The 141,856-nt window shown below is 47.9% G+C and overlaps 4 protein-coding genes and 1 long non-coding RNA gene across 10 annotated transcripts; 3 read left to right on the top strand and 2 right to left on the bottom strand.

Annotated features, from left to right (window-relative positions):
- Positions 1-1,388: 1,388 nt before the first annotated feature.
- On the top strand, positions 1,389-4,773 carry Wnt8b (Wnt family member 8B). Its single transcript, XM_075974176.1, has 3 exons — positions 1,389-1,588; positions 2,294-2,436; positions 2,597-4,773. The coding sequence occupies exons 1-3, from the start codon at positions 1,510-1,512 to the stop codon at positions 3,140-3,142; spliced, it is 768 nt and encodes a 255-aa protein (XP_075830291.1). The 5' UTR covers positions 1,389-1,509; the 3' UTR covers positions 3,143-4,773.
- Positions 4,774-4,965: 192 nt separating this feature from the next.
- Positions 4,966-35,363, bottom strand: Sec31b (SEC31 homolog B, COPII component). 6 transcript variants are annotated; one of them, XM_075974174.1, is made up of 27 exons: positions 35,302-35,363; positions 33,033-33,156; positions 32,620-32,743; positions 31,827-31,899; positions 26,152-26,347; positions 25,872-25,967; positions 24,252-24,395; positions 23,758-23,900; positions 22,631-22,730; positions 22,364-22,525; positions 21,734-21,868; positions 18,515-18,745; positions 16,476-16,550; positions 16,139-16,240; positions 15,774-15,873; positions 15,072-15,250; positions 14,739-14,865; positions 14,032-14,177; positions 13,204-13,377; positions 12,631-12,792; positions 10,952-11,126; positions 9,928-10,242; positions 9,654-9,712; positions 9,299-9,424; positions 8,933-9,049; positions 8,267-8,338; positions 6,850-8,068 (listed from the first exon to the last, which is right to left on the bottom strand). In XM_075974174.1, the coding sequence occupies exons 6-27, from the start codon at positions 25,893-25,895 to the stop codon at positions 7,889-7,891; spliced, it is 3,048 nt and encodes a 1,015-aa protein (XP_075830289.1). In that variant the 5' UTR covers positions 25,896-25,967; positions 26,152-26,347; positions 31,827-31,899; positions 32,620-32,743; positions 33,033-33,156; positions 35,302-35,363; the 3' UTR covers positions 6,850-7,888. The 6 variants fall into 6 exon arrangements, with proteins under 6 accessions (XP_075830286.1, XP_075830289.1, XP_075830284.1 ...); XM_075974171.1 differs by lacking the exons at positions 6,850-8,068; positions 31,827-31,899 and adding an exon at positions 4,966-5,674 and having other exon boundaries at positions 35,302-35,356; XM_075974169.1 differs by lacking the exon at positions 31,827-31,899.
- Positions 34,708-40,150, top strand: LOC142850510 (uncharacterized). Its single transcript, XR_012910701.1, has 3 exons — positions 34,708-34,823; positions 36,058-36,532; positions 39,940-40,150. It is a non-coding gene; the product is annotated as an uncharacterized LOC142850510 (long non-coding RNA).
- Positions 40,151-40,604: 454 nt separating this feature from the next.
- Ndufb8 (NADH:ubiquinone oxidoreductase subunit B8) lies at positions 40,605-46,032 on the bottom strand. Its single transcript, XM_075974177.1, has 5 exons — positions 45,876-46,032; positions 45,498-45,624; positions 43,885-43,984; positions 42,960-43,115; positions 40,605-40,791 (listed from the first exon to the last, which is right to left on the bottom strand). Exons 1-5 carry the CDS (start codon positions 45,958-45,960, stop codon positions 40,699-40,701), a joined length of 561 nt encoding a protein of 186 aa, XP_075830292.1. The 5' UTR covers positions 45,961-46,032; the 3' UTR covers positions 40,605-40,698.
- Positions 46,033-48,059: 2,027 nt separating this feature from the next.
- Positions 48,060-61,884, top strand: Hif1an (hypoxia inducible factor 1 subunit alpha inhibitor). The gene is made up of 8 exons (XM_075974175.1): positions 48,060-48,273; positions 48,505-48,755; positions 51,158-51,306; positions 53,913-54,058; positions 55,026-55,132; positions 55,491-55,554; positions 55,833-55,943; positions 56,703-61,884. Exons 1-8 carry the CDS (start codon positions 48,097-48,099, stop codon positions 56,745-56,747), a joined length of 1,050 nt encoding a protein of 349 aa, XP_075830290.1. The 5' UTR covers positions 48,060-48,096; the 3' UTR covers positions 56,748-61,884.
- The last annotated feature ends 79,972 nt before the right edge of the window (positions 61,885-141,856 follow it).

Genomic DNA, 141,856 nt, shown 5'->3' on the forward strand with positions numbered 1-141,856 from the left:
CAGCCTCAGCAAACTTCAGAGTTCAGATGAGAACTTGAGTGGATTGTTACTGAATGGATGGCTGGAAATCTCCAGAACCAGAAAAGGCACCGGCTTTGACAGGTGCAGTGACCCCCTAATGTTCGGAAACTGCACTACATGGAAGTATTCCCGAAATACCAATCCTTACCTAGTAGTGGGGTAAAGAGACCCGAGATTTCAAGACCTGTGTGACTGGGGCTCATCTGAGAGAGATGGTTTAGTATGGTGAGCAAAGACTGGTGGGAAGCAGGGCTTGATAGACATCAGATTCAACCCCTCCTTCGGCCTTCTGCCAACTGCGAGGCTCTGGGCAAAGCCCTTCTCTCCGAGCCTTGACATCTTGACTTTGCAATGGTCCCTACCCACAAGGACATGGGCGCTATGAAATGAGATAGCACCTATAGCCTGCTTTCTCAGCCCACGCTTTAGGAAACTGGGAGTGGAAGAGTGTCAGAGAGTTGCTCGGGACAAGGGTCTCCTGAGTTGAAGCTAAAGTTCCAGCCCATATTCCTGTAGGCTTACCTCGTCTACTCCAGCAGCGTGGCAGCTGGCGCCCAGAGTGGTATTGAAGAATGTAAATACCAGTTTGCTTGGGACCGCTGGAACTGCCCTGAGAGAGCTCTGCAGCTGTCCAGCCACGGCGGACTCCGCAGTGGTAAGGAAAGCCTTGGCCTCTGCTCCAGGAACCCCTGGTCATGGCTTGGGCCCCTCCTCTTCTACATCCTTAATTTTTACCCAGTCTCTTGGCTCAGTACATCATACTCTTCTGCCATCTTTTCTTTTCCTTCTCTGCCCCATTTGTTTCCTACTCTCCTCCTTTCTTTCCCTTCCTTCCTCTCTCTCTCTCTCTCTCTCTCTCTCTCTCTCTCTCTCTCTTTATCCCTCACTGTCTAATACCCTTTGCTTCATCTCCCGTCCTGTACTGCCCTAGGCTGCCCTGCTGGCCAAAGGTTTCCTCACACTCTAAGCAATACCAAGATGTAGGGTAGGGTCATAAACCCTCACACTGCTTAGTCTGTCCTTTCAGCAGGCTTAGAGGTGTTGAGCCAGGAGAAATGTGGAGACCAGATTACCATAGAAGTGATAAGTAGTACTGAGAAGGCGGCCCATTGGAGGAGCTTTTCAAGACTGACACATGCTTTCTGGACTTTCCAGGAGGAAATGGGCTGGATTCTTTGCCTTCAGAGTCAACTCTTCTTCCTCGGGTTCTTTCCGACCTAAATCCTTGATGAGCTAGCCAACCACTCACAAAATGTGTGACTTGGAAAGTGGGAGGGAGGGAGGCTAGGAATGAGTGCAGGGAGGGGATGGATCCTGAAAGGGGGCAGGCTACAGGATTCAGGAGAAATCCACAGAGCTGGGGAGGGTGCCTGTGATGGAGGCATTAAGAGAAAGTAGCACATTAGCGTTTCTTGGGGCTGCAACCTCTCCTTCTCCCCAGCTAACCGGGAGACAGCGTTTGTACACGCCATCAGCTCTGCTGGAGTCATGTACACCCTGACGAGAAACTGCAGCCTTGGAGATTTTGACAACTGTGGCTGTGATGACTCCCGAAATGGACAACTGGGTGAGTAGAAACGTGGGAATGGGGAGCGCAGGCAGGAGGGGAAGTTCACTTACACAGCGAAAAGCATGGTGGGGACTTGGAGGAATACAACTGTATTCTAAACATGGGGGAAATTCTGCCAGAGCAGGGCGAGCCAGTTTCAGCCCCCACACACTGCAGTGGCAACTCTGCCTGAGCAGTTTAAGGCCAGCTCTCCCCCCAAATTTTCCTTAATTTAAGCACGTAGGTAGACTCACAGGGGGACTTCCTTTCCTGTTGCCTTATCCTGTGCTCATCCCTCATCCCACGACTTTCCATGGCCTTCCCCATCCTCTGTGCCCTTTCACTCCATTTCCGGCTCCCTATTATTACCTCTGTTTGGTTCCTCTTCCTCTCTCAAAGGTTGGACTCTTGTCCCTTCCCAGACTCCAACCGCCTACCCACCAGACACGTGCCCTCTCCTGCGGAGAAGCATGCAGGCAGAATCCATGTGCCAACTAGTTCTGTCAAGGAGGCCTGAGAGGGGATTGGCTCAGGTTGAAAGAGGACAGAAAAGGTGGCAAAAACGAATCAAGATGGAAACTAATCCAGAAACAGGACACTCAACTAACCTTAACCCTTTCCTATTCCAGAGTCTCCTCCACAGATCCCACCACCCCACCCCATTAGAAACAGGAGCCCCGGAAGTTGTAGACTTAATGGCTTTTCCTGCCCCTGCCTTTTCAGGAGGGCAAGGTTGGCTCTGGGGAGGCTGCAGTGACAACGTGGGCTTCGGAGAGGCAATTTCCAAGCAGTTTGTGGATGCCCTGGAGACAGGACAGGATGCCCGGGCAGCCATGAATCTGCACAACAATGAGGCTGGCCGCAAGGTAAGTCCGGCAGCCCTTTACTAGACAGCTGGCTCCATCCTTTGCCAGCTCCAACACCTCGGTTCTTTAACAGACTCTACCCAACCAGCTGGCTACTCCCTAGCTAGGCGCTTTGCAATTCCTCCGGGCTGGGACGGCTCACGCGCAGCTCTTTCCCCAGGCGGTCAAGGGCACCATGAAACGCACGTGCAAGTGCCACGGCGTGTCTGGCAGTTGCACCACGCAGACCTGCTGGTTGCAGCTGCCGGAGTTCCGGGAGGTAGGCGCGCACCTGAAGGAGAAGTATCACGCGGCGCTCAAGGTGGACCTGCTCCAGGGTGCGGGCAACAGCGCGGCGGGCCGTGGCGCCATCGCCGACACCTTCCGCTCCATCTCCACGCGCGAGCTGGTGCACCTAGAGGACTCCCCGGACTACTGCCTGGAGAACAAGACCCTGGGGCTGCAAGGCACCGAGGGCCGAGAGTGTCTGCGGCGCGGGCGTGCCCTGGGCCGCTGGGAGCGGCGCAGCTGTCGCCGGCTTTGCGGAGACTGCGGGCTGGCGGTGGAGGAGCGCCGCACCGAGACGGTGTCCAGCTGCAACTGCAAGTTTCACTGGTGCTGCGCGGTCCGCTGCGAGCAGTGCCGCCGGCGGGTCACCAAGTACTTCTGCAGCCGTGCCGAGAGGCCGCCGAGAGGCGCTGCGCACAAACCTGGGAAGAAACCCTAAGGGTCTCCTCCAGCCTCTTTCCCTGTTCGTCCCCGGAAATAGAGGGACCCAGATTGGGGACCTCGCACTCCCTAGCCCAGCGATCCTGACAGGCAGAGGCCGCGGTGTCCACCGAGTGCCACTTCTAAACTGTTTCTCGGACTCCTCTGTATGGTCTTCGTAGTTCACTCTTAGGTCTCAAATTGTTCTAAAATTCTGCACAGTTCCTGAGAAAAGGACGAAAACAGGCGATTCTCCTCACCTCACCCTACCCTACCCTACCCTACCCCGGACCCGAGCTGTCTTAATGCTGGACCTAGTTTACCGGGCCGGGACAAGGAAAGAACCCTCTCAGACACGAAGAGTCCAGGTAAAGACAATGGCCCTTCTGCCCACCTCAGCTGCACCTCCCTCCCAGGAGCCAGAGCCTCTAGGGCCTACAGTCTAGACGTAGATCCCCTGAGGTTGATGCCTCAGGAATCTAACACTTTGTCTTCCCATTTCCCTACTTGCCTGGAAAAAAAAAACCAAAACAAACAAAAAAGCTGGGAACAAGAAAGCATTTGAATATGAGGACGAGGGAACCCCAGAGCCCCCATCACTGATGGACTTCATCAGCTGAGCAGTGACCTTCCTAAACACCAAAGAAGCTCCAGGCACACCCAGAAGGTCTGGGTGGTAGAGGTCGGCAGTGGGCAGGTTGGCGAAACTGTCCTGGCCACAGCAGTCATCTGTGCTTGTCTCCTCCTCCAAAGGAGCTGAGACACTGAGTCAAGACACCCTTTGGGTCTGTACCTGGAAAGGCAGGGCCTAGGGAGGAGGAGCCCCGCCCCATCACCTGGTTCTCAAACGGGCAGAATTCAGAACCTTGGATGCTTTCCTGGATAAGTAATCCCCCTGCTATGAAATTGTTGCTAATAGGATGTTCAGAACCCTTGACCTTTTAATTTATTTCAGTCTCTGATATGTGCCCCTCCCCCCAAATCCTGAACTCTCTGGGATGGTGAGGGGAAGGCAAAGTTGAAACTTAACTTCTAAGCTCTCTCTCCTCCCTCCCACTTTGGCAGGATACCATCTCCCTGGAGCCTCCCCTGATGGCCTAAGTAGTTAGCTTGATTTGACTGAGGTTAATCTGCCAGGGATTAGTAAATCACCCACGTAAACCTTCCACTAATGCATTCACTTGGAAGCCATGAGCTTGCTGCTTCTGGATCTGAGGTTCTTTTCTCGGAGAAGGGCAGTCTAGCAGGGGCTTGTTTATGAGATAGGGACTTGGCAACAGGAGAGCCAGTTCAGCCCAGACCTTCCCCATAGCTGCTCTCACCCTCGGCTAGTCCTGGGTGTGGGCAGCCACAACATTTCTGGAGCAGAGCCAGCCACATTCTTTACTTCATCCCCTTCTCCAAAAGGAAGCACAGAGCTCGCAGTGCCAAAGCCCCGGGGCTGCCCTGAAGAGTAGAGACTGCCTCTGGCACTGACCAAGTCAGACCGCTATGCAACTTCTGGTCCTATCAACACTTAATTGGGGGCGTTTTTCTCTTCTTTAACAGGGGATCCACTTCTCTTGCAGCTCTATCAGTAAAAGGCCCCTTTTTTCTCCCTCAGTTTTTATCTGTGCCTTCTTAGTCTCCCAAGTTATCCTTTCTTTTCCCAAATCACTGTCTCACCCAACGGTTACTCATACAGAAAAAGGCTGGCAATGTGACTGAAAACTATAAAGACTCGGTGTTGGAAAGTGAACCTGCATTTCCCAGAGCGCTCAGCATGAAGTAGAAGCACTGTGCTTCAAAGTTCAAAACTTAAAAGTCAGACTCTAAACTCTAAACACTCATTTCTTTCATTGGTTGCTTTGTATTTGCAAACGGGTATGACTGACATCCAGGTCATTCAGTTCTATAAAGAAATACTGCTCCCCATACACTCCATCTTCATGCACTCTTCATGCAGAGGACACTCGAGTGGGGACAGCTAAAAACACCGTCAGCATCCCTCAGTTCAAGGCTTCTTGGCTTCACTAAATCTCTGTGGCTCTGCAGACAACTCTAGACTGCTACTGGGAAGGCTAGGCAGCTCTGAAGTCAGCTAGTCAATTTTCCTCTACACATTTGAACTGATGATGAGAAGCCCAGCAGGCTTGTAAGTTAGTGTGGGGTGGCACAGTACCCAGGCCCTTCCCTCCTCTGTGCTCTCAAGGAGCCCATCTGTCTCGATCTGAGGACAGGAGTAGAGGAGGCCTTGAGAGAACACCGGGTGGGGTGAGCAAAACACTGTCTCTTTCCTGCCCCTGGCCTGTGAACCTACACATAAGCGGGCTTTCTTTTCTTTAAAAGAATCCCAGCCTCACTTGGCCTTAGGAGCAGGTCAGTGCAAAGAGAGAAAGGGTCGTCCTTGGCAAGCTGGTAGCGCGGGTGGTGGTGGGAGGGGAGGGCAGGCCGGGGCACTCGCCTATTGTCGGTCTGGATTGGATGCTTCCAGTCATTCGTTTCCTTTTAATTAACCCACATTCCTGGAGGAGAAATATTTATGTTGGCTCCCATAGAGGCAATCCTCAGACTGGAAAGAAGAGGGAAGAAAGCCTGTCTTAGCAAAACAATATCTCTAAAGAGCTCAAGAAGAGAAAATAGGGGAACAAAATGCCATTAAAACAGCCTTCTACCCCCGCTGGAGTCAATGAAAACTTCATTTCACATGTTAATCCGCCACTCCGCCCCCTTCTCTCCTCACAACACCTTTTCCGAAAGTGTTTGGGAAAAGTCTCCGCAGTCAGTACACAGCTCCCTGCAGCTCAGACTTCTCCTTGTGTTAGTTCAGGGCCCCAAGTGGGGCTCTTGCTCCAGCAGCAGCCCCCACCCCTTTAATTTAAACAAAGACTTCAGAGTTCATCAACCTCCCACTGAAATTCACAGCTGCTGAACAAACTAATCCCCTCTCCCGGCCTTTCTTCCCTTCAATGGGCTCTTGGCTTCAAAGACACTTTGGGAAAGGACTTTGCTGGGGCTCACACTGCTTCATCAATAGAAGTTAGCACAAGTATTATCTGAAGAGCAAGTGGCTTTACAAACAAATACTGCCTAACAATCCCTCCCTCCCAAACACACACATCTAGCCTGCAGACATGATGGGATCGACAACAGGATTAAGGCTGCTACCCCCTGGCTTCACACCCAGGCCCTTTGTGCAGCTGAGCTCAGCCCTGAAGTGGTGTGGGGGAAACCCTGCAGCTAACTGTCAGGCACAGATGGAGACAGACAGTCAGAAGAACAGACCGATAGACAGACAGACAGACAGACAGACACAGACACACACACACACACACACACACACAGAGAGAGAGAGAGAGAGAGAGAGAGAGAGAGAGAGAGAGAGCGCAGTGTGCCTACAGACATTGTCAGGAAAGGCTTGCAGTACTAGTCCATGAGACTACAAGATAAAAAAATTATTTTCTTGGGCTGGAGAGATGGCTGCTCTTCCACAGGACTTGGGTTCAATTCCCAGCACCCACTAGGTGATCTCTTCTGGTTTTTGTAGGCACCAAATACTAAACATAGTACACAGACATATATGCAAGTTAAACATTCATACACATAAATTTTTAAAAGTTCTTTTCCTCCACATTTTAGTTCTTATCTCTCCCCAGACCTCTCCCTGCCTTCCTTAGTACAGGAAGCAAGACCTCTCCATTTTAGAAAGGGAAACATCAGCAAAGGAGGACCCGGAGGAGACAAGGATTGGGAAAGGACTTTGGAAAGCAGATCCGTTTATTGTACTGTTTAAGAGGTCAGCATGAAGACGTGGCCAGAGAAAGCAGTTCGGAGACATAAGGCAGCGGAGGGGATGCCGGGCTGTGATTTCAGAACTGGGCTTAAAAATCAGACTGGATAGTTTAAGGCCTTGGGCCAGGCTCAAGACTAGGGTCAAGGGTCATTCTCTACAGCAATGGTTCTCAACCTTCCTAATGCAGCACCATTAATGCAGCTCCTCAGTGTGATGCCTTCACCATAAAATTATTTTGCTGCTACTTCATAACTACTTTTGCTATTGTTATAAGTTGTAATGTAAATATCTGTGTTTTCCCATGTTCTTAGGGATCCCTGTGAAAGAGTCACTCAATTCCCAAAGGGGTCGTGACCCACAGGTGAGACCGCTGCTCCACAGGCTTTTCCCTCAATAGTCTCACTGCACCTCTTCCCCTTGCCACCCAACTCAGCCAGCTCTGAGGAATGCTAAGACATGGGAAGTTCTTCTCTCGACTTTGCTCAACACCCACACCCAATCCTCATGTCCATGACTTGTTGAAAAAGTGAACATTAACCAGTTTTCTCCAGATCCCTGAGGCTGCAATAAATGTGAACCTTAAAATATAAAGACAGAGGCAGGGGGAAGTACAGTTAGAGAAAGAACCAAAAGAGCTATCAGATGAGTCATGGCAGAGACAGACTGAACTAATGACACGTTCCCCTCTGAAGCCATCCGAACAGAACATGCCCATGTGAGACCCTCTGGTGCAGGCCCTGCAGGACTGCCATTAGCAAAGTAACACCTGACTCCACTCTACCTCCCAGGCTGAAAGGCCCAGAGAAAGCCCCAGGTGGGCAGGCAAAGGGTAAGAAACAGGCACTCAGCTGGTTGGAGCCAAGCCCTCAGCCTCATGTACCTGGCAGCAAGGGAAGAGGACTGGGAGCTAAACACAGTCTGCTGAGAAACTCTCCCTTGCCGCCAGGAGCTCAAGAAGAGCCGAAATGGCCTCCTGGTAGGGAGGCTGCTGGCTCAGCCCTGCAGCTTGTGTGCGATGGTGAGGACAGCCTTCAGGACTGGCATGAAGCTGGATACCTCGCTGAAGCTGCTGCAGCCCGCCACCTGCGCATGCATTGCCAGGCCCTGTTCAAAGTGGCCTGCATTCACACAACGGGCAACTTCATGGAGCCCAGCCAGGACATGCGGTGAGAGCTGTGGAGGGATTGACCCTTAGATTAGATGAGTCCAGCCCAGCCCCAACCCTGACAGTTGGAAAGTATCAGAGGACTCAAGTCCCAGACCCACGTTCAGGAAGATGGCTCTGAGCCTCATGGAAGGGGCACTGGACCTCCTCTGGCTGTGGGTGGCAGTGGAGAGGCCCCAGGCAGAGGCAGTCAGTCAGGTACTTACTGTCCCCTCACAGAGCTTTTCATATAGACTTTCTAGACGTTGGGCTGCCTCCTCCAACTTCCTTTTTGTTTTCTGCAGGGAGAAAAAATGAACTCTGACCCTCCCCTAAGGCTTGTATTATAAACACTCGTCTCTGACCCTCCCCTGAGGCGCATACTGTATCGCACTATAAACACTCATCTCTGACCCTCCTCTAAGGCTCGCACTATAAACACTCTGACCCTCCCCTGAGGCGCATACTGTACTGCACTATAAACACTCATCTCTGACCCTCCCCTGAGGCGCTTACTGTACTGCACTGTAAATACCCACGAGATACAACAGCTAGCCGGCCTGCCGCACAGTGCCATTTCCTTTATTTCACAGACGAAGCAGAGGCCCAAAGATGGCAAGAGACTTGCTCAGCTGACACAGCTAGTGAGTGAATGGCAGTCTTCTCTGCCCACTCCACCCATTTGCTAATACGCCATGCTATTGTAAATCCCCATGCTCTTTGGCCCTGCTATTGAGAAATGGGACTTAGGGCAGACTCCCCTACTTCATTTGGACATCAAAGAAGTACAAGATACAATCCGTGTGTGGGGACAGTAAGGAAACTGACCTCCCTCTGCGGCACTGGGAGCCTACTGAGCATGCTAGGAGGTGCTGTAGGAAGGTCAGACTCACCAGGTCCGTGGCAGACAGGGAACAACGCTGAAGAAGCGCCTCAAAACTGTCCTTCAAGCACTGGTGTTCTGGGGGCATCTCCTTCCTTTCTGTCTTCCCAGGAGGCAGCTGCTGAGGCTGTTAATGAGGAAACTGTGGGGAAAAACTGGAGGCAAGTTGTCCTCTGTCCTCCCTAAGGTAGTCCCCTGTGACTGAAGGCTATGCTTCCCTTCAAGGCAGAGCTGAGAGCCACCTCTCGCCTTCTCTGCAGGAAGGACATCCTCAGGCTCAAAGGTTACTTCTACCTTGAACAAGGAATCCAGTTTCTAGGATCTCACTTTTCTTGCCCAAGTAGTACTGGAAAGCATTTCAGCGGAGGGGACTCACCTGCAGGCTGCCTTCTCTAGGGGCTCCTGGAGGAGACCAGCTTACACTAGAGGCCTGTCGTGGCTGAGGGCCAAGGCTCCTGACTGGAGCTGTAATTGGTGCTGGAGGCACAACTGTCTCAGGCAACTAGCGAGATAAAGAGAAGCATATGAGGGAACCAGGAGATACTACAGCTCTGATTTTGAACAAGAGACAGCATGTTGAGTAGGGAACTGGGAAACAGAAAGATGTGTGTGGGAGGAGAAGAGGGAGCTGCTGAGAGGACAAACTCGGAGAAGAGTAAAAACAGGAAGGGTGGCCCTGAAATCCTAATGAACTAGAAAGTGGGTCACTGGGTAGGGAAAGATGCGGTGACCTTTTTCCTCTGGAGGTTTTCCCGGATGGCTGGAGCAACTTGCCAGGCATCCTGGGGTCCTAAAGAACAAAAATATGAGGGATCTTAGTGACATGGTTAAGGACCTTAGAAACGTTTATCTAAAAACTGGAAAAGTTATTTCAGAGTTTGCCATACCTCCCTCTGTAAATCAGTCACACTCTAGAGGAAGAAAGACTCCCAAAGCAGGGGTAGGAACGGGAGGAGAGGATGCAATGACCCCCCCCCCCCAAGAAGAAACTATGGAAAGACTGACCTGGACGAGGAAGCAAGATGCCAGTGCTCGGGAGGGTAGTGGAGCAGGAAGCCCCTGGCCCTCCAGGAGGATAAGCCATGGAGAACCTGACAGGACAGGCTGAGGGCAGGGAGCTCAGCGGGCTGGGACCTGGTGGTCCCATAGGAGGCGGAGGGAGAAGTCTAGCAGCCTCGGGCAGCAGGGGGGAGCCAGGCTGCACGGTGTCTGGGGATGCCATGAGCGGAAGGGGACAAGGAAGAGGCCACACTCCAGAGAATCCAGCCGGGTTTGCAGCTTGAACACTGGGTCCTCCTAATAGCTGTGGCTGTGATGAAGCTGAAGGAGGGTAGAAATGGATGGTTCATCATCAGACCGATTTCGGGAGAGACTCCCGGAATATCATGCAGGAACAGGTCAGCACCACAAAATAAAAGAGCAGGTGTGGTGGCCCAGCTGTAGTGACCCTGGGGGCTGAGGCAAGGGCCTTTGAGACCAGTTTGAAACCAAGGAAGAATCCATCCCAAAATATGTTGTAAACCCACAACTGACAGTAACAAGGAACTGCTAGCACATGCAGAGAGAAAACTACAGTTCTCAAAATGCTTTTAACTGTAGTCCTTATTTGACCCTCAAAATAATATTAGTGATTTGAGATGACTGATGTAACTACTTTGATATATTGACCAGAGAGGAAAACAGACACAGCGACAGAGAGACACACACACGGAGAGAGACAATATGAAAGGGATTCAGTAAAAGACACTATTAGGAATTCAGAGTTCAATCTCAAAGCAATTTCCTCAAATGAGAATTGTAAAAAGTTATTTAAAAGACAAAACAAGCTGGGTATACTCCTGTAATTCCAGCACTTGGGAGAAGCAGAAGGATCAGTTTGAGGTCATCCTTAGCTACACAGCAATTTTGAAGCTAGCCTGGGCTACATAAGATCCTGTTCCCACACAAAACAATGTTCTCTCTAGGCACTGTGAGCATGGACTAAGGAGGCAGTCTGTCTGTCTGCCAGAAGAGAGCTTCGCTTACTCACCGGGCCTTATTCCAGGGCCAAAATGCAGAGGAACGGTTGCCTGGGGCCTAGGTGCCCTGTAGTCACCTGTAGATGGTGACTGTGAACCCTGAGAAGGGCTGGGATGGGAGGGTGTGAAGGGCATCACCAGTGATGGCTGAGCTGTGGCCCTGGGCCCTCCAGATGGGGCTGGGACCTGTGAAGAGAAGAAAGGGCCAGGGAGCTGGTGCGGTATGGACGTTACTTCCAGGCGCCCTCTCTGGAGCAACACCAGGGTCAAGCCTAAGTTCTTCCGGACAAAATGCCAGATTCTCAGTCCTCTACTTCCCACCTGTTATTCCTCTATTCAACTCCATCCCAAGACTACAACCCATTGAAGTTTTAGCAGTTCCTCAAAAAAGCTGTTCTTTCCTCTCTCTCTCTCTCTTTTTTTTTTTTGGTATGTTTGCACATCTGTCCCCTGTGCCTGAAACAGACTTAATGTGCCCACTCCCTTGTCTAAACAAATTAATCTTTAGTTTCTAATCAAGGGCTGGTAGATAGCTTGATATACACGGTAGGGAAGGAGAGAACTGGTTCCCAGTTTGCCCTCTGACTCCTACACATGCATCTGACATATGTGCATCCCCACACACGTACATGTGTGCGCACACACATACACACAGAGGAAATTTCTTTTTCTTCTTTTTTTTTTTTTTTGGTTTTTCGAGACAGGGTTTCTCTGTGGCTTTGGAGCCTGTCCTGGAACTAGCTCTCGTAGACCAGGCTGGTCTCGAACTCACAGAGATCCACCTGCCTCTGCCTCCCGAGTGCTGGGATTAAAGGCGTGTGCCACCACCGCCCGGCTAATGCGTAGCTAGGAGCTCCTGTTCTTTTTTTTTAAACAAGCGATGCATTTATTATTATTATTATTTATTTATTATTATGTATATAATATTCTGTCTGTGTGTATGTCTGCAGGCCAGAAGAGGGCACCAGACCTCATTACAGATGGTTGTGAGTCACCATGTGGTTGCCAGGAATTGAACTCAGGACCTTTGGAAGAGCAGGCAATGCTCTTAACCACTGAGCCATCTCTCCAGCCCCCTCTTACTGCATTTTAATACATCTGTGATGGTTTGAAAGAAAATGGTCCCCAAAGGGAATGGCGTTATTAGGAGGTACGGCTTTGTTGGAGTAAGGTGGCCTTGTTGGAGGAAGTGTGTCACTGTGGGGGTGCTCTTTGAGGTCTCTTTTGTTCAAGCTACTCTCAGAGCAGGACACAGTTTACTTCCTGTTGCCTGTGGATTCAGATATAGAACTCTCAGCTCCTTCTCCAGTATCATTGTCTGCCTGCACGCTTCCATGTCCCAACATGATGATAATGGACTAAACCTCTGAAACTGTAAGCCACTTTAATTAAATGTTTTCCTTTATAAGAGTTTCTTTGGTCATGGTGTTTCTTCACAGCTATAGAAACCCTAACTAAGACAACCTCTATCTTTCCACTAGATGAACTACTTGAGGGCAAAGATTACAGTTTGTGTCTCATGTTCTAAGAACCTAGTATTTGTTCAATAAACAGTTACTAGAAAAGTAATTGAAACCTAGGAATTTTCAGCTGGTTTTGTTCACTAAAATATTCCAAGTGTCTATAACCATGCCTGGTACATAAACACTTCTGAACAAATGAATAAATGAATTAACAAATAAGTTCTTACCTGGTGACGAGGCTGGGATCCCATTCTGGATGATAACGTCTCTTTTAGGTGGAGGGTAGTTCCTACAGCAACCCGGGGAAAAGGGAAAGTTGGAGCCTGTTGGCCCAGGACAGCAGAACCTTGGGCATGAAAAAGCCGGTCTCTCAGCTGCTGAACTGCGGGCTAAAGTTGTGATAAGGAAGCGCAGTTAGGAAACGAAAACAAGCACAATCTCACAAGCCTGGCCTCAGCCAACAAGCTCTGGATTACTCTCTCTATTCCTCAGTCCCTGCCTCACACTCGCATGCCTCCCTCCTGGCTATTCTCTGGTTCAGCTCAACTGTTTAACCACAGAACACCTTCTTTCACTTCCCCAGAGAAATTGCCTCTTCCCTGAGGTGCCACAGAGCTTAGTGTAATCTTCTGTTATAACTCTTTAAGTCACTGACCTGATCTCTCCCACCAGACTGCGAGCTGCCTAAGGAACCTTATTTCTCCAGGAGCTGCGGTGTTAGCACAGTGCCTAAAGCATGGATGTGCTCAGTGTTCGATGAAGGAATAATAAGATGTGGCCTTTATCATGACCACTCTCACCTGGGTGCAGTCACTGGGTAGGAAGCTCATAGCAATGGCCAGGCTACCCTGGGCTGCCAGGAGATTGGCATACTGGGTGAGCCTGTAGGTTGTGGCAGGACCTGGGCTCACTTTGTCAGAACCCTGCAGTAGCTCCAAGCTCCTGATAAGGACCATCACCTTCTCCATCAGGTCCTACAGGGACAAGGATGAAGGTTATTAAAACGTCTTCCAAGTACATCTTGCTCTGTCCAGGTGGCTCACCCAAGAAGATCATACCATGGAAAGTAGAGCACCTGGACACACCATGGTGTAGGCAGCAGACGATCACGTGTAAGAGACATGATAGGAAAGCCTCACTTCCTAGCCTGTTAAGACTGGGATTGATGGGCTGCATCCAGGTCTTGGATTCTTATGCCCCTCTGTCTCTTCTTGTCACTTTTGGTCCCTTTTTGCTAGTGTGTCATCAACCAGACTCTGCTAAACTAATTGTTTCCTGTGAGTCTCTGGTCTCCTCACACGGCTATGATTTCACCTTCTCTGCTTGCCCACAGAGCACCTGATACCGTTCAGATCTATAGGATGTCTCACAGAAAGTATTAATCAAATATTAAATTGTCTTGTATGACGAACCCTTGGATGGGAAAGGCTTACGAAGGCTCACGCCCAAGCTCAGCATCCCGGGGGAATAAGGCGGTGAGTCCATCCTTGGAGAAGGCATCTGCCACAGAGGGCTCTGTCTTCCTAACACTCGGCTCCAGGTGGCTCTCTTATCTGCACATCCCTACCACTAGGGATATGTCTCCCCGAAGAGCCCGGAGTGATCAGAGTCCTGCAGAGAAGAGGTACCTGCAGAGCCAGGGGGCAGGAGGCCTGTTGGACTTTTGCCCAGCTCTCTACCAGACGCTCCACACTTCCTGAGCACACATAGCAGAGTCTGGCTTCAGAGGTGAGTGTCCTGCTTCCCTCCTGCTCCATTCGAGCTCCCAGCATGTCTGTGGAAAGATGCAGACTCAGTTAACAGCACGGCTTCCCTGTGCTATTCTTTCTTCTCTTGACTGGAAACAAGTGTGCTTCTGTGAGCTGTGATGCGAGAGTCTAGAATGGCTTCCAGATGACTCAGGGGAACAGAGAGATGGCTCCGTGGTGAGGAGCACACATTGCTCTTCTACAGGGTGAGGCTTCAATTCCCAGAGCCCACGCAGCAGCTCACAACTCCCTACAACTCCAGTTCCAGGGGATCTGTCTACTTCTATCCTCCATGGAGACCAGGCGTACACATTCACTTATATACATGTAAGCAAAATATTCATACACATAAATAAAAATAAAAATGAAATATTTTAAAGAAAAGCTAACTCAGATTAACCTTGCTCTACAGAGAAAGGCAAAGGACTTGCCACAGATGTGACAGCGGAATAGAGAACACCACGACACTCCAGGAAATGAGAGGCTACCATCCCTGTCTCCTGACTGAGCCCTGCCTCCAGGGTCCAGGCTGATGGACCCTTGCCTCCTTGTATAAGTCTGTTGCCATGTGTGGGAATCACACGTACCACAGAGCTCAGGGAATTTCTCTGGTCCTGAGTATGTCAGTAGTAAGGCCAGTGCTTCTTTCCAGTTCTTCAGGCTGCAGGCACATACCAGGTCTCTCCAGTTCTTCTTTATAACACAGGCCAGAAGCTGTACTGGGCAGAGAGAGAGACCCTCAGCCTTCCATCCAGCACAGTCAGTAGCTGTCACACGCAGGGATGTTCTAAGAAAGCCACTCATGTCAGAGCCCTCAGCAGGGCTGGCAATGAAGTAGAGGCTGTTAGTGTAGGGAGGAAGACTCCAAACACCAGGCCCAGGCAATCCCATCCCTTCCTCTACTGCGTGATCGGCAGTACCGGAGAGATTTTGGTTCTCCTCTTGGCCAAGTACTGTTCTTGTGTCCACTTCAGCAGCTCCGCACCCCCAGCCTGAGCCAGGATGATGGCATCAGCAAAGTGTTCTTCCTTCATACACAGCTCTACCGCAGGCCGAAGCTCCCCAAGCAGCAGGGCCTGGCTCAGGAGTCCATCAGAGTCTGCATACAGAACCCCCACCCCCATTAGCCGGCCCTCACACCCTCACGTCTTGTCCCCCAGCCCGCATTACCTCCCCCTTCGGTTCCAACTTTTCAAAGAAGGCTGAGGATGTGTTTGGAGGCCTGTCTGCAAACTCTATCTCTAGTTCAGTCTGCCTGGCTCCACGAAACTCACACGTTTCATTTCTGGCAACAAAACAGTGTCCCAGGGTGTGCTGGTCCAACTGTAACTTTCTAAAATAGGATTCAGAACAGAGAGGGCCTCGTGTGCAGGATCCCAGGCACGATGTGTGCTTGCTTAGCATGGGGAAGGCTGCAGTCATTTTAACAAGAAAACTAGGGGCTGGAAAAAGACCACAGCAGAAGGTCATTCATAGGCAGCACCCATCTAGACTCTGACTAGAGAATGTTCTAGTTGGTAAAAGAGCTACCTGTAGTTGAGGTTTTAGGTGGGAGGCAGGAGACAATAAGGGACTCCTAAAACCAAAAACTCTGGGCCCACCTGCTTCCCAGACCAGGGTACCTTCTGTTGTGGGGATCTCCCATGGAGTCATGTTCTGAGGAACCAGCTCATCAAAGAAGGCTGAGGATGCAGAGGCTTCCTCGGCGGTGTGTTTGGAGGCCTGCACACAGGAGGACAGATGTGACTGTAGGAACCGAAACCAGAAAACAGCACACGCTCTCACCAAAGCTCTACTATCTGAGCCCTAGCAGATAAAACTAAAGAACAGACAAGGAGGTTTGGGAAGTACCCTGTGACTCTGTGTGCTCGTCTGACTCCAAGAGAACAAAGACTTCTCCAGAAGCTTACCAAGAACAAGTGAAAGGCCAGCAAGGAACACGTCTGCTCTGCCACCTCAAGTCAGGTGGCCTGGCCTCCTACCATACCTTGTGACAAAAGGTGTGGGGTCCGTCGCTTTTGAGGTCAACTGCCTCAAGCTGAGAAGGGCTTCCCTCCGACTTCAAGTCTCTCTTCAAGCACGCGTCCACCTGCGAGGAGAGCCTGTTGAATGCCACCCTTTCTGGGTAGGCTCCCACAGGTCTCTGCCCCTCCCCCATCCACATCCACTACACTCTCCAAGATTCTTCACCAACTTTTCTGGAGAAAAGGCTATTTCAAGGAAGTAAAATACACATCTGTGGTGAATTGTGGCCAGGTGACTGGGACAGCCCGCCAGCAGGGTTATCTGCTCTCTATGCCGTGCTTCAGACGTGAAAGGCTTACCTTCTTCTGAAGCTCATCTTTGCTGAACCCTAATAGCCTGAGGAACTGCAGCCTAGAGTCATGCTCTGAGGTCACCTAAGGACCAAAAAATACAGAAACACTTTCTTTAAATGAGTGTGGATGACCCTCTCCCTATACCACGATGCTATACGAGTGTACCCTCAAATACGTGCCACCAAACGTACCCTCACAACAGTGATGTCTCCTTACCATTCTTCCTCACATCTGGTTGCTGGGTTGTGAACAGAATTATCACAACACTTTGCCACGTCTACATGAAAATTGTGCCTTCAGTTGACTCTCTAACCCAATTACCCTGGTAATCTGATGGAGGCTGTCTGGAGGAACTACTGCTTGTGATTGATTGGTTATTGCATCTGGCCTGGAACTATGCAACCCATAAACAACTGACACGGACACCATATCAGGTTTTTTTGCCTTCACAGACTCTGGTTACTGGACATATCCCTCTGTGGACTCTGAAACTGACCTTTGGCCTTCCTGCCTGAGCATTTCTAAGTGAGGGCACCTTAGACATCTGCTTATGTCCAGCTGGGTCATCTTGCAGCTGGTCTGTGTGGGGAGCGACAGGCAACTTTGAATTGCTGCGTGAACTACTGAAAAGACTGTGGAGGGTGCCACTGGCACTGCCCTGGGATAAGCTACACTCTGGTCTCCAAACCCTCCGAGGAGACTGATAGATACCACGTGTAACTACAGTGGTCTTGGGAATCTAAACACAGAGTTGAGAAGACACTGGCAGATGCACACATAGGTACAATACATAAAGTCAGCATCCCACTCAGAATCCCAGACACCAAGGGCCAAGAAGCTGGGTGAGCTGACCTCCATTCTTGGTATCTTCCACAAGGAATAATAGATTCTGAATATAATCTGACAATCTCTTGACTTCCCCCTCCTTCCATGCTATAGTGATATTTTATTTATGTTTTATAAATAAAGCTTGCCTGAAGACCAGAAGGTAAAACTAAGCCACTAGAGGCCAGGCAGTGGTGTCATATACCTTTAATCCTAGGATTTGAGAGACCCAGACAGATGGATCTCTGTGAGTTCAAGGCCACCCTGGGCTATACAAGATCAATGCAGAAACAGATCCAGGTGGTGGTGGCTCACACCTTTAATCCCAGCATTAGAGAGGAATATAAACCAGGATGAGACAGGAACGCTCATCTGAGGATCACTTAGAGGTAAGAGCTCTCTACTGGCTTGGTTGCTTTGCTTTTTTGATCTTCATATTGATATCTGTCTCTGGGTTTTATTTATTCTTGCTACACCATGCTTTTCTTCGGAAATGGCCCTCCACACCCAACTTCAGAAACCATCACGATGGACAGTTTGGATATCTTAGTTTACATTTATTCACTTATTTTGTGTGGGTGTGTGTATAGGCACGTGTGTGTGAGTGTATGCACATGTGCTTTTGTATGTGTTCAGGTGTGTGTGTGTGTGTGTGTGTGTGAGAGAGAGAGAGAGAGAGAGAGAGAGAGAGAGAGAGAGAGAGAGAGAGGGAGAGTTGTAGTACCAAGCCTCACGCACGAGACCAGCACTCTGCCACAGCTAGTTCTCGCATCTGCTGACAAGCACAAACTCCTCCATGTTATAACTTGACACAGCAAAGACTACATCCCTGGGGCTGAAGTAGAGTGGACCAATCGGGACCTGCCCTGGGTTACATCAAACAAACCCCAAACTCCTTATGTCCATGTATCCCTCCAGTGAATCTTCCCTTTGGCATGATGATACTATGAAAGCATTTGCCTTGGGTGGTAAAATATCCAGGATACCAACAATAGCAGTAACCCCTGCCCTCTGCCATCTTTTCAAGTGGCCTTTGAGTCTCCAGAAAAAATAAAGGTAAAGGATAAAGACCCTGTGTCCAGAAAACATAAAAAAAATCGAGTCAGGGGATGGGCTTCTTGAACGTGTCAGTCTTGAATGGGATGCTGGCTACATCTCCTGGAGTGACAAGGCTAGAGTTCTGGGACTTTAGGGAGAGCAGGCAGCCTTCAGCCTCTCACCTTCAGGAACTGCCAGAGCATCTTCTCACAGGGCGGGGAAGCTTGCTGGATCTTGCTCTGACAATAACTAAGGAGATTCCCGGATCCCAAGGCCTCCTGCAGCACAGCTGACCGCGTCAGGAATTCTGATTCTGTGATGACTTGACTGATGTAGACAGGGCGGGGACAAGGCTGTGGCATCTGCTGGACAGGGTTGCTGGGAAGGCCAAAGGTAATCAGCTTTCCCCCAAACTGGTGAGGAAATGTAAAAAAGGAAAAGGTTACAATTTCAAGCCAATAGCTAACACCCACTTAAGATTTCAGAGAAGGCCAGCTGTTGGGCAAGCCTTGGATTCAGAGAGAGAAAGCTAGCTGCTGGGCAAGCCTTGAATTCAGAGAGAGAAGGCTAGCTGTTGGGCAAGCCTTGGATTCAGAGAGAGAAGGCTAGCTGTTGGGCAAGCCTTGGATAGTGTAGTAGTTTGAATGAGAATAGCCCCCATTAGCTCAGATATTTGAATGCTTGTACATCAAGGAGTGGGAAGGATTGGAAGGGATGGCCTTGTTGGAGTAGGTGTGACCTTGTTGGAGGAAGTGTGTCACTGAGGGTGGGTTTTGAGGTTTCAAGGGCCTAAGCCAGGCCCAGTAGCTTTCTCTCTTCCTGCTGCCTACAGATCCAGGTGTAGATCTCTCAGCTACTATGTCTGCCTGCATCCTGCCATGCTCCTCATCCTGCCGTGCTCCTCATCCTGCCATGCTCCTCATCCTGCCGTGCTCCTCATCCTGCCGTGCTCCTCATCCTGCCATGCTCCTCATCCTGCCGTGCTCCTCATCCTGCCGTGCTCCTCATCCTGCCGTGCTCCTCATCCTGCCGTGCTCCTCATCCTGCCATGCTCCTCATCCTGCCGTGCTCCTCATCCTGCTGTGCTCCTCATCCTGCCGTGCTCCTCCACCTTGATAATAATGGACTAACCCTCTGAAACTGTAAGCAAACTTCAATTAAAATGCTTTTTTTTTAAAAAAAAAATAAGAGTTGGCTTGATCATGGGTTTGTTCACAGTAACAAAACAGCGACCAAGACAGATGGAAAACTAACAGAAAATTGCTAGGATGGAACAGGACCAGGAATTGAGTGCCAAATGGGTCCTCATTATAATCACAATTATTATAATAGCAATCTTACTATCACAAGCTTAAAATGTCACCACATGGTACTCTCTCCCACTTCCCACGACCATTTCTCAGGCACCTAGCACAAACAAGGCGGTACCATCACAGGCTATATATACCTTTATACACCACCACCACCAAGCTTATTGTTCAGTGTCTCCGATGCAGACACTCTCTTTCCCACACCCTTTGCTAGCACATCTACATTACCAGAAGTGCTTGCCAGCCTTTGTCTTTTCCCACTCTTCCAATCCAAAGCTTAGAGCCTGTCCTATTGCTCACACAACCCTGTTGCTACCCCCAGGCTGTCTGTTTGACAGACCACAGGAGAACACTTGCACTCCTCTGGCATGCACAAAAAACTCCAAAAAGTTAGGAACAAACATGTCTATCCCAGCATCTTTCTTCTTGATCATTTATGTGACTGCTCCACATTCCCGAAATGACTGGTTCATCCCCGCTTCTGTGCCTTTACCTTACACCACCACTCCACTTGAGGTATCCAGTCAGTCAAACCTGACACTTTTTATTAAGCAGATGGCACAAAATCAAAGGTTTAGCAATACTTTCTCCAACCATTCTCAATCTTGGCCTCACAGTACAGCTTCTGGAAAGTTCTCCAGTCACCAGGCCACATCCCAGACAATGACGCCATTATTTCCCTTCCTACACCCACTCGCTTAGTGACTTTTATAGTCATAATTATATCACTTACAGAACAAACTTTAGAGCACAACTTAGTGCTCAACAAAGCCGTTTAAATGATTACACATGGCACAGTATTTGACAATGTTACAGCATGCTGGGCAGGCACCACTACTTCTGTCTTACAAATAAAATCCTGAAGTCCTGAGGGATTAAATGACTTCTTCAGAGTCGTCTAACTAATTGGCCTCAGAGCTATGACAAGAGCTCTTCACCTCACTGTCCCTGCCCTTGCTGTTGGTGGTGGTGGTGTGAGGCATTAAAACCCAGGGTCATGGGCATGCTAAGCAAGCACTCTCCCAATGAGTTAGATCCCCATGCCTACTCTTCTTTTATAAAGACATTCCTAAGTCACACCTTTATATTAAAACTGCTGACTCTAAACATGAACGTCTCCTCCTATACATCTTTTTTCAAATCAAACCTACTATCTAAAGTAGTGTGTTGGGTGCTTCAGGGCCTCCTTGCTACTCAAACTGCTAGTCCTCAAACTATAAACAAACATATCATCTGGGAACTTTCTGGAAAACTGGAAATCTTGAGCCCTATATCAGATCCACTGAACCAGAACTTGAGTTTTAGTAAGATCCTCAGGTGACCTTTATTCACACTAGAGGGCTCTCCTCTGGGGATATGAAAATCAACAAGGCACTTCCTAGCCTTGCAGAATCTATTACTTAGCAGGGTCTCCATATGTTTTATATTATATTATACAGAATATAGAATTACAGGAATACGAATCTCTATAGAATGGAGGCTGTTAACTAAGAACAAGTATCATGGAGGATGTGGTATTTAAGTAGGAGGTACTCAAAGTCCACTATGGCATTCAGTGGGCACAGGAGAAAAGGTGAAGGATCAGACATATGAGAGATGAGGAGCTGTTCATAGGGCAGAAATGAGTCATATGTAACTGAAACACAAGGAACTCATGGGAATGAGAGAGGAAAAGAAACTGGGAAGGTCAATGGAGCCCCATGGTTGCATAGCCTTAAGCCTATAAGGCGGGGGGGGGGGGGCTCAAAACTTTTAAGTACAGGAATGACAGGATAAAATCTACCTTTTTTTTTTTCTTTCCTTCCTTGCATCCCTTGCCACAAGTCCAGATATTTAAGAGTTATGGAAATCTCAGGTAGAATCTCAGGCTGAAATACACAGAGTGTCTAAAGCAGCAGATTTTTTTTTTTAAAGATAGGATTGGCAGGTCAATCAGGTTGCAGAATGATGACATTCAAAGGAGAAGCTAGATTAACCCTCTGCTTGAGAGGTGGAGCGAGACAGACACCGAGAACAAATCTCCTGAAGTTAGCTCTTTGATGAGCACCGGAGAGGTACTGCACACACACAGCACACATGAGCAACACTTACAGCAAATGAAACGCCGGCTGGCCTCCTCATCCACTTGGGAGGCTTCTTCAAGGGAGGCATTAACGAGGCTTGGGCCACTGGCTCAGGCACCTGCAGCACTGGGAGAGGCTGGCCTTTGCTAAAAGAGGAGGAAATCTAGAGGGAAAGAACACTTGTGTCACCAACCTAAGAGTTTCTCAAGGAGGAACTCTACCTCCAACCTCAGTTTGGGATGAATCCCTGTGGTGCCCAGTTTGCTCAGGAAATGAAGACTGCCATAGTCTAGGAGACGGGGATTAGAGTGGAAGCCAATGGGGGACTCAGATGTGTGAGCCTCTTGGAAAGCTATATTTAAAGTCAGCACTGGACTGTGACATAAAGAAGGTGTACAGCCCATACTATGAGATAACAGATCCAAAATAGCGGTTCAGAATGAATAACAAGCGTTAAGCCAATGACTTTCTTTATATTGTAGCAAAAACTGACTTCCTCCCAGGAAGTCGAATATTAATGCAAGCTATAGCCCTCTAAAACCCACAGCCTGGTCTCCCTCTCTTCAATAGCTCCCATTTCTTCCCAAGCTATGTGTCCTCTTTTCCCTAAAACACAGACAGTGCCTCCCTCCAGCACTCTCTACCAAGCCCTTCAAACCTTGTCGGCCTGCCTCATTTGCTGGACCTCCCAGCTCCTACCCATCACAGAGTACAAACTGATCCAGCCATCGAAGGAGACAGCAGAGAACACAGGAGGGTTCTGAGGGCACCACTGAACATCGAAGCACCAGCTGTTCTGTGTGGGTAGCTTGTACACCACCTGCCGTGAGAGCACAACCATTAGCAGAAGTCCAGGAAACGCATAGCTGGGGTCCCTCTACTGCCACATCTCCATCACAGCGTGTCCATAGAAGGACCAGCCTACCTCACTGCTTGCCAGGTTCCAACAAAAGATCTGGTTGTCTTTGGCACTGCTAAGCAGCAGTTCAGCATCAGCCTGGCTCCATGACATCGACAAGATCCCCCTAAAAATGAAAACCAGCTCAGTAGGTTCCTTATACACCTTAGATAATGCACAGATCTCCAAAACAGATGAACTATTAATTTTTAAAAGATGAAAACAGAACTGTGAAAAGTGAGTATCTGCCAGATGTAGGCATGAGGACTTGAGATTAATCCCTAGCACCCATGTAACCAAGCTTGACAAGGTAATACATATAATCCCAGCACTGGACAGGCAGAATCACAAGGATCCCTGGGGTTCACTGACCATCTGACATTTCCCAGTTGGAGAGCCTAGACTCAGTGAGAGACCCTGTCTCAAAAAAACAAGTAGACATCTACTAAGGAACAACTGAGGTTGACCTCATGCAAGCATGTATGAACGCAAGCTCCAAAGGAACTCCTCTTAGAAAGAAAGCTAGTATTGGCTGTGCTCTCTGAAAAGGCTTTGAAGACATGGAAGACATTAATAACTAAGATGAGGCCCAAGTGTGTGCATGGGTTGGAGATGTACCTGATATGGGCTTCCCCTCTGCATGCTGTGAAGACCATTGGATAATAAAGAAATTGTCTTGGGCCTGCACAGGGAATAGAGCTAGGTGGGGAAAACTAAACTGAATGCTGGGAGAAAGGAGGGCCGAGTGAGAGAGAAGCCATGTAGCCTCTGCTGGAGCCAGACAGAACTTTAGCTGGGAAGCCACAGCCATGTGGTGATTCACAGATTACTAGAAATGGGTTAAATTAAGATGTAAGAGTTAGCCAATAAGCCGGGCGGTGGTGGCACACGCCTTTAATCCCATCACTCGGGAGGCAGAGGCAGGTGGATCTCTATGAGTTCGAGACCAGCCTGGTCTACAAGAGCTAGTTCCAGGACAGGCTCCAAAACCACAGAGAAACCCTGTCTCGAAAAACCAAAAAAAAAAAAAAAAGAGTTAGCCAATAAGAAGTTAGAGCTATCAGGCCAAACAGTGTTTTAAATAATATAGTTTCTGTGTGGTTATTTTGGTTCTGGGTGGCCAGGACAAACAAGTGGCCTCCTCCTACGTCTACCTGCTGTGGCTTTCCAGCACCGTCAGGGGTGAGGAAGCAAAACGCAGGTCCCACAGCTGGATCACTGGAAGCCGGTCATCTTCTGAACACAGCACTAACTGGGTGGCTATGTCTGGGTGCCAAGCCAGGCCTGAGCAGTTCATCTGTGGACAAAGTAGACCTTGATGTCTGATATAACCTAACCTCTCAGACTATGAACCCGTCCTTCCCAGTAGCAATGAGACTACTCCAAGGGTATCTTGGTCTCTTCTATCTGGCTGGAAACAACCAAGCCATCAGAGTATAAGTAACAACATGATCAAGCAAGGCATGCTATGAGACTCCAGGTCATCTGGTTAGCTTCCCAAGCAGTCACTCTAATAGAAACTCTGCTTTGGGGCTGAATCCACACTCCCAACACTTGAAAATGGATCCCTGGCCTGGGCAAGAGCAGCTCCAACTGTCTGGCACAGAGAGGAGCCAGGGTCCAGGCCTGTGTTCTGACCACTGCTCACCCTGCTGCTGTGGTCACTGACTTTGATGATGGGCTCATTCTTCCTGAGATCCCACACAACTGCCTTGCCACTGGGGTGAGCAGAAGACAAAATGTGCTGGACTTGGCGGTTCCATGACAGTGCTTTGATGTCTTCTGGGGGGCTCTGAGACAAGATAGTGAAGATGACAACCTGTCATAACCCGATTAAGTGACAACTACCGTTCTGTTCCTCTCAACACAAAGCCCAAGGGAGACAAGAGGTTCCTCCCACTAAGACAGCCTCAGGAGCTGAGGGTACATTTTCCCAGAAAGATGCTTTAAGATATTGGTACAGTACTCTTTTTCCATTCTGTAGGGTGCCATTTTGTTCTATTGATAGCATCCTTTGCTTTACAGAAACTTTTCAATTTTATGAGGTCCCATTTATACTTGGCCCCCTTTTTTAAAGATTTATTTATTTTTTATTATGTATACAACATTCCTTCCATGTATGCCTGTGAGCCAGCAGGGAGCACCAGACCTCATTATAGATGACTGTGAGCCACCAAGTGGTTGCTGGGAATTGAACTCAAGAACTCTGGAAGAGCAGTCAGTGCTCTTAACCACTGAGCCATCTCTCCAGCCCTGAGGTCCCATTTATTAATTTTCGACCTTAGTGCCTGTGCTATTGATGGTCTGTTCAGGAAGTTGTCTCCTGTGCTAATGTGTTCAACATTATTTCCCACTTTCTCTTCTATCAGGTTCAGTGTATCTGGATTTATGTTGAGGTCTTTGATCCACTTGGACTTGAGCTTTGTGCAGGGTGATAGATTTGGATTATTTGAATTCTTCTACATGCTGGATCACCTTGCTCAACCTTAATACATGCTCCACCTTAATACAACCTTAATACAACTTAATACAAGTCTTACTACAACTTGATATGCCATGTTGTGTTGATACTCATGGGGGACTTGCTCTTTTCTAAACAGAAATTGAGGAGGAGTGGATTGAGGGTGTGGGAACAAGGAGTGGGGCGAGAGGGATAGACTGAGAGATGAGAAGGGAGAGGAACTGTGACTGGGATGTAAAATAAAAAATTATTTTTAATAAAGATAATGCTATGGAAGTGGGAGGGCCCAGCTAGCACACCTGGGTTTATCTCTACTCCATGAGTTCTCTTAAAAGTATAGTGTCAAGAGTGAAAAATAACCCCCTCTCTAGGACAGAGGAGAGGAGGAGAAAAACAAACATGAAGAGCCCCAGAAAAAGTGAAGCAGAGAAAAATATGCGAATCTCTTAGGCCACCAAGGGATAGCCAACTGACATCACTTCGCAATAAAGCAAAAGCAGAGAAATGCAAGAAGACAAGCCAGCTCTGGGCTGACGGAGAGGCCTGCCCAGAGGCACACCTGCCCTTCATTCTCTTCCAGGAATTCTCTAAACACCACCATGGACCAACTTCTAGGCATACCCTCTCTCCTGACTCTTCGGTGGCTAGCAGAGTGTCTGTGTCTATCTGTGGAGTTTTATTGCCCTCCAGTGGTAAAGCCTGAAATCACTGGTATGCCGCAGGCTCCAGAATTCAAAATTTTACCTGAGAAAACCAGCTGCACACACAAAGCCATCCACAGCCCGAGGCTGGTGGGAGCCTCCTCACCTGTGACTTGGATCCAGGGGTCATTGGAACACTCAGGTTGTTCAAATCCCAAATGAAGATTTCGGAATCACTGGCTCCTGAAGCCAGGAGATTGCCCTGCATAAGGATAAATATAAAAGATATTTCTAAAGACTCCCCTCCCATCTCAGAAAGAGAGAAGGAGGAGACCACATTTGGGGAACACAGCCTCCCCCATAGCTCCAGCTTGGATGCCAGAAGAGAATGTGTCCATTTAGACAAGCCACACTGTGCCTTGACCAGATCAACTAGAACACAGCACCTGGAAAGGATTGAAGTCCAGGGCCCTGACGGCCCCTGTGTGTTTCTGTCTCTGGGCAACCAAGGGCTTCTGTCCTGAAGAAAGGATGTGGGTCACACTGTACAGAGTAAGCAAGCCATTGTCTCCACCACCGGCAATAACCCCAGCACTTTCCTGAAGCCCATGGCCAAAGCTTCCCCAGATTAACTTGTGAAACCTACAAAGGAAAATAATTTAGTTACATGACAGTATGCAGAGGACAGACATCTTTGCCTGTATCTACTATCCTGTAGGCTTCCCCAGCCCAAGCCTGTATCTGTTTGTTTTCCTTATTCTCCAAACCCAGAAGGGAAGTTTCCTCTGCCCGGACTTGCCCTTTCTTTAGAAAAAAATATTTTGTCTATGTTAAACTAGAATCCAGAAAGCCACTGCTTGGGCAATATGGGAGTATTTTGTTTATTTTGGTTTTGTGTTGTTGGTTTGGTTGGTTTTGTTTTTCTGAGACTGGTTTTCTCTGTGTAGCCCTCGCTGTCCTAGAACTTGCTCTTCAGATCAGTCTAGTCTCAAAAAAATAGAGTATCCACCTTCCTCTGTCTCCTGAGTGCTAGGATTAAAGGTGTGTGTCATCATGCTGGGCATTTGCTTTTTGTTTTATTTATTTATGTGTTTGTTTGTTATGGTTTTGGGTTTTCTGTGTATCCCTGGCTGTTCTGGAACTTGCTCTCTAGATCTGCCTGTCTCTCGAGTGCTGGGATTATAGGCATGTGCCACCATGCCCAGCTTGTTTTTAAGGTCACAGGAACTACATAAACACCATGATAACTACTTCATATAGAGTACATCACTTGGTCCTCACAGCTCAAACAGTAAAACAATACAACCTGACCAGGCATGGTGTCTCCTGCCTGTGATCCCAGTATTTGGGAGTTAGAGGCAGGAGGATCAGAAATTCAAAACTATCCTCATCTATATAAGCAAGTTCAAGGCCAGCCTGGACTGCTTGAAAGAAACCCTGTCTCAAAAAAAAAAAGTCAAGCTGGGCAGTGATGGTGCACACCTTTAATCCCAGCATTAAGGAGGCAGAGGCAGGCAGATCTCTGTGAGTTTGAAGCCAGCCTTTACAGAGAAAGTTCCAGGACAGGTTCCAAAGCTACACAGAGAAACCCTGTCTCGAAAAATAAAAAAAAAAAGAAAAAAAAAGAAAAAAAGAAAGAAAGAAAGAAAGAAAGAAAGAAAAAGTCAGCCTCAGTTACTGACTACTTGTCATGTAACAGGTAGTCTTTTAAGTGTTTTACAAGTGTTCACTAATTTAACATTTAGCAGGTGTAATGATATTTCATTTGTATTTTAATAAATAAAGCTTGCCTGAAGATCAGAGAGTAAAACAGCCACATTGGTCAGACTTACAGACCAGGCAGGGAAGGCAAACACCTTTAATCCCAGCAGCCACACTAGTTAGCCGCAGAGACCAGGTGCTGGTCGCCTTTAATCCCAGCACTACAGAGGAATATAAAACAGGAGGAGGTCTCAGTTCAGACTCATTCTGAGGATCGTGGAGGCAGTATCACCATTTTGGTTTAAGGTAGAGGTAAGAGCTAGTGGCTGGCTTTTCTGATCTTCAGCTTGAACCCCAATATCTGTCTCTGGGTTTTCATTATTCATGTTACAAGCAGTTCTATGAGGAGGTTCTATTATATCCAATTTCAAGTTAAGGAAAGGAAGCTTGGAGAAGTTATAAGCTTCCGTATGCAGAGCTGTACATCAGCTCATCTTCATGAAGCTAAGTGAGGCAAGGTTTAGTGTCCAGCCCATCTCACCCCAGAGCCCACCCTGTATGAACTAGAACCAGGCTCCCCGGAACAACTGTTGCCGCATCTGGGAATGAGAAAACCCTGGGGCCCCCCCATCACCCTGTCTTTCCCTTATGGCTGGCCCACTGGAATGAGCATGTAATTACAATGGGCCAGCTTTGAGACACAGAGGTACAAATACTAAATACCTCAAGTAGGAAACATTTTTCTGGCTTTCTTAGGATGCTTATAAAATAAAAACAAAAACAAAAAAACTAGTGCCGGAATTTTGCATAAAAGAAAAAGTCAAACCCTGGGTCTCCTACAAAAAGTTTGGGTCTTATACAAAGCCCCACAGGGAAACACTTGAAAACCAGAAGGCCTGAGTGTGTGTGTATGCGGGAGGGTTGTCTGTCTCTCACTTTCACTGTGGCTAAGCCACAAGAGAAGATTTCACATCAAATGTCACAAGATTCCTAAGTGCAATGGAACTGAGTGAACAAGAATTGACAGAGCAAGAACTCTTTTCCAGGCCTTTGAGCAGAGCCAGCTTGGCAAGAGCATGAAGCTGAGCACTGGTCCGGGCTGGGCCCACATCTGAGGGACAGGAAGATGACACGACTTCAAAGGCTTTGCAGCTGCACCAGACAGCGGGCAGTTTCTAAAGTGACACCAGTCTTCATGGGGCAGAAGAATGAGCTCATGTGGACTCAGAGGGCGTCATGTCATCCAGGAAACATCAGGGTTGGCAGACACAGGTCACACAGGAACCAGAGATGAGAGGAAGAAATCACCGTATGGCAGGAAAGAGGGGAATGACTTGAGAGAGGCAGAACACAGACTATGACCAAGTAGTTCTTTCTGCAGACCGCAAATATACTGCTGTTGTTCGCTACCTCGTTAGTGAGGTGAAACTAGCTTCTGGAGAGGCTGTGCTGAGAGCAGCTGGGAGAATGAGGACGCATGGTCAGCTAATCACACAAGGAGACAGTTACACATGGCCTGGAGGACTGTCACTAGTCTCTAAGTGGACAGGGAATTAGACAATCATGGGGCACAGGGAAACAGGGAACACATATGATAAAATGTTAACAGCTAATATATTTAAGTCAAAGTTATGGATTGTTCGTTATAACTTCCATAATTTTCCTGTAAATTTGGAATTTTTAGAAGATAGCTGGGCTGTGGTGGCATTTACGTTTGATCCCAACACCCAGGAGGCAGAGACAGGTGGATATCTGTGAGTTCAAGGCCAGCCTGGTTTACAGAATGAGTTCCAGGACAGCTACACAGTGAAACCCTGTCTCAAAAAAACAAAAAAAAGAAAGAAAGAAAAGAAAACTAAAGGCTGGAGAGATGGCTTAGTGGTTAAGAGCACTTACTGCTCTTCCAAAGGATCCAAGTTTAGATCCAAGTTCAGATCCAAGCACCCAAGTAAGGTGGCTCAAAGCTGCCTGTAACTCCAAACTCGGACCAGGGGATCCTACACCTCTGGCCATTTTAGGCCCCACCAAGCACTCACATGTACACACCCACACATAAGCACAGATGTGCAACTAAAAATAAATCTTTTTAAAAAAGGAAATGCAGTTAAAAGTAAAAATGATAGAATTTTGAAATTAAGTTTTGAAATGAAAATAGAAGACAAGTTTGTATAGGGAAACAGACTATCATATGAGAATATGTGGAATTCTCTGATAAAGGTGTTCCTGGGATAATGATGAGCTATATCTAAAGAATACACGGTTCACTATTCCTACAAAAGGCCTGGAAACTGAGAGTCCAGAGAAGAGACAGGTCAGCAGAACCTACATTTCAGCAGATGCTCTAAAGTGATTCAAAGAAGCAGCCAGGGGTGAGAGTCAATGGACAGGATATCAGCATAGAAGAGTCTGGGTCCAGCCTTGATGGGGCTGCACATTCCAGGATAGGGGTGTGAGGATTAGAAATATTAGGCAGAAGGAACAGAATATTATGCAGAATAGAGCCAGGAGGGCGATCCAGGGAATACTGAATTCACCTGAGTTTATTTTCCATATGCTTATAGACCACAATCCAAAGGGGAATAGGGGAGGAGAAGGCAAAAGATGTGCAGTGACCACACCTTAGATCAAGCATCCTGTAGGCAGCCACTCTCTGGGTCAAAACTCCTGTCATATCCTTGAAGGGACAGGAATAGGCCTGAATTCACTGACCTTTGGTCAAGGTGGAATGGCCCTCTGTGGGCCATTTCAATACCCAAAACACCAAGTAACCAGACCCTAAGTCAAGAAATCTTGTGTGTAGCCACACCTTAAGTCAAGCTTCTTGTCAATGACCTTGAAAGGGCAAGAGTTGGCTTAAACTCTCCAACCTTCAGTCAAGGTGGAGCGGACCCACTTCTGTGGGACCCTGCCGAGGAAATGCTAGAATTCATAGGTAGGCACAACCCTAGCAGCCAGATCACATTTCTGACAAAGAGAGAGAGAGAGAGAGAGAGAGAGAGAGAGAGAGAGAGAGAGAGAGAGAGAGGAATAAACTGAAGCCTACATTATCAGGAGGCTGAACTAGCTAAGCTTTCTGAGACCAGAATTCAGCACCTCATGATTACAAACACTTGCTAGATAAATCCTCCCATAGCTTGATTCACTTCTTCATTCTAGATTTTGCTTTCATTTAACTGAGTTCCTTTTGGAAAATCCCAACTTCATAACAGTTAACTAAAGTCTGTCCACATCTGGAGCAAAAGAGCAGGAGAATCCAGTCTCCTTGGGAGGCAGAATGGAGAAAGCAGGCCCTGGCTAGAGAATAGCCGCGGGATGAGCCGGGCGGTGGTGGCGCACGCCTTTAATCCCAGCACTCGGGAGGCAGAGGCAGGCGGATCTCTGTGAGTTCGAGACCAGCCTGGTCTACAAGAGCTAGTTCCAGGACAGGCTCCAAAACCACAAAGAAACCCTGTCTCGAAAAAACAAAACAAAACAAAAAACAAAACAACAACAACAACAAAAAAGAATAGCCGCGGGATGGATGGGGCCACTGGAGAGGCAGCACGCTCTTTTCAATGCCTGGCGTAACAGGCATTACTGTGTTTCTACTTTATATCCTGAATTAATAGTGGAGAAAATGCTCAGAAAAGTTGGATTCCAGGCCCAAGAAGACAGTAAAGAGCAGAGCTGAGGTTGAACCTGCATGTATGGCACATATGGTTTCGATGCAGCTGGAAGGTGAGTCTTGAGAGCAGAACCACCAAGCACACAGAATGACTTTCTTACAGCTTAGTGTTTATTGTCCCTTAGCACCCAAAGAGAGGCCAGCTTTGTTCTCCAAGTATCCAGAGATCTAAGACAAAGGTACAGAGCAGAGGAACCACCACTGTCCCTATGTTGTTTTTAAAAAGGAAATGCAGGTAAAGGTAAAAATGATAGAATTTATCATGAAAATAGAAGACAAGTTTGTATAGGGAAACAGACTATAATATGAGAATATGTGGAATTCTCCGATAAAGGTGTTCCTGGGATAATGATGAGCTATATCTAAAGAATACGCGGTTCACTATTCCTACAAAAGGCCTGGAAACCGAGAGTCCGGAGAAGAGACAGGCCACCAGAACCTACACTTTAGCAGATGCTCTAAAGTGATTCAAGACCAGAAATCTATAAATTAGAGTGGGCAAGAAAATTTACTGCGCTGTAAGAAAAAGATTTACATACTTTGTCTAAATATATGTGTGCGTATATTATCAGTAGTATGGTAATTACTTATGTATATTACTTATACTAAATATGAGGTGGACTGTAATGAATTTGACATATTTTCTGATGGTATAAAAACTTACAGATTATTATATCAGACTATAAGCACCATCCTTATAAAACCTTCACAAAACCTTTAAAACAGCAATGAAGAGTCAGGTACAATAGCACACACCTGTAACATCAGCTGCTCAGAAGGTTGAGCTGGGAAGATTTTGAGTTCAAAGCCAGCCTTAGCAAGACCTTGTCTAAAAAATAAGAGTGGCAAAATAATAGGAAGTAGACTTAGTATGCAGATAGGAACATACTTAAATTCCAAGCCCAGCTTCTCACGGCTTCTACACCCATGTAAAATGGAAATGATGGCATTTATAGCCTAGGCTTAATCTGAGGAATGAGTAAAATACACAGGGTCCCAATGAGTCTGCCTTGCATACTGAGCTCTACAAGGACTTCCTTAGACGTTTCTGCCAATAAAGGAGACAGTGGCTGATCCCCCTTTTCATTGCTGTTACACAATATACCCAAGAAATCCATGGGCATCCAGCTTGCCAGAGCCATGAAATCTAATGCATACCCAACCAGCACCTAAGAGCCATGAGGAGAGATCATTCATTCTCCTTGTTGGCAGAGTATGACATGGTGTAAGACTGCTGTCTTCACAAAAGCCAAGGGAGGAAGAAGTCAAGATCCCTGGGTTCAAAAAGAGACCTGGTGTACATGTCCTGGCTAGTGTAAGTCAGTTCTATTACCTGCATCCTACCTAATACTGCTGCTGCTGCTGCCTGGTAACATGAGAGGGGTTGGTTTCCAAATCCTTTTGCATAGAGTTAGCTCCTCTGAAACTTAACAGAACTATTTTCCATCCGTATCACATCGTGATCCCTGAGTTGTACACACCACCCCCTGGACCCTCTATATCCACCATGGTCTGACCTGCAAACCCATGCATAGTCCCAACATAGTACCTGCTTGAGGCAGAAAGAATCCCTTTGTGTTTCAAGTCCAGAGAAGAGTCCCTGAAATCAATCTCAAATATTTCCAATGTGGCATTTGTGCTAAAGGAAGCATCTAGTTGCTGGGCAGATGTCCCTAGTCACAGGAAAAGTAAGGAAAAGGCAGCAAATGAACAACAACATCTGCATGGGTTTAGTTCATAAATACTGTAGGGAGTGGAAAGCAAACAACAGGAGAGTTAGGAATATCCTTCCTCCAGAGGCAACCCCAAGGAAAGTATGCGAGGCCACCCTTAAGCCATGTCCAATGTGGTTACCAGCTACCCAATCCTCCAGCTTCCTCTCATGTTCATTAGAGGTCCAGATACTAAGTTTTCCTTTGACATATGACTTCCAGTAACTCCTGATCGGAATTATCATCATACCTGTGGCCAGATACACAGGGTACTGGCTGGCTGGGCTCCATGCCTGGACAGCTGGCCTCTCAAGTTCCTTCAGCTTCATGGTCTGTCCTGTAGGTTGCAGAAAACATAGATGGCCCTTGGTTCACTGAAAATAGAAGACAAAATTCTTAGGGCCAGAGATCCAGGGAGCATCTGCGGACAAAGGTATTGTATCTCTTCTCCACAAGATGAAGTATTCGGACAAAATGCAGGGTGAGGAAAAACAAGATCGCCTGTGGAGTTAAGGACGGTTCATATATACAGTTGCTAAACTGGAATTCTCTAAACTCCCAACGTATTTAATCACACTGGTTACCACAGGCCTAATGATAACAACCACCAAACTAGATAGTTTCTCAGGGGCTTTGCCTGATTTCCTTGGCTTTACATATTGTTTATGAGTCAATGAACCCCATATTTATGTTACTGACACACAGATTGTCATCAGAGCACCAATTTCTGTATGAAGCTGCTAATGAAATATTTCAACTTGTGATGCAAATCTATAATCCTAGCACTCAAGGGGCTGAGGCATTAGGATCATAAGTTCAGGCAAACCTGGGCTACACACATAGTAAGACCTTATCTAGTTTTCCTCTTAGGCTCTGTACCCCAGCCGCACAAGTCTTTTTTCCATCTCGTGGCTTTTGCCCACACTGGAGCCTTTGCAAACACTGCTTCCCACATAATGTACGTTCTCCGCTTCGCTCTCTGCATGGCCAGCTCTTCACCACGACTTTATGGGTGAGCATCCAACGTCTTCAGAGGTGGCCTGCCCAACCCAAAACAGTCTCACTGGTTTTTTAAGAATTTGTTTAGTCACACTATCTCTCCCGTTAACATGTAAGCTTCATAAAAGCCAGCTTCTCGTCTCACGATGTTCTAACTACTGCCTACACCTATGCACTTAATGGCCGCTGAGTGAATAAATGAACGAATGTAAATCCTCATTTTACCTTTTGTTTTGCTCCATCTTTTAAATATTTATGTTTATTTTATGTGTATGAGTGTTTTGCCTGTTTGTATGTCTGTGCACCATATGGGTGACTAATGCCTTCAGAGGTCAGAAGAGTGCTGGATCCTCTGGGACACGAGTTACACACAGTTGTGATCTACAATGTAGGTGTTGGGAACCCATCCCTAACCTTCTGCAAGAGTGGTATGCTGCGGCCCCTACCCACAGCGCCATTTTTTCTTTTCTTTGGTGTGGGGATGGTTTCCCATAGCCCAGACTCGCCTCAAACTTGCTGAGAATAATCTTGAAGTATCAATCCTCCTGTCTCTAATTCCCAGGTGCTGGGATTACAGGTGTGAAGCACCACACCGCGTTTGTTTAACCCTGTGATTTCCACCTCTACTGTGCACTTAGGGTCTCATCTTCACAGGTTCGAAAGGGGCAGAAAGGAAAACGGGAGAACTTAGAGCCTACTGTGATCTGCTTGAGCAAGTCAGTCAGGGCAGTCTCGCTTATAAAAACGGGAGATATTACTTAATCTCTACTGTACTTTCTAGCTTGAAGAAGGCCTAAAGCTGTCGGTTAAGCGAAGATTTTTTTTTCTGGGAACTTTTAAATACTTGAAGCCCTGTTTCTTTTGCCTTTTGACCATCCAGCTATACCATTCCGTCACCAGTGCCACCTGCTGGTCAGAGCCATCCAGAGCAGAAGAGCAGCGATCAACAGCGCATTTGACAGGGCAAACTCATTAGTTCCCTCAAGAATTCTATAAACTGTCATCCCCATTCAGCACACGAAACAACCGGCTAAGCCGCAAGGTAAACACCGTGCTTTTAACCATTATACTAATTTAAGCAAAACTCCATGGCGTGCTTAAACCACTGGCAGAAAGAACAGGGGAAATGCGATTTCCATACAGTTTGCGCGGAAGCATCAGTTTATAAAAGCCCCCGTTAGCGTCGAAACGGCTGTGGCAGTGGAGGGGTGGGAGGAGGTCGGGGAACTAGGACCTGGCGCCAGCTACCCTTGGCAGTCCAGTCCCTAGGGAGAAGGTCAACACAGCTTCTCGCCCGTGAGGCACTTGGCGGTCGGTTACGAATGGCCAGGACTATCGGGGCCCAGGGTGGAGGAGAAGGTGCGAGGCGCTTCTGGACCTCGGCGGGGCTGGGGTGCGGGACCAGGTCCAGTCGGAGGGATTCGTGCTGGGTGCTCGGGGTCACGGCGGCCCCGGCGAGCTCCCCGGTCCGTCCACGGGAAGAGCGTGCTCCGGGGCCCCAGACCCGCGGGGAAACCCACCTGTGCCGAGCGCCCGGGTCACGGGTCACGGCCAAGCCAAGGGCTTTAGGGCGCCTCGCACTGCGGACGGCGGCTGCCGAGGGCCAAAAGTAAACTTGCTTTGGCAGCGACTCGCGACCCGCTCCATCCGCGCTCGCTCGGCGAAGCTTGGTTAAACGAATACGCACCGACAGTGCAGAGGTTTCCTAGCGGGGCTGCCTGACTTGCACAATGATTGCACAGTTCTGGCGCCCAAGATCAGTGCATTCTAGTCTCTTCTATTTCAGCCGGGCTCCGCGGATAGCCAATGAATGGAAAGGGAAAACACCAACTCGATTTATTATGTAGTTATTAAAGCGAGGAAAGACCCGGCCCTTAGCCCATGAGCTCTCAGTGTGTGATCCATTTAGCTAAAAAAGATAAAAAGCAATCGAGGCTGTAAAAAGCTGTGATACACACTGAAGCCCACGGTAGCCGTGTCCAAGAACTGCTAAGGGCTGAGTATGGAAAGAGAGGAAAGACCAGGGGCTTCATGGGAGAGAGTTCAGGCACACCAACCAATATTTCTCCTCGGAGCTGAAAGACCACTAGGTGATAGTTCAATAGAAGTGGGCAAAGTGGCTAGGCATCCTGGCATTTCCCACCCCATAAATCAAAGAGACTGGGCGAGAGTGGGTGCCAGAGATTATAGAATACCCGCTAATTCTGCGGTTCACAGGAATTACTGAAAATTTTGGGCCAGAGGCTCCAGTGACGATTGCATTTTGCATCTGACAGTATGAATCACCTTGGAGAGAGATGAGCTGGAGGCAGAGATCCAATTACAAGGGGGATAGAACAGTCCAGTAACCGGTGAAGAAAGTCTGGATTCATAGTGGACACTGAAGGAAACCTGCACCTGCTCTGCTGACTGACAAAGACAAGGACTCAAGACGGGTGTGGCTTTAGAGCTGTGGGCGGAAAGAGCCTTTCACAGGGGTCACCTAAGACCATCAGAAAATACAGATATTTACATCATGATTCATAACAGTAGCAAAAGTACGGTTATGAAGCAGCAACGAAAGTAATTTTATGGTTGGGGTCACCACAACATGAGGAACTGTTTTAAAGGGTCTCAGCGTTTGGAAGGTTGAGAAGCACTGCTCTAGAGTCAGGGAAACCTGCACTGTTAACAGAGCTAGAGAGAATGAGGAAGAGAAAAGAGAATGTGAAGATACTACATATGCTCTTCAAGTTGAGGAAATTGTGGCAGGTGAAGATAACCAGCTAAGATGATTCAAAAGTTCCACTTGATTCATGAATTGTATGGTGACCCCTTCCTGACCGACTCTCCTCTAAAAGTAGGGTACCCAGTATCTGATGTTGTACTCAGTAGTTCTGAGATCACACAGAAACCTATGCATGGCACTGTGTGCCAGGACCATGCTTGCTACATAGCAAGCATTTAGCATACTTTTTTTTTTATGTTCTAGCATAGAAACAGCTAAGACCGGTGGTGGAGTGGGGAAGTGAACAAGGTCAATGGCTGGCTGAACCTTAAGGGGCTCGGGGTGTGGGTCAGCTGGTAGACTGCGTACCCCATATGCTTGAAACCCTGGCTTTATTTCCCAGCACCACTTATACCAGTTATGGTAGTGGCTACCTTGTAATCCCAGTTCTCAGGAGGTAGAGGAAGAAGGGTCAAAAGTTCAAGGTCATCTTTAGCTACACCATAAGTTCAAAGTCACCTGGACTACTTGAGACTCCTCTCTCTCTCTCTCTCTCTCTCTGTCTCTGTCTCTGTCTCTGTCTCTCTCTCTCTCTCTCTCTCTCTCTCTCTCTCTCTCACACACACACACACACACACACACACACAAAGCTGAACCTTGGTGGCCAATACCTTAAAATTAGGAAATAAATCACAAGTATCAACCACACTGAAGGAAAACTACAAAAGACATCTGAACTAAAGTTATGAGGTTCAATTACTACACCCATATTGCAGCTTCTAACTTTCTGTCTCTAGTCTCAGAGTATCCAGTGCCATCTTCTGGTGGTACACAGCCATGTATGTGCAGGCAAACCATATACATAAAAATAAATGAAAATTACTAAGACATGATTAAAGAGTAAATCTTTCTAAAAAGTCTTTTTAAGATGACACTTATTCTGCGTGCATGTATGTAGATGCACAGATGCTACAGCACAAACTGTGAAGTCAGAGGACCAAGTGCAGGAATTGATTTTCTCCTCTAGTGATATAGGGCCTGGAGATTGAACTCAGGTAGTCAGGTTTGGTTGTCAGCAAGCACCTTTACCCACTGAGCCATCTCAGAAATCCTCAATACATCTACAATTCTTCAAAAAGTGACGTCTTCAGTGATGGAGGAAGGTCATTGGTTAAATAAAAAGAAGCTGCTTGGCTCTCATTGGTTAGGAGATAGGTGGGAGGAGTAAACAGAACAAAACGCTGGGAGGAAGAGGAAGTGAGGTCAGACTCCGCAGCTCTCCTCTCTGGAGCAGACGCCAGGGAAGATGCACGCGATGAAGCTCCGACCCAGGATGGACTTAGGCTAGAATCTTCCCGGTAAGACTGGTGCTATACAGATGATAAGAAATGGGCTAGTCCAGGTGCGAGAGTTAGCCTAGAAGAGGCTAGGTAGAAATGGGCCAGAGCAGTGTTTAAATGAATACAGTGTCTGTGTAATTATTTCGGGGCATAAGCTAGCCGGGCAGGCGGCTGGGGTGTTGGGGACGGCCGCCGCTTCCTTCTTACTACACTTCAGTAAAGCACCACTCCCCAACTTCAAGGTTCTCTTTAACTACCCAGACAGCACTAACGGAGCTCACATCTAACTTGAATGGTGTGGTGGTTTGAATAAGAATGGCTCCCGTAGGCTCATAGATTCAAATGCTTAGTCATCACAGAGTGGAATTTTTGGAAAGGATTAGGAAGTACGGTCTTATTGGGAATTTGTTGAGGTCGTTTGAGTAGGTATGCCCCACCCACAGACTCACTATTGGGTGTGGCCTTTTGGAGGAAGTATCATTGTGTGGGCAGGCTTTGAGATCTCAAATGCTCAAGTTTTGTTCAGTGTGGTACACGGTTCACTTCCTGCAGATCCAGGTGTAGAACTCTCAGCTGCCTCTCCAGCGCCATGTGTGCCTGCATGCTCCCATGACAATAATGGACTAAAGATCTGAACTGTGAGCCAGCCCCAATTCAATGTTTTCCTTTAAGAGTTGCTGTGGTCATGGTCTCTTCATAGCAATAGAAACCCAAACTAAGAACCCTGACTGCTCTTTAGGCTGGAGAGCAGGCTTCCAAGTGAAATAAGGTGAAGAAAATATTCTACTTTACAGGGGTTTCTCTGTAGCTTTGGAGCCTGTCCTGGAACTAGCTTGGTAGACCAGGTTGACCTTGAACTCAGCTTCCCCGAGTGCTGGGATTAAAGGTGTGCGCCACCGCAGTCCGGCTGAAATATTTTACTTTTAACCTCAGCCAGGGCTGTATAGTTAGGCTCTGTAAAAAAGACAAACCTTAAGCGGTCTGTTGGCTCACCTGAAGAAGCAGCTGCATTGACACAAGAGGGTCACTGGCCACCGGAAAAGCTCCTTGACCGGCACTATGTTCATTTCAGCTTTGGATGTCCCTCCTAACACACCCATAATTTTCTAAAAACCAGAGATGACACGGCATTTCTTTTATCTGCTGGAGTGTCAAGCATGAACCACATTTCCTTCTGCCAACTGTTACCTCCTTCCTCGAAGTTTAACAAATGAGTGCTTGGATTGCCTTGAAGCCCAGACCACCCAGCCTCTTCAGCGTCCACCAGTTACTCCATGCGCCTCACTGCTTAGTCCACAAGACTGCCAATGTGGCTACTTTGTAGATTATTCAATGACCACCCTGATGCATGTTACTGCTTGCTTATCAGTTTTAGTCTGGTCACTATGCTTTTTAGTCCTTCTTTTGAATTTTTTTTTTGATAGGGTTTTACTATGTAGCCTTGGTTGGCCTGAAACTCACCACATAGACAAGGCTGGTCTCCAACTCAGAGATCTACCTGCCTCTGATCCCCATGTGCTGGAATTAAAAATGTGTGCCACCACACCCAATCTCTGGTTTTGTTTTTTAAACGAGTGTTTGCCTGAAATATGAACACACGTAGTGTCCTTGGAGGCCCGAAGATATCGCCCCGGCTGGCCAGAGCTCAAAAGATCTGCCTGCTTCTGCCTCCTGAGTGCTGGGATTAAAGTCATGTGACCAATCACTATAGATCTGAGAACTCTAGACTGTGTCACCTCCAAACATGACATCTAGAAATCAGGGTTAGAATAGTTCTCAGTAACACATGTTCCTTTTGGGCAAAATGGCCATGGTGACCTTGCATAGTCTGGTGATATCTGCATATATTTTTTTTTTTTTATTTTTCGAGACAGGGTTTCTCCGTAGCTTTTTGGTTCCTGTCCTGGAACTAGCTCTTGTAGACCAGGCTGGCCTCGATCTCAAAGAGATCCGCCTGCCTCTGCCTCCCGAGTGCTGGGATTAAAGGTGTGTGCCACCACCGCCCAGTTGCATATAATTTTTATCTGTGGTTGACAAGGCATGCTTTAGAAATTTTTTTAAGAACAGAGATGAATTATTATAGACTCTCAGAAACATGGTTTTCTTCTCAGGTTGTCATAGGAGCTTGGATTCTTTGCTTTGAAAGGAGGAATGCAGAGATGCCACCACATTAGAGCGGTCCTCCCCGACTATCATCACATACTTGAAACACATTACTTTCTTTTAAAACCAAATTATTGTTGAAGAGTTTAAATAAACTGTTTATTTTAAAACAGTCTTATTATTATACAGTTCAGGATAGCCTCAAACTCACTACAAAGCCTAGATTAGTCCTGAACTCATGGAGATCCTCCTGTCTCATCCTCCCAAGTGCTGGGATTAGAGGCATGCACCACACATCTCTTAAACCTAACAACGAATAAGTTTCGGGTTGTTTTTATTTTATAGCCTCACTATGTAGCCCAGGCTGGCCTCAAACTTGCATAATTCTGCCTCAGCTTTCTTTGTGCTAGGATTATAGATATGGTCCACAAAAATGGTTTTTAAAGGTAATAAATCTTGTCCCAATTCTTCTTTGACCCAGTAACTGAGAAAAGGACTGGTCCTTTGCTACCTGCTGTGCAGCCTGCCGTTCTCACCCACCCTCAGAGCCCCAGTGGAATGAACTAATGTCTTCTTATGCTTATTTCCCAACCTTCCAAGTTCAGAGCAGGCCAGCAGCACAGGGGAGGCTCCGACAGCAGTGACTGTTCCTGGGGAAATGAGGCACAGGGACCACGGTACTGAGTTTTATTAGGGATCTCATTAAGGTTAAACCTCTAGGAATGAGGGAGTCCTAGTCAGAGGGCACGAAAGCCCATGAAGCCTCCTCAGATCTCATAGTGAACCACCGGCTCAGGTTCTTTAGCAGGATCACCGCCTTTTTCCAGGTACAGATTATTGTAAGGGTATTGCTTCGGCCCCTAAGGAAGAAAACAAAAACCAAAAACCACACAGGTCAGCAAGAACAACAGCCAGCCAGCTAATACCTGACTACATCCCACTCTAGTTAATGATCATGCCAAGCAAATGGGTATAACAGTAGCCTCTGGTCAGATCCAGCTGAGCTAAAATGGCAGAAGCAATGCTCCCTGTCCCTGCTCAACCCACAGCAGAGAAAGAGCCTAAACTGTAAGAGAAGTGGTGCCTGCCCTGCAAGTAAGAGGTGGGAAGGAGGGGGGGGGAGTCCGAGCCAATGCTTTCCAAATGAGAGGACGCATCCATCCATCCTATTCTCTCTCGGGGTTGAGACAGACTCAATCTCCTTTAAGTCACTCAGCCTCTAATGGTTCCACCACTAAAGTGGCCTAGCAAATGAGGCGTGCAGGAGCAGCGGTGGGGGAAAGCGCAGAGGAGGCACGGCTGGGACATGCTTTAGGAGCTGCTGGCTTTACCAACAAACAGCTGCCAGAGAACACAGCTCAAAGGGAGGAGAAAAGGGTGACGTGCTTACAGAACTGAAAAATGGAAGAGCCACGCTGTTCCGCGCTCTCCTGAAGTGAAGTTAGTGCTCACCACAGCCCCACATGCTCTCCAGCAAGGAGTCCCTGGGGCTCGGCAAGAAGGCTCGTGTCAGTGCGCACAGCCATCCCAGCTACCTTCAGGACATTATCTCTGTGGAGGTAGCACCGGGCGGCCGACTGCACACACGGCAGCTTCCCTGCCTGTGTCTCTCTTTCCAACATACCCTGGAGACTACTCCCAGGTTAGTCTTCCTAAGAACCCAGCCCTCATCATGTCAGTCTTCCAGTCAAAACCTAAAAGCAGCTCCCTGGTACTGGAGGCGGCCCAAGACATCCCTGCACCCCAGCTCCTGGCACAGTCTACATCCAGTACATAGCAGAGGTTGCATAGATATTTGTTCAGTTAATACACCACTATGTCATCAAGTTCAAATCCTCAGCTATGCAATAAAAGCTGCCCAATGGAACTAATCAATTCACCTCACAGTGTTTTTAGCATAGTGATCTTCAATTCTAAATGCATTTTATAATTACCTAAAGATTGTTGAAAATGTTGATTCTAGAACCCTATTGTGAAGCCAAAGAATTAGAGCTTCCAAGAACCAGGCCGGGGGAATACGAATGTATTGTAGTTCACTAGGGAACCCATACAGCAGGTGATTTAGGAACTATTTCTTTTTTTAATGGCTGGTTTAAATTTTTGAATATTTCAAATTACATTTAATTATTTAATATGTAGGTATGTGGGTACACTCTTGCCATGGCACTCACACAGAAGTCAGAGGGCAACTCACAGGAGTTAATTCTCTCTCTTTTACTATGTGGGTCCCAGGGATTGAACTCAGGTCAATAGGCTTGGAGCCTGGTGCCTTTACCCATGTGCCATTTCATTGGCCCTGTTTCTATATAACAACTAACTCACCATCCTTCCTCCTCCGACTGCTCTCGCTTACCCCTCATGGTTTCTCTGACTTCCCCACCACCCAAATCCCATTTTTGTTGTTGTTGTGCTTTGTTTTCAGCCTCCAGTTTTAATCCTACTCCCTCGCAGCATCTCATCCCACTCTGTGCATCTACTATAGGCATACACAGACAAACCATGCCAGGCTCTCACATACGTGTTCAAATGGTGCTCATCATGTCATTTAGCTAAAATTTCTTAAAACTTCTTTTAAGCTGGAAGGTATATTCTCTATGTCCATTGAATTCTTTGAGACATAACTGTCTATGCTGACCATTGACAACTATTTCTAGTAGCCTGCAGAAAGTGCCCTTCATGTGTCCAAGACAGGATAAGGCTTCAACTCTAGAGTCTTTGACTCGGCCTTGAAAGGCCGTTCACTAAAATATAAGGATAACTCCCATTGTCAAATGGAATTCTGAAGATTAGCTTCCATTTTCTCATCCACTATTTAGTGCTAACGTACGTCTTTCAATTCGACTGGTCCACGGCGAGCGGAGGGAGAGCAGTGCTTTGCTGCCTGGAGGGGCTGCTGCCCTTCATCTTCCAATTTCTTATCCTCGAGGAAGCCAAACTCGGTATCGGCTCGTTTCTTACTCCAGAGACTTCATGCCCTCAGCAAAGGAGGAAAAGCAAGTGTGTTTTGGAGAATTCATAAAATACTCACCACAGGCTGGTAGGAAGGGAAAGTCTCCCCAACCCAGAACATGAAAACCATGAAGGCCACGAAGCCGAAGAGATGTTTACACATGACATCCCAAGAAACAGGTGTAGGGGATGTGTCCACACGATTCCTGATATACATGTCTAGGTCCCAGTGGATCTGTGGCAGAAAGGCATTGAACCATCACAAACTACTCTTCCTGCAAGACAGGTGTGCTGGCTAGTCTCATGTCAACTTGACACAACCCAGAGTTATCTAAAAGATGGGAATCTCATATGAAACAATGCTTCCATAAGATCTAGATGGAATTAATTAGTAACTGATGGAGGAGGACCCAGCCCATTGTAGGTGGTTCCATCCCTGGGCTGGTGGTCCTGGGTTCTGTGAGAAAGCAGGCCGAGGAAGTCATGGGGAGCAAGTCAGTAAGCAGCACCCCTCCAAGGCCTCTGCATCAGTTCCTGACTTACTTTGATAATGAACAGTGCTGAGGAAGTATAAGCCAAATGAACCTTTTCCTTCCCAGGTTGCTTTTTGGTTATGGTGTTTCATCATAGCAATAGAAACCCTAACTAAGACAGCAGGCAATCTAAAACGGCCAGAGCCCATCACAAGGCTTAACAGAACCATTCCACTTCCTGGAAGCAATATTCTGAGAGGCAGGTCCAAGACACAGAGCCAGCAAAGATGAATGCTGGCTTCATCAAAGGTGGCTCGAGCACGGCATGTGCAATGTTCACAGTACACAGGACTCTGGGATTTCCTGTCTGTTCCATCCCACATGCCATACGTAGAACTTCGGGTCTCACATCCCCAGATGTTGCTTCCTTGAGCAGAAAAGCTTAGCAAAAAAAGTACTACATAAACTAAAGAGAGTCCTGGCAAACCTAAGGACATGGAGAGAAAGCGAAATGGGCAATGGTTTTCTCACCGTTTCGCCCCAGTTCAACCGCAGGTCTGGGTGGTCCCATTCATACCATGGATCCCTCTCCTGCTGTGAGCGGTCAGGGAGCTTCGGGTAGTCGCCATACCTGAGGGACAGACAGCAAGAACTTCTGGAAAGGGCTGTGAGCAGTCACTGACAATTCAGAGCCCTCATCTCAAAGATCAGAAACAAAGCAATGGCTATAACTACTTCACTTAAGGATAGAAGAACACACCCCAACTCAAGATATCAAGTTCTAGTACTAATAAAAGAACAAAAAAAGGTCCAAGCTACAATTAGAGGTTATGTTAAACTCTGAAACGACATGGCCTTATTCTCTTTTACAGAGAAAAGCCACACAACTCTATAATTAGGATTAAAAGAGAATTTTAGCAATCAATTATTCCATTCCTTCATCAGACGGGCTCTAAATACAAAGTCATCCACATTTGTTGGAATAAAAACTAAAAAGGGTATGCATTAGAAAAGCCTTTTTTTCTTCATAGTTATTGTGTTTCTTTTTTCTTTTCTTCTTCTTTTTCTTCTTTTTTTTATTTTTTATTTTTTTGACTTGATTTCTCTGTAGATTTGGAGCCTGTCCTGGAACTAGTTCTTGTAGACCAGGCTGGCCTCAAACTCACAGAGATCCGCCTGCCTCTGCCTCCCGAGTGCTGGGATTAAAGGTGTGCGCCACCACCGCCTACTACTACTATGTTTCTTAATCACAAGTTGATATACGGCCTCATGCTTCAAAAGCCTCATAGGCGGTCTTGTTTAGCTGGGTTCTATAAATCCATGTTCACAGACTACTAGTCAGGCTGTTCCTGTCCACAACACAGTTTTAAAAAAGGAGAGAGAAGAAGAAGAAGAAGAAGAAGAAAGAAAGAAAGAAAGAAAGAAAGAAAGAAAGAAAGAAAGAAATGATGGTAACTGGGCACATGTCAAAGAAACTGATAGGGAAACAAAAACAAGAGGTGCTAAAAGAAGAAGTTCTAATTTTGTATAGAAATTCTAATTATGTATAGTGGTGATGTTTAACCACTATACATAATTAACCACGCTACATGAACACGGGCAGAAGAGACTAACACCAACTGGAGAATGAAGGCTGACGTTTAATTTGCTTAACAGTTGATGCGATTTTCACATCTCTAACGTCAAAAGGGGGGGGGGAGGGTACACACATTTTTGATGAGACATATACAAACACAGAGTACACCATCCAGGATAAGGTTCTTGTGACAGGAGTACAGCTTCAGCCTGATCACGTGCCTAGCTGACAGCACCTGAGCCCAGCAGATGTGCAATCTAAATGAAACCCAGTGCTCTGGATGGAGCCCAGGAAGAATTCTGCTATTCTGGAGTCCTCGAGGGAGGTATTAAAACCTCGGCTTTCTCATTTGAGGAAGCAGTCTGGGCCAAGGAAAAAATTGCAGTCCTCTCGGCTGCAGCTGCTCACTCACCCACTCCCACCTTCCCCCACCAAGGAAAGCACCCACGCCCATGACTCTGACGGGGTCACAAGCAGGTTCAAGAGAAAACGTCAGAGTCGCACCACCCAATCCAAAGGTCTTCACCCATCACTGTCCCTAAAGCGAGTAGACCTCCCTCTACCTCACCCCATGCCATCATCCGGGTACGGCTCGTAGTCTTCCACGCGCATATTATACTTCTTGGCGGCCGCGGCGCGTTCCTCTGGGGTCCTAGGATACCGCCCCGGCAGCATGTCCTTGGTCATATGGAAGGCTGAACGCAGAGGGATGCGTGTCAGAGGGACACGGTGCTCTAGCCACCCAGAAGGCCGCAATGACTGCAGAGGTCGGAGCTCCGCACTCTGCCGGACGACCGCAACCCTCCGGATCACCTCTCCTGGACACACTAATTCACCTGCCCCCCGGCCGGCACACCACCGCCACCGTCCCAAGGATGCCCCCTCCCGGGACAGCAAACATCAGGCACCCCCTTCCCACACCAGCGTCTCGAGCGTTCTTGCGGACCTCTCCATGACCCCAGTGGTACCATGCCGCGGGTTGCCCTTTGCAGCCACCGGACTCCCAGAGCTGCAGCCCTGGGCGCCGCCATCTTCACCTTCTCTGCCGTTCACCCTGCACATGCGCAAAGGCGAGTCACGGTGGCTGAGCGGGGCCAAACGCGACCTCTGAAACCGGCGCAGAGGTCTCCAGGGTCAAGCTGAGCGGCTTTAAAAACGCTGGTTCTGCCTGGGCGGGGAGCGGATGGCAAGGAGAGGAATCAAAGCTATTTCTTCTTTGGTATTTCAAGTCATGGTGTTTCTTTTCGCCTTCAGGTGATTGATGTCGTTTCAGACATCCCACGGAACATCTCCGACAACTGACCAAAATAAAATCAGATACTCTTTCCTCAAATTGCTTGCCTCCCACCACTCCCCTGACTGACGTTTCGCCTTCTGTCATCACAGGTCATTATCACACGTAGTCGTTTTTCAAATTTAGTTCTTAATTTTGTTTGAGCCTCCAAATCGGTTAACCTCTAAGACATCTCTCCAGCCCCATAAAGTATCTAATTTTTTCTTTTTTTTCCAGCAGATTTTTTTATTACTTTATAAATAATACCAATCAAAATTTCCACTTCCTCCCCTCCTCCTACTTCCCTCTGGCTCTCCCACTCCCCTTCAAGTCCCAAGAGAGACAAAGTATTCTTCTAAAGAACACAAGTGCCCAGCGAAGGTGGTGCATGCCTTTAATCCCAGCACTTGGGAGGCAGAGGCAGGCGGATCTCTGTGAGTTTGAGGCCAGGATGGTCTACAAGAGCTAGTTCCAGGACAGGCCCCAAAGCTACAGAGAAACCCTGTCTCAAAAGAAAAAAAAAAAACCAAACAAGCAAAAACCACAACAAGCCTCACCTGATGGTATAAGACTTTGGCAATATTACCACTTGAGAAGTAAAGGCAGAACAGTCAGGAGTTCAAACCTAGCCTGAGCTCCATAATGAACTGAAGGCCAATCTGGGCAACACTATACTCTGTCTCAAACACAAAGGTGTGTGACAACTTTTAATGCATATCACAAAGGTGTGCAACCATCTCTTCTGTTCAATTCTACAACGTTTTGTCGCTCCCCCAGAAAAATCTCATACCTGTTAGCTTATTTCCTCTACTGCCACACATTGGCAACTAACCTATTTTTTGTTTCTATGCTTTTGCCTAATCTGTATATTTATGGAAATGCAATCATACAATATGTGGCTTTTGTGTCTATCTTCTCTCACATAATGTGAATACAGTGTAGTATGTGTTAATATTTCATTTTTAAAGCTAAGTTGTAGTGAGGAGTTGCGGGCTGTGTTCCACCCAGCTCCCGCAGGGCTAGCTTTATACCAGAAATAACAACACACAAATTGTATTCTTTTAAACACTGCCTGGCCCATTAGCTCTAGCCTCTTACTGGCTAATTCTCACATCTCGATTAACCCATTTCTAATAATCTGTGTAGCTCCATGAGGTGGTGGCTTACTGGGAAGGATCTCCGTCACATTGGTCTCATTGCAAGGATAGATTTAAGTAGGAGAGATGGTTACAGATTCAGAAAACTCAGGTGGTATTAAACAAAAGAATTCTTCCATTGATTTGATTTGATTTTACTTTTTTTTTCTTTCTTTCTTTTTTTTTAAAAGAGATGGTGACTTGCCTTGTTGTCCAGACTGGTTCTGAACTCTTGAATTCAAGCAATCTTCTTTCCTGCTGCAGCCTCTGGAGTAGCTGAAACTGTAAGCCCTTGGTCTTCCCTTGATCCTGAATGAATTCAGCTTGCCATTTATCATATGCCTAAGCTTCCAGGATGGCTCTACCCAAGATCTATATGAAAATTGATTTTTCTAGTGATTCCTTAAGTGGGCCTAACATTGGCTTCTCTTGGCACTCATGAGAACAAAGTTTAAAGCGTAATTATATTTGCCTCTGTAAGCTTGAGCATGCCCAGGCAGCGATATTTTGTACTATTTTTAATATTTTGTTAATTATTTGTTAGTTCCTTTTCTGAAGGACTGAGGAGGGCGGCAGAGTGGAGCCTAGGCTGTAGTGCTGCAGGTCACCATTAGGGAGCGCTCCTTCAACCTAGGGCCCCACCTTCTTAAAGGGTCTGGACCGGTTTCTCTTGCAGTTCATCTCTAGTGGTGTACGCTGTGGGTGCTTCCGGAAGAGGTGGAACTTCCGCTTCCGGCGGGGCCGTCCCTAGAGCAGAGATGGCGGCGACGACGGCCGAAGATGCGGCCTCTGGCTCTGGAGAGCCCCGGGAAGAGGCGGGAGCTCCGGGCCTCGCCTGGAATGAGTCCCAACTGCGAAGTTACAGCTTTCCTACCCGGCCTATCCCGCGTCTGAGTCAGAGTGACCCTCGGGCGGAAGAGCTCATCGAAAATGAGGTGGGGGGCGGGGCTGCTGCTGAAGGGGTGGAGGAAGGGACCCAGTTAGGGGGTGCGCTGGGAAACTGGCCGGGTTGTGGACTGAGACTTGGGGCGGGAAAGAGAGATGGTGTGTCAGGAGTGCTCGACAGGAGAAATTGTTGGGAATTTGACAAGTACAAATATCGTCGAAAAGAAATGATTAGCTCCTTGGTATCACTTGGTTGATCTTTTTCTGGTGTTTTTACTTAGGAGCCTGTGGTGCTGACCGACACAAACCTTGTGTATCCCGCTCTGAAGTGGGACCTAGACTACCTGCAAGAGAATATAGGCAACGGGGATTTCTCTGTGTACAGCGCCAGCACCCATAAATTCTTATACTATGATGAAAAGAAGATGGCTAATTTCCAGAACTTTAAGCCAAGGTCCAACAGGGAGGAAATTAAATTCCACGAGTTCGTTGAGAAACTCCAGGACATACAGCAGCGGGGAGGAGAAGAGCGGTAAGTTGCCCAGTCGGTAGAATTAGGGCATCCACTTTCCTGTACTGGTTTGAAGGTGTGGTGGAATTGGGTAAGAAGAGATTGGTATCGCCAACGTCTGTGTTCCATTACTAACGAATGAATATCCCTCTTTACTATACTGTAAGGGCCTTGAGTTTTTGATGGTTCTTTCTAGAAGCTTGAGGAATGAGAATAGCGTTAGTCTTGAACTGTGAATCTAATTTCCTATCTTAGGTAGTGAGAGTGACAGTTGCAGCGTCAATCGGATGAAAGAAAGGCTTGACTTTGTCTAGGCAGAAAGTTTTAAAAGGCTGAATGAAGGTGTATATGTCCTGTTGGAAATAAGAAGTCATTGTATGGGTCTTTGTTTTTAGTTGTTTGGGGTTTTGGTTTAGTTTTGGGGGGTCGGGCAGGCTCTCACTCTCTCTCTCTGGCTGGCCTGGAACTTGCCATACACACCAGACTGACCTCACACTCACCAAGATTCTTCTGCCTCTGCCTTGACTGCTGGGATTAAAGGCGTGTATGGGTGTTTGCATATATGTATGTCCTGTGCCCTGTGTATATTCAGTACCCATGGAGGCCAGAAGAAGGTACCCTATTCTCTGCAAATGGAATAACAGACAATTGTTAACTGTCATGAGGGTTCTGGGAACTGAACCCCAGACCTCTCTGCAGGAGCTCTTACCTGCTGAGCCATGTCTCCAGCCCCTTCTGACTTTTTTTTTTAACTTTGTTTATTTATATTTTATGTATGAGTGCTCTGCCTGTATACCTGCAGCCAGAAGAGAGTATCAGGTCCTATTAGACATGGGTGTGAGCCACCATGTGGATGCTGGGAATTGAACTCAGTGTTCTGAACCATTGAGCCATCTCTCCTGCCCCACTTCTGACTTTTAACACACACACACACACACACACATTTAGAGAGAGAGAGAGAGAAACAATAATTTTTTGTTAGATTTCGCCTGAAATTGACAGTTTGCAGTCTCGGTTCTAGAATACTGTCTGGAGACAGTTCGTGCTGAACAGTCCAGTGTATGGTATGGATTGGGGTTAAGGGGTATCAAGATCTTTTTTAGCATTGGGAGGATCGATCAGATCATCACTTGGAGTGCTTCTTTCTTCCTCTTTGTTTTTATTTTCACTTCTGAGGACAGCCCAGTTACGTAGCTTCCAGTCAGTCCCACGCTGTAAAATTGTCCCTGGAGAATTTCTTTTGTGGAGTACTTGCTAGTGCACGACTGTCCTACATTTGGCCCTGTCTGGAGTTCTCTGGAGTCCCCTGTCTTGGTTCTTTCCTGACTTCCTGTCAGCAGTATGTACCTTAGTGAGTAGGTTTTTAAATGTCTGGGCCAGTGAGTAAAGGTGCTTGCTTCCAAGCCTGTCTGTCAGCTTGAGTTTATTCCCAAGACCGGCATGGTGGAAGACGAGAACTAAGTCCCACAAAGTGTCCTCTGACCTCCACATGTATGCTGGGAGATATTTGAGCTTTTATTATTAAATTGTAATAGGAATGTTGTTTATATTTATTTTTGGGAGTGTCTCTAGCTCTTTAGCTCTTTCTGTTTTGTAGGTATGTGTGTTATAGCCAGGCATGGTGGTCCATGTAATAATCACAGCACTCAGGAGGTGGAGGCAGAAAAATAAGGAATTAAAGGCCAGGCTCTGTTATTGTGAGAGAGTCTTGAAGGTTCCTTGTAGCTAGCTTTTCCAAGTTCCTGAAATTTCTAATGAATTTCACCTTAATTGTTAGGTAGGATTTAAGGCAGTGAAGTCCTTATTTCTCACTCTCAGACATGTTTGTCAAGGGTCACATCATCTCCTTGAGTCTTGGACACAAATTGTCCCAGTAGTTGCAATCTGAAATTTTGCAGTTGGATGTAACAAAGGGGAAAGCAGGGTAGCGTGGAGTGTTTCTTAAATTATACTTGCAAGCAACACAAGTTCCTCTGTGGACATTTCATTGGTCAAAGCAAGTTAAATAAGACTGTGGGCACCAATAAGTGGACACCAAGAGTTAACTTTCCACAAGGAAGGCCTGGTGAGTTGGGATCAGCCACAGTGACCATCAAGGAGAGTCTGGAGGAAGGCCGATTCATCATGGACTGTGTGGATGGGCTTCCAGGAAGCTAAATCGTGTGACTTTCCCTGTGTGCACATTCTTAAATGAATCTGTACTGTGGCCCAGGTTTTAAGACTCTCAACTCTAAAGAACTTGTTGTGGAGCAGAGCTCAAACAGGAAGAAAGAATTCCTGTCTGTGAATCCGCATTAAAGTCCTGCATGACTGCAGCTGTTCTCTTTTGAGAATGCTAGTGACAGACTGGGTTCCCAGACGTGGGGGTCATACTAGGGATCGAGCTCATGGACTGATGGAATTTCTTTCCTTGGGGAATGTAGGTTGTATCTGCAGCAAACGCTCAATGACACTGTGGGGAGGAAGATCGTTATGGACTTCTTGGGTTTTAACTGGAACTGGATTAATAAGCAACAGGGGAAGCGTGGCTGGGGGCAGCTGACCTCTAACCTGCTGCTCATTGGCATGGAAGGTAAGAGTGCTTCTGAAAGCATGGTGTCACATGGTGCAGGTGTGAGTGCCCACCCTCCACTTACTAGCTCCATGACGGGAACATGTCACTGAACTTTTTCATCTGCTGAGGAACAAGGTCTTATAAATAGCTACCATGATTGAATGAGATAATTTTAAGTCTCTTGGGTAGTGTCACACAATCTTAAGTAAGTTCTTTTCCTTTCTCGCCAGGTGGTTTTGGCAAATGCCTTGAACCCCAACACTTGGAAGCAGAGGCAGGCAGATCTCTGTGAGTTCTGGCTAGCCTGGTCTACACAGCGAGTTCCAGGACAGCCAGGACTGCCAGGACTGTTACACAGAGAAACCCTGTCTAGGAAAAAAAATTTATTTTCTTAGTTGCTGTGTGAGCACAGACACTAGGCTAGTGAGGCCTCCTTGAAATGTCACTGTGTTCCATTGCTCTACAGTATAATGAAGAGATTTTTTTTTTCCTGTAAAAATGGAAACTTATTTTTTTTTTAAAGACGGGGTCTCACTGTGTAGCTCTGGCTGTCCTGGAACTCACTCTGTAGACCAGGCTGGTCTCCAGCTCACAGAGATTCACCTACTTTTGCCTCCTGAACTCTGGGATTAAAGACATGTGCCACCATGCCTGGCAGAAACTTTTCTAATATGGTAAAACCTTATCTCTTAAATACACTTTTATGGGTTCAAAGTTGGAAGACTATAAATAGGTTTTTGCCATCAGTCTCTCTTTTCCTTTATTCCCAGTTTCTCAGGTTTCCTCCCTAGAGGCACGTCATGGTATACTTCATGGGGAATTTTATATGCACATAACTAAATGTGTTCTGAGTTTTTTAATGGTTTTTAAATTTTTAATTTTATGTGTATGAATGCTTTGCTTACATGCATGTGTGTGCATGTATGTATACCATTTGTGTACCTGGTGCAGGTGGACATCAGAAGGGGGCAATGGGTCCCCTTGAACTGAAGTGAGGATGGTTGCAGGCCATCACGTGGGTGCTGGAAATCGAACCCTGGACCTCTGCCAAAGCAACAAGTGTTCCAAACCGCTGAGCTACCTCTCTAGCCCCCTTGTTTTTTGTTTTCAGTAGAAAGAAGTGTCTAAGTGCTGTTCAGGAGAAGGAACCCTGCTTTCAGGGCAGGGTTATTATTCATTTCCAGCACCATCAACAGCTGTGTCATAAGTGGTGGGTGAACTTCGTTGAACAAAGAAGCAGAATAACTATTTGATATCATTGACCTAAAATGAGCCCCTCGGTCTTCCTTCCTCAGGTTTGGATGGCTGCTAACATGGTAACCAGGTTCCCCACATGCAGCTGATGAATTGACACTTATCTGCTTCTTTAAAACCAAGTTTTGGCTTTGCAGAAGGAATACAGTTCTGGTTTCCTTGATACTGGGCTAATCTCATTGCTTTCCTTTCCTGGGGCCAGGTGCAGGGAAGTGGATGCCTCTGGTAGAGATGCGAGGCTTTTGTTTGAGGACATAGGTGGACTGTCAGCAGTGGGAGACAGCTGCTTTGGCTTACTTGGCTGTCCTCCAGGATGTTTGTGTCAGGTTACATACCCAGGTGTACTGTGAACTTACTGTGTAGCTCAGGGTAGCTCACAGCCACAGTCTGCCCAGCCTCCTTGGTGTGTACCACCATGTCCATCTGGGAATGTTCTCTAAACTCAGAGATTATACAAGTATACAGATGTGACCCAGTTATACAGGAATAGATGGAATGTGCATTAGGACAGAACTAATTCAAGGTAGCAATATATGTACGTGTGTGTACACATTTAAACGTGTGGTTCCTGCGTTGGACGTAGGCCTGTGCTTGCTGGGCAAGTGCTGTACCACTGAGCTGTCCCGGCCATTTTAAAAACATTTTCATGTTGAATCAGAGTCTCACTAAATTGTCCGTGCTGGCCTTGAAATTATGATATCCCTGCTTAAGACTCTTAAGTAGCGGGAATTACAGGCCTGCACTCCAAGGCCTTACCAAGGTGACGTTCTAAGCAGTCTCTTAAATTCTACAACTCTTTCTTCAGTAGTTTAGTAATCTTTCTCTCATCAGGAGTCAGCAGCCTCAGTGAGCCCCAGTGTTGCTCTGAGCGATGCTGCATCCCGTAGGTGTTGGTGAAGTGAAAACAGCAGTTGAGAATCTTTGGGCTCCAGAAGAGCTCCCTGAAGCAAGGGCATGCTCCTAGCACCCAGAGCGACTAGGTAGCAGCTCAGAGATCGAGTGCACTGGTGCACCGGTCATGTCAGCCGTTTCTCATTGTTCTGCTGCCCTTGGATTCTTGCCATAGTCAGGAAGAGTGCAAGCTTGTTGCCTGCCAGGCTTGTTTAATGAGCTCTGCTGCCAGTAAGGGCATCAGCCAACACTGAGGACCGTCTGCTAGCTGATGCCTACCGTACAGTGGTGCTTGCTAGAGTTTGCTGCTCAGAAAATCTAACACCTGATTTACTAAGAGTTGTAATTGTAATGTCCTGATCCTGTTTCAGATTTAATTTAACTTTTAGCTGAGGGGACAGCTAGACTTCATCCCAGCACGAGGCTCTGCCTGCATTTCACCTGTGCTGTCTCAGCTAAGAAGATGTCTTTTCTTACAGGAAATGTGACTCCTGCTCACTATGATGAGCAACAGAACTTCTTTGCCCAGATAAAAGGCCATAAGCGATGCATCTTATTTCCTCCAGATCAGTTTGAGTGCCTCTATCCATACCCTGTCCACCATCCTTGTGACAGGCAGAGCCAGGTGAGCTTATATGATCTGAAGAGGGTGCCGAACTCCAGATTCTAAGAATGCCTTTGAGATCAGAGGCTGGAATACGGTTGCCCTTCCCTTTGGGGGTTTGTCAGGTCTGCATTATTGGCTGGTCTTGCCTTACAAACAAGTTCAGAGAATAATGTCACAGTGTAGCCTACATGTTCCAGGCTCCGGTGATGAACCCCAGATATTTGTAAGTATAAACAGAGCTAATTTTTGGGGAACAAGCTCCATCGTTAATGTTGGTAGACTCAGATTACTTAGCTTGATTCTTTTTTGACTCAGTTTCATTAAAATATGACTGCCTCCACTGACATTAATAATTGTTTTCTTTTATCATGTATGCTACTTCTTTTTGATAGGGAGATAGGTAAATAAAATATTTTCTGTGTATGAGTGTTTTGCCTGCATGCATATATATGCACCATGTGCATGCCTGGTGCCTGTGGAGGTCAAAAGAGGACGTTGGATCCCCTGGAACTGGAGTTACAGATGGCTGTGAGGCCACCATGTAGGTGCTGGCAATCAAACCTGGGTCCTCTGCAAAAGCAACAAGTACTCTTAACTGCTGAGCCATCTCTCCAGCTTCCGACATCCTCTTCTTGAGGAGAAAGATGCCTTGCTACTTCATGTAGGAGTCTTCTAGTTAGACTTTGGGAGAAAACGCTGGGAAAGGTTTGGGTGATGGATGAATCCTAATTCCTCGTATCTTTGGGCTTTTGAGGAGTTCTTCAAAGCTCGGGGGCACTGAAGTCTAGAAGTATTTATTGTGTAACAAATGAGCATGGACTTCCTTAAGTTGTTCTCTGAGCGGGAACAGTTCACATCCATTGTATCTTCTGGATACAAACTCTGAAATCATTTTTAAGTCTCTCTTTCTCTTTCTCTCTTTTTTTAAAAGCTGCCACAGCAAGCAATCACTGTACTGATCTTTTTTCTTTTTCTTGACCCTTAGGTGGACTTTGACAATCCTGACTACGAAAGTTTTCCCAATTTCCGAAATGTGGTTGGTTATGAAACAGTGGTTGGCCCTGGTGATGTTCTTTACATCCCAATGTACTGGTGAGGAGGCTAGGGATGGGGGCCTGTTCGGAATGCTTTCTTTCCTGTTCCCAGAAAGCTTTATCTGTGTCCCTTCTGAGTTGCGGCAGGGTTAACCTACAGGAAGATGAGCATGTCCAGACATGAGCATACTAAGCATAGAGGACAGCTCTGTCTCTCAAGAAGAGATCTGTATTCCTGTATCTACCTCTTCAGTACTTGGAGACTCAACACCACAGCCTCTAGCCCACTGTGTGTTTTACAGGATGAGCTTCAACTCCTGTCTTCACTGTTTCCTTAGCTGGACTATACTAGTTTTTCATCCTCGTCTCTGGAGAGTAAACAGAGCCCTCCCCCTTCTCTCTTTTCTTTTTAATAGGTGGCACCACATAGAGTCATTACTAAATGGGGGAATTACCATCACTGTGAACTTCTGGTACAAGGTGAATATTGGTGGAGTTTTGTTTTTGTGGTTGTTTATATATATGTTTACACACACACACATACATTTTTATTTTATTTGTACATGTGTCCATATGGAACAGGGCTGGAGTGAAGGAGGCATAAGTGGTTTTGGCTGGGATGGGGTTATCGATTATCCCTGGAAGTGACTCAGGGAGATGGAAAAGAATACAATTAAAGTGTGTTTTAGAAGGGAATATGCAGCTAGAGCTGAAAGCCTGTGTTAAAGGTATTTCCTGAGCTACTGCTTCCTTTGTAGGGGGCTCCTACCCCTAAGAGAATTGAGTACCCTCTCAAAGCTCACCAGAAAGTAGCCATCATGAGAAATATTGAGAAGATGCTTGGAGAAGCCTTGGGGAATCCACAAGAGGTAAGGGTTGGTGACATTCTCTGCAGCTCCTCTTGTTTCAGCAGCTACTGTCCTCTCTATAGACTTTATTTGTATATTTAGGAAATCTTGTTTTCTGATGAGAACTGGGCTTGACTGGCGGATCTATTATAATCCGTTCCATGCTAGTAGTAATGTCTGCCTCGGGGCATCTGTGCCATCTGGGGACCCCTGAGAGGATTCTTCTGGAATAGGAAGTGTGTAATAAAGCTTCTCCTCATGCTCTCCCAGCTGGGCCAGGGCTGCTCTAGGTAGTGTTAGTCCTGCTTCTCACCCAGGTGTGTCACTGGTCCCAAAGGGGTGAAAGAAGGAGGTTTGAATTTTAGTTGCCTTACCTCCTTCCTGTGGTTAGCCTCAGCATCAGAGATGCCTGTGGGGTTGAGAGCACCAAGACTAACTGCAGGTGACCTTTTGTTAGAATAGAGAAGCATTTAAAATTCTTGAGGCACATTGAAGAAACATGTAGAAACACTTTCAAGTGTGTGGGGCTTATTGACTCCTCAGATCATCTTCTGTCTGATGGGTGATGCTTGTAGATACACAGGGAATCGTAAAAAGGAAGGAAAAATAAACTGGACCGCCAAAAGGTCATGCCCTAGAATACTAAGTTGACATTCAGGAAACTTGATTAGAACATTTACAAGGTTCAGTGATCACTTATCCTTGTCCATGGCTGAATATTGAATGTCTCCAGGATCAGGAGACAGGCAGATCTGATGGGCTCCTCCTCTCTCTTTACAGGTGGGGCCTTTGTTGAACACCATGATTAAAGGCCGTTACAACTAACCTGCCAGAGGTCCAGGCCTCCTGCCAGGTGACTGCTCTCTCGTCCACATGCTTCGTTGATGAGGACAAGACACTCCAAGCACTAGTATTGCACGCTGCACTTAATGGACTGGACTCTTGCCATGGCCCTGGAGGCAGGTGTTGGGGCGAGGCAGGGTAGTTGACTCCACTCCCATTTGGAAAGATTTCTCACCCTTGCCTTTTGAGCACCAGAACCTTCCCTCTTTGCTCCCCTAAAGTCCTGCATTCAATGTGTGGAGTCCCAGCTTCTGGTTTTCATCATGTCTGTGTTAGTCTGTCAACCTCAGGGTATGTGTGTGTGTACATGTGTGCATATGCATATGTACATACACACATGCATGTATCTGTTCCTTGTTCCCTCTTCCTGGGTCAGGATATCACTTCTGGCTCTCAGCTGCTGTCTCCTGAAGCCTCAGTGCCTCAGCCTGAGAGAGGAGATGCTCCTGTATCCCTGTGACATCTGGGTTGTGGTGCCAGAGTGGATGTGCTCATCAGTCTGCCTTCTGCCAGTTTTTGCAGCATAGTCAGGCTATAGGCCGATAGCAATAGCTGCTGGGTCCCTAATGGGGACATTGAGAAGGCTTGTCTTTGGGAGCCTAGATAGCCTTCTAGTAGAAAAAGATTAGATAGGGTTCTGGTTGAGAACTACAAACTCAAGCCATACATTGAAGGAAACCCTGGGAACCAAGGAATAGAGGATTGTGCGTATGTTCCAAATTACAGACACACGCAGCTATTCTTTCAGTACCAGCTCTTGCCCCTGCGCTAGGTATTGAGGGAGTTCTCCTAGCTCTGACTTCTTTGGGCTCCAGGGGTATAAACCTCTGCATGTGTGTGTACACATATGCACACGTGTGTGTGTTCACACTTGCCATCTTCTTGCTTACCAAGGTTCTCTACTGCTTACCTTGTCCAATGTGACAGTACAGTGTGAACCCCAGATACTGCCTGATTTAGCCTATAGCTTTCAAACTCGGATTTTAGCCATCCTTTCTTGATCAGATCTCACTGCAGCCTACCTAAAGCTGACACCTTGAGCCTCTGGGTCCTATGTCTTTCCCTGTCCAGGCCACATCCCCTGCTTCTGCTGAGCTTCCTGGCTGAGTAGATAAAATGGGATCAGACTTAGGCAGCTAACTCAATACCTTTCATCCACCTCAGGGCAAGGACAAACGTGTCCTCTTGCCTCTTCGAGCCAGCGCCTCTGCCAGACCCAACATACGTCACATAACTAGGGTAGGACAACTGGCAGCGCATGGAGATAGAATTTACTTTTCTGTTGGTAGCTACGTGTGGGACCGCCTGAGGGCAGCAGCTCATGGCTGGGCAGCTCAGTGTTACACACCTCAGAGTGCCATCATTCACATCTGCTCGGAGGGAAGGGGCCCCTGCAGTTTGGCAGAGTGGTGGCCCTTTGTCCACTTACCTCAAGTCCTTGCTCCATCATATTTTTCTCTAAAATATGAGTTGGAAATCTAATTTTATTTCCTTCTCTTCCACTTTTTTACTTGCACCCTCTTAAGTTTGACCTCTAGGTCTGAGCTGTGGCTCTTTGCCCCAAAGCTCAGCTTACAGTACCCTGTGGACTGAGAAGATGCATGCCGATGCTTGCGTGCACCTGTGTACATGTTTTGGGGAGGGGTCTTTAGTACCCCATTCTGGGGTTTTGATGCAATGTGGGTATGCAGAACTGGTACCTTCGCAGGTATAGCTCTTCAAATACAGCCAGCGCTGGGCGGTGTGACTGCAGTAAACTGCATGGCCTCCATCTCCTTTGGGAAAGAGGAGTGCAGCAAGAGAGCCGGGCAAAGCAGGATTAGATTGGCATCGTGGCAGATTGTCTTCATTCTCAGTAGAATGTCCTGCCACTGCCCTCAAAGGTGTTGGGATGTGTCGGAGGGAATCTGGGTCTTCTTGGTTTATCCTTTAGAATACTGTGCCTCATACAGGTCTGACCTAGGGTGACTGGGGGCAAGGAGAGAGAAGGTAAACTTTGGGACCGTCACAGGATTGGTCTTGATGCTGGTATGATGTAATAGCCACTCCTGGTCTTAGACACCTGGTGTATGCTGCTGCCTTTAGCTCTGACCCTCCCAGTCCTGCATGGTAGCTTCTCGCTTCACACAGCTCAAAGAGGAGATGAAGAGTGGCAGGCAAGATCAAACCCAGTTTGTTTGGCTATAAGCCTGTCCCTCCTCCTGCTCCTTCTCCGTTTCTTCCAAACTCTCAGTTCTCTACCTGCCCTCAGGTCTTGTTTCCTAGGCAGTGTACAGGCAGACTCAGGTAAGAGGGTGTGAGGGCTCTAGCTAGAGACATCCAGAAGCTGCCTGGAAGCAACTGTAGAGGAGTGAGTTCTATCTCTGCTGGGGATAGGGTACTGTGTACCATTCAGTGGAGGTCCCATAGCTCCTGTCAGCATGCCTCTGCTTCAGAGCTGAAGGAGTTCTAGACCGCTGGGGTCCTCTTCTGCTGGGTCACCTCCTTTTGGGGAGGAGATGCACGTCCTTCCCTCATCTAGGTTAGGACTGCTCAGGTTCAGATTCTACTTGGAACGCAGGAAGCATTGCTGCTACAGAGTTTACCGTTCTAACCAGCAGCGTGGGAGTCGGATGTGCCAAGGAAGGTGGAGACTTGGGCTTGTCTAGGGGTCAGCCACGCTGCAGACTCTGTTTTCATACCAGCAGTTCAGTGAAAACTACTGTTTTGTGAAGTCAAATATTTGCTGGGGGGTTGGAGTTGTGGGGTGGAGGAGGGGCTGTCCTGGGCATCAGTGGAGCAGATGCCCAGGATGCCTGGGGGAGACCAGCTTCCCTACAAATCAGAGCTCTAAATTACAAGGTTTTTACCAACGCGAACAGTTGGGGGAAGTCGTCTGCTCTCATTTGCGTAATGGTTTCTGTCACTGGTGATTAGACACAGGATGAAGGAAAAGAAATTTGACAATTAGGAATGAGCCATCATTAATCTGAATCTGTTAGGAGACGGAGAGGGAAGGAGCCTTACTAGTGGGCCGACCCAGTATGGGGAGACACTCCCTGTCTCTGACCCTCAGAATCTTCTGGGCCAAGTACCCTTTTGGAGTTCCCACAAGTGTGGGTGGAGTGTGCATGCCTTCACACACTAAGAGTCCAACCCAGCTTGAGGTGGCTTTAGAAACAGATTTTCCTGCAGGAACCAACAAAGTTGAAGATAGATGAGTGAGGACTAAATACAAGCCCTAGGGCGAAGAATAACAATAGGGGAGTTTGACATGTGCTTACTGTTATGGGCAATGTTTCTCTAATAGCCAACACTGTTGGTCTCCCAGCTGTGACAAGTGTTTGTCACATTCCGGCACTTCAGGTTGGGCAGGAAACCTGATCTTTACCAAACCCCAGGAACGACTAGAAATTGCAGAGGAAACTCCCGGAAAGTAGCAGAGCTCAGATCTGTGCAAGGTGGGCGCTGTTGTGAGGAAGAGGATGCACAGCACTGGGCTCCCAGAGGAAGACACTCACCCTTCAAGCCTCTCTGGATCAGTGCAGTGGTGGCTATGGGGACAACGAGGTTCTGGCTCAGACTAGTGACAGTGACCCAGCTAACTGTTAATAAGGTATGGAAAATCCACCTTAGATCTTCCAATGTCCCTGATTTTACCTCAACATTCTGTCCCTTCAAATGCCTAAGACAATATCAATCTGCACCAAGAAGTAAGTCCTTGTCATTCGAGTATCTCTTAGATCCCAGGCTCCCTCAAGGGTTGGGATGGGTTTCTGTCTGCTTCCATGATGTGAACTTCTCAAGGATGGTGCTATCTCACTCCTTGCTAAGTTCCCTACCTCTGTTGTCTTTCATCCTTCAAAACTTGGTGCAGAATTTAGCAAGGGCTACCAGCAGTGACTCTCAGACCAGTTTTGCCTAGATGGGGTAGGTGTGGAGATGGATAGAAGTAGCTGAGAGGTTCTAGAGGCCCAGGCCTTTCCAGTTTCCCCACAATTGCTCTTGGTGTCCTCTTAATGTACCTCTAGGTGGGTCTTTGAGCTTGCTCCTTCCCAGGCTCTTAGTGGCCTCTTTACCAAGGCTCTTTTCCTCGAAGATGCTCTCTGGTTACAAGTGCTGGACAGCTTAGCTTAGGGTCCCTCTCCACAGGCTTCTCCCTGTTCCCTCTTAGTTTCTGACCTCAGGTAACTCTGTTGACATGTTCCTGGTTAGTCTGTGTTTTGTCTGCTCTGTCCTCTTGCCATTACTTTGTCATTACATGCTGGTCAGCTTGTCTCAGGCTGGAAGATCCAGGGGGTCCTGATTGAAGCCCAGCTGAGCACTTTGGGGACATTTCTGGAGGAGCAAAGGCTCAGAAACTGGTATCCTCAATGCCCATAGCCTGTGAGTAGTGACGCCTTGGACACAATTGGGGAGGGACCTGGAGAGGCAAAGAACTTGGTGAGGAGAGACTGCTAGAAAGAGGCCAGGCTTGGGAGCCAGGCTGGAAGAGTGAACTTGGTGGTTCCATCTGAATGTGTTCTTGTGCCTTAGGGTCCAGCAGTTCAGGGATGAGGGACATTTTCTGAATGTTTCCTAATTTCTCTCAGGTCTTTGGTTCAGTGTCACCAAGTTTGACAGACCCCTGTGTGCCAGAGGTTGCTAGAAGGAAGCAGCATAGTAGGCTGGTGTCAGGAGTGGAGGCCTCCCATGAGGAGGGCTGGAATGGTATGGGAACAAGAGAAAGGGACCCAGTGGTCAGCTTCTCATGGGATGGCACTCTATTCCGCCAAGAGAGTAAGTACAAGGACTGATTCAAGAAGTCAGTTAAACTGCCCTCCCTCCTCCGAAGAGCCTTGTTTGGGGGAAGGAATGTGTGTCCTTTAACTTTCAAGGGGAAACAGTCTAGTGTTTAAAAGCATGCGTTTTGAGCTCTGATACCTTCAGTACACATTTCTAGCTTGCTACTTACCAGCTGGGTTTGACTTTGGTTGATTCCTTTAACCTCTCTGAGTCTCAGTTTCCTTTATTATAATAATATGTGGGGGTGGGGGTTTGAAAATATCTACCTCAGGGTTGCTGGATTAACTGAAATGATGTCTGTAAAGCTTTAGCACAGTGCCAGCGAGCACTTAATAAACGGCTGTGGTGGTTCATAGTATGCGACTTACTGCTTCGGTGGTGTGTGACAGGTTTCCAGTGACTCGTCTTCCCGGTACCTAGCTCTGCTTCCTCTTCAGCCTGGTTGGCCAGACTCCTGCTCGTAGCAGCCTGGGCCTGGGGAGGTGCTGTCATCTCTGAGCATCTCACCATGGCTCCTCGTTCCACCTGGAGAATTGTCCCTCGCATAACTGAGGCACTGGCACCCACCCCTGCTCAGATCAGTCCCTCCCCCTTGTTGGTCACATCTGGCTGTCATAAGAACCCATCGCCACTCTCATCTAAACTCAGTAAGAATGTATCGCAGCTAAGGCCCTTTTGGTTTACTTTTATGCCATTTAGTGTGTTTAAATTACAAGTGTGTTAAGTGGCAGAAGGAATTAAAATGGAGAAAAATGGGATCTATTTGTTAAGTGCTCTTGTCCCAGGCACTGGGCTAGTTTCTTGGACTGAGTGCTCTCAGTTCAGTAAGAGAGTTAGGGATGTACAAGGACAAGCTCCTCACTCCACTTGGATACTCACATAGGGTAGGCCTTCTACAGGAAGTGATCCAGCCTGAGCTGATGACTGGAAGAGAGTAGCTACCCAGGGCTTGCAGGAAAAGTAGACGGTGTGTTTCTGCCTGGGTTTCTCTTGCATAGTCCAGAGGGTTTGCCTTGAATCCTTCCAGAGAAAGGCTGGGTGTAGGAACACAAAAAAGAACAAAACCCTGTGGTTAGCTTTGGGAATCTGAAAATATGTTTGTTGCTGGGCCCACATTTGTTGTGAAGGGCAGATAGATTTGGAGGGCTCCACTCTCCTCACAGTTCAGCCTCTGAAGCAGACCTTGTGGAGAAGGTGTTGAACCAGGCTACTCAAACTTCAGCCTGAGATACACTTGACTGGGTGGGATTTTCTGCATCATCCCCCAGCTTCTACCCCCCTTTATCTCATGGTGCCAAACTTCGACAGTTCCCCTCCATAGGTACTCAACTTCCCAAGGCTCTGGCACTGGCCCCACAGGGGAAGATGCTTGATGCCAAGCCATCCCTCTGGGCTGCAGGGCATTTAGAGTCACCTTGCAGTCACCTCTTTCTGTGTAACTCTGGCCCTGGGCCTTGGCTCTCTTCTCTATTGCACCAGCCACATTTTGTTGGCTTATTCTGTTTGCTTAAGCCCTATTCGCTTGGTCATTAAGGTCAATCCTGTCTTTGGGGAAGCTCTGTACATTAACCCAAAATCAGTGTGTGTGGGGGTAGGGCTAGGTTTTTATCCATTTGAGTATATAGTGTGTAGGGCAGTGGCGGTGAGAGTGAAGAGTACATAATGGGTCTGCCGTTCTGCCGGACTTTGGACGAACTGCCTATACGTGACCTCTCCGTAACTGCTCTACCCTGATTCTCCAGGTATAGTTCTCAAAGAATTCACACAAGAGGGGAAGAAGCGAAATGGAAAAGATAAGGTGGTGGAGGGGACTGAAATCCAAAAGGCAGGGCCTTTTGGGGGTCATAGATGGTTCTGCTAGGACAAGACCTTAAGGGGTAGGAATGAAGGCCTAGCCTGTGTTGCCAGGCAGCCCCCGAACAAAGGAAGAGGGGCAAGAGGGTCAGTGTGTGTGAGTGGGAAGAACTTAAGTTTCAGGGACAGACTAAAGCCAGAGTGGGTGACTCCAGTCATGAACACGACCATGGCCCTCCAGGGCTGGTGAAAGCGTTAGAGAACACGAACGCTTGATCCTGAGCTCTTCCCGAGAACTTTGATAGAGAGGTGGGCCACAGAAGTTGAGACATTTCCAGATTACAGTTTGTCATAGCCGTGGCTGGAAATCTGGCAAGCAGCATTTCCATCAAAATACTGTCTTTCTGCCATGTTTGACAGGCTGGACTTGTCTTAAGAACTAAAAGCAGGGGGCTGGAGAGATGGCTCGGTGGTTAAGAGCACTGACTGCTCTTCCAGAGGTCCTGAGTTCAATTCTCAACACCCACATGGTGGCTCACAACCATCTGTAATGAGATCTGGTGTTCTCTTCTGGAATGCGGGCATACGTGGAGGCAGAGTGTTGTATACATAATAAATAAATAAATCTTTAAAAAAAAAAAGAACTAAAAGCAGTGTGTACAAGAGAGCCTTTTGGAGTTGTGTAGACTAGGTTTGAATCTTGGTTTTACCTTTGCCTTCCATTGTCTGTCAAGTTACTATCTCTGTGTTTGATTCCTTTAACAGGTGCCACCATGTGGCTACTAGGAGTGAATGAGACAAGTGAGATTTTTGACTCAGTGTTCACCAAACATTAGTTTCCTTCCCTCCTCTGGAGACAGCTTGTTTGTCCAGCAGGAGAGGAAAGGCTTGGTTGTCTCTGTCTTAGCATGAACAATGCCAAAATTTTCTCTCTCTTCTGGGGAGATCTATGGTCCCAAGGGAGTAGGAATAGAGCCATGGGGAGTTGGGGTAGAACTCCACGGTGTTGAACATGGGGTTCTTTGATCAAGTCCTCGTGGGGATAGGTGCATATAGTAGACCTAGCGGTGAAGTGTTAGGAAAGAGGGTACCACCGAGTGCTGTAGGGGGAAGCCAGGTAAATCTGGAACACAGCGAAGAGTGAGGGGTGAGAACTGTCAGCAGAACCCTAGGAATTGGGACCACAGGTCACGGTCGAGGGAGATCCCACAGCCAGCCGGCTTCATTGAAGAGCTCTCGGAGTGGTCTCCACAGAGAAGAACTAGAAAGCAGATGTTATCAAAGTGGAAAGAGGTTTTAATTTTTCTAGAGCCAAGAAAACGTACCACCCAGTCAAGGTGGGCGCCGAATCATCTAAGCTGGGTTCTAGACTTAAGCGAGCAGGTATAACTAGGTGCAGAAAAATCAACCCAGCATGTTGACTGACGCTTTGATTTGTGGCAGGAACCCTGTGACTGCTTTACACACCCATAAATAGGAGTTTCTGGGCTCCTTCAGAATCCTGTTGGTGCCTAACCAAAGTTTCTGGCTATTTTGTAATCTCAGGCATCTGACACAGTAGCCCCGAGTTCATGGGGCGACTTCATTGCTTCCTTGCTAGGTAAGCATCTTGTGACGGAGGCCTCAGAATAAAGGTGTATCAGAGCCATATCACTACTATTTGCTTCTAATAATCTGTAGGTCTGGAGATCTTTTTTGGTTTTGACTTGTGTTTTCCTTGAAATTGTCTTACAATGTAACTCAGGCCGACTTTGAACTCACTGTCCGCTCTCCTGCCTCAGCCTTTAAGTCCTGGGATAAAAGGCGTGCATTATCACATGCTCTCTCAATTTGTGTTTTAAGTCCTTGACATATGGAAGAGAGTTTGTTAAGATAAATAGGTTTGCCATGTAATACAACATTTAAAAAGAACTGAAATCTTAAGCTGAAATCTTACTTGTTTCTGTGTAGTTTGGGGACATTTAAAATGACTAAGATTTGCCCTAAATCCTTATGAAAGTTTGGGTCAGATAAATGAAGTACTTAAATCAGATATGGGTGTGGTGGCACATACCTGTGCCCCCAGCATTTGGGCTTTGCTGAAAGTTTGAGGCCCCTTGGGCTATAACAAGACCTTTTCTCAAACAAACAGAAAGAAAAGACATCAAATATATTTGCCATTTTCATCCTTAAAGGAGTCGAAATGTAATTGGGATACTCTGTCCAAAAAACAAATACATTCAGAGACTTGTGAGCTGAACTTAAAAGCTTATAGAAGAACAGGGGTTGAGTTAACTTCCGAGTAGTTGTTTCTGTAGAGCAGAAGAATCATCCCTATGGCATTAAAAACAACTCGCAGCAAGATTTCAGCCCACGTCACCTGGCCTCTCCAAGTACCAGGCAGCTGTCAGCTAAGGGGACCATCGTGGTCACTCAGAACACAGGTGATTTGTTTGGCCAATAACTGCTTTAAACGTCTTTCAAAATTGATAGCATTAGAGGTTGAAATCCCCATCTAAAGAGATTTCTGACTTCACTGGAAAATCAGCCAATCTAATAACAATAAAGTCAGCTTTCCTACATGACAGCAGTTGGCCGGAGCTAAAGAGCTGCTGTCCTCCCCCCCCCCCCCCCATTTGTGTTCATTCCCATGGTCAGTCTCCGTTCTTCATTATCAGGCCTTAGCACCTGGTTTGTCGCATGTGACCTGTGTGCCCATGTGGACGCTTGAGAGTGTGACCTCTGAACCTGAGGCTTTCTGGGCTTCCTAATAGCTGATACCGCGTAGCTGCGGATAAGGGCCCAGGAGGAGAACAAGCCCCACACTCCTCTCCACTCTCAGTGTCTCCAGCCAGGCTGTCTTCACTTCACCTCTCACCTCCAGTCCATATAGGAAACGTGAGAAAATCCCGTTTAGACGCGTGCTGTTCCAGTCTATGACCAGGTAGTTTGCCGTCCCTGACCTTGTCCCATTCCAGTGGACTTCTCTTCACCTGCTGAGTTTGATGCAGCCAGACTGAACTGAGCGGTAACAGACCCTCACTTCATGAAGCTCCTGGACCTACCTGTTCTTTCCAGGCTTGTGAATCTCAGCCTCTGTTTCTGTCATCACATTCCACTGTCCTACCCAGTTTAGAAGGCAGGCCAGCCACCGAAGCCTTAGGAGTGGGTTTGGATGGGTTTGGTAGATGCCCACCACCATGTCAGGGTAGCTAGCAGAGAGCTCTTCAGTTTGTAGGCAAAGGAGGTCACTGCGCAACTGTAAGTAGAGGAATCCCCAGAGGTGCAGAGTGATAGAATATGAAATATCAGACACAGAGAAAGTCTGATGGCTCAGAAGGATATAAAATAGCAGATACTCCCAGGGACATCCTGAAGCTTCGATCATACAGGAGGGGGCACCATTGGAAGTCTGTAATCCCCTGAAGTTATGACTGAATAGATATTCCTTGGAGGACATGAAGAGGGCAGGAAACGTCTCCAGAGCACTGACAGAAGCCTCATGTTGTCTGCAGATGGGGCAGATACATCTGGACTAAATGGCCATGAAACTTCGGTGAAGATTCTTTTGGCAGATTCTCTGGGAGTTGATTAATGGAGCCACATCAGTCTGGATATGGGGGAAGTCTCCAGAAGTGTACCTTAGGGCTCAGTCTAGGCCTGTGTCCTGTCTGACGTTCTTATTGACAACTGACTGAGGCATCAGGGTCATCAGATTTGCAGGTGATAGAGCCAGGAGTTGGGTGGGGGTGGGGACACAGTTAATACTTTGCATGAAAGAGTCAGGATTCAAAACGATTTCAACAGGCCGGAACACTGGGCTGGAACCAACAAGATTAAATTTAACAGGGATAAATGTAGAGGCCTGCACTTAGGTTAAAACAAAATCAATGGTATAAGTACTGGATAGGGGGGTGAACCCGGCTTGACAGCAGTTCTTGGAGAAAAGACCTGGGGGGGTTTAGCTGACTGAAAGCTCAATATGAGTCAACTGTGTGATGTGATTACTAACACCCTAATATAGTCATGTGCAGCCTTAACCAAAGCAACAACCAGACGGAGGTGTGTGCCACTGCTTGCTGGGATGGTCAGGCCACCTCTGGAATACAGAGTCCGATTTTATGATCATTCTTTTCATTCTGTTTTTAAGAGTGGGCACAAATGAAGGAATTGAGTTGATAGGTAGGCAGCAGGATGGTGTGCATGGACACCATCAGCTTGCCTGAAGCTCTGGGTGCTGAGGTTTGGGAAATGGACACGAGTCTATTCCGAGTCTCCCAACGGCACTGAAGCTCCTTCCTGAGATTCAGGAGAAATAGTGCGAGCCTACATTCCCTTACTTCCTTTGGGTAGACATGTCAGGGTTAGGAATCAGAGGGGAGTGTGGGAGGCAATTAAGGCAGTAGGAGGGAATCTGGACATCTCCAGCGTGCTCCCTTGGGCCGAGTCTCCTGCTGTGGCCACAGTGTGGCGCGCTTGCTCCATGCAGGGATCCAGGCCAACTTGGGTAGAACTGTGCTACCCACACTGCCCACTGCGGGGAGCCTTCGAGCTCCACTCTGCATAGGCCAGCTTCTGTGTGACAGGAAGACAAAAGTCTGGAGATGAATTCACAGCCCGGACACTCATGGACTCTGGCTGTGGCACCTGCTGGCGCCATGCTTCTCAGTCTGAGCTACATTTCTCGTGGCCTGTTTTCTGTTCTGGAGAGCCCAGCATGCCAGGGCCACTCTTCTGACACAAGAGTCCAGAGATCAGGAGCTCCACAGTGGTGGGGTCATGAAAGGCCATCTTTTTGATCACTCACAGGCCATGTGGCTGGCACTAGTTTACCTCAGCTCTGTTATGTCCTGGAGTCTTTAATCATGGAAGTTGGCTAACACTGCTGAGAAGCTGACAGTCTTCTAGAGCGAGGCCCGGGGCTGGAGATGAAGACACTTAGTTCCGCCTAGGGCCCAGGAGTCTCGACTCCTCGCCAGTTCCCCAGCTGATCCTGATGTCTTCTGATTATGTTTTCTCAGAGCCCAGCTGGGAACAGTGTGGCCATCAGGGGTCTGGGCTGGCAAAAGGAACACAAGTGACTAGCCAGAAGGTGGGGAGGAAGGTAAGTCTGCGGGGTGGGGACACAGTGACCTCCCAAAGGATGTTTGAGCCCTGAGGAAACAGCTGTAGAGGGACTTGACTGTTGGTGCTCAGAGTGGGGGACACTCGATAGTGATGGTGCTCGTGTTGAGTAATGAGTTCCTGGAAGAAGTGCGGTCAGAGTGCGTTAGGTGAGAAGAGGGAAGAGCAGGACTGGACGTGAGGAGTCCGTGGGAGGACTGCAGAGGAAGGCTTGCTGTATCCTGCCCCATAGGGGCAGCCATTCGTTGTGATTTGTGCTGAGGCCTTGAGCCCTAAGATACTGATTATTTGATGTTCTGAATTAAGAGGGGACGGAGATGCTCCTTAAGAGCATCTAGGAGAACTTACCTGGTCCCTGGGAGTGTAAGTGAAGCTAGTGTGTGTGTGTGTGTGTGTGTACAAAGCCTCTTTCTGGGTTTCCTGATGGATTCCAGGCAAATGAATTAGTTTCCAGGGCGCTCCCATCACCTTTGCCCACCACTCCCAGGTCATTTAACTCTTCTAGTTTCTTGTGGGGCTCAGCGCCCTGAAAGAAGAGCACTGTTGTGAGCAGCTCATGAACACACATCTGTGAGCTGACACTATCTTCAAGAAACTCCGAAGACCTCTGCAGGGGAACATCCTGGAAAGAACTCTTGATTTCCGAGTCACCGAGTAGTAGGACTTGCATACCGCCTACACAGTCACTGCGGCTTAGTCCTAGCATTAGATGCCCGTGCAGACGCACAGCATTGTGGGATCCCACAGCCTGGCGTGGAAGGGAAGATGCACAGCATTTCACACCTGTAGGCATCCTGCAGCCTGGTGTGGGAGGTGAGATACACAACATTGTACACCTGTGGGCATCCCACAGCCTGGTGTGGGAGGTGAGATACACAGCATTGTACACCTGTGGGCATCCTGCAGCCTGGTGTGGGAGGTGAGATACACAGCATTGTACACCTGTGGGCATCCTGCAGCCTGGTGTGGGAGGTGAGATACACAGCATTGTACACCTGTGGGCATCCCACACCTGGTGTGGGAGGTGAGATACACAGCATTGTACACCTGTGGGCATCCCACATCTGGTGTGGGAGGTGAGATGCACAACATTGTACACCTGTGGGCATCCTGCAGCCTGGTGTGGGAGGTGAGATACACAGCATTGTACACCTGTGGGCATCTCACAGCCTGGTGTGGGAGGTGAGATACACAGCATTGTACACCTGTGGGCATCCCACAGCCTGGTGTGGGAGGTGAGATACACAGCATTGTACACCTGTGGGCATCCTGCAGCCTGGTGTGGGAGGTGAGATACACAGCATTGTACACCTGTGGGCATCCTGCAGCCTGGTGTGGGAGGTGAGATACACAGCATTGTACACCTGTGGGCATCCCACACCTGGTGTGGGAGGTGAGATACACAGCATTGTACACCTGTGGGCATCCCACACCTGGTGTGGGAGGTGAGATGCACAACATTGTACACCTGTGGGCATCCTGCAGCCTGGTGTGGGAGGTGAGATACACAGCATTGTACACCTGTGGGCATCCTGCAGCCTGGTGTGGGAGGTGAGATACACAGCATTGTACACCTGTGGGCATCCCACACCTGGTGTGGGAGGTGAGATGCACAACATTGTACACCTGTGGGCATCCTGCAGCCTGGTGTGGGAGGTGAGATACACAGCATTGTACACCTGTGGGCATCCCACACCTGGTGTGGGAGGTGAGATGCACAACATTGTACACCTGTGGGCATCCCACAGCCTGGTGTGGGAGGTGAGATACACAGCATTGTACACCTGTGGGCATCCCACACCTGGTGTGGGAGGTGAGATGCACAACATTGTACACCTGTGGGCATCCCGCAGCCTGGTGTGGGAGGTGAGATACACAGCATTGTACACCTGTGGGCATCTCACAGCCTGGCGTGGGAGGTGAGATACACAACATTGTACACCTGTGGGCATCCCACACCTGGTGTGGGAGGTGAGATACACAGCATTGTGGGATCCCACAGCCTGGCGTGGAAGGGGAGATACACACGTTGCCCACAGAAAAGGGAGGCACAGTAGTCAAGTAGAGAAGTCACGAGTCTGCTGACAAAAGTGAGGTGAGCCATGAGCTCTACAGAAGAAGGCTCCTGAAGCTGCAGACACTCAGCAGTTAAGAGGTAGGTAGCCAGGTTGAGGCTAGAGGGTTATGGAGGAAGCTCCAGAACTGCTGGTTGGGAGTCAGAGAAGTAACCCTGATGTGGGCCTCATTGCCAGCAGGATTGGGGGACTGTGGAGTGGGTTGTAGTTGGATGTATGGTCTGAGTTGATCTCTCACTAGCAGGAAGGTAGGGCCAGTGTGTATGGCCTAGAGCAGCTCAGGGTACAGAAGAAAAGGAGCGGTGCGGGGGGGGGGGACCCCCTGCTTCACGCTGAGTGCTGTCCTGTGTCACTAGTTCTAACACCCATGACCCAGATGGCATCCTATTCTAACCAGTTTACAAATAAGGAAGGTGAAGTTCAGGAGGTAGCCTGGCCAAGATCACACAGAACCGATACTCAAGGTTTTTCCAACACTTGATAAGTCTCTACATGACCTTAGGCAGGTTGCTTAAATTCTCCCTCCACTTCCTCATTTGAAAGAAAGATGGTAGCAATAATCTCCTATTCCAGGGAATGTCACCGTTTTTGTTACGATCTCACCCCTGGCCAAGATCTAAAGCTGTAGAGGCAGGTGAAAGTTCTGCTAATTAAAAGAGGGTCACGAGAAAGGTGAAGAGAGCCAGCCACTGGTGTTATCAACCAAGGACGTTTTTGTCACAGTGTCCAGGAGGAGCCTGTGAAGGGTGGGAACCAGGACTGCTACTGAGCAGTTGAGATGCACATGAGAAGGCTGCTGGGATTTAGCTACCTGGAAGAGGACCTGTGACTGGGGTTGCCTGGGTAAAAGTCCCCATTAACATGAACTTGGGATCCAAGAGAGACTAGGAAAAATGGTACCCAGTTGTAGAAAGAACAAAACAATGAAGGTAAGTCAGGTCCAAGAAGGCCGGGCTCTAGTCACTGAACAGAAGTGGAAAGCCCAGGGTTCTAGGCGAGGACTCAGGCAGCGGGGGAGAGGACAGATTAAAGGGGTGGATCCGGCACCCATTCATAGAGAAGTAGCCCGTCTACAAGGGCTCCTGAGTTGGTCTGGGGTTTGGATCCCTGTCCAGAGAAACAATAGAGATACTAAAAGGAAGGTGGCCAGTGTGAGCACAAAGGAATGGAGGTGGGGGTGGGATCTGGGCGAGATCTGTCAGATGCATGGTGGGAAGGTTAGGGAGTGTGGCTAGAGAGAGATGAGCTAGTTTGGGACTCAAGTTGATCACATTGAATTTAAAGGATGAAAAGTCCCCTGGCGGGGGGAGATGTCCAGTGGGGAGCGGGAGCTCCTGGTTGGAAGCCAGGACCCAGGTACCAATTTGGGAGTCATCAATCCACATTCATCGAGTACCCCATGCTCAATAGACTTGAAATAGGGCCCCTTTGAGGACTGCTCCTACGGTGAAGTTGCTAGTTGAGTTTGAAGTCCTGCTTGTTGAGGAGTTGGCTATAGGAGAGCTGAAAACCTTCAGACTGAGCCTAGGCTTCTTCATTCAGAGGCTCAAGAAGGGCTCCTGTGGCTCTACCAGCAGCTCCCTGTCACCAGCCCGCTTGCTGCAGGACGGGTGTAGGAACCGACTGCCATCAGAGCCCGTGACTTGAGAGAATGGTGCTATGAACAGTGGAGCTGAGCCAATGAGGGGAGGAAGCAGTGGGAGGAGATGGATGGGGGCTGCAGAGTAGCTTGGTAAGCAGGACAGAATTGTAACCCAGGAGGCAGACGCTGAGGCCAGAGGAGAAAAATGCAAGGGTCCTCCTACCCCAAGCACACTTCAGACCCAGCTTGAGGCTACTTCTTTTGCCCCAGCCTCAAGAAACTCAGAGAAAAGCAGTCAGTGTCCTGTGGCCACCCTCATTTATCTGGCTATCCTGATGTTTCCTTGCCTTTCTAGGATAAAGTTCAGTTCCCTAAGGTGCATGATATTAAGAGTGTGTCCTGTCTGTCATCTTCAGTGTGTGTGGGCTTTTCAAATAGTTCACAGCTCCCACCCCTCCCCATTCTGCAGCTCCTATTCAGTCCTGCTTGGTTTTTTTTTTTTAGCTGTTGCTTTGATCATTGTCCCTTCTGGTAAGTGGTGACCTACCTCCTCTGCCCATCAGGTCTCTGGTCTCTTTGAGTCTGCCATGAGAGTTAGGAATCTGCATGGGATGTTGAAAACTAGGAATCCTCCTCCAACTGGCCTCATGCCGTGCTTACTGCTCCTTCCCTCTGCTGAGTCTGCAAATTGGGGTCCGCTTAGAGAACTGAGAGGGTAAGAGTCTGCACGAGTTCTGGTCTGTATTTGACCCACTCTTTCCACTGCATGGCAGCACCCCAGAGGGGGAAATAGAGACCACCTAGTCGACAGGCTCCAGAGCTACGTTTCACTTTGGAGCCTTCTGTGTAGTTTTGAATGCATCAACATACAGACACGATAGTGGAAGGGCTGCATGTGTCATGGCACTTCTGGGGTCCCAGCGCTTGGAAGGAGGAGGCAGAAGGCTCAAGACTATACAATAATGGTGGGTAATAACAGAAGTGCCATGGCTGAAGCATGCTCACCTTCGCCCCATCCTTGCATATACAACTCTGCTCTAAGAGAGACCCCCTAGAGCATCGCAGAGCACCTCCAAAAGCCAAGTGCTTTGTAGATAGGCAAGGAAACTGAAGCCTGCAAAAGTGAAGGGTTTTGCTTAAGAGCACCAAGAGCAAATATGGGATTTCACTAAACTGTGTCGGATTCTAGCATCCTAGGACTTAGCCTGTGGTCAAGCACTCTCTACTGTGCGCTCTCTCTCTCTCTCTCTCTCTCTCTCTCTCTCTCTCTCTCTCTCTCTCTCTCTCTCTCTGTGTGTGTGTGTGTGTGTGTTTGTTTTTTGAGACAGGGTTTCTCTGTGTAGCTTTGGGAACTATCCTGGAACTATATCTTGTAGACCAGGCTAACCTCAAACTCACAGAGATTCACCTGCCTCTGCCTCCCTAGTGCTGGGATTAAAGGCGTGCACCACCATTGCCCAGTTTCTACTGTTCTTTTGTGTGCATTGTGCTTGCCATTCATACATCTAACAGAGTCTTCAAGGACCTGCTGTGTTCCAATAATGCTCTCTTAGGAATACCAGGTGCCAGTCCAACAACTAATGAGACACAAAGGCAGACACTGGGACCCCATGGCATTTTTGGTCAGTGTGTTGTGCTTGGGGATATTAGGAAAGCTATGTCTGTGAGAAGCAGCATTGAGGGAAGCTGAGTATGTGTTAGAGAAGCCTTGTGGGGGTGGATCTCACCTGGCTAGGAAGTGACTCACAACTAAGGGTAAATTAGGAGAGCAGAAAAGAAAAACATATGCCTACTCACTGAGTCTGGAGCTTGGGAGCTATGACAGTCAGGGGTTTTATTTTAGTGTTAAGTTTATGTTTCAAAAAGATGTTGGTAGGCTGGGTAGTGGTGGTGCACGCCTTTAATCCCAGCACTGGGGAGGCAGAAGCAGGCAGATCTCTCTGAGTTTGAGGCCAGCCTGGTCTACAGAGTGAATTCCAGGACATCCAGGGCTATTACACAAAAAAAAAATCCTGTCTTGAAAAATCAAACAAAAACAAAACAAAGCAAAAACAAAAACAAAAAATAACCCCCCCCCCAAAAAAAACCAAAACAAACAAAAATTCGTTGGCAAAGGTAACTAAATACCGTGTCTAGGCTAGGCTTCCCCCTCCCCCAGAGGTGGGGTGAAGTGAGGAAATGAGGCTGATTTTTCAAGACAGGGTTTCTCTGTGTAACCCTGGCTGTCCTGGAACTTGCTCCTTAGACTAGGCTGGCCTTAAACTCAGAGATCCACCTGCCTCTGCCTCCCAAGTGCTGGGATTAAAATCAAGGACCACCACTACCCCAGATAAGTACCTTTATTTCTATTTCTAGTCTCTGTTTTTCTGACCTCAGTAACATGCTGTTTAGGGCATTCTTAGCCGGACTTGTCTAGATGTTTGTGGGATCTGTATATTGGTTCTAGGATACATGTGATTCCTAACATGCATATTGAGTGGTTTGCGTACTGTAATGGTCATCACACTTGCCTACCATAATGTGTGTATCATTGTGTGCAGATATGTGGCTGCTATTATCTACTCTGTGAATATGAGCCAGACACGTTTACATTACATGGTCAGCCAGCATCTCTGGTAATTGGGTTTCCGTGCAGTAGTAGTGTTCTATGTTATTGTGTGTGAACATGTTGCTCTACAGGTGTCGTGATTTTTGGCTAGCCGTCTCCGTGAGTGTTGTGTGTAACTTCATGTGATATTGAGCTCAAGGGGTGGCTAGGTGTGTGTTTAGCTGTACTGTGTCAGTGGTGCTGGGTGCGTCCTGTGTCCTTGTGTCACGATCTGCTGTCACTCCAGAGGAGTATGAGCTCCCGGGGACGTCCTCTCTGGCGCCTGAGGTGACTGATGGAGGCAGGGGAGCCTCTGCCTAGCAGCTCTGAGATGTTGAGAAGAGGGAACTTCCTCTAGGACACTTGGGGAGGAGGTAAGATGGGGGTGAAGGGGCGGGTCTGGCTGGTCAGATGGCACAGATTAATAAGGGACCTGGAGGAGGGAAAGGCGGGGCAGGCGGCTGTGGCCATGGCAGGCAGGAGGCCCATAAGATGAAAGTGCCCGGCTGGCGGGTAGGCAGGTGGCCTCTCCCCTGCGCTGTCAGCACTTTTTAATGTCCCCTCGGTGAGGATGTGAAGGAGGGGCGGGGCAGAGAAGCTGGGGCTCACCTTTCCCAGGCCCCAGGAGGTGCAGTTTTGGTGGGGCGAGAAGGCTGCTGACTGGAAGTGGAAGAGCCCTGTTCGTGCCCCTGCTCCCCACCCCCACCGAGACTTCACTGGGCTGCTCTGTCTGGAGAAAAGGAGAAGCAGAGTGCAGAGGGCTCTGTGGAGGGGGTGGGACACGCTTGCAGGTTACTGTCTGTGGATGAATGGGAACCTGAGTAGACAAATGCCCGGCAGGCTGAGTTCATGAGGATGTGAGCAAAAGCACACATGTCACTGTAGGTTGGAATTTAAAATTTGAAACCATCCCGGGTCTCGGCTTGGCCTGCTGCTTATGGACGGCCCTGGGCAGGTTATTTAGCCCACTTGAGCTCCGTTGCTTCATCTCTAGGGTAGAGATGAGATGGCTGTTTCACAGGAGGCTTGGGCTTAAATAGATGTCCAATGGAAACTCACTATGAACGTACTGGTCTTGAACATGCTTGGCAAGAGTGCTACCACTGAACCCCACCCCTGTGCCCCCAGCATCACTAATAATCGCATGTGGGGTGTGTGGGTCACCGTGAGTGATGGTGTTGGAGGGCTTGGAGGTCTGGGGTCTTTGTGGCTCAGTCACAGGCGCACCTGACCAAGAGAATAAGGAGATATGGGGCTGTGGGCTCTTTGGGGTGAGTCTGTGAGGGGGTACAGGTGTGTAGATGTTCATATTATGGCTGTTGTGGGTTGTGTGAACAGATTTGGGAAGATCCAGGGTGGTGAGCGTGTGTGTGTGGTGAGGGTGTGTAGGTGGTTTGTGTGTGTGTGTGTGTGTGTGGTGAGTATGTGTATGTGGTGAGCGTGTGTGTGGTGAGGGTGTGTGGGTGGTGAGCGTGTGTGGGGGGTGAGCGTGTGTGGGGGGTGAGCGTGTGTGGGTGGTGAGGGTGTGTGCGTGGGTGGGTAGGTGGGTGGGTGGTGAGTGTGTGTGGGTGGTGAGCGTGTGTGGGTGGGTGGGTAGGTGGGTGGGTGGTGAGTGTGTGTGGGTGGTGAGCGTGTGTGGGTGGGTGGGTAGGTGGGTGGGTGGTGAGTGTGTGTGGGTGGTGAGCGTGTGTGGGCGGTGAGCGTGTGTGGGGGGTGAGTGTGTGTGGGGGGTGAGCGTGTGGGGGGTGAGTGTATGTGACTAGAAGTGTGTGTCACTTGTCACCGTGTGTGTATGTGGTGAGCGTGTGTGTGGTGAGGGTGTGTGGGTGGTGAGCATGTGTGGGTGGTGAGCGTGGGGGGGTGGTGAGCGTGTGTGGGTGGTGAGCGTGTGTGGGAGGTGAGCGTGTGTGGGGGGTGAGTGTATGTGACTAGAAGTGTGTGTCACTTGTCACCGTGAGTGTGGGTATGTGCTTGTAAGATTCCTTTGCGTCTCCTGGGGTACATCTGATTGCTCTGGAGCCTTTGATGGACATGTACACCTCAGAGGATGTGCTGGCCATTCAGGGCAGGTGTGGGACAGTATGTCTTTGTGTCCCTGGCTGTACATCCCAGTGTGAATCTGGCTGAATGTGCCTTTGTCTCCGTCGTGTGAGTGTGATGGTGGTGGTGTGTGCCTGTGGATGTGACAGCGTGTGTGCGTGTGCGAGCTCGAGCGTGTGTTTGGTGAACGGCTCTGCTGCCTTAAGCACCTTTCGAATACATTGGCCACAGCTCATTGAATCCTTTAACAATCTGACTCTGCTCTTCCTTCCCCGTTTTTTCTAATTCAGTTCCTCTTATTACAAAAATAAAAAATAAAGCACTGCCCCTTTCCAGTGGCTGGCCCTGCGGAGCCCCTGCCTCAGGACCAGCCTCGTTTCACTCCATTTCGGAGAAAACGGGAAGTCGGTAATTTTAAAAAATATTTTCTACTTTATTTGGGATTTAATGTTCTTACAGAATCCTGCTGCCTCCCTCTGTCCCCCCACCCACCCTCAGCCCCGCATGCAAGAGGTGTAATGGCCCGTTCAGCATATTAGGGGAGCCAGGCATGTGCGTGCGTGTATGTATGTATGTATGTGTGAGTGTGTGTGTGTGCGTGTGCACTTGGATAAAAACACACAGAGTTCCACAGCAGACAGACAAACACACAGCAGTTCAAATGTACATCCTGACATGACCCCAAGCACTTCACCCTAATACTAAAACACCCCACATCAACAGAGAGCCGTTCTTAGATCCACACACTCCCTCCCCTCCATGGAAACAAAACTCAGAAGAGTCACTAGGGACATGTGGCACAGGCAGCCAGAGACAGGAGGAAGGAGAAAGACGCAGGCACGGCGAGAGACAGATGGGAAGTAACTCCTGTGCCAGAAAGGGATGTGAATAGAAGGGGGTGGGTTTCTGACATCTCTGTGCCGTGAGTTGCCCTGTTTATGCCAGACACACTGTGTGGTCAGGAATGACTTCAAGGTCATGGAGGGGTGGGAAGAGAAATAAAGAATACCACCACACCCTGTTTGGGAGGGGTCCCATGGAAGTGAATGATCTCTCTCTCTCTCTCTCTCTCTCTCTCTCTCTCTCTCTCTCTCTCTGTGTGTGTGTGTGTGTGTGTGTGTGTGTGTGTGGAGATATGCTGCTTCAGAATAGCATTAAAATGCCATCCCTATATGAAGCCCAATGAATGTTGGCAGAGGCTGCTACAACTGTATATGTATAAGTGTATATCTGAAAAGCTGATATGTAAAGCTGTGTAAGAACCAAACTAATCATGCTAACCATAGCACACGGAGGATCATAACTCCAAGCCCAGCCTGGGCTATATAGGAAGTTCTAGACTACACAGATCCTGCCTCAAAAGACAGAGTCATAATAATAAGACTGTGGAAGTGGGGTTGCATCGATGTAGACTCTAAGGCTCAGAGAAGTAGACGTGTACCCTTCTGTTCACATCTGCGTCCTCATCGTCTAACAAAGGCCTGGCACACAGTAGGCACCCAATAAATATTTACTTAAGAATAAATGAGTGTGGGGGGGCTGGAGATATGGCTCAGAGGTTAAGAGAACTGACTGCTGCTCCAGAGGTCCTGAGTTCAAATCCCAGCAACCACATGATGGTTCACACCCATCTATAATGAAATCTGGTGCCCAAACACTATATACATAATAAATAAATTAAAAAAAAACAAGCTGGCACTAATGGTGCAGGCTTAAAAAAAAGAATAAATGAGTGTCAATGATGAAGCTCATTATTTGGGGGAAAAGTAATTAAGAATGAATAAAATAAATAATTCCAGATCCCCCTTTCCATTAAAAAAATGAAAGAGCTGGGTGGTGGTGGTGCACACCTTTAATCCCAGCACTTGTGAGGCAGAGGCAGGCAGATCTCTTTGAGTTTGAGGCCTGTTCTACAGAGTGAGTTCCAGGACAGGCTCCAAAGCTACAGAGAAATCCTGTCTCAAAAAACAAAACAAAGCAAAGCAAAACAAAACAAAACAAAAAACAAGAAAGAAAGAAAGAAAGAAAGAAAGAAAGAAAGAAAGAAAGAGGGAGGGAGGGAGGGAGGGAGGGAGGGAGGGAGGGAGGGAGGGAGGAAGGGTTAAAGGGACTCCAGCCTGGGAGGACATGGCCAGACCACAGAAGCTCAGCTTCTGGCAAAACCAGAAGGGAGTGACGGCTCTTTGGTAGGGAGATAACTATGGGGCCTTGCCCCTACCCATTGCTGTCCTTCTTGCTTGGGTCCAGTGGTCTGTGGTCTGTCCAGGGTAATGAGTTTTGTGAGTTAAAGTGTTCCTTGGGAGAAAAGAAATAAAAGACCTGTCTATATGTTAAATGTGGGGCAGGAAGAAGAAAGAAGGGCAATAGTGGCCGGAAACACAAGCGGATAGATGGACATGCTGACTAAACACAAACTGATGAGCGCATTTATTTCTAGATAGGACCAAAAGACAAATAGAGACACAAAGAGATGTGCAGATGGACACACAGACTGCCACGGGTAGGCAGGCAGGGAGACAGTTCTGAAGGCTGACTGACAGATAGGACAACTGACAGGCAGACTAATCAATCGACAGATAGCTAGATGGACAGCTGATTTCTCAGAGAGTGAATATACAGCTTGGTGTACAGAATGGAGCAGGCCGTACCAGTGGCCTGCCCACTGCTCTGCCTCACTTCTCAGCATCCCTCTGCCAATGGAACCCACTTTCACTTGGTGTTTGGAGTCCAAGTACTTAGAAGAAGGTTGAACTCTTCCCATGCCCCAAAGATGAATCCTAACTGCTCATTGGAGTATCTTTATAATTCCATTTCTTTTGCTAGGGATTAAGAATAGGACAATAATAAGCCTGGCAAGGTGGGGGCATACCTTTAATCCCAGCGCTTGGGAGGCAGAGTCAGGCAGATCTCTGTGAGTTCAAGGCCAACCTGGTCTATTAGTTCCTGGACAACCAGGGCTATATAGTGAAACCTTGTGCTCCAAAACAAACAAAAATACATAAATAAAAATGAAATGATAAACTTATGACTACTGACTTGTGACTCCTGGGAGGGTGTCAATTTAGGAGTCTGTTGAGAAGCTCTACCTCAGTTTTCAGAATGGCCACGGTCTAGGGCTGGGGTCAAGTACCTTGCACAAGCGTGAAGACCTGAGTCTGGGGTCCTAGAACCACAAAGTGGTAGTGTTCATCAGAAATCCCAGCGCTCTTAGTTCAAGATAGGATACAGAGATCGGAACACCCCCGGAAGCTCACAGGGCAGCTACATGGCACACAGCGGCAAACAATGTGGAGAATAAAGACCATCGCCCAAGGTTGCCCTCCGACTACTGCATGTGCGCTGTAGCATGCGTGTGTCCCCGTGCCCACACCAACAGTTTGGCAGAGAACTGAAAACGGAGAGATGGATGAGGCTGGAGAAAGGCACATGGAGGAAGATGACCAACGGTAGACTAGCAAGGAGGCTGACGGCAACACACGGAAGCCAGCTCTTCACCCGACAGAGACAGCAAATAGGGGAGAAGCCACAGTGGATCAGAGGAATCGCAATGTGGACCAGAACATGCGCATAAATGGAAGGACTGACAGATGGGGGCATGGGTAGCCATCCGGGCACTGCCACTGCCTCCTGGAAGCCTTCAGTCTGAGAGGATTCTCCTCCATGCACCTGTGCGCACCTGTCCACACTCCTACGTCTGTCTCAAATCACTGCATTCTGTTCCATGATAGGTTCTGTCTTAGTTTGGGCTTCTATTGCTGTGAAGAGACGCCATGACCACAGCAACCCTTAGAAAGAAAACATTTAATTGGGGTCGCTGGCTTCCAGTATCAGAGGTTCAGTCTGTTATCACGACACGTCAGGGAGCACGGTGGCATACAGGCAGACATGATGCTGGAACTGAGAGTGCTATATCTCGACAAGAAGGCAGCAGGAAGTCAACTGGCTTTAACACGGCGGGAAGCTTGAGCAAAAGAGACCTCAAAAGCCCATCCCCACAGTGATACATTCCCTCCAACAAGGCCACACCTCCTGGTAGTGCCTTTCCCTTTGGGGGCCATTTTCTTTCAAACCACCACAGCTTCCTTGAGGATAGAAATCGTCTGATCTATCTTCAGTGTCTCCCTTCAGACCAGTGCAGATCTGATCATACAGGAAGTGCTCACTCATTTTGGGAACGAAGGATTGTAGCTATAGCGAAGAGGGGCTGCAGGAAAGGAGCGAGGGAAGGCCAAGCAATGGGAACATGAACGGAATGCTGTAGAGGGCAGCGGATGAACAGATACTTTGGTGGGGAAATTGGCAGACCACCAGGGAGGTAGATTGATGCTAGATCATGTAGGTACCTACGTGTCAATTTTATACGGGCAGATGAAGAAACAGGATGATTCGTTTACAGATAAATCAAGCATGGTGTGGGAGGATGAATATAGACGCATAGATCACTAACAGGCAGGCAGATGTATTATGGACGGGTGGATGGATGTCCAGCCAGATGGTTAAATAGACCTGAGAACAGGTAGGAAAATAAGTGGGCAGGTGGGCAAAGGGAGGCACATAGTCAAACTGGCCACTGAAGATATGTGGCTAGTTAGACCAATTAAAAAGCAAGAGGAGAGACATGGACACGTGACTGTATGTACTCACACATGGGTAGAGAGAAACCAAGGAACTGAGGGCTGGAAGGCTCGCCAGAACCCACAGGTCCCAATGCTCAGGTGTATCGCCTAGTGAAGATTTCTATTAACCATGGCATTTTCTTGTTTGGAAAAACATCATTCTAGCTTCTCTGTCTATTCCAAATTTCTTTTCTGCCTCTCTCTTCTCTTTCTGGCCTCCCCTTCCTCATTCCCTGTCCTCATATGTCTCTAAGTGTCCCCATGCCATGGCTCAAACCCTGCCTCCCCCAGCATTCAGATAGCATGCTTGCTGCCCAGTGACAAGCACAGCCTCTGAGCCGGGCCTGGGTGTGAGATGCTGAGTAGCATGGAAGGGAGCATCTGTTTAGCCCCTGGCCCCCTTCTGGCCACCCCAGGTCGTCCTCTCCACCTGGAAACTAAGTCTCAGCCCATGGTTCTCCTCCTGATTGCCTCTCCTACCTTCTCCTGCCAAGAGTCCAAGAACCTGAGATTAGATCCCTGATGTTGCCTTTGTCTGTTCAACCCCGGGCCACGGAACTGAACTGGGAACATGCTCAGTCCTAGCATCTTGGTCACAGGGAAGTGGTTGCAAGCCAGTGCTGTAGGCAGCAGAGACGGGCCCACCACCCTCCCCACCTAAGCCTGCCACCTCTATATTTGCGCGCCCTCCCCACCTAAGCCTGCCTCCTCCCTGTTTGTGCCTACCTCAGTTCCTGAGCATCTTGTGAGTGTCCTCCAGGTCTCTAATTCAGTGGTGAGCTATTTGAGGCCTGGTGCACACCAGGGACCACCTGGTGCTCTGAGGACAAACCAGTTGAGTCCCATTTCTCTGGAGGGTTCCTCCTTCTCTTCTCTACATGGATCCTGCTTGGGGTAGCTCTGCTTCTCTCAGATAGTCTGTCAAGGAATGTTCATGCAGAAGTCTCCATGCCGCCAAGCTCCCCAGTCCTCCCTAACCCTCCCTCTAGCTGCTTCTAGATCCGACTGCAGGCATCAAGAGAACTGGTGCTTTACACAGGCCATGTCCAAGGGCCATCTAGGAGGCCGTCCCAAGATGATTCTCAGGTCCCCTGGTTCTCTTCACAGGATAACAGGCCTGTCAGGGGCCAGGGAGTGGTGGAGGAGACTTCACAAGGATGCAGGCAGAAGATACCCTGCATGTACTCCCGTGAGAGCCTCAGGCCTCATCTTTGCCCCATCCCGCTGGCTGGTGTTTCTTCCTGTAGTGTTGTTCCAGTAAGGTCAGTGTGGATCAAGCTCTGCCCAGCAAGGTCCAGCTCTGCTGTTTCCACCCCCACATCTGTTGGGCTAGCTTTACCCCACCTCTCCCTTGCTGTGTGACTTCTCCAGGCCCTATTTCCTCATCTGCCAAAACGAGGTTACTGATAACACAACCTTGCAGAACTGTGGGGAGGAAGTGTAAGTGGGGTGCTTAGAACAACCCGGCAGACAGCCCGTAATGTGAAAGTTAGCTGCTTTTCTGTTGCGTTCTAGTCTGCGAAGTCAGGATCTCACGTTCAGAGAAGGGAGCCACTGGTACTGAGTGGCTCTTTTGTGCTAAGGATCCTTCTGTGGTGTCACTGGGGAACCCAGGAGAGAGAGGGCTTTGGTAGTCGAAGGGACAGGAAGTAGAAGATGTCGGATTGACCTGTGGCTGCTCTGGTTCCAGGCCCGGCACTGCCCTTCTGACTGAAGGACTGGGACCTGGCGTTTGGACATTGTGACTCAGATGTGAAGTTGCCTTGGCTAAAAGCCATTTGAGCATGAGTAACGTGTTCTCTGAGCGGTCACAGCCTTTGACAGACAGGGTGCTGAAATCCCACCGCCGCGCACCCTGCCTCCCATCAGCTGAAATCAATCCCCTGACCTCACAGTGTGGTTTGGGGGCTGCAGGGGGAGGGGTTCAGTTGAGTACAGGAGAACAACAATCACCAAATTAATGACTCACCTGGGGTCAGGAAGTCCAGGGCCACCTGGAGATGAATTATCTGGTTAAGAAGCCATGACCGGGTGAATCAATGGAGCCGGGGTTTTGTGGTTTATTACCACACTGTGCCCCTGGGGCTGGGGCTCCCAGGAATACCTGCCTTCGATCCCATGAGGACTGTTGCCTTTCTCAGGAATGCCCAGTCCGGAGTTTCTGAGTATTTGGGGAGCTCAGAGCCCATCTGGGGAGATACAAGCCCTGATGGCCCTCCAGGGTCAGCTGCTAGATGGAGATTAATATGAAGGAAACCCTGGGTGAAAAGCTGTGGAAGGGAAAGGAAGGAATCAGGAGTGAGCCCTGGCACGGTGGAGCCAGAACAACCTCCCAGCTGTTTCCCAAGTTGGGGCTGGAAAGCTCACTTTTGTATCCCACACAGAGGGATCATGGGATGTGGTACCCACAGAAACAGGAGTCATCTTGGGCAAGGCCACTCTCTTTAGCTGAAGCTATTCTCTGTGGGAGCACCATTGGCCTGCTGCTCCCAATAACTGGGGCTAAGGACTGTCAGGACGGGCATCTGGGAGAGCTGTTAGCGCTTCTCACTATCCCCTTTCAAAACTGGCTGGAACAGGGCAGATGCAGGGAGATCTCCATCTGAGGCACTGCCTGGGCTGACTTCCAAGGAAGGCGCAGCACACGCAGGGAACAAATCTTTCCAATGAAAGGACAGAGTGTGCTAAAACTCAGAGGCCCAGGTGTCACAGAAGAGGGCGCAGCTGGGTACAGAGGTCTGCTGCTCTGCTCCACCGACGAGCTTGTGCCTCTGATTAAGGGGGTTTTAGGAGAAGTATGACGCTGTAACTGCAAGTTGTGCCTTGGAATAGTTTCTGTGGCTATTTCTCAGGTTATTCAGCCATACTCTGCCTCAGTTCCCTTCTCTGTAAAATAGAGATAATGCCAATGTCTCTGCAAGACATCATAGCATGAGGACAAACACAGTAAGCAGCAGAGAAGGAGGGACAGGGTGCACTCTTCAAGGCACATCCCCTGGTTACCTACTTCCTCCAGCAAGGTCCCACCGCCTGGCTTCTACCATCTCCCAATAGTGATTGAACCTACTTATGTCTCTATTAATGGAGTAGAGCGAAGCTCCATAATGCAACCACTTCCTTAAAGCTCTGTGAGTGTTGTGTTGTGTGTGCCTTCAGTATGTGAGCCTTTGGGGGAGAGACTTCATATACAAAGCCAACACTATCCCAGACTGGACCGTGAGACATTGGGGCACAGCTGGTGGCAACAGGCACTGGAGAAAGATGTGGTGAGGGCAGAAGAACCAGCAAGGGTCAGTTTAAAAACCTTTAAGAGACCCAAATGGCAGGACTTGGTGATAGCTTGGATGAAGGCTGTGATGGGAAGGATGGCACTCATAGTGACCCCCAGTTCGCCTCTCTTGGGTGACTGACACCAGGAAGGGTGAAGGGTCAAGTTCACCTGTGGGAGATGAAGCTGGGGTTTTTGAGGTGCTTCTTGAGGGAGTGCTGGTTCACTGTTCACTTCTGAGCTCTGCAAGAAGAAATGTGTTTGTATCTGGGGGTGCAGGGCAGCTGTGAACCTGGGTGTGATCCCCAGGGGGTGTGAGAAGTGGGGAACTGTGGCCGGTGCCATCATTCCATGGAGCGGGCAAGGGAGATAGAAGAGACGTTGGGGAGAGGAGGAAACAGACCTGCTGCTGACACAGACGCAGGAGGAGGAGGAGAGGTACCAGCCAGCACAGCTACCATGCCGCAGACAGCAAGGAAGGTAGGGGGCGGTATTATGGGTCATAAGGATTCTATTCTGTGAGTGAGTGAATTTGTCCTCATTTTGAAAAAAGGGATGAAAACTGTTTGAGGAACTTGCCTAAATGTCAACATGCACAAGTGGAGGTAGGGATGCCACGCTTAGCTGCCAGGCTTACCTGCAGGCTGTGTTGTCTAGGCATTGCGTGTCCACCAGCATGTCCACCCACGTGTCCTGCTGTGCTTAGTGTGCTAGTGTGGGAAGCAGAGGAAGACCTGCGTGTATTTTCACATCTCTATTTTGTTTACAGCCACCTTAAGTTCACAAGTAAGTTATTCACCTTTGCAGGGCAAGTTCAGGACCTAAGAAATTAGCCTAGCGAGACCTGCAGGCCCCAGGCTTTAGAAACAATTAGCATTTCCTTTGTTAGTGGACAATCACAGACCCTCAGTGTTTCCTCATCAGCTAGGGATGTCTCCGAACCTGAATTCCAGCAGAACTGACACCCTTCTCTCTCCCTTGCCCATTTGCTATATAACAGCTTCTAAGGAATAAATAATAAAGTGTAGCTTGATCAGAAAGCCTGTCTTGCTGTTATTTCTCATGTCTCTTGCCCTTCTATTCCTCTCCTCCAGGTTTATCAGGTACCCCCGCTCATATCCTCCTGGCCAGGGATAGGGGCATGGTTTACTTAGTAAAGGCACAAGGTCTTGGAGGCACAAAGTCCTAGGCTTGATGCCCAAAGTGGCAGAAAGAACTGGCCTACAACAGACTGCTTGAGTTCACAGTTGAATGTTTTGAGGTGTGAACACACCCAGGAGACCAACACTGCAGGCAAGATGAAGAGCATCCTCACCCCACACCCAGCTCTCCTTGCTCCCATTCATAGTCTTTTCTCTGACTATGTAGAGGATTTGAAGCCAACCTAGAATATATGAAACCCTGCTTCAGAACAATAATAAAAACGAGTGTCTTACTATCTTACTGTCTTCTCTCTTTAGTGCGTAGGTGTGTGTGTGTGTGTGTGTGTGTGTGTGGCATATGTATCTATTTGTGTATATGTGTGTGTGTGGCATATGTATCTATTTGTGTATATGGGTGTGTGTGTGTGTGTATGTGTGGCATATGTATCTATTTGTGTATATGGGTGTGTGTGTGTGTGTGTGGCATATGTATCTATTTGTGTATATGGGTGTGTTCATATGTGCGTGCACAGTTGTGCACACATGTATATGGATGCCCCGGGTACCACTGTGAATCTTTCTAGATTCTTTTCCACCTTAGTTTTTGAGACAGAGCGTCTCACCAAGCCAGGAGCTCACTGATTCAGTCCAGCTGGCTGGCCAGTGAGTTGCAGATATCCACTGCCCGCCCCTGACCCCAGCAGCAGGGTTAGCTATGCTGTGTTGCGCCCAGGTTTTTATGTGGTCATGGAAGATCTGAACTCAGGCCCCCTGCTCACACAACAGAACTTTATTGACTGAGCCGTCTTCCCAGTTCCTCACTGTGTTCCTATACTAACAAGTGTTTTCTGGGTGAGTATTTGCAAAGAATTTTTTCCTTTACGTGGCTCAGCTTTTCAGTTTTATTTCGTTTCTGTTTTGTTTGTGACAGGGTCTGACTATGTAGTACAACTGGATCCCGACGAGCCTTCTGCTTCCACCTCCCAAGTGCTGACATTAGAGTGTGCACCACGCCGCAATAACCTTTTGTTAAAAGCAGTATTTTCTGAAGAACAAACGTTTTTAATTTGATTAAATTCACTTCATTGATTTTAGTTTATATTTTGGTCTTAATTAGGAAATCTTTACCAAACTTGAGCACTAAGGTTTTTCTCTTGCCTTCTTATGGAAGGCTTTTGTTGTGGTGGTGGTTTTTGTTTTTTAGATAAGGTCTCATGTGTTTCAGTCTGGACCCACACTGATATGAGGAGGATGACTTTGAACTTCTGACCCTCTCAGTTCCTCTTCCTGAGTTCTGAAGCGACAGGCATGTGCTACCACACCACCTGGTGCATGCGGCATTGGGGAGCAAAGCCAGAGCTTCATGCATGCCGGACATGCACTGTGCCTACCGCCTGAGGTCCACCTCCAGCTCACAACTGATGCATCTTATGTTGGGTTTGGTGTTTTTGTTTCATTTTGTTTTGTTTTTGAGATGCCTACAGGCCAGAAGAGGGCACCAGACCTCATTATAAATGGTTGTGAGCCACCATGTGGTTGCTGGGAATTGAACTCAGTACCTTTGGAAGACGAGGCAATGCTCTTAACCACTGAGCCATCTCTCCAGCCCTTGTTTTTTTTTTCTATTTGAGGATTTCATCATTCCCATATGTGTTTTAGACTCTGTGTATCAATTTCTAAAAAAAAAAAAAGATCTGCTAAGATTGTAAGATTGCATTGGTTCTTGTGAGATTGCATTGGTTCTATATATAAATTTGTAAATTACGAGTATTTTAACACTAATGAGTCTTACAATGAATAGACAGACATACGATTATTCTCAGGCTACTTGGGTCTTCTTTCAACCATGTTCTTCTTGTATTGGAATTAGCTTGTTTCTCGTGCACGCACACATGTGCGCATGCGTGTATGTGTGTGTGCGTAGGAAGGTACACAGGTACATGTGCAGGCCACAGGCTAATTGCAAACGTTCCTCGGAGCTGTCCGCCTTGCTTATGGAGACAGTTTTTCACTGGGACCCAGAGCTCACCAGTTAATGGCTCCTCCTATCTCTGCTTTCCTAGTGCTGTGTTTACAGGAGCACAACACTAAGACTGTGTGTGCCAGGGACTGAACTCAGGTCTTCATGCTTCTGCAACAAGCACTTTATGCCAGCTGAACCATCTCCTCAGCCTCAGCAATGTCACCCCCTCCCCAGCTGAGAATTAAACCCAGGGACTAGTTCGTGTTAGACCAGTATGAGACCATTGAGCTGTATCCCTGGTTGGTAGGTTTGGGAGTATAGATCTTACATACTTCAGATCTGACTAATCTCTAGTATTTGACATTGCTAATTCTGTGCTGTTGTAAGTGGTAATATTTTAAACTCTCTACTTCCTATTGTTTAAAGCTTATGCATAGACACATAGTATGTGCTTTCTTCGCTTCCTACTGATTGATATCATCAGACTCCAATGCCTTCTCTGCCACTAACCCTCTGCTGACTCTGCAAACCAAATGCAACTTTTTTCTTTCTTCTTCTTCTTCTTTTTTTTTTTTTTATTTTCGAGACAGGGTTTCTCCATAGCTTTTGGTTCCTGTCCTGGAACTAGCTCTTGTAGACCAGGCTGGCCTTGAACTCACAGAGATCCACCTGCCTCTACCTCCCGAGTGCTGGGATTAAAGGCGTGCGCCACCACCGCCCGGCCTGACTTTTTTCCTCTCGCGAATGTGAGAGTATCTTGGTTGTCTCCTTAGCACCTAGACTCTGCCTACTGCTTAGATGCTTTCCCTGCCACACTGGAAATGTAACTTAAAGTGACCAGTGCAGGGTTACTGTTCAGCGGGGATTTGCTGAAGGGACGCGTGGATGGGTGCAGGAATGAAAACACGCAGAGCATTCCGTCACCCCCCATCCTGTGCATCCATCCGTCTCACCCTTCCAAGGAAACTGCAGGTTAAGAAGGTTTCCATGGCTGATAGAGGAGAAGAGAGAGGCGCGTGCACAAAGGCAAGAGGCCGCCTCTGTCTAGAAAGGACAAGGCTAAGGGAGAATTATTACACTTGGCACAGGCTGCCTTGTAAGAACAACAACAACTAATATTTACTAAGGACTTGCTATGTGCTGACACGATGCAAAGTGATTTACACACACGATTTCATCAAAGCTCCCAGCAGCCCAGGAGGTTGGTGGTACCTGCCCCCTGTGTTAAAAATGAGACTGAGATCCAAAGAGGTTAACTAACTTGTCCAAGGTCATGGAACGAACTTGGAAGAGGCAGAGATAGAATTGGGAATCTGTCCTGATTCCAAGCCGTGTCCTTAACCTCAAGTTAGGCTGGCTGAGACATGAGACATGCTGTCTTTCTTACAAAGTATCATGAACCTGGCATTCAGGAGCCGTGATTGGTTTATTCCTGCTCACTCCACAGAGCCTACACACTGTATCTTGAAGTCTCCTCTGTATCTGCAAGTCTCCACAGAATGTTTAGCATCAGAACGATCAAAAGGAAGCTGTCTCTCCTGGGAAGATAGACACACTTCAATTTCTCCACAAACTGATTAATGTTGGTGCATATTCCAAATAAAGCAAACAAAAGACTCTGAGACGTGACGTGAAGGCGGATCAGCCAGAGGCCACAGAACCTGAGGAAAATCTTGCTGGTAAATTGTCCAAGTTTTCTTTTTGTCTCACACCAATATCCTAGGCTCAAAGCTAAAGAAACCAGCAATGTGCAGAAAAATTGAATGAATGAATGAATGAACTAATGAACAATCAATCAATCAATCAAACAAACAAACACTTCTGCCCCTTCTTTCCTTTTCTCTCTAGTTAAAGAGTTAGGAGATGGATAACCTAAGGAGATGATACCCTATGGACAATAAAAGCTCCACTCCAGCAAATTCCCCAGGAAACACTGTAGCCCACTCCCTACCCAAGCTCACAAAAGATGGGGAAGCAAGACTACACTTTAGTCCTTACTACATGGGACAGTTAGAGAAGGCAACTGGTCATCTCCCCAGTGGTAGCAAAACCCTCGCTGGAGGTATTTGGGGGCCAGCAGCAGCAAGGCACCCCTCCCTTCTTCCCTCTCTGCATTGGAGAGCTAGCAGGGGAGGCTTGGCTAACAGCCCTTGCTGCCAGGATGATGTCGCTGGGGGCCTAGGAGGGGCTCGAACTCTCAAACTCTCGGGTAGTGGTCATTGGAGGGCAGATGAGAAATCCATGTCTCCCCCACTTTGCAGTTACAAGAGATGATCTTACCTCCTTAACTGCGCAGCCTTGTTAGAAGCGCTCAGCTGAAAGGGAGAATTTAATAAGATGGAGAGTTATCTCATACTCGAAATGTCTGAGTTTCAACTGAAAATCACTCTTCATATGAAGAACCAGGAAAATCTCAAACTGAATTTAAAAAGACAGTCAATAGGTGTCAACGGAGAAGTGGGAAAAATGTTAGGATTATCCAACGAAGACTTTAAAGCAGCTGAAACAGGCAGAAAAATGTTTCAGAGGTGCTGGGGAATGGGACTCCATGGCGGAGCCTGGGCTGGATCTCCCCCCTGGGGAAGTTAAAATGCTGGGATGCAGTTTAGCTGTGAAGCTCCTGCCTGGCTTGTGTGAGGTTCTGGGTTCAAACGCCAACATCAACATCGAAAGGAAGGAAGAAGGGAGGGAGGGAGGGAGGGAGGGAGGGAGGGAGGGAGGGAGGGAGGAAACCATAGAGGCCAGAAGGAAGTGGCTTCACTTTGACAGTAAAGGACTATTAGTGCAGAAAATCCAGCAAAAATCTTTTTCAGAAATGTCTTAGTCACTGTTTTGTTGCTTTGAGGAGACACCGTGATCAGGGCAGCTTATAGAAGACAGCATTTAGTTGGGACCTTGTTTAGAAAGAGAGAGAGCGAGAGAGAGAGACAGAGAGAGAGAGAGAGAGAGAGAGAGAGAGAGAGAGAGAGAGAGAGCGCGAGAGCGAGCGAGCGAGCGAGAGAGACAGAGACAGAGACAGAGACAGAGAGAGACAGAGAGAGAGAGGAGTCTGGGGCTGGCTTGGGCTTTTGAAACCTCAAAGCCCACCCCATGGCACACCTCCTCCAACAAGGCCACACCTCCTAATGCTTTCTAATCTGCCCACCAACTAGGGACCAAGCATTCAAACTGTGGGCCAAGCCATGGGTGCCATTCTCATTCAAATCACCAAAAGAAATGAAGAAGAAAGAGCCACTTTGAAACATAATTCTTACAGAATCAACATACTCTTACCATACATTTCTTTCTGTTAGTCCGGTGGAGGGGATGGGGGTTGGGGGGTGAGAGGGACGGGGGAGGGGGGGAGCGGTGAACATTATAACCACACAAAACAGTCAGCTACTAAAGCCACAGGAAGCATGGAGGCGACGTATGTGCTTTAGTAGCTGACTGTTTAGTGCGGACTAGTTCTCCATCTACTGCACAGGTTATTCCTCTTACTGCGTAAAGACTATCTTAATTACTTCTAAGTTTTGGTGATACGAACAAAGTCACTGTGAAGATTTGCTGTAGGTTTTGTGATGTGAAAGAAGGAACTGTGGGAAGGTTGTGTACCATCAGCTTCCAGCCATATGACGATCTGGCAAGGGCAAAGCTGGAAATAGAAAAAAATATCATTGGTTTCCTGGAGATATGCGGAGGGGAGGGTGAGTAGGCGGTGCCCAGGATTCTTTGGATAGTGAAAATGCTCTATATGGAGCTATCCTGGCAGACACATGCTCGTATCCATTTGCCTAAGCCCATAGAATGTACAACATCAAGAATGAGCCCTCCAGTAAATGTCAGACTTTAGTTGGTAATGGTGCCTAATGCAGGTTCATCAGTGAAAGGGAGGGGAGGGAAGAGAGAGAGAGGTGGATTGAATGAGGATGCTATCAAGATGAAGGAAAAGCAGATGGTGACCTCTGTGGAAAGAGTGGCTAAAGGGAGTTCCTTAAGTGAAAAGAAAATGGTCAAAGAAGGAAACGTGGGGGTTGGGAAGATGCCTCTGCTGTTAAAGTGCCTTCCTTGCAAGCATGAGGACCTGAGGTCAGATCCCCAGCACCCACCTATAAAACTGGGTACAGTGACTGGGCGGTGGTGGCACACATCTTTAATCCCAGCACTCGTGAGGCAAAGGCAGGCAATCTCTGTGAGTTTGAGGTGAGCCTGGTCTACAGAGATAGTTCCAGGACAGCCAGGGCTATACAAAGAAGCCCTGTTTCAACAGAACAAAAACAAAACAAACAAGCAAACAAAAAACAAATTAAAGCAAACAAGCAAAAAAAAAAACCAAAAGAAAAGAGGGGGTGTTGTCTTAGCCCTGGGGAAATGGCGATGGAGGCTCCTGGAAGGATACTGGAGGATGCTGGCCAATTAGTCTGGAATCGATGAGCTCCAGCTTCAACTAGAGACCCTGACTCAAAAGATTAGAAAGCAATAGAGGAAGACACCTGACAATGACCTCTGGCCTTCATGGGCACTTGTACACGTGTGCACACATGCACACACCACACACACAGAAGGACCATTGGAACAGGAAGAAGAAAGACACAGTGAGCGAAACTATGTAGAAATACAAAGATTCTTCTTTGCCTCTTAGATATTCCAAATTACGTTTAACTGTTGACTCAAAAGCTGAAATACTCTCTGATGTATGTAGAAGCCACACTTAAGATAACCATGCGCCAAAGTAGCAGAATAATGGAAATTAAAGGGAGAAAGATTCATTTGTGCTGATAATTTATGGTGACCTATGTGCTCTGTGTGTACAAGGTGAGATATTTAAACCTAAAAGCTTATACCAAGTGAGTGTACCCAAAACGACTATAAAATAAAATGAAAGCAAAACCCTTAAAAGTGTTCAGGTTACCCACAGAAAAAGAAACACACACAAGCAAAAAGTAAAACAGTGGCTGGAGACATGGCTCAGCAGGTTAGAGTCTTGCTATCCAAGCATGAGGACCCAAGTTCAAAGTTCTGGCACTCACATTAAAAAGCCATGTGTGGCCAAACATGCCTATCACCCTAGCATTGAGGGGCAGAGACAGGAAGATCCCAAGAGCTCCCTGGCCAGCTAGCTTAGCCAAAATGTTGCACTTTAGGTTCAGTGAGAGACTTTTGCTCAAAAGTGTGAGGTGGAGAGCAATAGAGGAAGACAGCTGACACTGGCCTTGGCCTCCATGTACACACATGTGCATGTACACACCACACAGGTATGCACACGTGAATATACCTCCACACAAGCATGCATGCACACATGCATATACACCCCACACAAGCATGCACACCCATGTGCATATACCCCTACACAAGCATGCACACACATGCATATACACCCCGCACAAGCATGCACACCCATGTGCATATACCCCTACACAAGCATGCACACACATGCATATACACCCCGCACAAGCATGCACACCCATGTGCATATACCCCTACACAAGCATGCACACACATGCATATACCTCCATATAGCACATATGCACACATGTATATACACCCCACACAAGCATGCACACACATGTGCATATACCTTCACTCAAGTATGCACACATACATGCATTTACCCTTACACAAACATGCACACACTTGTGCACATACATCCACACAAGCAGGCACACACACATGCGCATATACCCCCCACAAGTAGATACACATGTTGTAAGGAGCTGCGGGCTGCTTCCCGCCGCCCAGCTCCCAGCCACTGGCTAGCTTTACCCAAAATAATTACACGAAACTGTATTCTTTTAAACACTGCCTGGCCCATTAGCTCTAGCCTCTTATTGGCTAATTCTCACAGCTTGCTTTAACCCATATTTAGTAATCTGTGTAGCACCACGAGGTGGTGGCTTACCGGGAAAGATTCAGCATGTCTGACCTGGTGGCAGGCTCCATGGCGTCTCTGACCCAGAGAGGAGAGGCAGGGCGATTGCCTCACTTCCCTCTTCCTCCCAGCATTCTGTTCTGTCTACTCCACCCACCTAAGGGCTGGCCTATCAAATGGCCAAGGCAGTTTCTTTATTAACCAATGAAATCAACACAAAACAGAAGACCTTCCCACATCACACACATGTGCATATACTCCACATACAAGCATAGCATGCACACACACACATGTATATACACCCCATACAAGCATGCACACACAAGTACATATACCTCTACACAAGTATGCACACACACATGCATATACACCCCATACAAGCATGCACACACACATGCGTGCATATACCTTCACACAATTATGCACACACATGCATATACCCCTACACAAACATGCACACACATGTGCATATACCCCACACACAAGTAGATACACATGTACATATACCCCACATACAAGCATACACACATGTGTATCTTCCCATAAAGCATGCACACATATGTGTATATACACCTCATACAAGCATACACACACATCCATATAACCAACACACAAGCATATACACATACATGTGCACACCCCTCCAAACACAAGCATTCACACACATGAATAAATAATGACAAATTTAGGCCCTCAGATGTCAACAATTACTTTAAATATAAGTAATTTATATCCACAAAGGCAGAGTTTGGCACAACTGAATAAAAATCATGATTAAAAGCTGAGCATGATGGCATACACCTTTATCTCAACACTTGAGAGGTAGGGACAGGCAGATCTCTGTGAGCTCAAGCCAGTCAAGGATACACAGTGAGGCTCTGTTTCAAAAAAAAAAAGAGGAGGAGGAAGAGAAGAAGGAGGAGGAGGAGGAGGAGGAAGAGGAGGAGGAGGAGGAGGAGGAGGAGGAGGAGAAGAAGAAGAAGAAGAAGAAGAAGAAGAAGAAGAAGAAGAAGAAGAAGAAGAAGAAGAAGAAGAAGAAGAAAAGTGAAAAGAAAAAATCAGAATTAAAAATTCTATCCTATAGTTGGGGACATAGCTCATAGGCAGAACACTTGTTTAATATATACAAGGCTTGGATTAAACTCCTAGCGGAACAAAAAAGTAAAATAAAATAACAATCCAACCATAGCTTGTATGAGAAACTCACTTCAAATATAAGGACACAACAAGCCAGGTTGACGGCAAAAGGATGGAAGTATGTCTCCTAAGTGTCAATCACAAATGCAGGAATGGCTCCATCAGTATCAGGCAAAGCAGGCGGTCAAGCAAAGTTATCAGAGACAGAGCAGATATTGTGGAAATAATGAGTGTCAACCCAGCAGGAAGACCCAAGAATCCTAAATGTCTGTGGAGTGAGCTGCAGAACTGTGGGGTGTGAAGCAGAACCTGACAGATCCAGAAGAAGCAGGAAAATGCTAGCCACTGAAGACTTCAGCAGCCCCCACTCAGGAGGATGGAAAACTAGAGCTAAGCAATGCCTGCAGCCAACAGGACTGGCCTAAGGTCTGGAGCACTACCCAGCAAGAGCTAAATTCGCATCCTTCCCATCCCCTATAGGTAGGACTGGAGGGATGGAGCTTTCTGTTTCTGGTCAAGCCTGACTTGGGTTTGACCACAGAACCCACACAGAGGTGGAGGAGGAGAGCTACAGCCACAGAGTTGTCTTCTGGTTTCTGCAGTCAGTTGTAACACACATACCCACGTACATTTTTTTCCTCCTGGACGTACACCACGATAGACCATATCCTGGGCCATTACACAAACTGAACTTTTCTTTACCCAGTATTGAAGATTGAACCCAGGGTCTCACACATGCTAGGCAGGCAAGCATATACCACTGAGCTGTATCCTAACCCTTTAGAAGTCATTGAGACATCATCTCATTAAATTGTCCTTCCATGCCTGCGCTGAAACTGTGATCCTTCTGCCTCAGCTCCAAAAGGCCTGTACCCCAACTCTAAATAACTTTTAAATTCATTTAAGAACATGTAGAATGTGTTTTCCAACTACAAATGGAATTTTTAAATATTTAACTTTAGCCATGTTTGGTGGTACAGATCTTTAACCCATCACTCAGGCAGCAGAGGCAGGTAGGTCTCTGAGTTTGCGGCCAGCCTGGTTACACAGCAAGTTCCAAGCTATCCAGGATGACATAGTGAGACCCTGTCTCAAACCAAACCAAAACAAAACAGATATTATTTTTAGAAACTGCTATCAGAGGATAACAGGGAAATCTTTGAACACTGGAAACAAAACAACACATTTGTAAATAATTCAGGCGTCAAAGAGAAAGTCACAAGGGAAATTTAAAATATGCTAAGTTAGGGGCCATGCAGATGGCTCGGTCAGTGGCGTGCCTGTTGATAAGCGTGAAGCCCTGAGCTTGCTCCCCAGCACCCCCGTAACATAGCCGATGGAGTAGGAGTGTCTGTAACCCCAGCCTGGGGAGCTGGAGGTAGGAGGAGCCCAGGCCTGGCTGGCCAGTCAGTGCAGTTGACTGACAAACTCTAGGTTCAGTGAGGGTGATTCTATCTCAAAAAATAAAGTGGGGGTCGGCGAGGTGGCACTGGCTGCTCTTCCAGAGGACCCAGGTTCTTCCCAGCAACCACATGGCAGCTCACCGCCATCTGTATCTCCAGTTTCTGCCCTCTGTGGGCACCAGTCATGCATGTGGTACTGAATGATAGATCGTTAAGGTTTTTTAAAAAATAAAGTAGAAGGTGACTAGGGAAGTCACCTGATGTCAACCTCTAGCTTCCGCATGTGTGGACGGACACACGCACATGTATACACACATGCAAGGATGCAGACACACTCACAGTTAACTGAACTAAATAAAATAATAATACAATATATCAAAGCTTGGGGGCCACAAACCTCAGCAGTGGTGGATGGGCAGTGTATACACTGAACTCACATACTGGAGAGCAGGAAACTTTCAAATCAACGATCTAAGCTCTTGTTTCAAGAATTGGGTAGTGGCTGGGTGGAGGGAGCAAAATAATTCCAAAGCAAGCAGAAGAAAGAAATAATAAAGACGAGAACAGAAAAATGAGTGAAATTGGAAACGAAGACAGTAGAGAAAATCAGTAACACAAAAAAAGTCAATAAAATTGACAATCCTCTCACAACACTGATAGAAGAAGACGCAAGCTGCCGACGTTAGGGATGAATCGGGCTATGGCTCTAATACATAAGGCAATAGTGTGAAAACCCTACATACAGGACAGGCAAGGTGGCTCTGCAGGTGACGGTGCTCGCCAGCAAGCCTGGCGACCTGAGTTTGAGTCCCTAAGACCCGCACGGTGGAAGGAGAGAACCGACTCCTGTGGTTGTCCACCGACCACCACGCTCGCACCTAGGCAGTTCATTTGAGGTGTACAGCATCTGTAGTGGTTGCCCGTTTATTATGGAGGAGGGTTGGGAAGGAACTGAGAGAGGGAGGTGAGGGAAGGCAGAGCCAGCTCGGGACCAGTCCACCCAGTCGTCTTCCACACATGTCTGAGTTGAGCACCCACTCCCACCTGCCCTGTTAACTTCCACGCTGGCCCGCAGTGATTGGCAGCTTATCTGTCTCCCTCTGTTCTTAAAGGCTGGGATCACTTTCTAGTTGACCATCATATTCCAGAAATGTTTATTTTAGCTAGAAATAAAATAAAGCAAAAGTTCTCCTCACTTTTCAGACTTTGGACATGTCTAATACTGTCGACACCATCATCCCTGGTCCGTGGTGTACATCCACAATGCCTTGACTAATACCTTCAAAAAAATAAAAATAAAACAGCTTTGTACTTGTTGATCTCACATAAGAAATTTAAATGTTTTACTGTCTTTATATTTATACATTTTAATTTTAGCAAGCTCTCCACCTCCTAGCCCTGTTTTCAGCTTTGATTGGTCAGCGGGAACTGAAACCTGGAAGGGCTAAGGGAGCAGTGTGAGGGCAGCGTCCTGGGTCTTCTCTGCTCTCCCACTTATTTCCCTGCCGTCTCACCAGTGTGCAATCGTGATTTGATACAAACTCTAAGCAACCCACTGTTGTGAAATCTTTGGAAGCAGCAACGTTAGTTTTTCCCGCATATTTTATTGGCTTCTGTAGCATTTAGTTAAATTATCTAAGAATAATATGTGCAGCTGGCATAAACAGGCTGAGGTAAAAACAAATGAGTCTTGGTGAGCATGCAGTTCAACCAAACGGGGGGAGCACGGCGCACGGCGTCCTGGCTGTGAGCGTTCGATGAGCCATGAGTGCAGGCGGTATGTTCTACACAGGATGGATGGTGTCACTTAAGCCAGTGAGCCAGGTAAGTACAGGTTGTCCTCAAAGTTGTCTTGATATCAGTAATAATGACTAAAACTTATTGAAGGCTACTCTCTTCCAGGCTCCATGCCAGGCGCTTCTATACACGTCTCGATTAATTACTGAGGAAGGTCTCATTGGCCCCATTTTATAGATAAGGAAAGGGAGGCTCAGGGGAGATTCACCCTTCCCACGTCTCAGGTTTCTGTCCGACTTCAAGCTGCACTTTTACTCACGGCATTGTTTCTTCCTAGTGTCATGGTGAAAAAAGGAATGCAGAGGGCGGGGAAGAGCTGGAAGTCGGGGGACAGCTTCCCACAGTCAGGGAAGTGTCCCGAAAGACACTTCACACTCCTGATTGTGAGTAGTGTGAAGGAGAGGTCTTGATGTCCTTAGAGGCTGCGGGAGTCCTGGAGCTGGCGCTAGAGGAGGCCCACACTGGCGCTGGGTTGCATCAACACAGTCTGCGCTCGCAGTCAGCAGTGGCCTCCTTTAGTTCAATTCTGTCTGCTTTTATTTCAATAGAGTTGGGCTGGAACTTTTGTTGTTGCGGTGGCTGTTACACTTGCTGATTTTTATTGGATATGTGTGGCCTGTTCCCTGTGCACATACGGAAGTTGGAGGGCAAGTAGGCAGTTCTTTTTGCCCTCTGCCATATGGGTCCCTGGGGGTTGAACTCAGGTTGTCACTGGCAGCAAGTGCCTTTGCACACTTGATGTGGAAGTCCCCTCTGCATGCCGTGAATACCATTGGTTAATAAAGAAACTGCCTTGGCCTGTGGGTAGGACAGAGTAGAGCTAGGCGGGGAAAGCTAGGCTGAATGCTGGGAGAAAGAGGGTGGAATCAGGAAGAAGCCAGGTAGTCCCACCAGAGACAGATGCCAGAACTTTACCCGGTAAGCCACAGCCATGTGGCGATACACAGATTAATGGAGATGGGTTAATTTAAGAGTTAGTCAGAAATACACTTAAGCTATTGGCCAAACAGTATTGCTAATAGTATGGTTTCTGTGTGATTATTTCAGGGCTGAGCAGCGGGAAACAAACAAGCAACCTCACACAACAAATTGGTGCCCAACCAGCAGAGTGGACCAGGTACAGTAATTTTAGCCTGGCATCCTAGCTGTTCCAGCAAGCCCCATTAAAGCTTCCTTTTGAACTGTCCTTGCTGAGAATGCACCCTCTAGGAAGCTAAACCGCCTCCACCTCAGAGCTGCTGCTGCCCTGTCCTAGACTCCCAGGAGGACGACATCAGGGCCTGGCTCATCCTCTGGTGTGCAGCCCCTCCGCCCTCCCATCAGAGGACAATCACTGCCCTCTCAGCCTGGGCGATAAACCCCAAAGAGGCTGCATTCCCTCCTGGGCCCATTTCTTCCTGCCCTGTTAAGCCATATGACCTGACACCTGGTTGTGGTCGAAGCCTGGTGTCTGGGAGAGCTGGGCTTCCAGCTGGCTAAGGTTTGGGTAAGTTCTGTCTGCCCTGGGCCTGGCGATGGTACTAGCTCCGAGTCTGCTCACCACAGTGTTGTCAGCACCTAGAGCAGTTTGCTATGCAAGCAGATGCTATTTTCTGTTATTAGTCAATCAGTGATTGAGCCTCTTTGGGTTTGGGAAGCCTAAGCTATTAACCAGAGCGTTTCATCCACTGTAGACGGAGGGTCTTTCCCCCGCGTTGCGTGTAGAGCAGGTTGACTCTTGTGGAGAAACAGCTGCTGCCACCCTGCCACCCGTTCCCTCAGTGCTCTCCATGGGCGCATCCTTCATGGTTCCCAGAGATCTCCTGGCTTCTTGTTTCCATAGATTTCCCACTATGAAAGTGTTCTTTGTCCATGGTGGTCATGTGAGGACAGACTGACTTCTTAATATTGATGCTTATGACTGGTACTGCTATCAAACTTGGTCTAAGAAGCTTTTAGTTTTTAAACGGTCAGTGGTTAATGCCGAAGCTTGTAACTGATCAAACTGCTGAGAATTAGTGACCGTGCATGCTCAGCCCTGGGACATGGATAGCACCTCCTCCTCAAGGCTCTGAGAGGTTGTCTCCCAGACACAGCGCGGCTGGCCCTCCTGTGAATTCAACAGCTGAGCTTACTTGCATAAGACCTGCACAAGATCAAACACTCCAACACAGATGGGGGCCAGGCCAATGAGGTCCCACCCCCAGTTGGCCTCACTGTTAGCGGTTGATAGGTCAGTTTTCTTTGGGGGAGTGGCTGCTGGTAGGTTGCCCACGCTCAGTGGGTGGTTCCTCATTCGTGCCTATTTGGGCAGCACTAATAGAACTCAACGAATTAGAAGAAAAAAGGCATGAAGCTGAGAGGAGGTGTGTTGGAGGGGTCTGGGTGGGGTGGGTAATGATCAGGATACATTGTACACATGTATGAAATTGTCAAAGAATAAGTATATTTTAAATTCAAGAAAACATTTAAAACCTGTCTATACCTGCTCCATCATCTTTTTAATGAAGTGTTTGGGCATAGAGGCCTTTTCTCTTGTCCAGAAGGCCGGTTCTGGTTGGTCTGTCCAGCCTGCTGTCAGGCCACCCCCAAGCCTGAACTGTTTATAAACAATAGAAACTTTTGCTCACAGTTCCGGAAGCTACAGAGTCCAAGGTCAGTGTGCCTGCAGCGCCCCTGTCTGATGAGGGCCTGCTGCTCTCTCTGTGCGTCAATAGTAGTGCCTTGTGCCAGGCATGGTGGTGAATCTGAACCCCAGCACTCAGGAGTTTGAGGCCGGTCGGGGCTGTAGGAGACCCTGTGTCAAAAACTAGAACAACCACAACAAAAACAAAGGTGGCGACTTGGTGCTGTGTTGTCAGGTCGTGTGGCAGGAGGCCTGGCAGCAGCTCCTCCTTCCCTTGTCATAAGGACACTAGATCAGCGATTGCCCCCATGATGCAGTCACCCCAAGAGCCCAGCTTCTGAGCTCGCTTGTATGAGAGACTGCTTCAACATAGGACTGGAAACAAGGTCATAGCTTTTGCTGCATATTCAACGCAATACATGATGTCTGTAAGAGGGGATAAAATAGGAACAAAGTAGTTTCTCTTCATGTTTATTAAATTCTTTTTTTCTTTTCTGGTTTCTTAAGACATGGCTTCTCTGTGTAGCTCTGACTGTTCTGAAACTAGCTCTGAAGACCAGGCTGGGTTTCGCACCCATAGAGATCTACCTGCCTCTGACTCTCGAGTGCTGGAATTAAAGGCATGTGCCACAATCTAGCTACTTACTGGATTCTCTTTTTTCCCATCCATACACACCCCCACACACGCACATACATGCACACACACATATGATATGATATGATATGTATATGTGTGTCTTGTTGATAATGATTATGACAACTGCTAAAGACTAGGCTTAAAACCAAAAATATTTACTGGATTCTTAAAGCGTGTTCAGCAAATACCTGGGCAGCCCTTACTTTATACCATGTTTTCTGCCAGCTGTTGGGGGTAGCGAAGACACATATTAAAACCATAACAACCACTCCTGTGAAGCACAGAAAGTAACTGTGTTCTTCATGCCGTAGAAGGGACACAGCCCGCGCTATCAGAGTGTGAAATACGGTAGAAACCTACTCCAGTGTGGCCAATCTCACAAAACTAATCTGCTACCCACAGAATGAGCAAATTAGTGTGAAGAGTGGGGATGGAGAGTGTGGGGGTGGGGCTGTAGCTACAGATGAAAGAATAGTCCAGGAGTAGAAAATAGCGTATGCAAACGCTCTGACGTAACAACACCAAGAGCACGGGAACCAGGAAGTGGGGACACTGTGAGGACCCAGAATGAACAAAAGCCACATCAGTTCAAGTTAACATTTTGAGTTTTTTTCTAAGAGCAGAGGGAGTTGCTAATCTAACTGAAACTGCAGACTCAGTCAGCTGGCCAGTTTCATGGCTTTGTAGCCTAAGCTGTGTGCTGCTTTATAAATTATCTTCCCAGTGTCACTTCCTGCCTCTCCTGCAGCAGCCCTCTGGGTGACAAAGTCCTCTTGATACAGATGGGTAATCTAAGGTTCAGAGATGTAAACGACTTGCCCAAGGATGCACAGTGAGCCGGGATGGGGAGGGTGGGGCGTTGCATTTACATTCTGACGGCACTTCCAAGGCCAGTCATGGAGAGGACACACTATCTCCTCGTGGCTGAGGCCTAGAGTCCAGGTCCTTGCTGGAAGTGAAGCACTTTAGCGAAGGACTGTACGAGACACCATTTAACCGCTTTGACTAAAAGGTTGTAGAATAGGCGTTTTAGAGCCCAGTTTGGCAAATCCAGTCAGGTGACTCCAACCAAGCTGCTTAACCTCTTTGATGCCCTCAGGTGTAAAATGCGTTGCTCACACTAACTCATGGGGTGGCTGTGACAGTCAGATGGGACCACGGAGATTAGTGTATCCGATGCATAGTAGGAACCCAACAAATATCAGCGCATTTCCGTGTTTTAGGAGAGAAAATAGACTTCCTCATGTTTTGGCAGTGTGGGATACACCGAAAGTAGGAGTTAAATGAGGCTCAAATCCCTTCATAACAGGGTTCATTGTATGTGAAATGGGTTGCGTCCCTGTGCAGTTTGCAGTGGTGCTGAGAGGGGTGAGGGCTGGAGCTCTTGGCAAAGGGGCTCTTGTTCAACCTGAAGCATTTAAGCCTGGCACTTCTTCCTTCTAGTCTGTGTAGGGAGTTCTACAGCTAGGTACATGTTGCATGGCGACCGAGCAAACACACGCACACCCCAAAAGTTTCGTTAAGCGGTCCCTTGCTACCTCCACGATGTACCTTGGTATTTGATTTTTTTTATTTGATTCTCTTTCATTAAATTGATTTCATGACTGCTAACGGATTGCAACCTGTACTTTAAGAAGCGTTGGTCTGATAGATGATTTGTCCTTGGAGGTGATTGAGGAAGGCGCTGTTGGTGAATAATGGAACTCGGATGAGTGATGCCACCGTGCAGCTGCCTGACTGTGCACTTCGAGTGCTCATAGCAGACCGGACAATCAGATTATCTGTCACCCTGAACGCTAGGGCTTAAAATAATAAAACAATAGCAATGTGAACCACGGTGACTATTCACTGCTGGATCCAGTCACGGCAGAGAATGGGGCTAGGTACTTGAATGAGATAAGAGTATGTCCAGCCCCTATAGAGGGAGAAATGGGTCGGGTGGAAGTCTGAGGGGACGGCGGGGGCCTAGGGAGACATCTTGCCTTTGAAATAGAAACATTATGGAATAATGATTGTACATAGGACAGCTTTAAATCTATCCAATATAACAACTGGAAAATACACAGCCACATTCTAAAGCAGTACGCAGAAATCCCTATGTGCAGGGATGAGGAGAACCAAATCCACAGTGCTTGAGGGGCAGTTCATGGTCTCGGGAGCCAACAACGTGTCACATGAGCTGAGCTGGAGTTGAATAGCCGGGAAGGTGGAGGAGTGAGCCAGGCCTCTGCCCTTGAGGAAGTCAGAGCAGGGCTCCCTTCCTGAGGCCATCAAATATCAGCAGCTCTGTGGAGGAGCCAGAAAGCACTCCTCCTTGGGGGCGTTCAGCATGGGCTTTTGTCTTCGGAAACCAAAGGTAGGGAAGAGTCATCCTTGGCCTTCCTGGGCCTGTGTCACAAGCACAGAGTTGAGGTGAGAGTCCCCACTACTCTCTCAATTGGAGAAAATGGTAAATAAACTTGTTGGTAGATGGGAACCCGCAGGGTTCACCACAGAGCTTCTCCGGGGCCAGCGCTATGCAAGACTCCACAAGAAACTAATTCTGTTAGAGATGAGTTTGCAATCAAAAATTGCAAACTGAGGAGGCCGTGAGCCACTGTGAGAAAGGCTACAGACAGCTTCCATGGGGGAAATTACATATGCTTTATCGTTTTTGACACAATGATTGTAGATATTTGTGTGATAGGATGTGGTGTGTTAATACTTGCGTGTATTTTCTAGTGATCAGATTGGGGTAACTGCAATATCTGTGACCTCCAACACTTACTATTTCTTTTTGGTAAAAACATTCAAAGTCCTCTCCTGTAGCTGATTGTCTGTGTGTTGCATTGTTATTAGTCATCCAGCTGTGCAATCTAACTCCAGAACCCATCCTTCCTTCATTTCAATGGATGAATACTATTCTATTGTATGCTCATTCATTCATCTGCCAATAAATGTTTAGGCTGATTCTGTCTCTTCACTATTGTGTATAAACACAGGAGTGCAGCTTTCTCATTGATATACTGAGTTTATTTCCTTTGGATATAGTTCTGACAGAGGGATCACCAGACCTAATTAAACATATTGAATGACCTCCCCAACAGGAAACAACAAGTCTAAAAGACAAGAATGAGATATTAATCCAGTGGGAAAACAAAATAAAACAAAACAAAAAAAGATAAAAAAGATAATGAGCTGGGTGAGCTGGGTGTGGTAACACACACCTTCAATTCCAGCACTCAGGAGACAGAGGCAGGAAGATCTCTGAGTTTCAGGCCAGCCTGGTCTACAGGGAGAATTCCAGGACAGCCAGGGCTACACAGAGAAACCCTGCCTCAAAATAAAATTATAAAGGAGAAAAAAGAAGAGCTGAAAATAACCAGTTAAAATTCTAAAACAGAGCAATGCTTAAGCACACCGGTAGAAGGTTAAACATCTAACAATACTGAAGAGAAAGCCGGCGAATTGGAAGATTATCTTAGAAAATACCTAAAACACAATTCACAGTTTAAGTCAATCACAAAAGTGAAGCCAAGAGAAGTACAGGATAAACAAGGTCTAACTGATATTATAGAGTCCAGACAGAAACAGGGGGAGATGAAAGTGGGGTGGGGGAATTTTTCAGTTTTGAATGCAGGAATGAAATCCTGGTAAAAAAGAAACACAATTGGATTTCTGAGCCAAAAAAGTTTTTTAAAAAACAGGTTGCTACTCAGACTGCAGAGCACAGAAGACAACAGACTGATGGGCTACCAGCGGAGTAACAACCAGTCAGGCCCTAGGCTGCTCCTCAGGAGCCACAGAAGCCAGAAGATAGAAAGTTACAGCTTCAGAATACTGAGGAAAGTAACAGTCAACTTAAACTCCCAAAGCCAGACTATTATCAAACAACAGAAAGCAAAGAATTACAGGGTAAGCCTGTAATTCTAGCACCCTGGAGGTGGGGCACAGGGATTGCAAATTCAAGGTCAGTTTGGACTATGAGAATAGGATGCTGTCACAAAAAAAAAAAAAACAAAAAAAAAACAAAAGCATAAAACAGCAACAGCAGGGGAAAGGATGACACAGGACACCAAGGACTGGAAACAAAGGTCAAAGTTCAATCCCCAACTACCCTTGCTGCGCACAAGCACTCCCCATACAGAAAAATAAAAAGACAATTTCAGTTTCTAATGAAAGAGAGTTTTTGACTCACAGATCTCTTTTAAGAGACCATGTAGAGCTTACAAGAGGGTCCACCAGGTAGTGTTTGCTGGTCAAGCCTGATCAGCTGGATGCAATCCTCAGTTCCATATAAAGGTGGAAGGAGAGAAAGCGACCCCACAGGATTGTCTTCTGTCCTCCACACGGTCAGCTGTAGCACATGCACACCCACGTCCATACATCATAACACACATAGTAAATGCGTTTTTCAAATTAAACACAATAAAATAATATTTAACACATGTACTTCAGCAAGAAGGATTTTTTACCCAAAAAGGGAAGTTAGACTGTTAGAAACAAGAAACAATAATAGGTGAACAACTTGGTAACTATGCACATAAATCTGGATAATAATGATGATTTTGAAAGAAATATGAAAATGTGATGAAATTAAAATCCTAATCGATGAACACACAAAGATGGGAAGGATTGGTTTGCCTACTAAGGCCTCCTGCCACTTAAAAGAACAGAAATCAATTGACTAGTTTTTGTAAATTAAACTATGAAGTTTTAAACATTAAAGGTAGGACTGAAGGGAATGATTTAGTCAGTATAATGCTTGAGGATTTGAGTTCAATCCCATAATCCATGTGAAAAAAAATCACGTGTGGTGGGTTCCAGAGCTGGGGAGGCAGAGACAGGAGGCTTCCTCATGCTCCCTGGCCATCGACTACTAGGTGAACTCTGGGCAATTAGAGACCCAGGCTCAAAAAAAAGGATAAGGAATGATACAGGAGGTTGACTCTGGCCTCCACATGCTCACACACGAACATACATTCATAAATGTTTGTGCTTGCACACACAAAAGCTAAGGGTCCCTCATTTCTCCAAAAATATGTTTAATTTCCAAACCAAGAGACAAGAGCACTGTAACAAGAGAGTAAAGAAAAGATTGGTGCAAAAGAAGAAAGAAACAAGGAAGAGAAAGACAGAAAACAAGATCAGATGGATAAAGTAAGGAATCAGATAGAAGTAAATCTAAGGGCATCCGTCACAAGATAGGTGGGTATGTAGAATACGGCTATGAAAGGAAACATATCTGGATCTGCTCCTGGGCATCAAGCCCACCAAAATCCTGCACAGATGGGGAGACGATCTCCAGATCCCGCCCTTCTAAGAAGTTGTTGGCAGTTGGCAGCTGCTGAGGTGGGAGACCCTTTCTTCTTTTGGGGTGTGACCGCTGGAGGGTTCCCCATGCTCCCATGGATGGTCTCACACCCATATATATATGGGCAGGGCTAACTGGATTTAGTGTGTTAAAAAAAAGCCATGAAGTTAGGAGGAAGAGGGGGTGTTGGGGAGACTGCAGGGAGAGCTGGAAATAGAGGGTGCATGTGGTCATATTTTATTTTATATATATAAATACATATACATATTTACAGTAAAAGTTTTTAATTAAGCAATAAAATAATGATCCAGGTCTCATCTGTTCACCAAAGAGTTTCATAAAACATGAAATAAAAATATAATAATGAAATTTTTAAAAAGTTGATGGAAAAAAACATAAATTCACAGAAAGGGAGAAAATAAAGCTGTCAAGATGTGTTATGAGGGGACCGTAGTGCATGCCTGCAATCCCAGCATTCGTGAGGTGGATGAGTTCGAGGCCAGCCTAGACTGCATAGCAAGAGTTTGCCTCAAAACAAGCAAACAAAAATGGTATGTTATCAACTATCAATCAAAGGGAGACTGGGCTAGCAATATTGATATCAGACAAGAATTTAAGAGAAAAGCACTTGCAAGGAAAAATAGGCCACTTCTTATTGATAAAGAGAAGACTTCAATAAGAAAATTTGCTAGCGAGGGCACTGCAGAGGCACAGCCACAGTGACTTGAGTCTCGCCAGGCCAAGCACCTCTGCAAAGGCCATGGGCTGAAGGATATATTCTGTCCTGACTGCATTTGCGCTGGCCTGTCCTTGCCAGGACAGAGGTGCCCAGCTAGTCTTTGTGTACCATGGAAACACGTGTGCTCTTTTCCTCAGCTATCGAATATAAATGCTTGGTTTAGATCTGTGTTTACTCAAACTTTCCCCCTGCAGACTTTGTAAAGTCAGGTGGTAGAAGATGAAGCACTAGCTAGAGTTCCCGTGATGAGCAAGGGTAGCAAGGTGGATCTGAGAAGAACCAACTCCTCTGTGGACCTCGAAAGCGTTCAAGACCTTTGACAGGTTCAGGAGGCTCACTTCTGGGAGTGGGAGAGACCAAAGGGCTCCGGGATTCAAGGCCGTGTGGAAAGCTTGGTACAGATTGTCTAGCAGACCATGGGAAAGGCGTCAGGGAGCTGAAGGAGACTTGTTATCCTCGAGATAAGTGAGAATCTTGTGCTCCACCCGCTAGCTGTCCAGACATCTACCGATGCTCCTAACCCTACATTCTGGACATTTCTCCCCTTTATATCATGCTCTTGCAAACTTACTGCACCGTGATTGGCCCATGGGTCACAGCAATGTGGCCTAATTTGTCCCATCCGTCAACTCTTCCCAGAATTCCCTGGGGCTCCGGCCCTGCCCTTGAAGTTGGTGCTGTTCTCAAGAGCTTTTAGCTGCCCATCCTTTGGAGAGTTGTGATCTTATTTCTGTGCTGTGCACTCTCAGGATATCTGCCAGGCTTCTTTGGGAACTACTCTTCCCCCAACAGAGGGGGAACTCTCTGGAACCCCATTTGGCCACTGTTGACTTAAGCAGAGTTCCCTGCCTGGAACAAGTGTGTCAGTCAGATTTCTGCACTAGGGGCTGGGGATTTGGATGGACAGGGCCCGAGACCTGGATGCATGCGAACAGAGTCGTACCAACGTCATCATGAAGGACAAGGTCAAGCGGGTTTTGGCATCTCAGGATGCGGGGCTGCTTTTGCGTCCCACACCTGGCTTTTAGGACAACTCCTGGCTGTGTTCAGTGAATATCACTTTGTGCTTTGGTTCTGGTTACTTTTCTATTCTTCATGCTAATGTGGCTTAGTTAGAGAAGGGGATTCCACCCCCACCCCTTCAGTAGGAAGTGTCTTGTCTTAGTGATTTCCCCAACTTCCAGGTCAGAATCTCTGGTTCATTGTAAGCCAAGGGCTCTAACATAGTGGCAGGTCCTTCCCTGCTCAGAGCTGGCACCGAGTCTGCCTGTCATGCATTTAGTGGGTCTGTCTTGTCTCATCCCAGGAGTGGTGGCCAGAGGCTTTTCATGTCAAGTAGGTGGCTTGGACTCCCACTAGGCCAAAAGTGAGCTACACAACATGTGAATTACTCCAGGACATTAAATCTATCAAGAATTAACTGAGAAGCTAAAGAAATGACAGTTCTTCTAAAGGGCCCAGGTTTGATTCCCAGCACCAACATGGCAGCTCACAACCATTTATAACTCCAGTTCCAGGGGATCTGATGCTCTCTGAGGGCATCAGGTACTCACATGGTACACAGACATACATGCAGGCAAAGCAGCCATACAAATAAAATAACAAAAGAAAAAACCACTAGATGAAAGAAAATAGGATGTTTACACAGTCAAAAAAAAATCTACCCATAGAAAATGCATTACTATAAAGGAGGGGAAATCCCACCACATTAGCGAAATCTAGATGATCTAGATGATGCCACATTAAAATGATCAGACCGTTCTCACCAACAGTGGCAGAACTGACATCGTGTGCCCAGCGATGACGAACTGAGAAGGGCACTTCACCAGGTGATGATGTTCCTGCCCAAGTGCTTAGCTTGAATTTACTCATGGGGACGTGCCAGACAAATCCATACTGGGGGACATATACCTGGGCTTTCCAAAACTGTCAAATTCATGAGAGGTGGAAAGAAGGGAAGGAGGGAGGGGGGAGAGAAGGAGGGAGGAAAGGAGGGAGGTGCTGAGAAACTATTTCGGAGTAAAGAGGCAAATGATTACATGCAATGTGGCATCTTGAAACAAGCTGAGGTAGCTATAAAGGATGTCACTGGGACAATCAAAAGTTTTTTTTTTAATGCAGACTCTGTATTAAACAAACGTTAAATTTCCTGAAAGTGGGCTGGCTTCCTGGGAAAAGGCACTTACCACCCCAAACCTGATGACCTGAATTCTATCTCCAGAATCCACACGATGAAAAGAGATAACTGGTTCCTATAAGTTGTCCTCTGACCTCTACACAAATATTTGAGACATGCGTGCACACATGCACACAGTAAAAAAAAAATGAACATGAATTTTTAATTCTCCAAAGGCGATCAATGCACTGTGCAGTGATAGGAGAATGCCTTTGTGCTTATAAAATAAGTGTGAAGTTTTAGGTGAAATGCCGCCCCTTTGTCGGTGATTAGCAGAGGGATGTCTTAGCGAATGTGGGTGACGAGTTTGTGAATCGTAGCTGAGGATGTGGGTGTTCATTAAAACAATGAACTAGTCCGTAGGTTTTTAACTTTTCCAAATGGGAAGTTGGAGAAAGCAAACAGCTTTAAAAGAAATCCAACCACCCGTAATGAAATAATGGATCTAGTCAATGATAGTAGATAGTTATTCAAATCATTAGGTGAAAAGCTGGAGGGGGAAAATGGAGGGAGCTCTGTAATGGCTAGAGCGGGCGGATGCCAAGCAAGTCCGCCGATCAATCCTAATATTATAAAGAGAAAGACACCAGGAGGCCACACAGTCCTGATGGGAAGCCCCAGGAAGTTCATGCCACCTGTAACATATCTTGCCAAAAAAACCAAACCCGAAGCCAAGCAACTCTACACTCCACCAACTTAAAGGGACAGAGAGAGATGTTGAATGATACCAGAATGAAGGAAATCCCAGAAGACAAATGGTGAACAATTTCTTCAATAAACTTTGAGAAAGAAGAAAGAAGTTAGGCATGGTGACATGTACTGTCCTCCCAGCTATTCAAGAGGTCAAGGCACAAGGGCTTCATGAGCCCAGTAATTTAAGGCCAGTCTGGGAAATATAATGAGATCCTGTCTCATGAAAGAAGAGGAGGAGGAAGTAATCTTTTGAAAAAGGAAACATGGGCCACATGAGTCGCAAGGTTGGGCCGTGGTTAAAACCCCACGTAGGAAGGCTGGAGCAATGGCTCAGCAGTTGAGGGCACTGCTGAGACCTGGGTTTGACCACCAGTACTCATCTGGCAGCTCCCAACCACTGGCAACTCAAGTCTCAGGGGGAATCTAACGCCCTCTTCTGGCCTCCACGGGTACTGCATGCATGTGGCACACAGACATACATGCAGGCAAAACACCCGTACACAGAAAACAAGAAAATAATAAAAAAAAATTAAAAACCCAGCAGGGAAACTTGAACACTGGGCAGTGAATTGTCAAGAGTAAGAAACTACAGTTTGTCTCCATTATATGTGCGGTTAGGTGGTGAGTCTTCACTTTTAGGAATACATACTTTGGAATATTCGTGGATGAACTGATTTAATCTCTATAGTTTGCTTCCAGATGATTCTGGGAGAGGGAAAGGGGAATAGAGACAACAGTCTTGGACAGGGGTTAACCACTGTTGAAACTAGATAACAGACCTATGGAGATTTAAATATCTATACAGATACGTATAGATATTTGAAATTCTCGAGAATAAGTTTGTTTTTATTTATTTTATTTTATGTGCTCTTAACTGCTGAGCCATCTCTCCATCCCCAAGTTATTTTTCTTTTTTAAATAAATAAACTCAAGTCACCTCAATATTTTGCCAAGTTATTTACCACAAGTAGACTCTTCATTGCTGGAAAGGATGGATGTTCTCCCCACCCTAAGTAGACACACATGAAGTCAGGAGAATGCCAAGGGTGGGCGGAAACACGGGTTACCATGAAGGTTTGCCCTTTCCTTCAGACACCACTCCCCTGAGAGGACTCCACCTGATATCCGTTAAGCCGGGAAAGCTATGTCGTGCGTGGGTAGTCTTTGCCTCAACTTGGGTTAACAAATGGAGCTTGCGAAGGCTACTGTGTTGGACTGAAGGAAGTGGTCTGCTGAGCTGTCTTTCTTGTGAGGGCTTTGCTCACGTCTAGGGTCCAAGGTGAAGGATGGCGCTGGAGGGATGGGTCGGTCGCTGAGGTGGGAGTTCTCTCTTGAGAGCTAAGACTCTCTTCCAGCACCTTCTTCCTGGTGCTGCAGGGGCCCTTCAGCCTGGACAGGACTGTCCCGATCTGTCTCCCCAGCTCGAATCTTCACACAGCACACTCCCGTCTTCCTCCCAACCCATTCCTCTTTGCTCTCTTTCTTTGCCCCAGTCTTCTTCCTTCTCTCCTCAAACTCCCTTCTCATCTTCACCCTCTCTGCTCTGTCCTCCATCCCACCAGTCACCAGTTCAGGGTCCAAGAGAAGGACGGCTTTTATGTGGCTTGCAAATTCTATTATATCTGTGTTCAAAAGCTAGCAGCTGAGAAACACTGGTAATAAGCGTGTTATTAAGCGTGTAAATACACTTCCACCCAAGGGCTTCCAAGGGGCGGGGGCCAGGTCCACAGCCAGGGTGTGTCCTTTGCACACACAAGTCCCTTCCCACCTGTCCTCCACCAGGGCTGGAATTCAGTGGCCAGGCCCAGTCTCCTCCTGGCTCCAGCCACCTTCGTCCTGCAGAACCTAGAGTCTTGGAGAAAGGGGGCGGGGGAGAGGGCCAAAGAAAAAAAACATTAGGAAAAAAACTCCCACCCAGAGAGCATTCTTTGTGCAGCACTCAGGAAAAAGGATGTCTCACAGGGGACGGGAAGGCGAAATTTTTTCACATCAAATGGATTGCAATTTCCCTCCATTTAGCACCTGAAGGTAATTAGCTCGAAGAGACTGCCGAGTGCGAAACACGTTCACGGAACATTAACTCTCACACATTCTCCAGTTGCAGGGAATTAATAGGAAAGATTAAAGTTTAAAGAGAGCAAAATGCCATTACCTCGCCAGCCACCTCTCTCCGCGGCAGTATCCAGCCCCTGAAAACCTCCGGCCACCGCCTAGGCCAGGGACTCGGGTCTTAGCCTCCAGCCCGGCGGGCCCAAACATCTAGGTGTGCCCATCAGTAGTGTGCTCGTGTGCGTGCCTGCAGGTGTGTCAAACAGGGCCACTCTGACCCCTTACAAGGCCAGTGGGGCTCACCCTCTCCCACTCCTTGAAGTTGGAGTGGACAGAAACAGGTGTATCCTCCTACAGGCCAACACCTTCCATAGAGGTGTGGCCTGGGAGAAGAGGTGTGTGGGGAAGGGCCACTAGCGTGGGTGAGTCCTGGGATCTGAAGGCAAAGACGGACACCCACCAGCTTGGCCAGCAGTAGAGGATGGAGGGCGTCACTCCCAGGGTGGATAGGCACAGGACACCTGAGGGGGCAGGTGCTGCCTTGCCCCCGCTCTCCCCGTGCCCACATTCTGTCTCCCGTTATCACACACATGACCTTTGCGCTCCGCGTCTTCTTTTTTTTAAAAAAAAATTTTATTTTTTTCCAAACTTCATGAAGGCTTCAAATTCTAGAGGTTTCTATGTGGCTCGGGGATTTTAGGAAAAGACACAGAGAGGGAGACAGAGAGTGGGAGAGAGAGTGTGTGAGGGAGAGAGAGAGGGAGAGAGGGAGAGAGAGAGAGAGGGGCAGAGGCAGGCAGGAGAGAGAGCGCGAGATGAAATTGAGACATGGAAGAATTTATTGCCCAGAAAATTCCATTCTGCTATCTGATTCAAAAAGTCCAGTCCCCCCAGCTTCGGAAAATCTATTTTCCACATTTTAATACCCTGCAGAACAGTCCTCATAACTCATCCGAGTGTGTTAAGCACAGTTTTATTAGATCTGAAACAAATTTTGGTGGGGAGATACTATAGGTCATTAACCATGGAGTAATTTTATCCTTGTTTCCCTAATGATGCCATAATGGCGAGCGAATTTCTTAACTAAAGACCAAAGAACATTTTGAAGGTCAGTTTCATCTGTGAGCTCCTTCAAGCGCTTCTCAGAGAAGATTGGAAAACTCGCCGATTTTTTGAAGAGTCATTAATAATGTGAAAGCTGAAAGCACCCTCCATTTGCGTTCCTGCTTTTTACCTTTTAATTTTATATCGTCCCCGCTCAGAGCCCTGCTCCCACTCCTTCACCCTCCTCTGGACCTCCCGCCCGCCTGCCCACCCCACACAGGGAACAAGGATGCTGGGTACCAGGTATCAGACTGCCTGTTGTGGGGAACGCAGGGGCTGCAGCCAGGAGGGCAAAAGGCCTGGAGAGGCCAGAGGCACCCCTCTGGTCTGAATGCCCCCCTCACCCTCAGATGCTAGGGGCCATTGCTGCTTTTCCATGGCATGGGCACTGTGTGACGGTATTGTTATAGGCCCGATGCGTGTGGCTGTGCCTGCGTGCAAATGTGTGTTGTGGGGTGGTGAGGTCCCTGTGGCACATAGACATGTTTAGACCAATGGTAACTCAGCCATCTGTAGAGCTAGGGAGCCCCTGCAAGTAGGCAGGGAAGGCAGTTGAGAGCAAACGCTGGACCCAGCTGCCTGGACCGCAGGCATATGGGGAGTTTTTGATCTGTTGACAGGACAAGGGTCTCTCAACACATGATATTCCATGTGTTTTAGAATGCTTAACATGTTGTAAGGGGTGCAGGTGTGTGTGTGTGCGCATGCGTGTTTATGTGTGCGTGCACAGGTGTGCATGCCCTGAGGAATTAAGCTCAAGGTAAGAGCCCCAAGGTCCATGTCCACTAGTAAACACCTAGACCCAAGGCAGGGACCATTCCCTCCCCACCTCACTTTTGGTCTGCTCACTCCCTTGTTCCTTAGGCCTAGAACTTCTCGCTTTCCCGACGTCATTTATTTTATGGCCTCTAACATTTAGCAACTTCGGCACCCTAGTTCCTTCCCGAGCCCTACTCCTGAGCCCCCATCTTGCTCCTCCTCAGCCCTCTGTCGTTTCAGGGTGCCCAGCCCTGAGCCTGGATGGGGCAGCGCTTCTGTTGCATGGGTTTGGGGAGGAGGGGGTGGCGTGGTGACACTCTGTGCTCCCAGATGTGGTGGCAGCGATAATTCCAATTTTATGCCTTTGTTATGGCTTTAATCACTTTCTTTATGCGTTTTGTTCCAGCGATCAGGGAGAGACACCTGATAGGCAAAGAGGATACCAGGGGAACCATTTTTATTTGGAATGTGGTGAGAAGTCTAATTAGAATCTGAATTCTGCTGAGCCTTGAAATGGCCAGCACTTTATCCTGATCGCCTTAGATATTGTTTCGAGTCAATCATCTGTCATGGTACGCGGGCGAGCCTCCGTTCACACCACACTCCCTCCTGCCGCAGGCCTGGCCGGGGCACTCGGGGGAGGGGAGAAAAGCTACCCTCCTCATAGGAGGCCTGTCTCTTCATCTTTCTAGGGGCCCCTTTTTGTATGCCCCCCCCTACAAGATTTATCATACTGGAATGCCAGGTCTGAGTTCACGATGGTGAGGCCCCCAGAAAGGGAGCAGAGGGCTTGTGTTGGAATGAGGCAGGATTGGGGTGTGGCCTAGCTCCTTCAAGGTGCCTTCTCCGGGCTCCTAGCATACTAACCCACATCACCACCTCTTCGTCCATGGCCCACAATTACTCTCCTGTCTCCTCACTGTCTCCCAAGCATACAGTGTCTCTTCCACCTGCTCATTGCCAAGCCCTGCCTGCCCCAGCCCTGGCCACAGGTCCAGCTCCAATGCTACTGTAGTCTCACTGCTGGGTTGCTGTGCCTGCTTAGGACTCGGCTGTCCATTAAATGCCCTGGCTCATTTCTCTTCCACCAGAAAGCCCTCCCTGACTACCTAAACTCAGTGTATGAGCTCCCTGAGAGCAAGACCAGCCACTGCATGGGCTTCTGTTGCATCTGCTACACAACCTGTAAGCATGACCTTGTGCCAGACTGACATCTGCACTCCTGTAGTTTCCAAATGTCCTCTTTTGCTTGTTTTGGTTCTGTTGTTGTTTAATCGTTTGGGGTTTATGTATTCTCTGAAACGTTCCTTCAAATACAGCAAAATCACATTAGAAATAAAAGATAAAAAATAGTTGTTACACGTTGGGTGTAGTGGCTCAAGCTTGTAATTCTAGCATTCTAGAGGTCGAGATGGGTAAATTTCAAGGCCAGTCTGGTCTAAATTGCAAGTTCTAGGCCAGCCAGAGCTGCATAGTTGAGACCGTCTCAAACAGACATGCGTGGACTCACACACAATAAGTAAGTAAATAAATAAATAAATGCATATTCATCCTAATGATAATTCCATCTCCCTAGCCATACATGAGCCCCTGAAAGTGTGACCATCCTGCCCCGTCTCCTGTAAGCATGGGGGGCCAGGCACAGTGAAGTTCATCATTGCCTAGGAAACAAAGCAACAACAGCAACAAACGAAAAAATCAGTAAGGATTGTTGGGACCTCCCCACCCTTCCATCACACAGCATGCGGGACTGTGAATGGTTGTGATTGGGTATTTACTGCTTCTGGTCAGAAGAAGGGAACATATTTTGTGAGCAATATCGCTTGCAAGGGTGCCTGGATGAATGGTCAGTGGCTCCTTGGAGGACCAAAAGAAAATAGTCCCTATATGGTCAGTAGTGTTGGTTGAAGTACTTGATATCCGACTACTTACTGTGCCCTGTGTAGCAATGCCCTCACTAACAGTTGATGTCATCATAAGCCTTGCGGATGGTCACTGTCCTCTACAGATGTTGATGTGACAGTCATGCCAGTGGGCAGTACAGCCAGACCCTCCTATGGAGAGACAAACAGACTTGAAGGGTCCCAGAAGACCATCCTTTAAAAATTTTTTAAATTGTGCATGTGTGTATGCATGCATGTGTGTGTGCACATGCATGTATATGGAGGACAGAAAATAATTTTCTGTAGTTACTTCTCTCTTTGCACTGTGTGGGTGTGAGGGTTTAACCTTATGTGCTTAGGCAAGGACTCCTACCCACTGAGCCATTTTGTTAGCCCGAGAAGACCCTTCTCGACCTCCTGCCTTCCATCTCCCTATTTGAACTTCATGTCAACCGCATTCCTGACTCATTCATTTCCGGGTGCTTTCTTTCCCTGTCTACCCCTCAGCACTACCTGGACCGGGTCTGCGCATGATCAGTGGAGGTAGCTCTGGGTATGGTCTAGCAAAGCACGGGACCAGTGGCCAGGACTAGGGGAACCTATAGAGTGTCCCACCAAGCCTCCCATCCCACTCCTTCCTGAAGCCCTTATCCAAGATGGTTGGCCATATGGGTACCATGCGGAGGATCGGGAAGACCTTCAGGAAGACAGAGCAGAATCTTTATAGAGGAAAACAGCACAGTGCTAGGGAGCCTTAAGGGCGATCTTTTGAGTGGGAAACTGCAATCATCCATTAACACCGTGGTAAAAATCAGTGTATCAGCTGATGTGTGTGGGTGCATGGATAATGGGGGTCAGTAGACAAGGGGTCTGGGCCCCTGTAGGAAGAAGCATGGATAATGGGGGTCAGTAGACAAGGGGTCTGGGCCCCTGTAGGAAGAAGCATGGATAATGGGGGTCAGTAGACAAGGAGTCTGGGCTCCTGAAGGAAGAAGCCGGCTGCAGGCAGGGTGGGGGAAATCACACTCTCTGCTATTGTCCCATCTACATGAGCAAAGAATAGCAGGCTCCAGCGTAGGGACCACATGTGCCAGGCAGGGATCTCGTGAGTGGGAGGCCGGAGATGCCAAAGCTGGTGAAACCCTGGCCTCTCCCCCATCTCAGACACCCTCGAGGCTCTGTCCTCTCCATATAGAGAGCTTGGCTGCTGTGGGGGTAGATGAAAAGGAGAAACTATTGGATAAAAAGAAATTTGAAAAAAAAAAGTAAGTGAAATATTCAAACTGGAAAGTGATATTATAGAAACTGCAGCCCACGGCTCAGTGCATTCAAATTTATTCAAACTCGGCGCCTGACAGTGATGGATGCAGCAGCTTTTCCCACAATATGGAGAAGGCGCGGGGGCATTTAGGACTGCGGGTCCCCTCCGGGAGGGTGGAGGGGCCCATACCACCTCCCAGTGCCTTGTTCCTCCTAAGTGGGAAGCAAGGTTCTAAGTCCCAACTCCTCTGTTCCCTGATTCCCTAGCCACTTCATATACCCTGGGATGCTGTAGGCCCTGGGGTGCTGGGGTGTAAATGAGGCTAAGGGTAGCAGACAATGGGGAGGGGGTCTCCAGTGCCAGGGGAGAAGATGGTTAAGCATGCCCAGGAGAAATCACTTGCATCAAAGAAAGAATGTGAGCCGCCAGACACGATGGCTCACATCTATGATCACCAAAGTAGAGGACTCTAAGTTCAAGGCCAGTCTGACCTACCATAGTAAGACCCTGTCTTTGAGATCTGAGGGTCTTGGGGCTCCCAAGTTAAGAATCAGTCCCTCTCGTCGGTTCTGATTTTCATCCCCAGCCCAGGTTGACGGCAACTAGGAAAGGGCAGTAATAAATAATAGTCAGTCTGGGCCTTGGAGACCTCATGAGCGCTATGCCTGGGGGCATCTGCATCCTGGTATCTACTGTTATCGGGACTTCCCCCATCAGCTGTTTCCCCTCCACCGGCACCTCTCTTCCTCGGATGCCAGACTTCGTGTCCAGCCTCCAGTTCTGCCGAGCACATTCAACCCCAAGGCCTTGCTAGAAGCTTTTCAACCTTTGTACCTCCAGCTCACCCACGACTCCTGGCGTCCCATCCAGCTTTCTGTGTTCTCTACCAAGGGAAGAGGCAGTGATGGCTTCATCTTCAGTTCTTGGCTTCTTGACCTGCAGTCCTCAGCTCTAGCAGGACATGGGGCCTCTGACCCTAGCAAAACTTCCACCAGTCCACGATGCATGGCCAGTGTGCGTATAGTGGACCACGAGTCTTTGCTATGACCAGTCACGGCGTGCGAGTCCCCTGCTTTGTAAATAACCTACCATTCTGTCCCAGAACTCTGGAACCTCTATTCCTTCCCTCTTGATTCCCACCTTTAAGCACTGAATCAATTCCAAAATACTTCCTGGTGTCTGCTTTGGTTGTTGGTTAGGTTTTGTTTCAATTGAAATAGAATCTCATGTAGCCCAGGCTGGCCTCAAACTCAATTTTTAGCTAAGAATAGCCTTAATTTTCTGGTCTTCCTGATTCTACTTTCTGAGCGACACCTGGTTTGTGCAAGGCTAGGGACTGACCCCAGGGCTTTGTGTATGCCAGGCAAGCGCACCACAACTCGCCTACACCTTCAACCCTTCCCTGATGTCTTTTGCATCCATTTTTGCTGCACCATCACCAGCATCCCGCGAAATCTCCTCCTGCAGCACTCCCTGGCCACTTCAAGCCACCTAGCACACTTGCCGAGCGCCTTCCACGCGCCAGTCACCAGGTCGAGCATCTTTCTTTATCTCCGACTTCCACTGTCTCCAGCTGGTTTACACTTTGCTGCCAGATTAATTTTCCTAAAGCACAGATCTCATCACGTCACTTCCCTGCTCAAAAACCTTCCATGGCTCCCCGTCGCCTACTAAATAAAGCACAAACTCCTTACTCGGATGTTCACAGCCCTCTGTGATCTGGCCCCTGCCCGGTCCTCTCTCTAAGTCTGCTCATCATTCTCCTTCATGGTCTTAGCAGCCAGGTAAATTGGACTCAGAACGGTTCTCCTCAACACTCCCCACCCAGCAATTGCCCACAGCTCTGTACACATTCAAGTTCCTCTGCCTGCCTAACCTGCCTTCTGGAACAGCATCCCCTCCAACAATCAACTGAACTTGCTTGCAAGAGCTGAGACAAGGAAAGCCATTTTCTGACTATCCCCTGTAGCTATCCTCTGTAGCAATTGCTACAATGGCTATTGGTATGATCCCCCTCTCTATTCTCTGGGGAACACACTGTCCCTTGACATGGACTTCCTGGTTCTGATCTTAGTTTTTATAGTTTAATCATTGTTTGTATGGCTGCCTTACAGTTGTCCTGGCTAGAGACTTCTTCAGAGCAGGGCTGAGGGATGCCCTCTTGTGCTCCCTTTATCCTATCCCAGACACTCAGCGCGCACTTGTTGAATAAGTGAATGAACAAACGAATGAACGAATGAATGAATGAGCCAGCGCAGCAGAACTTGCTGGGGTCTGGCTGTGTGACAGGGACTTGGCTCTTCTGAGCTTCCCGTTCTGGACAGTGCCCACAGAAGAGTTTCCTGTCATCACTCCCAGCACTCCTGACATGTGTCCAGGTGAGCTGGGACATGCGTGTGCAGGCTGGATGACAGGTAAGTCATCCCTCCAGAGCGAGAGGGAATCGTGGCAGAGTTCAGCCTTCCCAGCTCATCCATCAGAGAGCACTTACTGACAGCTCCAGAGAGCCAGCCCGGACTCTGCAGGCTGGGGGCTGCCCTCTGGGGGGTTGGCAGTCTAGTTGCTCCTTGCTCACTGCTCCCCACGGGGACTCCAGGGACAGCAGTAGTGGCTGATAGGCGGTCTGGAGCAGAGGGTTGGGGGGGGCTTTCCTCCCAGCACCTCAAGATGCTGCCTAATGCGGATGTGACTTTGACCCTGCCCAGACTGGAGTTCCTCCACTGCCTGGCACACATCCCCACTTTAGGGTCCAGAACTGCGGGCCTTAAATCCCGTGAAGGGTGGAGAAGACATATCACAAACAGCTGGATAAATGAGTAAACGAGCAACTCACTAAGCACATAAACAAGCAATTGCCTGAGCAGATTGGTACAAATAAGACTAGCCCACATCTCCTGTGCACCTACTGTGTACTATGCTGAATCTTTCCCCTTCAGCGGCTCAATTTCTTCTTCCTTCCCACACCGGTAACCAGGCACGGCTCGAATCCCATTGAGGAAAGGGAAACTAAGGTTCAGGAAGATGAATTGGCAGGTGTGATGGCACCCGCTGTATCAGATGCAGCACCCTAGTTTTTAACGGTACAGAAGCTCCACGGCCCCTCCCCTTCCAGCAGAAAACCCTATCTTCCCACACCACCCGCCCTTTGGAGGTGGAGGAACCCGTGAATGTTTAGACTCCTGGCCAGGAGATCCATAGATTGTTTGGGAATCCTGTAAGGTCCCAGGCCTCGCAGGCACACGCTGATGGGGAACACAGCCGGGGTGTGTGGGGGCACAGCTGAGAAGCCTTTGTTCTCCAAGACGGGTCTTCACTGGCCCTCTTGGCCCCTGTCCTTTTGAGGAGGGAGTGATGCTCGCCCGGCCGACAGCCTGTGAGGGAGACTTGGGGCGCTAGGGCGCCCCCACCCGCCGCGGCCTCCCCTCCTGGCCACGTACAAACAAGCGCGCTAAACTCCGGGAGATTTACAGCGGGGCGGCTGGGCGGCGCGGGCCCCCGGCCGCCGGTGAGATATCTCCAAACAGCGCACTAACCACTTTCCATTTTATACCTCACCAGCTTTATAGCATCTTAAGGATTTCTGTGCACGGCTGGCTTCCCGCCCAGGGAAAAAACCCAGCCTTGTAAATAAATACTAAATATATATGAACAGAGACGACAGCGAGCGAAGCGGAGGAGGGGGATGGGGGAGCACGGTGACAGGGGTAGGGGGTAGGGGGGACTCAGGGTCCTGTGACCGCCAGGAATGCGGAGGAGGCAGGAGTCTGCTGGGGTGTCCGAGACAAAGGCAACAAGGGAAAAACATGACAGGCAGAGTAAGGAAAACTGAGCTAGCAAGTGAGGTGGGGGTTCAAGAGGAGGTGGAGGCTATGGAAGTACCACAGGAAGAAAAAGGGAGGGATGGGGGGAGAGGGCGGGAGACAGGCTGCTAAAAGCTTGAGGAGAGGGAGACGGCTCTCAGTCCCCCCACAGTCCCCAGGGCCTGGGGCCCAGTCATGGGCTGCCCTCCACTGTGTGTGTATTTGTGACTATTTGTGTGCACAGGGTGTGTGTGACCAGATCTCGTCATATGTCCTGTTAAGATTTTGTGTCTCTCTGTGTGAAAGCGTGTGTGTTTGCATGTGTGCTGCTGAGGTATTTGTCCAGGGCAGGACTGAGTTAGAGTTTGGCACAAGGCAGGCAGGTTGTGCCTAGTATGCTGTGGGCTTCTGGGTTAGTGTAAATTAAATTAAGGTGAGTTGGGGGTTGAGGTCTGTGGTCTTTGGAGTAGAGCTGACAGTGTGTGGGGATGGGGGATGAGGGGTGGGGGAGGGAATGGGGAGGATGGGAGGGGGACTCAAGGACTCAGCTATATGATCAGGTTTCTTCAATGTCCTGAGAGTGAGGGCTTAGGAAGACTATGGACAGTGAGACACCTATGCCAGGTAGGACTGGAAGCAGTAAGCGTGGGGTGTGAAAACAAGTGTCCATTGTGCATTGGGGGGCTGCCAGATAGTCATACCACCTCCTCCCTGCTCCTCTCCTGGAGTTTTTCCAGGGGGACCTGCTTTCCAGAGGAAAGGAGGAGAGGGCTCTGGTGCTGACTGAATCCTCTGTATCATCCCTCACCCATCTCTGAGGTCTGTGGACAGGAACTAGTCAAATCAGGGCAGGAAGGACCATCCTTTCCCTTCTCAGGGGACCCAGCCATCCCTTTTCGTTCCCCCCTTGTCTTCGATATTAAGTATTCAAACCTCATTTACATCCTTATTTTTCAATTTGCTGCCACAGTAGTTTAATTTATTCGATATAATTTCTTTTTCTGAGGGGACATTAATCATTGCCCTGTGCTTTTGGGCGCCTGTGGGATCTCTGCGTGTGTGCGTGTGTGTGTGTGCATATGCGTCTGCGTGTGCATGCATGGGGGGAGCTGTGTGTATCTGCACATGCATCTGCATTCATGTTTATCAGTACTCATGTGTGTCTGTCTGGGTAGTGTGCAAGTTTGTTATTCCAGTATGCGTTGTGTGAAGATGTGGGTCTTAGGAGTGTGAGACAGGGTAGGTGTGTGTGTGTGTATGGGTGTCTAGGTGGTTTCCATTGGTCGGTCCTCTTTGAAGCCTTGCTAGCCCTTTCAGGATGGCAACAGGAAGGGAACAGGGGGTTAGGAAAATTGGGAAACAAGAGACACATGTCATACCAGCACTGGCCTCCACTGGCCTAAATCTCAAGAACCAGCCACTTCAAGCGTCGGTTCCTTCTGTGTCCCCTGTCTCAGCCTGGCTTTCCTCCTCGGATCATGAACCCTGACAGCTGTAGCTAGAAATCCATGTTAGAATCCATGATCATTCAAGCAGTGAGGAAGATGGAGAGAGGTAACAGGGGCAGGAGCTACAGAAAGACACAGCAGAGCCAGGGAGACTGGGAACCACCGAGGAAGAAAGGAAGAGCAGGAAAACAGAAAGACGTATAGAGGGGCAGGAGCTGGGGGTGGGGGTGAGGAGTGAGAGGGGTAGCAGCGTCTCAGCCCATGGAGCCCCTGGAACGGGAGGAAGGGGATGAGGTAGACTTTTGCCTCAGCTCAGCTGGGTCATGGCTCAGTGCTTGGGCTGGGGGTGCCAAGAGTGGTCATCTTCCAGAAGCTGGTGTGGGCTAAATGACTTGGGCGAGGCTTGTTTGGAGTGAAGAGGCAAGAGGAAGTGGGTAGAGGGGAAGAGAAAACCCTCCTGATGATGTTACTCAGGAGACTGTAGGGAGGCACTTTTTTGGAACCGTCCAATGGTGGGGAGGAAGTTCTCCAAGCCAACCTCTCCTCGAAGCTCTTCTTTCCCTACCCTCGGCATAGCAAGGGAGATCCCCAGCTTCCTAGACCTCCTCTTGGTTCCCAGACCCAGAAGCCCTCACTTTCTTCCTCTGGTAAATCCTAGAGTCTTTTACCCCTTGGGGGCATAGGGCCAACAGGGCAGGAATTGATGGGAAGTCTTCCAGGGGACATGGTGCTAGGGATGGACCGGGGCGCATCTTGAATATTCATTACAACAGCTCTTTGAGATATAGATAGGCCTAGCTTCCCCTCTTCAGCAAGAAGGACATGGATCAGGGGATTACCCCACTCAGGACTGCAGTCAGGTCCACCCGGGCCATTGCTAAGATGGCTCTGCTGCCTCCTATTAAGTCCCCAGTACAGACACATGGACATTCACATAAAATGGGACCCTGAAACCCAAGGTCAAAAGGAAAAGACTCTTAGGGACAGAAGTCCAGGGCTTATAGCCCAGCTTTGAAGAGCTTTACCTTCTTGCCCAGAATCTCAGTCAAAATGACAGCCCAAGGCTTGGAGCATGGGGAAGCATCTTTGTCTTGATCTAAACTTTTGAAAAATAGACACCATGAGGCCTGCTGCTCCAGTGGCTACTCCGGGGCCTGAGCTTTTGAACATTAGATTCTTTTGTGTTGCATAGATTTTTATTTTCCAAAGCCAAACATCCATGAACCTGAACGTTCAAACTTCTGAATGCCCAAGGCTTCCAACATCAACTATTGAGTGTGCAGATCACAGAGCACCTAAGGGTGACTTCAGACTGAAAGGAGGAAAGGGGCTCTGCACCCCCCAGCTCCAGTGCCGTTCTCTGAGGTGCTCCCCTGTTTTCCTACCTCCTTTCTGAGTCCCTTCAGTTCTACTGACCACTGTCTTCCTTACCGTCCACCAGGGCTTGGTTTAGTCATCATGCCCAGACCTGAAGCACAGACATGTCACCAGGAAACTGTCACCCACTCGGGTCAATGATAACTGGGTGATTATGACAGAGGGTCTCTGGGCATTTAAGGGAGGGGGCAAGGGGACAGGCCTGGGGCCGGGGAGAAGGTAGTGCGTTCATTTGAATAATGGGCAAAATCAAATTAATTCTACATTAAATAGTTGTGAATAAAGGGTTGAAGTCAGCAGTTTCAAACTTGTTTTCCTTAATTACTTTCCGTGTTTAATGTCATTAAGAAGATTAAAAATTCATTAACAAGAGTACTAAAGTGGCAAATCAGGAAAGCGATCACTCCAGGTTAAAAACTCAGCTGAGGCCGCACAGTGAGTCTTCTGCAGGGGGGCATGGGTGGGGGTGGAGATGGGGGGGATGGGGACAGGCACATGTTCTCACACTGGCGTGGAGTCTCAACAGCAATAGCAATACATATTTGAAGAGCTAGGTATGCACAAGTGCACACACCCACTTATGTTCTCTTCACCCACACCCAGGACTTCTGGGATGCTGAGAAGACAGGGTTGGGATCCATTGTTAATCAGGCCCCCTACTGGATAAGGCCCTTTCCTAAGGAGAAACAGGTCACATCTCAGAACTTGCTTTCTGCTTTTCTGGTCACCTGGCCTCTTCGGCTCTGCTGGCCTTCCCTCCCACCCAGAGGGCTCTGCCAGGGCAAACGCGATCAGTTTCCTGGGAGGAGTCGCTGTCTTTGAAGCTTAATTATGCCAGAAAAAGATCTCTTTTGTCTCCAGAGTTCTTGTCAGGTGGGGGCAAAGGGTAGGAAGGAGTCACATTTCCTTGGTGGGAGAAGCGAAGGGACAAAGGCTTATGGGAAGGGTAGGCTGACACCGATGGGGAAGTGGGACTCGGGTCTTGGTGACTCTACGTGATTCCAACACAGAGCCCATCTCCTGAGCCTGCGCCCAACCATGATGCCCCCTGTCATCCTGCCTCTGCTCCCCACCTCTTGACTGACTCTCAACTTCCCAAACTCCAAGCTTCACCGGTCTGGTACCACGGCAGGTCCCTCCCTGAGTCAGGATGCTCTTTCCTCCAGCTGTCACGGTCCCTCTGACAGCAGTTTCATCTTTTCCTCTAGTCCCTGTCCTCATGGTCCCTCTGTGGTTGGTTAGATCACCTTGGACACATCTGTTTGTGCTTTGGGGGTTATGTTTCTGCCTAGGTTGCTGTGATGGCTACTTAGTGTGTTACTGTGCAGTGTGATGTGTGCGTGTGTGTGCGTGCCCGAGCACATGAGTACATGCAAGTACCTGAGTTTCTCTGCATGTCGGGCCATGTGAAGAAAGTAAAAACTCTAACGGAGAATGAGGAGAATGTTGTGTTCATAGACAAATGCAGTGTGGACATCCCGAGATGCCCCTGGAACAAATCTTTATTACTCTATAGAATGGACAGGGAAACCAAACCTTGAAGTTCTATTCCTAGGAATAAACTTCAGAGAAATAAAGAGGTTCACAGAAAAAAATTGTATGAAATGTTTAGAATCCTATTCCTTATAGCAACAGTGTAAGGAAGACTCAGTTACAGTTCAGTAAGAGAATGTCTTCTTATGCAGGAGACCCTAGGTTCCATCCCTAGTATTCAAATGCCTATCAGCCAATGAATATATAAATAAAATGTGTCTTTCTTGGTACAGTGAACACTACCCACCTATTCGAAGGAGTGAGTAACCTATTTATGCTGAAGCATAAGACTGGAACCTAATGCCAAGGCTGGGGGTATTGCTCAGTGGTGGAGCACTTATTTAGTGTGTGCAAGGTCCTGGGTTTAATCCCAGCACTGCAGGGGGAAGCAGAAAGAAAAACTATCACATTAAGTAAGGAAACAAGACACACACACACACACACACATAGACACACACACACGAAGTGATTCCTTGTATATAGTGCTCATAGTAAGCAATGCATGGAGATTGGAACTAGGGTAGTGTTAGCTTAGGGTTTGGGAGAAGGTACTGGTGGGAGAGAGGGTGGCTACAGTGGGAATGGTTGCATACCCCTGTAAATATGCTAAAGGCCATTGTCTTGTTCATTTGAATAGGTAAATTGTGTGGAGCATGAACTGTATCCTAATAAAACTGTGACTTTGTTTTGAGACATAGTTGGTCTCATGCTCCAAGCTGGCTTAGAACTCTGCACGTTGTTCTGGCTGGCCCAGAATTTGCAATCTTCCAGTCTCTGCTTCCCAAGTACTGGGATTATAGGTAAGAGCCACTATTCCTGACCTAAACAATAATTCATTTTCCCTCTCTCTTCCTCCAGGGTATCTCCCATATTGGACTAAATGCTCTAGCTCTGATAATGATCTATATCCTCAACTCTTAAGATTATTATCTATCTGTCTGTCTGTATGTCTATCTCTTTATCTATTTATATGTCTGGATGTCTGCCTTTGTAGGTGTCTCTGGGCATACCCATGTCTCTGAAGGTCAGTCCTATGTCTGTGACTTCATGGTTGTGTGTTATTGTGTGGGATATTTCTGTCTGTATAACATGTCTCAGTGGGCGGCCATGGGTTACTTCATATATCAGCCTGTAAGTTTGGAATCCTGTGCCTTCGTCCTCAGGTCTCTGCCCAAGCCCAGCAATGTTAGTGCTCTGGTTCCGCACAGGTCCCTCCATGAAGGCCTCCGTAGATGGAAGGGAGCCCCTGAGGCTGTCCATCTAAGTCTGTGTATCTAAGCCCTTCCTCAAGGCACCAGCCCCAGAAGGTGCCTGCCTCCCCACCCCCACCTCTGACAACCATAGAAAGCTTCACAGTAAATTCATGGCTGCCTGGCTGGGAAACAGGCGGCTGCAATGGAAAGGAAGCATGGATTTGCATATTGAATTAAAATTAAGAGCTAATTATGCAAATAAATTATGACATTTGGCAGGAGAATTTGCTTCAAGATCATTTATTACGTTCTTTTTATAACAGTGTGAGCATTTAACGGTCAAAGACAATATTTTAAGGGAAAATTAACGCAAGATTATTAACCTAAAAACAATTCCACATTAATGAGATGGTGAGCTGGTCCCCCCCACACACCTGGGCAGGTCTATGCCTGAGCTGGGAAAGCCTTTTTCTCCTCCCTTCCTTCCTCCATGCTGTAGGGGAATGAGGCTGGGAGGGAGCTTAAGGAGGCAGGAGAGCCTTTTGGGCTGGTTTCTTCCTAGGTGGGGAGGCTATGTCTAGGCTGAATCCTCCCACCCCTAAGGAAAAAGCCCTGGGCCACACAGAGAACGAGCTAGGGCTCCACCCAGCCAATGACAAGTCTGAAAGAATAAGGACTCCTAGGTCAGGCATCAGTTGGATAGAAGCTAAAAAGAAGGATGTAAACAGTGTAGTGATTCTCCACCCTGCTGCTTCCAATCCCTCCTCCTCCCATGGTTCCCTGATGTCCCCCAGGCTCTGATTGCCCCAGAGCTTTGAGCTTTGCACCTTTCTGGGTCCCATTTTCTCTTAGCTTTCTCTATTACATTAATCATTCAGCTTAGCTTTCCCTTTGGAAAGGAGAGGCAAGGAAGAGGAAGTTTTCTTGGACCACCCTCCCCCAAACCTAAATCACATCAAGCCATAGGAAATTGTGGCCAGTGTTTTCTTTGTGAGCTTCACTCTTCTCCCTCTGATATAGTCTGAAAGATGAGGCTCCCCACCTCCAAATAATGTTGGGTTCTAATACTTTAAAAGTGATCATATTGACGGGTGGGGTCACTTGGAAGGGCTCGATGCCTTTGCTGAAGAGATTGAACAGAGGGAACAAGAAAGCAGGATCTCAAAAAGCAAAGACCAAGCCAGGTCTAGAAACTGACTTGCTGGCACCTTGATCTTGAACTTTCCAGCAGCCAGAGCAAAATGATCAACAAGCTTCTACTGATCATCAGTTAGCCAGGTAATTTTCTCAAAGCACTGAGTGGACTAAGACAGCCAGAGAGCCTCCCTGTACTGAGAGCATGCACGTGTGTGTGTGTGTGTGTGTGTGTGTGTGTGTGTGTGTGTGTGTGTATTAAGATGTCTCTTCTATCCAAACCTTAATAGTAACTCTATGATCTGCAGATTCTTAGGGTATGACCCTGTTTGCTTGGTGAGCCTATCGCAGGGAGCCCAAGGTCTTTCCCATTGCATGCTCTGCTAAGTAAGTCTTCATTTCTAGAAAGTTTTGCCTATGCCACAGGCATGCCCTATGTCACCTGTCTTTACTGAGTGCCGGTATTTTTTCCTCATACTAGGATGCAGCTTCAGGTTCAGTCTTTAGCTTAAGCTGTACACAGATCCCGAGGCAGGGGCCAGGTCTCACTGGGGCAGAGTGGAGTGGCAGGAAAAAAACTATGGGTTTTTACTTAGTGAACAACAGTCTTGGGGACACATCCTTTCTCTGTCATTCACTGGCAGGTCACATCCTCCTGAGTCAATACATGCCTATGCAGATCCCTTCCTACCCTGCTGTCTGCTGGGGCCTTGCAAGACTAAGCCACATAGGGCTGGAGAGATGGCTCAGCGGTTAAGAGCATTGCTTGCTATTCCAAAGGTCCTGAGTTCAATTCCCAGCAACCACATGGTGGCTCACAACCATCTGTAATGAGGTCTGGTGCCCTCTTCTGCATATATTGTATACATAATAAATAAATAAATAAATAAATAAATATTTAAAAAAAAAAGACTAAGCCACATAGTCTTATCAATCAGATTTGAGACAGACCAAAGGGAATCAATGAATAAAATGAAATAGAAGGTCCTCAGGTCCAGCCCTTCCAGGTGCTGCTTATGGACACACAGCTGTCCACAGCTCCTCATCTATGCCTCTCCATGGTGTTATTCTGGAGCCCGGCATCTTTATCACTTTCAGATCTGGCTCCATCTTTAGCTTCCCACTGTTCCCTGTCTCCAGGTACCACTGGGTACCACACCATTATTTGCATATGGACACACAGCTGTCCACAGCTCCTCATCTATGCCTCTCCATGGTGTTATTCTGGAGCCCAGCATCTTTATCACTTTCAGATCTGGCTCCACCTTAGCTACCCATTGTTCTCTGCCCCCGGGTACCACTGGGTACCACACCATTATTTGCGATTGTCCTATTCCTTGCCCGTATACTGGAAACACCTGCTCTTTTATACCCTCCACAGATGACCCAGTGGAGACTTGAGAGTTTCATAATGTATGCAACACAAAGTCATTAGCTCACACCAGGTGAGACAACACAGGTTCAGTGCGTTGTAATTTATTTCCTGGCTGCCCTAGGTAGGATTGGACCCAGGGCCTTACACATGCTAGGCCAAAGCTCTGTCCCTGAGAGATGCCCTTAGCCTGCCTTGTGAATTGGAGATTTGTATGTGGTGTGTGTGTGTGTGTGTGATTGCGTGTGTGTACGTATGTGTATGGCAGGCCACAGGACTACTGTAGAGGTCAAGAGAACAACTTTCAGCTCCTCATCGTCCATCCTGTGGGTCCTGGCGTTTGAATTCAGGTTACCAGGCTCGGTAGTGGAGCTGGTACCCTCTGAGTGATCTCCCTGGCCTTTTTGGACCCGTTAGCTAGTAGACAAGCATTCAAGGGTTGAACTCCTCAGTCAAGGACAGCTGTAGAAAATGAGAGTTCTACCTTCATTTGCTGGTGAGCGAAGTCTAACGACTCATCCAAGGTCACTTCACAGGTTCCCAGCCCCCAGCCACCTGCCTGAGTCAAGCCTGAATGGAGCCCCACGATTGGACACTGGAGACCTGGTAGAGCAGACAGACATGGCGACTTGTGCCAGGATGTGGGCGCACCCCCAGTAGCGCTTTGCCTCTCAGGCGAGGGTGAACTATCCCCTGGAGAGTGAGGGTGGGGTTATTAATAACAACACTAATAAGAGAGAGAAAACAAAGCCGGCGGGGCCTGAGCATTTTTTAAATAAAGAAATCTCCCTCATCTCGTGGTTAATTTAAAAGGTTTATTTCTTGAAATGAATCCTCTTCATCAAACCCCCGATCCTTGAAGATCGGAGGCGACCGCGAGTGCCGGTAATGAATTGATTTGTAACATGAGCGACACGCGCCCTCCCGCCCGCCCGCCCGTGCCCACTGCGGGCACTTAATCTGCGGTGTTTAAGGGGAAGCAATCAGCTCCATCTCTCTCAGCACCTAGCAGAGCAGCCTTGGGGCAAAGCCGGGGTCCAGGCCCAAAGATACCCCATCCAGGAAGTTTCTCGCTAGCAGACCAGTCTTGAGCCCCCAGCACCTCTCTGTACTGAGTCCACTACAGCCCTCCAGCCCCCACTCCCCCACCCCCGTCACACACACACACACACACACACACACACACACACACACACACACACACACACAGTCACCTTGTCCATAATCCAAAAGAACATATACTTATCCATATTGCCCAATGTCCCATAAATCTCCCTCAGTGGTGGAGCTTAAAAACTGAGTTCCACAAACCTCCCCACAATTAACAGGGGTCTTCTAGTCACAGAAATGCATCCAGGTCTGGGGGTTCAGGCCCATAGTCCCTATAGATAGGCCAGTTAACTAAGAACACACTTTTTTATAACTGCTTGAACCACAGCTGGCTTTAAATTGAGGCCAAGGTTCAATTTCCTCCTACATATGAAGACTAGCAGGTAATATTGAGAGAGAGAGAGAGAGAGAGAGAGAGAGAGAGAGAGAGAGAGAGAGAGAGAACACAGGTACCTACAGAGGCCAGAAGAGGATGTCAGCTTCCCTGTGGTTGTGAGCCCTGTGACATGGGTCTTAGGAACCAAGCTCCAGGCTTCTGCAAGAGCAGCAAGTGCTCTTCAGTCATGTCTCAGCCACCCCTCCCAAAGCTCTGCTGAAACTGTTAGTTCATATGGGCAAAGACTTCATGAATGAGATATTGCACACTGAGTGTTTAATTACTCTGACCTGGAGCTAGTGCTTCATACATGCTAGGTAATGTCATGACTGTCGGGCTCTAGTCTCAGCCCTACTTACTATGCATTTTTGAATAAATGTATGTTTAGCTCTGCATGTAGCCAGGGCTGATACACTGGGAATTATGAAAAGAGAAAAGAGGGCAAATGCCCACTGTTTGAGTGCCCGCAGTGTGCCGAGCACTGTGCTAAACAGACTCAACGCCATTTCTTTCAAACCTGCCAATGCTACTGGAGACTGGCCTAACGCATATTGATTTGCAAGTGAACAGAACGCAGAGAGGTCAAGATATTTATTTCTCTAAAGTCACACAGCTAGTAAGTGAAGGAGAACGACTCAAACCCAGGTAGTCTGGCTCTAGATTCTGCTTAGGAGGGCAATGCTGAAAATGGGTGCGTGCACGCACACGCGCACACACACACACACACACACACACGCACACACACGCACACTCATATACATGCTTGAATACATGCCTTTAAGGGGAGCCCCTGAGCCCCTTGAGGGCCACTCCTTTGAAGGCACTCCTAATGCTCTCACAGTCATAAGCCAGAGCTTAAGAGAGACCTCTGAGGACAAGTCAGTGCCAGCTCTGGGTCCTCACAGCCTGTCACCTGCCCCATTGTGAACAAAGCCAGCACACCCAGCTGAGAAAATCCTGTCTCTCAGCGTCACCACCTCGGCGGACTCTAACTGGTCTTCCACGCGAATCTGGACTTTTCCAGACTGAAATCCCCTCAAAGCAGGTAAGCCCCACCCCAAAATGCACCCACCTCACCCCACCCCACCCCCACATGTGCCCAGTGGTGAAAGCCTGTCTGGTGCCTTCCACCTCTCTGCTCTGGCCACTGTCATTTCGTATGCCACCACTTGAGGGCCAAGAGGGCCACAGTGTGGCTTCTTGTCCTCATGCTCGTGGGTCAGCCAAGACAGTGGCTTGGTTACAAGCTGGACCGAGGACAGGAGAGCCACATTCAAGCTCAAACCTCCATATGGTCTTAAAGCTGGTGTTCATCTGGTTTCAACTCTCCTGGGTTCTTGATGGCTTTATCTTTTGGTCCTCATGCCAGTGACCTCCCCTACCCCATTTCCAGAGATAGCCACAGTTCTTATTCCCAGAGTCCACCGTCCCTAGGACTGTAGATTTTTCCAGGTATCCCTCTGGGCCTTAGCCTTGCCAAATAGTTCCTAAAATACCTCATGCCCTACCAAAGAAGCTCAACATGCACCCACAAGCATCTTCCAACTCCCCACCCTGCTCAGCATCTGTGTCTTCCAAGAGGCGGTACCCAGTGGGCCCAGGGCAGGGGCAAGGGCATGCACTCCCCTCCTGTAACTTCCTGGAATAAAATCATTTTTTATAACTGTTGGAATCCTGATTGAGCTGTCAAAAGTACATGAAAGCAGCTACATAAATGGTAAACTATCCATCAGTCACAGGCCTATTTGTTCTGAGACAGTATCAACATCACACATTTTTCTTCAAGATAGAAAGTAATACTTACCCCAGCAGATCCAGGTAATTCTGCCCCAATTCCAAAAAGAAACTTATTAGTCACACCGTTCTGTTCCTTCTTGTTCCCCAAATCTTTTTTTATTCCTTGGCTCACCCGTCTTGCCTTCCTGGAAGCATCACAGCGGAGCTCTTCGACTTCCCCTCCATCTGTGCACACCCAGACTCAGCACACACACCCCACGAAAGGAAACAGCACTGAGGGGACACACAAAGGAAGTCAGCTTTGATGATATAAACTAATCCGGATCCCAACATAGACCCACCATGTGGGGGCCAAACAGTCAGAGAGGACCAGCTCCTAAGCTGTCTTCTCAGGGTGTGCCCATTGGAGCCTAGCATGGTTAAAAATGGGGTGGTGGGGGTGTCTTCCCTTTGGGGTGAGCCCTCCCCTCCCAGCATCCCTGGATGGACCGTTCTTTACAGTCACTTGGATCAAAGGGAGCACATCCCTGGAACTTGCAGGTGAAAGAGGCCACCATTCTTCCCTTCTCAGGACTCCAATCTCACAGCTGGTTCTTCAAAAACTAGGCCCAGTGTTAGGCATGGTGTCTCACACTTTCAAGTCTGGCACTTGGGAGGCAGAGGCAGGAAGGTCTTTGTGTGCGTTCAAGGCCAGGCTGATCTGCATAGCAGGGCTGCCTAGTAAGACCCTGTCTCAAAACAAAACAAAAATAATTTGACCCAGGTTGGCCTAGCTGCCAATGTTAGACATGCAGGAGTGGATGGCTGGAGAGAGGACTGGGCATAGACAGACAGAGAGATACTCACAGGAAAACATTCTTCTAAATGGTATCCCAGACGTACACAGCACTGGTGCAGCCTGGTAGTTTCCAGTGTCTCTTTGTTTACCAAAACCAGCCCGTCCCAGGTATGCCTCTGGATGCCTGGGCTACCTGCTCAGCACTGCCAACAGTAAGACAAGTCTAACGTGGTATTCTGAGTGTTTTATTTTTCTTCCCCTTTTTGCTTTTGCTTGTTTTTTTTTTTCAACTCAAACATACTAGAGTCATCTGGAAGAGGAGCCTCCATTGAGAAAATGCCTCCCTAAGATTGACCTGTTGGGCATTTTCTTGATCAGTGATTGACATGGAAGTGCCCAGTCCACCCTGAGTAAGTGGACCAGAATTGTCCAAGAAATCAGGCTGAGCAAACCATGGAGAGCACAGTCTGAAAAGCTAAAACCAAGCTCCTGAGGTTTGCAGACATCATGCTTTCTTGGGTATTATCTTATTAGAATTATGTGACCCGAAAGTCATGATTATTATCACCACCTTTAAAAACAAATCTTTTAAAATAAATGTTTATTTCATTTTTAATCTTTGTTTATATTTATTTTCTTATGTGTGTGAGTGTTTTGCCTGCATGTACGGATGTGCACCACACATGTGCCCAATGCCCAAGGATGTCAGAAGATTGAGTCAAATTTCTTTTTTGTTGTTGCTGCTTTTTTTCAAGACAGGGTCTCATTATATAATTCTGGCTGTCCTGGAACTCACTTTGTAGACCAGGTTGGCCTCAAACAGAGATCCACCTGCCTCTGACTCCCAAGTGCCGCTAAGCCCAGCAGGGTCAAATCTCTTGGAACTGAAGTTATGAACGTTGTGAGTGACTCATGGGTGCTACTGAGTCGCGTGTCCTCCGCAAGAACAAGTGTTCTTAACTGCTGAGCCGTGTCTCCAGACCCTGTATCTCCCTTTAATGTATGTGTATAACGTGTGTGCACCTGTGTGCACACATACATTCAGGTGCCTACAGAGACCAGAAGAGGGCATCAGATTCCCAGAGCTAGAGCTCCGGGCAATTATGAGCATCCAGCTTGGGTTCTGGGACCGAAACTTAGATTTTCTGCAAGAACAGGAAGTCTTCTTAGCAATTGAACCAACTCTCCTGCCCCTGATATCCCTTTTCTATTCAAAAAAATTGAGACTGAAAGAAACTGATTGGTGTCAAGCCCAACAGAAGTACCCCAAGCCCCTCATTCTAAGTCCCATGCCCTTGTCACTAAATGTCAGACACCCTGTGAGTGTGACTGTGATGCCAAGGAGCTTTCCTCTGCCTTTGCCTTTGGGGCTCCCCAGGCTTCCTGTGCCTCTGAGGCTGGTCCTTTAAGGATCCTGAGCACTAGGAAATGGTCTAAGCCAGCAGTTCTCAAATCCCTGAACAGCAATAGCAGCTTCAGCGGGGAATTTGTTTGAAAGGCAAGCTTTCAGACCCCAGCCCAGTCACAGAGTCAGAAACTGAGCAATGGGTCAGCCAGGAGCCCTGAGAAGATCCAGGGAAAGAACAGGGTCCAAGGGAAACTTCTGCAAGAGGAGAGAGTTGGCCTAAGTCCTGAATGTTGGGAGGAGGAAGACTCTCCAGAGAAGGGAAAGCAGGTGGTGGGTGGGGCATGCCTATAATCTCAGCACTTTGGAGGCTGAGGCGGGAAAGAGGCCAAAGGAGCAACATAGTGAGCTCAAGACCAGCCAAGAACACACAGCAAAACTCCATCTCTAAAACCAAAAATGGGACTGGGTGTAGAAATCCAATCTGTAAGCTCTGGAGAGAGCCGATGAGGGAAAGAAACAGGGATAAATGCCCTTTGACTCGACAAGGTCAAGAATCCGGCTGTTGAAGTGAGGTTCCAAGCTGGGGATACAGCAGAAACTGAGCTGGGCTATTGGGTTGACACCCCTGGACACCATGCCTTGTTAATTAATTTTCCCCTGAGTATCTCGAGGACTTTGTGGAATTTATCTTTAAAGACAAACCCTTGAACTCTCCCCTAAGAAGAATATGGCCCAAGATAGGAATGCCCTGCCATCCCTAGGCTTCCTGAATTCGTCCTCTCACAAAGTGACAGTCTTAAATGTCTCTGGAACCTCAGCCTCAATCCCTTCAGGTTTAGATTCGTAAAACATGGGGCTTTCACACAGGGTGTGAAGGGCTCTGAACCAGGGCCAGCAGAGGCATCAGAGTAACTGGAGGCCTTCCTGGCATGACGCCCCCTCCACATACACACTGTGTGCCAAGACTGGGGCCCTGGATGGAGAAGAGTCCAAGGTGAGCTGGCTAGGGGCGTCAGGTCTGGAGAAGAGCAGACAGAATCCGAGCCTCCCGTGTCCTGCCCGGGGCTACCACTAGGAGGCTAATGAGAAGGGAAGATGCAGGCTGGGGCTTGGACCAGCAGGAGACAGCAAAGGGACAATGTGAAGCAGGAGGGAGGTGGCCCCTCAGGCAGGGACAGACAATGTCCCCATATGGGAAGCAGACGGAGCCACCCCGCCCCCTCAGTCCTGGGGCTCTGTGCAGCAGGCAGTACTCTCTTGCCTGAACCCTGAGTCTGGGTGGCTGTACCCCAGAAGCTGAGCGTGCTGAGCTGTGCAGAACAAGTTGCAGGGTAAGGACTCAGCACACCAACATTCTCACAATGGCATGAGGACGGGGGGGGGGGGGGGGGGGGAGGGCAGGGGGTTGGGCAAGCGCAGTACTTCCTCCCAAATATGCACCCAATTGAGGAGGTTTCCTATTTTTCCTAGATTGTTTAAGACAGGCTCAAAGTGAAGCAGACAGTGCTACCAGAAATACACAGAACGAATGTGAAGATCCCCTAGAGTGGACCAGCCCACCAACTTTATTTTTTTCCACAGACAATTATTTCTAATACTTTAGCAGAAATGTCACATCCATGGTGAGTCCACCATGAATTTGCTCCCAGCTGCCAGTCCACACCAAGCACTACTTGGAGCATACCTTAGACGGATGTCTGGGGTAACAGAGACTTCTGCCCACACACATACCTGCCACCCACCACAGAAAGATCAATCAAATGATCCCAGGTTTTGGATCACCTCTAATGAATCCCTTGCGATCCAGGATTATTATATACAAGACAATTTGAAATTTTCCATCTTCATCTGTCTATAGCAAACCTTTGTCTTGGTTTCCAAAGTCCCTCCTGTCATTAGCTCAGCTTGTTTTTGCTCATACACTATTTGTGGGAAAGGAGTATGGATAAGACTTTTACAATTTCACTGTGGCGTCCAGGGCTGGAGCTTGGAGCAGAAGTTTCTGCTAGGTCGTCCTATATCTTTCCCATGGAAAATACATCCAGGCTTCTGCTCCTCTCTGGGACAGGCCCAAAGGGTACCTCTGTGGGACAAGAGATCACTCAAGAGTCTTCCTTGGAAGTTGGAGAGATGGCTCAGTGGTTAAGAGCACTGCCTGCTTTTCTAAAGGTCCTGAGTTCAATTCCCAGCAACCATTTGGTGGCTTACGACCATCTGTAATGAGATCTGGTGCCCTCTTCTGGCCTGAAGGCATGCATGCATGCAAAATACTATATATACAATAAATAAATAAATCTTAAAAAAAAAAAGAGTCGTCCTTGGGGAATAATCTTGATCTACTATGTGTGGCGTCTGTCAGTTTTCATTTGGCATTAGTCAAGGGGAAAGACTTTGAGTTGGCTTAGTACAGAATGGAATCTTCTGGAAGGGATGGAGAGTTTTGCAGGTGATCAGAACTAGGTTCAAAAATTCCAAGAAAGAAAGAGCAGAGTTCCTGAGCCCCAGGGATGTTCATAGGAGGGCCTACCTGGCTACCCAATGCTGTGTCTCTAGAATTCACCTGCTGTCATTTGAGAAGACTCAACTCTCAGTGTCTTCACGAAGAAGCCCAGAAGTGAATCTAGACTAGTCCCCACAGGTCAACTGCTATATCAGAACCAGGAGACCCTGACAGGGTGGAGTAGGATTAAAAGACTCTCTGAGACCATTTGTTGGTTTCAAAAAGATGAGTCCATGTTCCAGGGACCTCCACCAGCAAGGTTCCTTCTACAAGATGCTAAAGTTCTTAGTTTTCACATGTCTACATGGTAAGAGCCGTTAGCCTTGGGGTTGGAGAGATGGCTCAGCAGTTAAGAACACTGGTTATTCTTCCAAAGGACCTGGGTTTGATTTCCAGCACCTTCATGTCAGCCCACAACTGTAAATGCCATATCGGGGGGTCCTATACCATCTCCTGATCTCTAAGAGAATCAGGTATACCTGTGGTACACTGACATACATAGGAAAAAATACTCATACATATAAAATAATTAATTAATTTTAAAGAGTTATTACTCCTACTCTGTGGTGATATTTTTGTGTGTGTGTGTGCTCTAACAAATAAAGCTTGCTTAGAGATCAGTGTCAGGAGCTAGCCACTAGTTAATCATAGGGCTGGCAGTGGTGGCACACACCTTTGATCCCAGTACTTGGGATCTCACACCTTTGATCCCAGCACTAAGGAGGTGGAGCTAGGAACATAAAGCAGGTGGAGACAGGATCTCTGGCCCATTCATTTTGAGGATTGGTAGAGGCAGGATCTTGCCTTTTGTTCTGAGGATTTCATAGAGGTAAGAACTTTAGTGGCTGTCTGTTTTACTTCTCTGATCTTTCCGTTTTCACCCCCTAATATCTGAGAGAATTGGTGCTACTCCCCCCATTTACAGACATATTAACTGAGATTCAGGTCTTAGCCTGCTTAGCCCTAGAGCCTGGTTCTAAACAGAGCCAGGTGTATTTGCTGCCAGAGCCGGTGCCCCTGACATAGGTGATGTGACTTCCTCAAAGAGAGGAGCATCCAGTCAATGTGTCTAATAGGCCAGGTACATGCCACACACTGGAAGCTGTGTGGGACTGTTAGACACTGGTCACAAGAAGGAAATTACAGAGGAGTCTCTTCTCGTTCTGTGATCTGTTAGGGAGGTGTCATCAGACCTGATCCTTAAAAAAACAGAAAACCGATCAAAGAGTTTGACCAAATCCAAAAATGGATTGGAAATAATGACAAAAGAAGAAATTTGCGCAGAGCAGTGGTGGCACACACGTTTAATCCCACACTTGGGAGGCAGAGACAGGGGGATCTCTGTGTGGTAGGGGCCAGCCTGGTCTGCAGAGTGAGTCCCAAAAAATAAATTACAAGAAGAGGAGGAGGAAGAAGAAGGAAAATACAATGACTACTTGGAGTGGAGATGAAATTGCCAGAGATTAAAGGTACAGGCTTGGGATCTCGGTCCAAGGGTTGTGGTTCAAAGGACTTATTTAGACTCTGTATCTCAGTTTCCTGGTTAGTAAAACAGGATGAAATTGAAATAGCTACTAAGATTGTGGTGAAATTTGAACGAAATAATATAGGAAAATAATGCTCTGGCGCAATAGCTATTATCATAAAGTGATTTAGAGTAATTCATGTTGGAAACCACTGAGTATTCCAAAGTTGGACTGTAATAAAGTACCACAAACTGTGTGGCTTAAAACAACAGAATTTATTCTCTCATTACTCTAGAGGCTTCAAGTTCAAAGGCTGGCGGTGTAGCTCAACTGTAGAGGGCTGATCTAGCCTGCTTAGCATCCTAAGTTCAGTCTCTAGTACTGTGTGGGTGTGGGAATCAAACTATCTGCAGAGCCTTGTTTCCTTTAAGCCCCTGGGGGTCAGGGGGATCCTTCCCTGTGTCTTCTAGCTTTTGGAAGGTGGGGGCATCCTTAGCTTGTGACCACATGGCTCCCATCTCTGCCTCTTCTACACAAGGCTTTCTTCTGGATCCTGCATCTTCACCAGCCATTTTCCTTGCCCCACAATAACGCCAGTCATGCTGGACTGAAGGTCACCCTACACAGTAAGACCTGACATGAACTCATGTCTTAGTTAAAGCTGCAAAAGCCCTGTTTCCAAGAAAGGTTGCAGTCACAAGTGCCAAGGGTTAGGACTTCAGGGAACCTGCATGAGAAGGCAGTATTGAGGGGAGCACATTTCAACTATGGCGGGAGCTGTGTACAGGACAGATTGATCAGTAGGGGTGAGTGGGACCAGCTACATCTTAGAGAAACAGCTGTTGAGGAGAGCACTCAAGAGGCAAGAAGTGAGAGGTCATGATTAGAGCCAGGAGTTCTGGGAAATGATGTTTTTATTGAAGCTGACAAGTAAGGGTGGGAAGGCAGAGTGTCCAGAGGATTCTTGGGTTGTGTGACCAGACTGATGGAGTCGGGGCAGGGGTGAGAAGGGACATCAGGAGGAGGAGAATCTACTAGACTCTAAGGTATTCAAAGGTATAGCTGTGTTCTCTTAGTATAGGCTCCTGGCATATTGTCAGGACAGAAGTCCTCAAAAAAGACTGTCCAAAGAAATTAACTTGTTCAGTTCTGCAAAGGGTGAGTTTGATTTACCAATCAGAACGGGCAGGTGAGAATCCAACCCTGTCATCTAGGACATAGAGTGTAGGTTACAAATCTCCACTGGGTATTTATTTCCAGGAAGATTACAGGTCACACATGATTGGCAGTTGACGAAAAGGAGGCAAAGAGGATAGAAGGGGCTTGAGGATGGGGTGGGGGTCACAGCTACATTTAGAGGTGGCAGGAAGCAGAGGGAAGCAGTAGGAGGCTGGGGAAAAGCCTCAGAGCTGGGAGGATCAGGAATGGGAAGGTGCAATGTCATGGAAATTGAGAAAGGAGACTGTCTCAAGGAGGAGTGGTGGAGATGCTGCCAAATGAGCAGAGGTTGCTGAGGTCGAAGAGAAGAAATACTGAGGGGAGTCTGTAAAATTGTTAACCAGGAGGCAGGCAGCCAAGCAGTGTCCCCACCTGGATAGCGTAGGATGGTGTGAGGTGAGTCTATTGAGGCAAAGAACCAAGACTGAAGAGCCTGTGCATCCACTCTGTGCACACACCCCTGCATTCTTCACCCTCTCTGTGCACACACCCCTGCATTCTTCACCCTCTGTGCACACACCCCTGCATTCTTCACCCACTCTGTGCACACACCTCTGCATTCTTCACCCACTCTGTGCACACACCCCTGCATTCTTCACCCACTCTGTGCACACACCTCTGCATTCTTCACCCTCTCTGTGCACACACCCCTGCATTCTTCACCCACTCTGTGCACACACCCCTGCATTCTTTACCCTCTCTGTGCACACACCCCTGCATTCTTTACCCTCTCTGTGCACACACCCCTGCATTCTTCACCCACTCTGTGCACACACCCCTGCATTCTTCACCCTCTCTGTGCACACACCCCTGCATTCTTCACCCACTCTGTGCACACACCTCTGCATTCTTTACCCTCTCTGTGCACACACCCCTGCATTCTTCACCCACTCTGTGCACACACCCCTGCATTCTTCACCCTCTCTGTGCACACACCCCTGCATTCTTCACTCTCTCTGTGCACACACCCCTGCATTCTTCACCCTCTCTGTGCACACACCCCTGTTCACTCTCTCTGTGCACACACCCCTGCATTCTTCACCCTCTCTGTGCACACACCCCTGCATTCTTCACCCTCTCTGTGCACACACCCCTGCATTCTTCACTCTCTCTGTGCACACACCCCTGCATTCTTCACCCTCTCTGTGCACACACCCCTGCATTCTTCACCCTCTCTGTGCACACACCCCTGCATTCTTCACCCTCTCTGTGCACACACCCCTGCATTCTTCACTCTCTCTGTGCACACACCCCTGCATTCTTCACCCTCTCTGTGCACACACCCCTGCAATTTTCACCCTGAATGGACCTGGTCTATGAGATATAGGAAAAGCAAAACAGAAAATACCATGGTGGGGGCACAGGTGTGTGTGTGTGTGTGTGTGTGTGTGTGTGTGTGTGTGTGTGTGTGTGTGCGCACCTGAGTCAGGATGTGGGGTTTGCTCAGGAAAGGGGGAGAAATTCTTAGAGCTCCTCAAACCTTCCTGGAGGATGCAAAGTATTGACACCCGAGAAAGATGACAAGACAACATCCGGCCCCCTGTGTTGTTGTACCTGCCCCTCAGTGTGGGTGGATGAGATGATGTCCACGTGGACTCCTACGTCTGCTTTGTTTATCACTGTATCCCATGCTCCAACCTGAATCAGCCTGGCACGTGGAAGTATTTAGGCAGTACTATGACAGGAAGTAACAACACCTAATAAGAGTTCTGAATGATTCCCTAAAGTTAATGTGATAGGAAATGGCCAAAGCAAGTTTTGAACCTGAAGCTAGACGTGGTGACACAAACCTGTGATCCTTCAGGAGGCTGAGGCAGGATGCTTGTGGGATTGGGACCAGCCTAGTGTATATAATGATTATATAGTTCAGTAAGTAAATTAGTTAGTTAGTTAGGGATAGATAGATGGATAGATAGATAATAGATAGATAGATAGATAGATATTTGAATTCAGTTCCTTATGATCCCTGAACATAACTCTTTCTCTAGGCCATTCGTGTTATTTGAGGGTGGGCGAGTCTGGGCAGTAGGAATAAATGCAGTCATGACCTACGCCTGTCCTGCAGTCTTATCTGTGGGGTCTACAAAGTGCAGCACTTGTATGTGCTTGTGCATGTGGCCTCATGTGGACACTGCGCATGAATTCAAGCACCTGTCCCCGTGGGTTTGTGAGTCTCCCAGGTCTGAGCTCCCCACGCTGTCTCCACTTGAGACAGTGATGATTGAGTTTGGCTCTGAGGTATGTTTAGAGTTCAGCCCTTAGTCTACCTCAAAGGACCCTTGCCAGGGTCCCTGCCCCCCACAGTTCTGCCCATAATTCTACTTCCTTGTTTAAAAGGGCCAGTGGGTTTAATGATTAGTTACCGCCTTGTCGATATCCTCAC

The sequence above is a fragment of the Microtus pennsylvanicus genome, chromosome 5, assembly GCF_037038515.1.
Source record: "Microtus pennsylvanicus isolate mMicPen1 chromosome 5, mMicPen1.hap1, whole genome shotgun sequence".
NCBI lineage: Eukaryota > Metazoa > Chordata > Mammalia > Rodentia > Cricetidae > Microtus > Microtus pennsylvanicus.

Coding starts and splice junctions, on each gene's coding strand:
- Wnt8b (XM_075974176.1), top strand. CDS start 1,510: ATGTACACCCTGACGAGAAACTGCAGCCTTGGAGATTTTGACAACTGT. Junction 1,589..2,293: donor CTCCCGAAATGGACAACTGG/GTGAGTAGAAAC, acceptor CTGCCTTTTCAG/GAGGGCAAGGTTGGCTCTGG. Junction 2,437..2,596: donor ACAATGAGGCTGGCCGCAAG/GTAAGTCCGGCA, acceptor CTCTTTCCCCAG/GCGGTCAAGGGCACCATGAA.
- Ndufb8 (XM_075974177.1), bottom strand. CDS start 45,960: ATGGCGGCGCCCAGGGCTGCAGCTCTGGGAGTCCGGTGGCTGCAAAGG. Junction 43,985..45,497: donor TACCCGGATGATGGCATGGG/GTGAGGTAGAGG, acceptor TCTGTCCCTCAG/GTATGGCGACTACCCGAAGC. Junction 40,792..42,959: donor TCCCTTCCTACCAGCCTGTG/GTGAGTATTTTA, acceptor TTTCTTCCTTAG/GGGCCGAAGCAATACCCTTA.
- Sec31b (XM_075974169.1), bottom strand. CDS start 33,111: ATGAAGCTGAAGGAACTTGAGAGGCCAGCTGTCCAGGCATGGAGCCCA. Junction 13,378..14,031: donor CCTGCCCCCTGGCTCTGCAG/GTACCTCTTCTC, acceptor TTGTCCCTGTAG/GACCTGATGGAGAAGGTGAT. Junction 8,069..8,266: donor AAAAGCTCTGTGAGGGGACA/GTAAGTACCTGA, acceptor ATCCCTCCACAG/CTCTCACCGCATGTCCTGGC.
- Hif1an (XM_075974175.1), top strand. CDS start 48,097: ATGGCGGCGACGACGGCCGAAGATGCGGCCTCTGGCTCTGGAGAGCCC. Junction 51,307..53,912: donor GCTGCTCATTGGCATGGAAG/GTAAGAGTGCTT, acceptor CTTTTCTTACAG/GAAATGTGACTCCTGCTCAC. Junction 55,555..55,832: donor CTGTGAACTTCTGGTACAAG/GTGAATATTGGT, acceptor CTTCCTTTGTAG/GGGGCTCCTACCCCTAAGAG.